Source organism: Bubalus kerabau, chromosome 17 (genome assembly GCF_029407905.1).
Source record: "Bubalus kerabau isolate K-KA32 ecotype Philippines breed swamp buffalo chromosome 17, PCC_UOA_SB_1v2, whole genome shotgun sequence".
NCBI classification, from domain to species: domain Eukaryota; kingdom Metazoa; phylum Chordata; class Mammalia; order Artiodactyla; family Bovidae; genus Bubalus; species Bubalus kerabau.
Genome location: NC_073640.1, coordinates 53,111,825 through 53,229,561, shown reverse-complemented (window position 1 = coordinate 53,229,561; position 117,737 = coordinate 53,111,825). Strand labels below are relative to the sequence as shown.

At 51.8% G+C, this 117,737-nt stretch overlaps 11 protein-coding genes and 1 long non-coding RNA gene across 25 annotated transcripts; 7 read left to right on the top strand and 5 right to left on the bottom strand.

Moving 5' to 3' along the window:
* The first annotated feature begins 6,118 nt into the window (after positions 1–6,118).
* On the top strand, positions 6,119–7,764 carry LOC129631292 (cytochrome P450 2F2-like). The gene is made up of 3 exons (XM_055552219.1): positions 6,119–6,312; positions 7,063–7,210; positions 7,637–7,764. Exons 1-3 carry the CDS (start codon positions 6,279–6,281, stop codon positions 7,692–7,694), a joined length of 240 nt encoding a protein of 79 aa, XP_055408194.1. The 5' UTR covers positions 6,119–6,278; the 3' UTR covers positions 7,695–7,764.
* A 128-nt stretch (positions 7,765–7,892) lies between these two features.
* LOC129630654 (putative inactive cytochrome P450 2G1) lies at positions 7,893–8,597 on the top strand. The gene is made up of 3 exons (XM_055551158.1): positions 7,893–8,103; positions 8,198–8,335; positions 8,416–8,597. Exons 1-3 carry the CDS (start codon positions 7,893–7,895, stop codon positions 8,595–8,597), a joined length of 531 nt encoding a protein of 176 aa, XP_055407133.1.
* Positions 8,598–8,715: 118 nt separating this feature from the next.
* On the bottom strand, positions 8,716–17,772 carry EGLN2 (egl-9 family hypoxia inducible factor 2). Of its 3 annotated transcripts, XM_055552218.1 has the most exons (6): positions 17,675–17,772; positions 15,541–16,595; positions 10,472–10,591; positions 9,893–10,029; positions 9,645–9,712; positions 8,716–9,346 (listed from the first exon to the last, which is right to left on the bottom strand). In XM_055552218.1, exons 2-6 carry the CDS (start codon positions 16,357–16,359, stop codon positions 9,291–9,293), a joined length of 1,200 nt encoding a protein of 399 aa, XP_055408193.1. In that variant the 5' UTR covers positions 16,360–16,595; positions 17,675–17,772; the 3' UTR covers positions 8,716–9,290. The 3 variants fall into 3 exon arrangements, with proteins under 3 accessions (XP_055408193.1, XP_055408191.1, XP_055408192.1); XM_055552216.1 differs by lacking the exon at positions 9,645–9,712; XM_055552217.1 differs by lacking the exon at positions 9,645–9,712 and having other exon boundaries at positions 17,625–17,747.
* Positions 17,773–19,193: 1,421 nt separating this feature from the next.
* RAB4B (RAB4B, member RAS oncogene family) lies at positions 19,194–28,768 on the bottom strand. Of its 3 annotated transcripts, XM_055553872.1 has the most exons (8): positions 28,560–28,768; positions 27,258–27,338; positions 26,879–26,993; positions 25,283–25,345; positions 25,046–25,200; positions 22,803–22,898; positions 22,582–22,712; positions 19,194–19,608 (listed from the first exon to the last, which is right to left on the bottom strand). In XM_055553872.1, exons 1-7 carry the CDS (start codon positions 28,573–28,575, stop codon positions 22,597–22,599), a joined length of 642 nt encoding a protein of 213 aa, XP_055409847.1. In that variant the 5' UTR covers positions 28,576–28,768; the 3' UTR covers positions 19,194–19,608; positions 22,582–22,596. The 3 variants fall into 3 exon arrangements, with proteins under 3 accessions (XP_055409847.1, XP_055409849.1, XP_055409848.1); XM_055553874.1 differs by lacking the exon at positions 26,879–26,993 and having other exon boundaries at positions 28,560–28,766; XM_055553873.1 differs by lacking the exons at positions 26,879–26,993; positions 28,560–28,768 and adding an exon at positions 27,905–28,089.
* On the top strand, positions 23,098–23,607 carry LOC129632351 (60S ribosomal protein L26). The gene has a single exon (XM_055553875.1). It carries the CDS (start codon positions 23,140–23,142, stop codon positions 23,575–23,577), a length of 438 nt encoding a protein of 145 aa, XP_055409850.1. The 5' UTR covers positions 23,098–23,139; the 3' UTR covers positions 23,578–23,607.
* LOC129632353 (uncharacterized) lies at positions 28,649–32,405 on the top strand. Its single transcript, XR_008704477.1, has 2 exons — positions 28,649–28,789; positions 32,261–32,405. It is a non-coding gene; the product is annotated as an uncharacterized LOC129632353 (long non-coding RNA).
* MIA (MIA SH3 domain containing) lies at positions 29,414–31,933 on the bottom strand. The gene is made up of 4 exons (XM_055553876.1): positions 30,669–31,933; positions 30,426–30,559; positions 29,843–29,953; positions 29,414–29,524 (listed from the first exon to the last, which is right to left on the bottom strand). Exons 1-4 carry the CDS (start codon positions 30,793–30,795, stop codon positions 29,501–29,503), a joined length of 396 nt encoding a protein of 131 aa, XP_055409851.1. The 5' UTR covers positions 30,796–31,933; the 3' UTR covers positions 29,414–29,500.
* A 911-nt stretch (positions 32,406–33,316) lies between the features above and the next one.
* On the bottom strand, positions 33,317–44,243 carry SNRPA (small nuclear ribonucleoprotein polypeptide A). Of its 2 annotated transcripts, XM_055553870.1 has the most exons (7): positions 44,104–44,243; positions 43,547–43,641; positions 40,503–40,675; positions 38,065–38,244; positions 35,530–35,703; positions 35,018–35,106; positions 33,317–33,696 (listed from the first exon to the last, which is right to left on the bottom strand). In XM_055553870.1, exons 2-7 carry the CDS (start codon positions 43,617–43,619, stop codon positions 33,537–33,539), a joined length of 849 nt encoding a protein of 282 aa, XP_055409845.1. In that variant the 5' UTR covers positions 43,620–43,641; positions 44,104–44,243; the 3' UTR covers positions 33,317–33,536. The 2 variants fall into 2 exon arrangements, with proteins under 2 accessions (XP_055409845.1, XP_055409846.1); XM_055553871.1 differs by lacking the exon at positions 44,104–44,243 and having other exon boundaries at positions 43,547–43,835.
* Positions 44,244–44,387: 144 nt separating this feature from the next.
* ACTMAP (actin maturation protease) lies at positions 44,388–52,129 on the top strand. 6 transcript variants are annotated; one of them, XM_055553867.1, is made up of 7 exons: positions 44,388–44,550; positions 45,409–45,505; positions 48,560–48,628; positions 49,141–49,265; positions 50,031–50,160; positions 50,267–50,337; positions 51,094–52,129. In XM_055553867.1, exons 4-7 carry the CDS (start codon positions 49,163–49,165, stop codon positions 51,429–51,431), a joined length of 642 nt encoding a protein of 213 aa, XP_055409842.1. In that variant the 5' UTR covers positions 44,388–44,550; positions 45,409–45,505; positions 48,560–48,628; positions 49,141–49,162; the 3' UTR covers positions 51,432–52,129. The 6 variants fall into 6 exon arrangements, with proteins under 6 accessions (XP_055409842.1, XP_055409841.1, XP_055409838.1 ...); XM_055553866.1 differs by having other exon boundaries at positions 44,388–44,727; XM_055553863.1 differs by having other exon boundaries at positions 44,388–45,505.
* A 1,118-nt stretch (positions 52,130–53,247) lies between these two features.
* ITPKC (inositol-trisphosphate 3-kinase C) lies at positions 53,248–70,533 on the bottom strand. The gene is made up of 7 exons (XM_055553859.1): positions 68,984–70,533; positions 64,401–64,500; positions 61,657–61,870; positions 59,995–60,199; positions 57,682–57,783; positions 56,997–57,068; positions 53,248–54,043 (listed from the first exon to the last, which is right to left on the bottom strand). Exons 1-7 carry the CDS (start codon positions 70,112–70,114, stop codon positions 53,840–53,842), a joined length of 2,028 nt encoding a protein of 675 aa, XP_055409834.1. The 5' UTR covers positions 70,115–70,533; the 3' UTR covers positions 53,248–53,839.
* Positions 70,534–73,384: 2,851 nt separating this feature from the next.
* Positions 73,385–91,477, top strand: COQ8B (coenzyme Q8B). 3 transcript variants are annotated; one of them, XM_055553861.1, is made up of 15 exons: positions 73,385–73,442; positions 73,839–73,943; positions 74,080–74,199; positions 74,349–74,415; positions 76,176–76,253; positions 79,596–79,718; positions 79,861–79,946; positions 81,182–81,322; positions 81,421–81,502; positions 82,481–82,574; positions 85,189–85,330; positions 85,486–85,593; positions 87,914–87,979; positions 90,089–90,175; positions 90,630–91,477. In XM_055553861.1, exons 2-15 carry the CDS (start codon positions 73,842–73,844, stop codon positions 90,909–90,911), a joined length of 1,578 nt encoding a protein of 525 aa, XP_055409836.1. In that variant the 5' UTR covers positions 73,385–73,442; positions 73,839–73,841; the 3' UTR covers positions 90,912–91,477. The 3 variants fall into 3 exon arrangements, with proteins under 3 accessions (XP_055409836.1, XP_055409835.1, XP_055409837.1); XM_055553860.1 differs by having other exon boundaries at positions 73,412–73,658; XM_055553862.1 differs by lacking the exon at positions 73,385–73,442 and adding an exon at positions 73,448–73,466.
* An 873-nt stretch (positions 91,478–92,350) lies between these two features.
* NUMBL (NUMB like endocytic adaptor protein) lies at positions 92,351–117,121 on the top strand. Of its 2 annotated transcripts, none has more exons than XM_055552770.1 (10): positions 92,351–92,527; positions 96,301–96,385; positions 98,236–98,375; positions 100,121–100,195; positions 100,282–100,356; positions 101,290–101,430; positions 106,340–106,529; positions 111,462–111,764; positions 113,816–113,938; positions 115,344–117,121. In XM_055552770.1, the coding sequence occupies exons 1-10, from the start codon at positions 92,504–92,506 to the stop codon at positions 115,982–115,984; spliced, it is 1,797 nt and encodes a 598-aa protein (XP_055408745.1). In that variant the 5' UTR covers positions 92,351–92,503; the 3' UTR covers positions 115,985–117,121. The 2 variants fall into 2 exon arrangements, with proteins under 2 accessions (XP_055408745.1, XP_055408744.1); XM_055552769.1 differs by having other exon boundaries at positions 111,459–111,764.
* The last annotated feature ends 616 nt before the right edge of the window (positions 117,122–117,737 follow it).

Genomic DNA, 117,737 nt, shown 5'->3' with positions numbered 1-117,737 from the left:
AAGAAACCAAGGCCAGGAAAAAGACAGCAGCCTAGAAAGTTTCCATAGGTCTGCCAGAGATGCAGGGCGCTGTACAAAGATGGAGATGTAAGCAGAGAAAGTGAGAGATACGGAGAAATAAACAGACACAGAGACTGGGAAATCACAAGTACTACCGCTTACCTGCTGCTGCTAAGTCACTTCAGTCATGTCCGTCTCTGTGCGACCCCATAGACGGGTGCCCACCAGGCTTCCCCGTCCCTGGGATTCTCCAGGGAAAAATACTGGAGTGGGTTGCCATTTCCTTCTCCAATGCATGAAAGTGAAAAGTGAAGTCGCTCAGTCGTGTCCGACTCTTAGCGACCCCATGGACTACAGCCCACCAGGCTCCTCCGTCCATGGGATTTTCCAGGCAAGGGTACTGGAGTGGGGTGCCATTGCCTTCTCCGCCTAGTGCTTGCTATTCACACACTGGTCCAAATGCCTCATTTAAATCTTCCTATGGGGCAAAGCCAGGTGGCGCTAGTGGTAAAGAACGTGCCTGCTAATGCAGGAGACATAAGAGAGGTGGGTTCCATCCCTGAGTGGGGAAGATCTCTTGGAGGCAGGCATGGCAATCCACTCCAGTACTGTTGCCTGGAGAATCCCAAGGACAGAGGAGCCTGGCAGGCTATAGTCCATAGGGTTGCAAAGACTTGGACCCCACTGAAGCAACTTAGCACACATACACATGGTGCAAAGCAATTTTGTTATACATTGTTTTAAATAAGGTAGGCTTTTGTTTAGTTTATTATTTTTGGCTGCACTGGGTCTTCCTTGATGCACACAGGCTTTCTCTAGTTGCAGTGAACAGGGGGAGGGTCTAGTCTAGTTGCTGTGCACAGATTCCTCATTGCAGTGGCTTCTCTTGTTGTGGAGCATGGGCTCTAGGGTGTGCAGTCTTCGGCAGTTATGACACAGGGGCTTAGTTGCCCCTCAGTATGTGGGATCTTCTCAGACTAGGGATCAAACTCATGTTCTGCATTGGCAGGTGGATTCTTAACCACTGGACCACTGGGGAAGTGCTATTATATATTTTTACAGCAAAACTGAGGTTGCTCAGAGAAGTGAAGTGACTTGCCCAAGATCACAGTCAGAAATGAGCAGAGCTGGGTGCAGAAAGCAGATCTTCTGGCTCCCACCCTGCTCTTTGAAATCTTATGAGTCAGAGACATAGAGGAAAGTAGAGAGATAACAAGGACTGAGACCTGGGGAGGTAAAGAGAATAGAAGAGAGAGACAAAGAAAGAAACAAAACAATGACCAGAGAAAGACAGAGAGGAAGGGCAATTAATGGGGAAGTGAGGCACTGGAAGGCTGAAACTCTCCCTCATTTCTCATCCCTCTCACTGAATTGTCTCTTTGTCTTACAGTTCCTCCCTTTGGGGTGGATAGCAGTCCCAGGCATGGGGCCTCCCAACCTGGGACTGGATTTGACAAGCTGACAATCCTGCTGACAGTAGCTTTTCTCAAAGAGCAGGCATCTCAAGCTTCACTGAGCTGGAGGCAGACAGAATGAGGCTGGCCCCCCAGCCAGAGGCAGAGGTGACGTGGGAGGCCCTTCCCTGAGTGGAGTTTCCCAAGGTCATTCAGAAATGGGGACATGCTTTGCTGAGTATGGAGCCAGCTAGAGGGAGGCTTATAGGCAGTCCCCACATGGGGTGGTGGCTCCCTAATCCCCATGCTGTTCCCACCCCAAGCCAAGTCTGCCCCAAGGCCCAGGCAGGGATGCAGAGGTGGAGGGGGAAAAGGAGATTCACAGGTCCTAAGAAAGAAAGATGCACAGACGGCAAAGAGAGACACATGGTGAAGAAAAAGAGACAGGAAGAGACAGAGAGATATATAGAGCAAGATCCTGAAAATCAAAGACTGGGAGTGAGACAGAGGAGGAGAAAGAGAGGAACTGAGAAATGGGGAGAGACAGATGTTCAAAGAGTGGGGTGCCAATGCCTTCTCCAGATGGAAGACAAGGAGATGCTAAAGCCAAGATGGAAATTAAGAGAGGCACAGAGCTGAAGAAAGACAGTGATCTGAGAGGACAAAAAGAGATCTGGAGAGAAACCTCAAGAGATGAAATAGAGACAAGGCAGGAAGAGAGACATTTACAAGGATTCAGCCTAAGACAGAGACTGAGAGAAACAGAGTCTGAATTAGACAGAGAAAAAAACACACAGAAACAGGGATGAAACAAAGCCATGCCTTCATTCAACAAACATTTACTGGGTGCCCACCGTGTGTTGGGCACTATTTTAGGTGCTGGGGATACAGAAGTGAACAAAACAAAATGCCTGCTCTTGAAAAGAGCTTGAAAGGAACTTTCCTGGTGGTCCAGCAGTTAAGACTTCACCTTCCAATGCAGAGGGTGTGGGTTCAATTCTTGGTCAGGGAGCTAAGATCCCACGTGGCCAAAAAACCAAAACATGAAACAGAAGCGGACTTCCCTGGTGGGCCAGCAGTTAAGAATCCACCTGCCAGCACTGGGGACATGGGTTTGATCCCTGGTCCTCAAAGATCCCACGTGCTGTGGAACAACTAAGCCCATGCATCACAACTACTGAGCCTGCGCTCTCGATTCTTCACACAGCAACTAAAGAAGCGACCGCAAGTAGACAGTAGCCTCTATTCGCCGTAACTAGAGAAAACCTGCATGCAGTAATGAAGACCCAGTGCAGCACCCCCCCCCAAAAAAAAACTTAAAAAACAAAACAAAACACCCAGAAGCAATAGTGTAACAAATCCAGTAAAAACTTCTTAAAAATAACCTGAGAAAAAGGATCCATCTGAGAATCTGGGAGGGAAGTTGGAGGGTAGAGTCCAGGAGGGCACACTTGCTGCAACCCTACTGTCTGAAGGGTCAGCACCTCTAAGCAGAGCCCTGCCCCTAAACCTCTGCCATTCACCAGACAGAGAAAGGCTGACAGGTAGGGAGATGTGCTACACAAACATGCAGGGAGATGGGGAAGCAGAGACAGAGGGAGATTAAGGTAAAGACAAACTGAAAGAGGCTCAGGGAGAGAAAAAGATGGACATTGAAAAGAGCACGCCAGAGAGAAAATTTGTTTTCAGACACACAGAGGCAGACCCTGAAAGTAAAACAGAGAGAAATGGGAAGACAGAGAAAGAGACGAATAGAGAGAGAACGAGATGAATAGAGAAGCAGAGGGATTGAGAGTGAGAGACACTTCCAAAGGCAAGCCCTGTTCTGGACTCTGCACAGTTCCCCCATCATCACCCTGGGTCTGGGCCCTGTGCCAGGCACCTGGCGGAAGCCTGGGTCCAGCAGGGCAGGGTGGGTGGGAGGGTGGGCTGCATTTCTGAACAGTCTGTTGCAAGTACAGACTCAGCCACATCCCCCACTCCTGGCCCACCCAGGCCTGGGTCTGCCCCACCCCACGGTACTCCAGCCCACACTCCCAGGGCCAGCCAGAGTGAGGGCAAGTTTATCTGCCATTGTGGTCTGGCCTCAGGTGGAGGTGCCCACTGAGGGACCTGGGGAACTGGAGACCAGGGGTGTGGCAGCAAGAGTGTAGGACATTTGGGGCATCTGGGAGCCAGGACATTGGGAACAGAGATGGAGGAGTTCAGGACAGGGCCTAAGTATGGAGATTCAGGGGGACCGACTGTGGGAAGGTACCCAGGAGTCATAGGATAGGCATGGAAGTGCCAGGCTGAATGGCACTAGGGGACTCCTAGTGAGCATCTAGAAGACAGGTACAGCATACAAGGCTCCAGGAGCAATGAGTGTGGAATTGACAAGGGCTCAGGTGTTGAGTCCCTAGGTAACACAGGCATGGAGCACAGGTGCCAGAGTCCAGCTCCAGCAGCCAGGGAATCAGCCTGAAGGGGTGAGCCATGTCGGCGGACAATGATGTAGCCTCTGACTTGAGGGATGGGACTACATGTTTAAGCTTTAGGCTTTCTTTTATACTTTGATAAAAGTGTTAGGTCAGACATTTGACATTTTTAGTTTTCCCCACCCAGATTTATTGTCTCCAGAAATCATTGTTGCCCTACAAACAGAGTTCATGCTTCAGCGGAGAATCGGTTTTACTATCTATTATCTACTTCCTCTTATGTGTCTTATACTTAACTTGTGATTACATTGTAACTCATGTTACATTCCTCAGTTTATTTTTTTTCTTTCTAAATCCTGTTTGCCCCTAGCAGCTTAAGATCACTATCTCCTAAAAAGGCTTCTAACTATTCTTAATTACTTCTAAACCCTAAGCTCAGCAAACTTCTTTTGCCATAAATATTTCCCTCACAAACAGGTCTCAGATAACAATCCTTCCCATGGCCTCAAGCTGCAGTCTAAGTGCTCATCCTGGAACATTCTTTGTAAAGATCCTTGAACAAATGTCAATGGTTACATTATAGACTATTTTCTGGGCACAACTGCAGAAAGCTTTGTGCTTTCTCATGCTTCTCTCAAGAAAAATAAGCACCTTAACATTTTTTCCAGCCAACCCAACCAAAGAAAGGAAAGAACAAGTCAGAATCACAAGGCCTAACTCCTTCACCCTGGGACCGTGCCTGTGGGATGAGGAGAGGGGGTTGGGGCCATGCCTCCATTTTGTCAGTAATGCCTAATGCAGCTCCCGACACACAGGAGTGCCAGGCTAATGCACACATCACTAGGGGTGTTTTATGAAGTTTATTTAGGAATCAGGGTGTATTCAGGAATCATAAGTACAAGGTACAGGACTTCTCTGGTAGTCCAGTGATTAAGAATCCGACTACCAATGCAGAGGACACAGGTTCAATCCCTGATGCAGGAAGATCCCACATGCCACAGGGAAACTACCTTCGAGCTGCAACTACTAGAGCCTGGGCACCCTAGGGCCTGTGCTCTGCAGCAAGAGAAGCCACTGCAATGAGAAGCCCGCGCAACTAGAGAGTAGCCTCTGCTTGCCACAACTAGAGAAAGTCCACCAGTAGCAACAAAGACCCAGTGCGGCCAATTTTTTTTTTTTTAAGTATAAGGTCCAGCATTCATGGGCCCAGAGGTGTCCAGGGGACTTAGGAATGCACAACTACAGGACAAGTAAGATGGACCCAAAGGTGCTATGGAGAGTGTACCTGTTGATTTGGTGTGCTGACATGAAAACGCTAGTGCATTAAGACTACTGAGGCATAAGACAGGCTGAGGCAGGCACACACGTGCACACGCGCAAACACACACACACACACACACACACACAAGGCCAGGAGAAGCCAAGCACACCAATGACAGGGAAAAGAACTGGGTTGACAAATTACAGAATGAGAGGCTGGCAGGTGCCCACTCCTCCCACACTCAGTCTCCACCCTTGCTCCACCCAAGACCCCAGGGGAATAAAATAGAAGAAATGAGGAGGTGCGGGCATCCAGGGTCAGGGCATGATGATCTCTGGCATTATAGCGCTGTCATTGCTGGTCCTGCTACTGGCACTAGCCAGGTGGGGTTGGGGTGCACGCAGCACTCAGAGGCAGGGAGCCCTACCTCCTAGGCCCACTCCACTCCGGCTGCTGGGGAGCTTGCTGCAGTTAGAGTATGGACGCCTGGACCATGCACTCATGGAGGTAGCCCCAAGTGGGTGGGGGTGGGGGGGTCGGAATTCTGGATTTCTGGAAGTGGGGCTGGGGGCTGGAATTCTTAGCTACCTGAATGAAGACAGAGCTGAGGGCTCAGACCCAGCGAGTCCAGAGAGAGGTTGAAGGGCCTAGAGTCCTGCTTCCTGGGGAAGGAGGCGACGGAGTGGGAAGTTAGATCTGGAGGGAAAATGGGCAGTGGGCCTGAGCTCCTGGTTCAGGGCGGAGTCTCGCTGCCAAACGCCAACCCTTACTCCCGGGTCCTGAGGGAGGGGGAGCCTACGGCTGCCGCCGCCGCCGTTTGGTCCCAGGGGAAGAGCAGCAGAAAGGTCTGTTCTGGCTCAAAGCGGTAGGGGGAGGGGAGCGGGTCTTGAAGGCCCAGAAACCTAGTTGTGAGGGGGCAGGGGGCTGGGGGCCTGAACTTCTAGATTTTGAGGGAAGGCAGAGGGGCTGGACTCCTGGATCCGAAGGAGATGGGAGCTGGGGGTCGGGCTCTGGGGTCTCGGCGGCGGAGGGGTCAGGAGCCCAGACTGGGGCCCGCTGACCACCGGCTCCGTGTAGCTCTCTGGCCGCTGGGGTCCGGTGTTCACGGTGTGGCTGGGCCAGCGCCCTGTAGTGGTGCTGTGCCGCTACGCAGTGCTGCGGGACGCACTGGTGCTGCAAGCGGATGCCTTCTCCGGCCGCGGGGCCATGGCAGTCTTCGAACGCTTCACACGCGGAAACGGTGAGGCCCAGGGGTGGGCGGCAGGGGCAGGGAGGGGGCCGGGGAGCGGCGGAAGTGCGGCCCAGAATATCCAGTCGGCGAAAAAGAGCTGGATCGGAGGAATGGGGCGGGGCCTCCTAGAGTCAAGGCTAATAAGGAGAGGTTGGGGCGGAGCTACACTGTAGGGGTCGAATGGGAGTAGAGGGGACTGGTTCTTTGTGCAGCCCCTACAAGAGCCTAAGAGTCAAAGCCAAACAGAGCAAACACTGGTCAGGGGTCAGGACCAGCAGAGGTGGGGTCAATGTGTGGATAGGGCCGAGAAGACTGGGGTGGCATCCAAAAGATCTGGAAAAGCAAAGCGAAGAGTTGCGAGAAAGTCGGCTCCATCGCGGGATGCTTCTGGGATAGGGCGTGGCCAACTTATCACCCAACCCCTTCTCTTCCCAACGCCCCCCACACCTCCCCCAAGGCATAGCGTTTTCTAAAGGGCCGCGCTGGCCGAGGCTGCGCAATTTTGCACTTGGGGCACTTAAGTTTGGCTTGGGTACGCAGACCATCGAAGAGCGTGTCCTGGAAGAGGCGGCTTGTCTGCTTGGTGATTTTCAAGCCACTGGAGGTACAGCCTGGAAAAAGAGAGGGACCATTTGTGGGCGTGGACACTGGTCTAGAAAGGACCAAATGAAGGCGTTTGGTGGAACGAAGCCAGTAACCCAAGAGCTGGGTGGGATCTGAACCACCCAGCGTATGACCTCGTCATGTTCCCACCTCTAGGAGCCCCGTTCGACCCCCAGCGGCTACTGGATAATGCTGTATCTAATGTCTGCACCATGGTCCTTGGGAACCACTATGGCTATGAAGACATGGAGTTCCTGAGGCTCCTGGACCTTTTCAATGACAACTTTCGCATCATGAGCTCCAGGTGGGGCGAGGTGAGAGGGTCGTGTGCCCAGTCTATGCCAAACCCGAGAGTATGCATCATTAGAATGGGGCAGTCCTAGAATGTTGGAATGGAAGAATTTCGCAACTTACAACATCTAAGTCCTGGTCCAGACCCCCCACAGGGAATTAATGGTTTTGTTCAAGGTCCTATTGATTTCCTGTCCCCCTAGATGTACATTTCCCCCTCCCTCCTGGACTGGCTCCCAGGCCTACACCATTGAATATTCTGAAACTTCGCTTCGGGTTTTCATCTCTCAGCAAATCCAGCTGCACCAGCAGACGCGGCAGCCCGGGAAGCCCCACGATTTCATCGATAGCTTCCTGGATCAAATAGATAAGGTGCACGGCCCTGCCGCCCACCAGCAGGCGCCTGGCACGCAGCAGCACCTATCTTCTGTACCCACAGGAACAGAGAACCCCGAGAGCCATTTCCAGGCAGAGACATTGGTGATGACGATGCATAATCTCTTCTTTGGTGGTAGAGACCACAAGCACCACCCTGCACTATGGACTCCTTATTCTGCTCAAATACCCAGAGGTAGCACGCCTGCAAGCTGGAGAGCTATGGATGAGGGGGCTGGGGTTTGGGGTCGGCTGGAGGCTGTGGTATGCATCGTTCATATCTCTGGTGGCCCCAGCCAAAGTGCAGGCTGAGCTGGATGATGTGGTTGGCCGAATGCGTACCCCAACCCTGGAGGACCGAGAGCACCTGCCCTACACCAACACTGCTGCACGAGATCCAGTACTTCATCAGTGTGGTGCCCTTTGGGCTCCCGCGTGCTCTCACCTGCGACACTCACCTGCGTGGCTACTTCCTGCCCAAGGTGCCCAATGAGTCTGGGGATCCTGCACAGGGCCGGGGAGGGCCTATCAGTGGGTCTGAGCATTCACAGCTGACGCACAAAGGATTCCTTACATTGGCTTCTAACTGGAGCCTTTTTTGAGTAACCTTGGCACATCTCCCCAGGGCACCTTTGTGATTCCTCTGCTTGTGTCTACACAATGGGTCCCCACCCAATTCAAGAACCCAGAATGCTTCAACCCCACCAACTTTCTAATGGCCAGGGCGAGTTCCAGAGCAACGCCTTCACGCCCTTTGCCCTAGGTCTGGGCTGGGCAGGGAGGGGACCAGTCAGGACATGCCCTGGCACGCATGAGTTTCTCACTCCATACCCATGTCCCCAGGAAAGCGGATGTGCCTGGGTGCAGGCCTGGCCCCAACCGACATCTTCCTCTTCCTCACCTCCATTCTGCTGCGGTTCTTCCTGCTCCCTGTGGGGAGCCACTCCGACACAGACCTCACCCCGCAGTGCACTGGCCTGGGCAACGTGCCCCCAGCCTTCCAGCTCCGCCTCGTGGCCCGCTGAAGTCAGATTCAGCTCAGCTCACTGGCTCTCAGACCTCCTTACCCTCTTCGGTCAATAAAGGCCTGAACCGCAGATGGAAGACTCTTCTCAAAAAGAGGGAGTAAGAGAGTCAGATGTATGCAGCTCTGAGGTAAACTTTTATTTCTTGGCTGATAGGACTTGCACACCCATGCTCCTCCCAGCACCTTTATCCTGCCCAAGCAGTGGCAGCCTAGTCCAAAAGGTGCCATGGTGACAGGGGTTGGGGAGTCACTTCACATTCCAGGCTGGAGGAGTGGGAGACTTGGGGATATTCCCCCACAAACCTTTGCCAGCAAGAGGCCATGACTCACCCCAACCCCAGATCCTGTGTCCTGGTGGGAGGTGGCGATGCCTCCTTCCAGCTCTCCAAACCTGAGAGGGGCATGACCAGACAGGGCAGGACACAGGCCCCCAGCTCCAGTAACGGAAGGCCCCAACACTGGCTCCTGTCTGGGTCACAACCCCCGCCCCCATCCCAGGGCAGTAGAGGTCTCTCCTCCTCCTTGGTCTTCAGCAATGGACAGAGCCCTCCACACCAGGCAGGACGGAGGCAAAGTCAGAAGCAGTGGTGGTGGCGGGGAAGGAGCAGGCACCGAGACTGGCAGCACCGGGGCCCAGGGCTCTCCTGAAGCCAGGGCAGGCTGTCTGTCCATGCAGCTCTGGGACTGGCCACTAGGTGGGCGTAGTTGGCTGTGACACGGGCACTTGGACACCTTTCTGTCCTGATGCTAGGGAGGAAGAGGGGCAGGGGATTGAGTCATCGGGGAAGGAACAGAGGCCAAGGAAAACTGGGAACATCGGGACAGCATCAGAAGAGATGGGGCTCATGCTGGGGACACCAGGTGAGTCAACTGTCTAGGGAAGGTAGGCAAAGATGGGGAAAAATGAGCTGCAAGGTTCAGTGACTTGAGATTCATCAAGAGATGATGAGATTCATCAGAGATTGATGAGACAGCTTGAGGCCTAAAGAAGTACATGGAACAGAAGGACTTAAGAGGCGGGGGTCACCATTTGGGAAGCAGGTACCTAGCTGATACTTGTCTTTGGCTGCTGCTCGCTCCTTGGCATCAAAATACCAGACAGTGATGGCGTACCTGGGGACCAGAGCAGCCCCAGAGGGCCATTAGAGATCACACTTAATTCCACCCACTATCTCCAACCCCCCAGCCGCCCCGCTCTTGGCATCCCGTCACTTCCTAGTCACTCCAGGGGTCTGACAAGACTGCTAGCACAGACAGAATAGCTGGGCACATCCCCAGAAATATGGATCGTACCTGGTGGCATAGGCTGGTTTCACCTCATGGGGGTTCCGCCGATCAGACCAGAAAATGAGCAGCCGGTCGAAGAGGGGCTCAATGTTGGCTACCACGGGCCGGCCCTCAGGGAATATCTGCAGCAGGCCGCCATGCACCTGAGGGCGGGCCAGAGGATGAGGCAGGAGGCTGGCCAGCACTGCCTGGAGCCCCGCCTCCCCTTGCACAGCCAACCCACAAGGGCCCACCAGGGGGCATAGTAACTGCACAGATCACTCCCTCCCACCACTCAGACTCTGAAAATGAATGACAACCCAGGGTCTGCATCACCATAGAAACAGGCAGGAAGCTACTAAAGACGACAGGAAATGGGGCGGGGGAAGTGCGCCTTAGGCTGGGGGCTGGGCAGACTGCACCATTCCCCAACACCAGGAGCCACCACCACACAGTCGGCTGGAGAGGAGGTGCCATTTCCAGGAAGGGCCCCTAAAAGATTACACCGCCCCCCAGTGGGTTGAGAAGAGGACCGGGACCATACGAGCAGCTCAGCGGGGAGAGGAAAAGACTGTGGATGAATGCCACCCCACCCCACCATCCTACCTTGACATCCCAGTTCTGATTCAGGTAATAGATACAAGTGATGCAGCGCCCGTCGCCATGGGGATTGTCAACGTGTCTCACGTACCCCAGCCCGTTTCCTGGGTAACATGCCACCATGGCCTGGCAGAGATGATGGAGATAGGGTTTATTGAGGCTAGCAAGCAGGGACTTTTGAGCAAGCCAGCCATTACCTCCTCTTTCTCACCCCTTTCAGCCCCTCACCTCTCCTCAAGGGTCCTAGGGGCTCCAAGGGTTCCAGCACCCAGACGTTCCTTTTTAGCCAAGCCTCTATCCACAAGAAACCTCAGCTCCTGGCCCCAAGAGCCCACTTCCCACACACACGAGGCACACAAAGATTGAAGGCAAAAGGAGAAGGGGGCACAGAGTTTGAGATGGTTAGATAACACTACTGACTTGATGGACATGAATTTGAGCAAACTTGAGACACTGAAGAACAGAGAAACCTGGCAAGCTGCAGTCCATGGGGTCACAAAAGGTCGGACACAACTTGGCAACTGAACAGCATACACATGCGCCGAGTGTGGAACCAAGACGCAGCTCAGTGACCGAGGGTTTGGTTTTTTTAAGATAACCCAATCCCAACCTCAAATATTTCAGTAGAATAAAACCAATTTAAATGTTATTTAAATGTTTTCTGGTATACAGGGATGTGGCCTCAAAGCCCCACGTGAGTTCTCTCCCAGAGCTGTCGAGTTGGAATGACCTGGGACACTGATGCCCAGGCCCACCTCAGAGGTTCTGAAGTACTTGGCCTCAGGTGCAGCCTCGAATTTTTCAAGGTTCCCAGGTAACTCTAATTTGCACAATGTTGAGAAGCACTGATCATAACGACAAAGAGTATCTGCTAGATAGTCTCCTACACGTGAACAATTCCAAAACCTGTAACATGACTAGAACCTGAGATCTAATCACAACTCCAAGGATAACCTGTCAAGTAGCCTTGGACAGTCTCATCACCTGAACGGGCCTCAAATGCCTCATCTGTCAAACGGGGATAACACCTCCTGTTCACAGCAGTAGCATGAACCCCTCCGAGAATATAACTTTGGAGGCTCCTGACCCCCACAGACCTAAGAGTTACGCCTCATCCCAGGCCATGGTTTCTATATGGAGAGGTCTAGCAACAGGGTTCCCCCTTCTCTCCTTGACTGCTGCCGCTGCCCAAGCCAGCCCTAGCCATGCTGAGCTCTGGGCCTGGCCACTCCGGGCCTGTAGCCACAAAATGACAGGTGTGGTGTGAGTTAAAGGCCCAGTGTTCCCGCAGAGCTAACCCCTGGGTTCAAGTCTCACTGCGGCCTCAAGAGCTGTATGCTGGGCAGGGGACTGAACTCTGTTTCAGGCTCCTCATCCCTGAAATGGAGCGTAACAACTACTTCATAGCTTGCTGAATGAGACATAAATGTCTGGAAAGCACCCGGCACAGTGCCTGACACATGACAATTAAAGCACAGGCTGAAATTGGAAAGGTCCCTTTCCTGTCCTCTGCCCACAGCCACTGGGAAGGCTGGACAAGGTGAAGGAGGGAACACTGGCATGAAGCTCCCCATCTGGGGACCCTCTATGTTGACCCCTCGACCCACACTGATGCCAGGACAGACTCCGCTGGCCCCTGCTCCCCATAATGCTCAGCTACACCTGGGGGCCATGGCCATCTGCCACAGCCCTGGGGTAAACATTCCCAATCGAAAAGATCGGCATCTGCTGCCAAAACCAGGAGGCTTGCCAGGCACTCCATGGCAGGCCAGGCTGACTCAACCCCTCGGCCTCCTCCCAGCTTATTCCCCGGGGCTCACCCCAGCGCGGAGAGTAAACTGCTCTGTGTTAAACGTGTGCACCTGGTCCACCACAGCACCTGCCCCGGGCAAGAGGCCAGGACAACTGCCACCACCTTGGCTACCCAGTGGGGTGCCTTTCTCTCTGGCAACATGAGGGCAAGGTCCTGGCCCCCACAGCCCCAGGTTCCAAAGAACTTTCTTTGTACCGCTCACTCCCTGCTGACGGGTCAGTGCAGGGAGCAAATAGTTCACAGAAAGGAAAGGATCCCTGGCTATGGCCAGAATAGGGGGTGGCCTGGAACCAGTGGGTCACTGATTAGGGACAGGCAAACCCTCCCCAGTGAGAATCCAAGCCGAGAGTTTGCCAATTTTGTTTGAGGATGGGGTGGGCAAAGGGTTCCAGGGCTGAAACCTCTTTCCCCACACAACTGACAGAGACCCTTTACTCCCCCTCACCACAGCTCAAATCCCTTCAAGTTCTTCACTGCATCCCCAGAGAACACAAATTCCTGACCACAGCCTCCTAACTACCTCCGACCTCGCAGTCCTCCTGACTCTTCCCTGACCAGGCTGAGCTCACCCCCAGGCTTCTGCACCTGCCGGGAACACTCTTCCACTGGCCCCCCTTGTTAGTCAGGTCTTGGGACCAGGAGCACCTGGAGTCCTCTAACTGAAGGCACCTGGGCTCACTTCCCCTGCCATCCCCCTGAAAGTGAAATCGGCACAGGCACTTGTTTACCCAGCACTGGCCCCCAGGGCCAGGCCAGGCTCCCTAGGGCCAAGAAGGGAGCTGCTGACTGAAAGCACTCTTCTTCTGGGCCTCGGGGCCTCCATGTGTCCTGCCCATGCCCCCTCACAGGACTTCCCACGTGCAGGCAGGGACACGCACTGTAGTCTTTCACGAAGCAGGACTCCTGTGTCAGGCTAGACACAGAAACAAGCCCTTTAAGGCCCCACCCTTCCCCCCACAGATACTCACCTGGGAGTGGGGGGTGGGGTAAGCATCCTCTGGCCTGAGAAGCATCTACTTCCCATGCCCACAAGGGAAAGGGACAAGCAGAGTAATATGGAAACGTGTTCTTTACACTTCCATCTCCGGGAAGGGGCAGCTAGGATAAGGGACAGCTAGAATCAACATGCCAAGAGCCCCACAAAGCACACACACACACAGTACCCACCCCACACCAAGTCAGAATCCCAGGACTGAGCCAACAGCAGGCCCCACCTCCAAACTGGTCTTAAAGGGGCCTCCCTGGGACCCCTATGGTAGTCCTTGAAGCCAGTGAAAATCAAATCCCTCCCACCTGCCAGTCAACTGAGCAGAGGAACCAGGGAGAGGAGGAAGGCAGAGGAACACAGGAGCCGAGTTCAGGAAGCACCGAGAGGCAGGCTGTGATTGGCCGCAGCCACGCTGGTGACCTGAGCCCCCACCACCACTGGCGCCACCACATCTCAGCACCTCACCCCATCTTACTCCAGAGCCTGGGGCAGAACCCAGATGTTGCCCTCTGAAGGTGAGGAAGCTGAAGTTGCTGCCTCACTGGGGCAGGGGAGAGTCAGAGAGGAACTCCAGTGGTTGGGTCGGCTCCTCCCCTCCCTTCTCAGTCCAGCCAGGCTTGTTCTTACCTCCTAGGGCTAAAAAAGTCTCAACCCCCAGCCACCCACCCCCTCCAGGGCCCTGTTTCCAACCACATCCAAGGCACTGAAGGAGAGGAGATTCATGTATTCTCCTTTCCTTCCTAAAGTGGCCACAGACTAGCTAGGCAGTTAACCTGGTTTTCCTATCCTGTGATAAGCAAACTGAGGTTCAGAGAAGTATCCCGCCTTGGGCTATTCAGTTCTTGTGGTCTCCCCCTAACCCCCCTCCTGTAAGGATGGGTGACCCTGGGGAGAAGGTGCTGGGCACCCTGTGGTTAGGAGATTCCCACTGACCTCCTGCCCCTGAGGGCTGCCTCTGGCTCTCCACTACCAAGGTAACAGGAGGGAGAGCAAAATGGGACAAATTCCAGCTGGGGTGGGGAGGCCAGCATGGCTTCAGCCTGGGGGGAGCCCTGGTCCCTGAGCCAGTTCCTGCCTGAGAGAAAAGCTGCACAGAGGCAGAACCCAAGATGAGATCTGAGGGAAGAGGGCGGGGACGCCAGGAGCACAGCCTCATGCCTGGAGAGCAGAGCACGGCCTTTGCCATCATCCAGGCATCACTGGTGCAGGGCAGCGGGCACTCCCTACAGAGCCTTGCCCAACCACCACCAACCATGAACTCCAGGCCAGGGCCCTCACACCCCTCCATGAAAGACAAGTAATGTGCTGGCAGGCTGAAAGGGCCTATGGACTATTGTCTTGTGCAGGGATCCTGACCCCAGATTCCTGAATGGGCAGCTGGAAGCCCAGAAGGCCCTGATGACTGCCCAGAAACTCCAATCAAATGAGCATTTTTCTAAAGACAGGGTTTGGTTTTGAGCAGATTAAAAGAAAAAAAAAAAGATTAATTACTACTCTAAAACAAAAAAAGGGGGTCAAGAGAAGACCCAAAGGCAGAAGATCAAGGAAACAGACCAGAGCCAGACAGGGATGAAGTGAGGGACAGACAGAACAGAGAAGATGGAGGACACGGACTAGGATGGGGCAGGATGGGCGGAATGGGGTCGTGACCTCCACCTGAGCCAGCGCACGGCCACCCCTGGGAAGCCAGCGTGAAGCAGACGTCACAGTACGGCATACAGGGTGCGGTGCGGCCCAGCACCAGGTGTGCTGGGCATCTTCCCTCAGCCTGGCACGGGCCTCACCACTGCCACCCACCCCTCCCGGTTCCTACCTGGGAGACAGACTAGACAGACAAGAAACGCACAGTGGACAGGATGGCCTAGATACACTTGGATGGATGAAAAAATAAGGGAACAGGAAGAACACAAGACGGGCAGACAGAGACACAAACCTTGTCTGCTTGCTCTAAGGCCCATGAACAGAGATCATGGGGCTGCTGACCCCACCAGGGCTCAGACACAGATGCGGGTCTTCAGGGTCTTTGAGAGAATCCCCGGCAAGGTCAAGAATCGTGGTGACTGTGGGCCAAACCCACAGCTTGCAGGTGCACAAACTAAGGCCCACTGGGCACAAGAGCCCACAGTGAGCTCTGACACTCCCTGCACCAGGGCTGCCTAAATTCTTTTGTGACCCCAGAAGCCTGTCCCCAAACCCAATGATACTCAGAACAGGCGTCCAAGTGCCTGGGGGCCCCGTCCCACCACCCCTCATAGCAGGTCCCTACGGCCTCACCTTGGTGCGCCCATTGATGACGTAGCTGCCCAGCCTCCCAGCACAATGGCGGATGACGGCATCCACATGGGCCATGAGGGCACCGATGCTTTGACAGCCTGGCTCATGGCCTTCCACCCAGGCAATCTGGTCCCCACGGATGCTGCGTGGCGGGATAGCCCGCTGGCTCACAAGCTGCCCGTCTCGCAGGCGCCCGCCCCGCTTCAGGGCCTCTACCTCCGCCAGCACTTGGCCACCCAGGGTCGCCCCCAGAAAGCTGTCCTTGACGCAGATGCCATAGTACCGCATGCAGGGCACAATGTAGTCCAGGGCCAGGCGCTCGGGCGCCGCGGGCAGCACCTCCTCCCTCAGCCCAGCGCTGGCCTCGCCACTGCCACTGCTGCAGCCCTCCCCCTCCGCCTCCTGGTTCTCCTGCCTGGCCCAGGGCCGCTTGCTGGGTGCGGGGGCATCCCCACCATCCTCTGCCCATTTCCGTTTGGGGGCCTCGGGCCGGGCGCCCTGGGCTGCCAGCCGCTGGCACCCCTTGGTGACCAGTGCCGCAGCACCCTCACTCTGCAGCGGCCGCAGCTCGCCGCCATCCTGGGCACCGAAGCCCTCCCGCAGGGGGCTGCCTGTGGTGGAAGTAGCTGTGGCTCTGGGGGTCCCACTCCCCGCCGAGGCCTCAGTGGGCACTCCTGGACGGTGGTAGGACAGCAGGGGACAGGGCAGGTAACTCTCCACCCCCATCCTGGCCCGGCTAGGCTCCAAGGGCTCTGACACCGAACCCGGCAACTGAGGGAGAGCCTGACTCAAGGGCTGGGGCTGGCACGGGCTGTCCATGGCAGCAGTGTCTTCATCCCCCGGGCATGGAGGGCACGGCCCAGGCCCATGGTGCCACCCTCCTCCACCTCCTCCTCCTCCACTTGATGCAGCCGGGGGCTGGGGCGGCTGGGCCTGGCGTGGGGCAGGATGAGGCAGGGCAGGTGGTAGAGGCTTTTCTCTCGCCCTGGGGGTGCTCGCTGGTCCCCAAGTCCTCTGCTGTCCCTAGGGGCTTGGGAAGGGACCTGTCACAGTGGCTGGAGAGAAAAAAAATGGAAGGTGAGAAGAGCTACACAGGCAAGTGCACTGGAGGGCAGTAGGGGCAGTGGTAGGGGCAGCAGAGAGCAAGACAGACTTAGCTACAAAGACCCCAAAACCTGAGGTCATGGCGGGAGGGGGGGTGGGGGCGGCGGAGACTCTGGGACTAGGGGGACTCACGAAGAGACAAGGGGCAATAAACGGGACAGCTGGAGAAGTAAGGCTGGGTAGGTGACCCACAGTCAGAGGACTGCAGTGGGGGCTACGGGTGAGATACATCCTCAGACACAGACCCACAAACAAAAAAGTAAAGGAGGGGACTCTTAGTAGAAAAGGGTGGCGGAGTGGGGAACTAGAAGTTAGAAACAAACGGGGAGGACTGGGAGGAGGGGGGCGGATCAGCCTGGAAAACACAGAAGGAAGGTGGGGATCTACAGACAGTGCAAACTGGAGGTGGGAGGGGGAGGGTCCCGAAACAGAAAAAATAACAGAGCGGAGAAGAGGAGAGAGAGTGGGCCTGAGACAGCCGGGCAGAACCGGGTGGAGATCGACCTGAGCCCAACAGGAGGAAAGCCCGTTAGGGGCTGACACACACCCAGACGGAAGGGAGGTCCTGAGACGGACAGACGGAAGGGAGTCGTGGGAGCAGGGTCCACGGCGACAGAGGGAAGGGTGGAGGAGGGTTCACGCACTCGGGGACAGGACGAGGGGGGAAAAAAGAGCCCCCCTCCCAAGTCCCTTCGGTGCGGGCCCTGAGGCCCCTCGGGGCGCAGCAGGACACGAAGGCAAGGCCTAGGGACCGCTGGGACCCCGCGTCCCCTCCCCTCCCCCCCCGCCCGACGCGCGCCCCCGGCTCCCACCCCAACACCCCCAACGGCCGGCGCTCGACGTGCCCGGCGCGCGCTCCCTCCCCCACGCCCCACCCCCACCTCCCCTCCCCTCCCCTCCCCTCCCCGGGGTCGCGGCGCTCCGCCACGGTGCCGGGCGCGCGCCCCCCACACGGCGCCCGGCTCGCGCCGGTGCCCGACCTCCAACTCCTTTTCCGCCTCGTTCTCTTCCCTTCCCGGGCTCTCCTCACCGAGCTTTTTCCTCCGGCCCCGGCGCCGCCGTTTGTGCCAGCCGCCCTGCGCCGCACAGCGCGCCATACCCCGCCCCCACCACCCGCGACGCCCCGCCCCCGCCTCGCCCGGTGGACACGTGACCGCGTCCGGGCAGAGGAGACGAACAGGCGCAGGCGCGAGCCGCGCGGGGCGGGGCGACGGAGTTCCGAATACCCTCTCCCAGGAGAAAAAGGAAATAAATGGATCCGACGGTGACGCCGGGCTTCTGGGCGCCCTCCGCCCCGCCCCTTCTGTGCGAGAGGAGGAACGCAGTTAGCAAGGGCCGGATAGGGCGGGGGAGAGGGGGGGCTCGTCTACGGTGCCAAGCGAGTGGGAGGGGCATGTAAATTAGCCTATTTACATAGACAGGCAGGCCCGTCTCCTTGGAGCGGAGAACGCTGCGGGAGGATGAGTAGCGGGGGTCTGGGAGTGGCATGTAGATCATGGATGTTATTAACATGGACAGCTCCTCCTTCTCACAGCCCAAGATTAGGACTGAGAAGCGTCTGGGCAAATAGTTAGGAAATGTATATAAATTTGCACGACAGCAAGTAATTTACATAGGGACATTTTATAAAGGAGAAGAAAAAAGCGGAACGTCCTTGAGAGAAGGGAGAGAGGACTAGAAGGGATGTGCAGATTCTGATCCGCTCTGCCCTGCCCCTTCGGGACAACTGTGTGGAGTCCGAATAAAACCAGCTAGGAAAGCCAGAGAAGACATTTGCATGACTATCTCAAGAGTCTTTTGAACAGTCTGGACGACCTGACCTAGGGGGATAAAATGCAGATTAGGTCATTTAAAATGCCCCACCCCCTCCGCCAGCCCCCAGGCTGAACAGGGCCAAGGGGAGGGAGAGCCATTGGGAGTGTCCTCAGTGGGTGGCACCAGTCCCTGGCAGAGCCCGTGCAGGTGTCAGCGGTCCACCTGGACACAGGAGGTAACACACTGATCTTAACTATGCATGGGGGTTAGGGTAGTACAAAAGACCACACAGTCTTCAGGGGCACACACAGGGTTCATGGTCACACACAGGTGTGTCAACAGAGTCAAATACACACCAAAACACACACAGATCTCAGGGGCACATATGTACAGTCAAGCACTAACTAGACACTGCCTCAGACTCAGGCATCAGAAATGCATAAGTATCACCCACTGGGCAGACCCAGGGCTCACCCATGGCCTGAATTCTCATTCCCTAGCCTCGGTGTCCCAAACAACACCACCCTTGTAGACACAATCACCAAGGGCACAGAGCACTCACAAGCAAAGTGTCACACACACACAAGTGGCACCCATTCCTACAGATCCCATCACACCCATCACAAACAGAGGGACTTTCGTATTACATATGTGGGCAAAATTCCTCTACAACAGACACCTGAGCCATCGAGTCATGGTGGACCCCCACACCATGTCCAACCCTAAAACATGGACTCCAAACATAATCAGGTACCTCATCTGCCTCCCTTCCCTCCCCACCACCCCAAAATGACAGAGGCTATGACACAGGTGTAAACAATGCTTTATGGGGGGGGGGGGGGGCATTGGAACAGGACAGGCCTCCAGGTAATAAATAACACGTACTCGCAATGGCAGGGCAAGGGATGCTGAGGCCAAATGGCCCTGGTCTCAGGCTTTGTGAACTCTCTGAGTATGCTCAAAGAGGAGTTAGGGGTTCAGGGAAAACAGGGGTTAGCCAAGACAGAGGAAGCAGCAGCAGGCACGGAGAGAATCCCCCTTCCCCCATGGCTCAGTCTTGCCCCTCAGCCAGGCCCCACCAGGCCAGGGAAGGGAGACCGGTGGCAGGGCAGCTTCTCTGGGGCGAGGGCAGGTGAGGGGCTCGGCCTCCCAGGGCCTGTGTCTAGGCCCCAGACGGAAGGACAGGGCTGGTCCTGGAGAGCAGGTGAGCTGCAAGAAAAGTGTGCGGTGAACGGGGGGGATCTCAAGTCTGCCAGCTGCAGCTTTGTCTCCTTTCTGGGTATCTTCCTGCCCTCCTATCTGTGCCCTTCTGTCTATACTTTTTCTCCCTAACCTACTAAATTTTCTGACTTTCTGTTTCTTGTCTGCAGGTAATATGCGGCTCTCACTCTGAGGGCACCCGCATTCCCCCATGTATTTGCCTCAGAAAGCTGTCTCCTTGAGTCTGTAGAGGGGTGTCTCGGTGTCTACATTCTGTGTCCCCACCTTTGTATCTCTGTGTTCCTCTATGTTCCTGGACCACCTCAACTCTAGGTCTCATTCCAGTGTTTCCCAAGTCAGAGATGTATTTGGCAATCGGTTCTTGCTTTGTGATTATCTGAAGACAGCATTACCTGCGAGCTTCTAGAAATACCCAGATCACTTCAGAATCTCTGGGGTAAAGCCCAGGCATCAGTAGCTTTTAAAGCTCTCCAGGTGATTCCAGTGTGCACAACTGCATTAGTGGGGTGGGAAATCAGTTTGGTGGGCCTTGAGCAATTTTTCATTGAAATAGAATAAAATAAAAAATACCAGAGTGCTTCATACATAATAATGTTGGTCCATAGACATAGAAAGCAAGTGGGTGTAGGTCAGAAGCTGGAGGGGGAACAGAGAGTGAATGAATGTTTAATGGGTATGGGGTTTCCTTTTAGAATGATGAAATTGCTTTGAAATGAGACAGAGGTGATGGTTTCATAACCTTGTGAGTGTACTAAATGCCACTGAATTGTACACTTTAAAATAGCTAAATTTATGTGAATTTCACCTCTGTTTTAAGAATATTAGTATGAAGAAAATCTGTGTTTTAGTTTTCTATGTGTGTGACTGCATTAGAACAACATACAAAGTGTATTTTCTCCTGTAGAGTGCAATCAACAGTTTGAAAATGCACTCTTATTAGATTTGATTCACTGAGAAAACCCTGAAACAGACTCAAATTATGTCCTAAGGTGAAGAGTACACACCCATCTGTTTCTACACAGCCCAGAGTCCTTAAATTGGATAAGAAAAAAAAATAATAAACAGTCTTTAGTTTATTGAGTCTTAGTTTACTGACTGTCAGGCCTTGTTAGCACTTTACATGACTTGACTTAATTAATCTTCTCAACACTCACTTGAGGTAGGTACTATTATTAGCCCCACTTACAGATGAGGAAACCAAGACCCAGAGACGTTAAATAATTTGCCAACAGTCACGCAACTCTGCAGTGAGAGTCGGAGTATAAGTGCAGGCAGCCCAGCTCTGGAGTCTGTGATTTGTCACCTTCTCAGATGGGGGAGACAAACACCATAAATAATGATGGAGGGGACAGAGTTGAACACTTTAAAAAGGAGGGACAGGGGCTTCCCTGGTGGTCCAGTGGTTAGGACTCTGCGCTTTCACTGCTGAGGGCGAGAGTTCCATCCTTGGTTGGAGGACTATGATCCCACAAGCCATTCAGCACAGCCAAAAAAAGGAAATAATAAAAAGGAGGGGCAGTTGTGAGACTGCCCATCTAGAGAGAGTGACCCCTTTTGGGAAGAGACATTTTAGCAGAGACCTGATGATGAATGGGAGTTGGCCTGAGAAGGGAGGTAGGAGAGGCGCTGCTGATGCAGAGGCCTGGAAGGAAAGGAGCCCCGCCCCAAGAGCTCACCCTTGACTCATCTCTCTCAAATCCATTCATCTGGAAATTATGTTGGCCCTGCTCTCAAAGTACCTGTGTCCAAGGTCTAACCACTTTGCTCCAAGGCCATCCTGGAGCTGCCAATGGCTGGGTGGGACGGGGTTGGGGGGGGGGGTGGGGGTGGCGAGTGGGTTTGAAGCAGAGAGACAAGAACTGTCAAGACGTAGTCACCCACAAAGAGGTGAGGATGGGACCAAGTCTGTCAAGCCTGCCAAGGACTTTGGACCAAGCATAGGAGAACAAGCAAGGCTTCCTGGAGGAGGCGGGGGAGGTTACCAGAAGAACAGAGGGAAAGAAGCAGATTTGTGCTTTAGGAAGACCCAGTGATTACATCAAGAGGGGACACGCCTGGAGGCAAAGATGATCTAACCTAACTCACCTTTCATCCCCTCCTCTGCCCCCACCCTGGTCCTGTCCACCACAGTCTTGACTTTGCAGTAGCCTCTTCACTTCACTGAGCAACCACCCCTGCCCACCCTCCCCCACCCCTCCACAGTCTGTCTGTTTGCAGCCAGAGGGGCCCTATGAACACCTGAATCAGATCCTGTCCCTTCTCTGCTTGTATAAGCCAGAGCCTTCCCCGTGGCCCACGAGGCCTTCACCAATCTGCTTCCTCCACCCCAACCTCATCTTCTGCTCACCTACCCCCCAACACACTCACATACACACACACATCCACTCACTCCACTGCAGCCACACTGGAGTGGCCTTGACTTCCTCACCCAGGGGAGGGAGGACTCTACCTCAGGACCTTTGCACTGGCTCTTCTTTCCCCTTATAACACTTCCCCAGGTCCCCACACAACCTTTGCTCAAATGTCACCTTCTCAGTGAGCCCTCCCCTCATCATCCCATTTGACCATCCACTCCTCCACCTCCCCACCCTCCTTGATTCTTCTCTATAGCTTTTATCTCTGGCTGTTATACAGTTTGCTCCTGGGTCTTGTTTATTGTCTGTCTCTTCCATGAAGGCAGGCATTCTTGTCTGTTTTCCCCATTGCTGTTATCCCCCATGCTGTGAACAGGGTCTGGCGCATAGTAGGTGCTCAACAGACATTTGAGGAATTATGAATGGAAGGGTCGGAGATGCAGGGCAGAGAGCTGGCAGTGGGATGGGAAGAATGGGTGGATCTCCCGTGTCTGGGAAGATGGCCCTTTTTCCTGGTTGTGTCTCCTGTTCTATGTCGCTGTCTTTGCTCTGTCCTCCCCATTGCTGGGAGACCAGCCCTGCAGCTCCCAGGTCCCCAGAATCCCACCTGACTCTGCAGGTCTCAGCAGCCACAGGGCTGAGGGGCCACGGCCTGGGCACTCCGAGGCTGCCGCAACTGGCGAAGGGAGGCATCACCGTACTGAATGCCGGAGCCCATCCTTTCAGGGTCCAGTTCACCTGTGGGGAGGGAAGGGAGAGGTCAGGACCAGTCCCTGGAAACCTCTGGGCTCTCCTTCCACTCCCAGTCCGGTCAGTTGGGAGTCTCACCTGAGTCGATCTTGTTCAGAATGGTGCGGGCACACTTCAGGAATGCTTCCTCCACATTCTCACCGGTGAGAGCACTTGTTTCCAGGAACATTAGCTCTGGAGGGGGCAGGGGGACAGACACTCAAGACAGTCAGGGCCTCAGTCAGTCCCCAACCTCCACTCAGACTCTGACCTGCTACCTCTCATTCTGTCCCTCAAGCCTTCACTTCGGGCCTCCGTACATGTGTTTCCCTGCCATGAAAGCCCCCTTCCCTAGGTACCCACTGAGCTCTTCTCAGAACTCAGCTCCTGAGATCTCTTCCCTTCTGTGGCCATCGCTGAAGCGCTAGCGGCCAAAATGAAGTTCAATCCCTTTGTGACTTCTGACCGAAGCAAGAATCGAAAAAGGCATTTCAATGCGCCTTCCCACATTCGCAGGAAAATTATGTCTTCTCCTCTTTCTAAAGAGCTAAGACAGAAGTACAACGTTCGATCCATGCCCATCCGAAAGGATGATGAAGTTCAGGTTGTACGAGGGCACTACAAAGGGCAGCAAATTGGCAAAGTAGTCCAGGTTTACAGGAAGAAATACGTCATCTACATTGAACGAGTGCAGCGGGAGAAGGCTAATGGCACAACTGTCCATGTGGGCATTCACCCCAGCAAGGTGGTTATCACCAGACTAAAACTGGACAAAGACCGCAAAAAGATCCTCGAACGTAAAGCCAAATCTCGCCAAGTAGGAAAGGAAAAGGGCAAATATAAGGAAGAAACAATTGAGAAGATGCAAGAATAAAGTCATCATGTCTACAGCTTTCATTAAAAACTGTTAAAATGAAAAAAAAAAAAAAAAGAACTCAGCTCCTATCTCCTCCTTCAGGAAGTCCTCCTAACTTCCCAGGATGAATCAGGTGCCTCCCCTGGGCTCTCATTGACCCGTTCGCCTCCCCCTTCCCAGCCCTGACCTCTGGGCAAAGCGGGAGGCTGTCACTCTCTGGAAATGGTCCTCCTCCCTCTGCCCTGGGCTGTGAGACCATGAGAGCTGGGCTCAAGGCTGTTTTCATCACTGTGTCCCCAGCACCATCTAGCACAGGCCCCATTCATAGTCCACCCATGAGCCATGGGACAAGGCCTCACAGTAAGTCAGAGCCAGCATTCAAACCCACATCTTTCTGATAGCAAATCCTCTAAACCTAGAGGTTACAAAAAAGAAGGAACATGGACAGACCCTAAGTCAGCAGACGTGGGCCAACACAATGTTTTCAAATGAGTTTAGACCTGCATACCTCTTGTTGTAGTCACTAGTTTATTTTCTGGATTTCACATATAAGTGATACCAAACAATATTTTATCTTTCTCTGACTTACTTCACTTAGTAATTCCTTCCAAGTCCATCTATGTTGCTGCAAATGGTATTATTTCATTCTTTTTTATGGCTGAATAGTATTCCATTAATCCATTGATAGACACTGAGGTTGCTTCCATATCTTGGCAATTATAAGCAATACTGCTATGAGCATTGGGGTATCTTTTTGAATCCGTTTTTTGTTTTTTTAAAGATACATACCTAAGAGTGGGATTGCTGTGTCACGTGGCAGTTCAATTTTAGTTTTCTTAGAAGCTGCCATACTGTTTTCAAAAGTGGCTGCACCAGTGTACATTCCAAACAACAGCATACCAGGGGTTTATTTCCTCTAAATCCTCGCCAACATTTGCTATGTGTGGTCTTTTTAATGATAATGTACTTGCATACCTTTCAATGTGGCTATCAGTCTTGTCCATTCCCCTAATGTCAGTGCCTGCTAACCTGAGGGTCTCCCCTGCCCCTTCTCCCTTATTCACAAAATGTGCCTCCCCTATGGCCATCAGAGTTTGCAGTCCCCACGTTACACCAATATTCTATGCTGCCTCCCCATGGTGGCTGAAACCTCCTTAGCAGCCAACATTCATGAAGCACCCATTCGTCCAAGCCGTGCCAAGAATTCCCCTGGACCACCTCCCTTTAACCATCTGTGAAGCAGAGTGTGCAATAGTTAAGGGAGGTGGTCCGGGGAGGGGGGGACCCATTTTTCCAGATGGGGAAACAGAGTGGTCATATAGCCCGCACATGGCCAACAACCAGATTTGAACGCAGACCTCTAAAGTTGCACACTGCCCTGCTGGGCAGAGCCACAGAGAGCTAGGGGGCTCTCACAGGCTCCCCCTGAATGCCCCTCATCCCTCTGCTGGTCCCCTGCCCCACTGATCCGCCACCTAGCCCTCACCGTTCTCCTGGGCAAAGCGGGAGGCCTCCAGGAAAGTGACCTCACGCTCCGGATCCAGGTCCTTCTTGTTGCCACAGAGAATGACCACGATGTTGGGGCTGGCCAGTGTGCGTGCATCCGTCAGCCAGGCAGCCAGTGAGTTGTAGGTCTCCCGGCTATGGAAAAGGGAGCCAGGAGGGAGGCAGGTGCAGCGGCAGGGGCAGCCCGGGCCCCACCCCGCCCGCTCCGTGCACCCACCTGGTGATGTCATATACCAGCAGGGCTCCAGCTGCCCCTCGGTAATAACTCCGTGTCACCGACCTGTGGGGCCAGGGGGACTCAGTCACCCCCAAGGCTGGGGTCTGCCCCAAGACTGCCCCCCTCTGCAGAAAGAGACTGGTGGTTTGGAGGCCCCTGTGTACTGCTGGCCCCTCCTCCTAAACCTGGCCATGGTCTGCGTCTCACTACAGTTTCTCCCACTGGTAGCCTACTTCCCTCAATCTATCTTGGCTGCCTGCCTCTGTCACAATCTCTCCCTACCACTTGTTTGTCTTTGGCCACACTGTGTGGCTTGTAGGATCTTAGTTCCCCGACCAGGGATGGAACCTGGAGACCTCGACAGTGAAAGTGCCAATCCTAACCACTGGGCCACCAGGGAATTCCCTCTCCCTCCTTTTGACTCTCTCTGTGTCCCTGTCTTTCTGCATCTCTTCCTTAGTATGTACTGTTCTGTCTCTTGTATGTGTATGTATCTTTAACTCTCTGTTTCTCTCCATCTCTGTTGCTCTGGCTCTGTCATCCTTTCCCTTTCATTCATCCTTTCCCATTCATTCAACATTTTCTGTCATCCCCTCTTTGCCCAGTCCTGGCCAAGCACTATGCAACTACATCCGTTTGGCCCTCTCCTGCTGTTTGGGGCAGGGGGAGGGGCCCTTTCCCAGGGTGGTTAACTGTCTGCTTCTCACTGTGTCGCCAGGCTGGATCCCTCTGGAATTCGTGCAATCACACCACAACCATTTACAGAGCACTTACTGCCATCTTGGCGCAGTGGCACACCTCTCTCTCCTCCATCCTCTCTCTGTCTCTGGGCAGCTCACACAATGAACTCTCACATGAATATTAACTCAGCAGCTACTCAGTGCTGACCAGGGACCACCCTTTCCCAGAAGCTGGAGTCCTCGTTTCTCTCTGCTGGCTATTTCTCACTCAGGGTTTCCATGTGTCTATCACCTTTTCTGCAGACATTTCCTGAAGACATACTGTGTGCTGAGCCCTCCACATTGCCCTGTCCCCCAAAACATCCATTTTTCCATCTCTCTGGCCACACCTGTCCCATTCTCCCTGTCTTTGTCTCTCACCTCTGAGCATCCTAATCTTGCCTTCTCTCTCAGTCTGTCTCTTTTTCTGCCTTCCTGAGTGTCTGTACCTCTCAACTTTCCTTTTCTGTTTCAGTCATTTTCAGTTACTCTCTGCTCCTTGCCCCACCCCAAGCATCTCCTCCTCTCCAGGCCTTATTGCTCCCTGGGAACAAGTCTCCATCCTTCCAGCCACATGGGTCTATCCCACAGGGTCTCGCTAGGGTCGGTCATCCCTCCCTGGCCCTCTCACTCTTAATCATGCTTCCTTCTCAATCTCGTTTTGTCTGTCTGCCACCCTCTCTTCAAGACACCTTCTTTCTTTGACTACATGAACCTGCTCATCACAGTCTCTCTTGCTCTCTCTCTCTCTACCTTGCCCACCCTCAGGGGGTCCTTGCTCCCGTCATTATGTTTCCAGGTAACTCTGCATGCCTCTTTCCCTCCTGTCTCCTCCCCTATCCCCCACGCTTTCTCACTGGGAGCCCAGCCCACCTACCGAAACCGCTCCTGGCCAGCTGTGTCCCAAATCTGTAGCTTCACGGTCTTCCCACCCACGTTGACCACCCGAGATCCAAACTCCACGCCAATTGTGTGGTTGGAGTCCTGTTTGACTGGGAGTGGGAGGGAGAGAAGAGACAGGAGGGCGCTCAGAGGATTCCCTGTCCTCCGAGGCCTTTGCAAACCCATTCTCATTGCTGGGTAGACTGAGGCTCAAGGAGGACCTCGCAAAGAGTGTATACCAAAGCAAGGACCTGGCAGCCAGCAATGAAGTTGTACCTAAGGCCAGCCCCACCCCTGCCCAACAGCTGCCTACTTGCCCCCACCATGGCCCTGTCCATGGTTTAGTGCACCCAGAACCACTCCCAGAAACTCACATTTATTCTCAATGAACTGATGAAGGAGACATGATTTGCCTGTTCCTGCACTGCCAATCACCAGGAATTTGAAGAGGAAGTCTGAGCGGATGGAGCCAAATTCAAGAAAAACCCATTCGGAGAGAAAGACATGGAAAGATGGAAACAAGGAGAACATCACAATTACAGGGAGAGAAACAGACACAACAGACACAAGCAGATACAGAACTGTGGGTAACAACCATTACAGATAATTCTTGCCGAGTGCTTACCACATACCCAGCAGAAGTAAAGGTCTTTACTTACATCAACAATTCACTTAATCCTCAAGAAAGCTCTGTGAGGGAGGTATACTAATAATTATCCCCATTTTCCAGATGAGAAAACGGAGGTCTTGAAAGGTTAACTGACTTGCCCAAGATCCCACTGCTAGGTACAGCTGGGATTCAAACCCAGACCAACTGGCTCCAGAGTCCCAAGTAACTATTACTTTGCTAAAGCCTCTTGAAAACCATTTTATCAAGGACTACAATTTTGTCCTTGCTCCACCCCCCCAACCCCCCCACCCCGCCCCACAACTTCGCTTCCTACCACTTTCTGATTCATTCACTGCACTCCAGCCTCTGGCCTGCAGTCTAACTCCGTGAAGATGACAAGCTGTTTCCTACCTCAGTGTCTTTGCATTATTCCCTCGGCTTTTCTCTGTTCGTTGAATGAATGCAGCTCCCTCTGACTCCTAATCCATTGTTCTTTCTACTGCACCCTGTTCTCCCACTTTCTACCCATCCATACATCCGGATTTTCCAACTCTGTCTCTCCTTCCCTTCCGCAGTCTGAAGCACTACAGCTAGTCTCAAGCTTAAGCCCCACCCCTTGACGCTAGTCCCACCCCCTAGTTAAAGAACAACTCTCCCGCAACCGCATTCCGGCCCTCTCCCAGGGTAATCCCAGGGTCCAGAGCATCCCTTCAGTATCCCCCAGCCCATCAAGCTCGATCCTTGCCATTCACAGTCAGCTCCGCCCCATCCACTCAGGCTCCGCCCAGACACAGTAAGGATCATCCTTTCCTTCAAGGTCTACCGTGACCCATCCTCACTGCATTCCTCAAATCCCGCCCCAGATTTCGCCCACACCCTAGACCCTCAGGCTCCGCCCAAATTAACTAAGCTCAGCCTTAGACCCACTAAACCCCTCCCAGCATCCTCTAGGCTCTGCCCCATAATACCAGGCCCCGCCCCCTGACATATAAGGCCCCGCCCCATACACAGGCCGCATCCTTCCTGGGCCTAGACCCCAGACTCAGCGTCCGCCCACCACCCTCACCGTAGGTCTCAGCCATGACTTGGTCGCGGCCGCTTAGGGCCGCAAAATGGCGACACGGCCGCGCCTGCTCCTCGGCTGGCAGCCGCTCTGCTCGGGGTGCAGCCCCGGCTCCTTCCTACTCCCGGGGCCGGCGCCGCCACTTCCGCCTCCAGCCCCCTCCGGCGCGACCCGCTAACGCTGCGGGATACTAGGGAACGCTTCCCCAAGGCCGGGATTGGAGGACTCGGCAGGTAAGGGGCGGGACAAAGGCGTGGATTGGTGGTGAGAGGAGCAGGAGGGACCAAGACGAGCGATTGGTGATGCCACAGATGCTTCGCCCAGCTCAGAAACGGATTTGGTCAGGAGCCCAGGGGCAGAGTGGATTCCAGATTGGGTAGGAGCGGACTTGGGGGCGGGGATACGGATGCAAAGAAGGGGATAAGTGTAAGATTGACAGAGCCTGGAAGAGGAACTACCTTGAGTTGGGAGTACTGATCTCAAAGGCAGGAAGGATGAAAACTGGGATGTACACGCAAATTAACTTCCTACCTCCCTTTAAGGAAAATCTTCCAAGAGAACCCAGAAAACCTCTGTTCTGTGATTTGTCTTCCTCATGGTCCCATTGGCTCATTCCCAACAGTTCAATAGTTCTCCTATTGGTCTAGAGAGACACTATAATCCCCCAATTTGGCTGTTCAGTTATTCCATCCTCTGATTTGTCTGTAATAGCTAAGCTTAGGAGCCGAACTCGACCGAGCTTGGAGCGTTCAGTCCATGAAACTCTGCCTAGCAACCACTTTTGTCACCACAGTTGGTGGGTTGATTGGCTAGATTCAGAAACCTGGGGGAAACATTTTTTTCTAGATCCCCACCACAAAGACCACAGACACCCAGTTTGCACTTGGCTGATGTATTTGCATAAAGTCGGGGAGAAACAACAGCACTGACAGCATAGACTGAGCTCACTGGCAGTAGAAATCCCATATCTGAAAAAGAGAAAGGGGAAACAGTGGGGAGAAAACCAGTGGTCACACCACAAAGGATTAGTGGTTTTAGCAAATGCTGCAGCTTCAGGGACCAGGTCTGGCTGCACAAGTGCTATGCAAATTAGCCTGGAGCCCTCAACTCTGCAGCTCTCAAACTAGGATTTATAAATCACTCATCTTTCAGATAAGAAAAGGCAGTGAGTCTGTTCCAGCGCACGCAGCTAGGCTGCCAGGGAGCCGAGGTTAGGAGCATCTTCGCCTGTCATTGCAACCCAAAGGTCCTCCCTCCAGATTCCTGCCAGCCCCCAAGATACTCACATCTGTCTTCACATCGGTTTTGGCAGGTTTCAGGGTCTGGTCTTCACGTACGATGCTACTGGGGAAATAGCCCAGGCGAGCAGCTCCATCTCCATAGTAATCTCCCTGAACCTGGGGAAGGAGTTAAAAGCCGGGGTCTGGGAACGTGGCAAGCTCATTTCTGCTCAAGTCCTGTGCACACTTGCTCTTCCCTGATCACTTAGCTGGCTCCATCCTTGTCAGTCCAATCTCAGCTTAAAGTCGCCTGCTGGAAAGTCCTCCCTGACCACCCCATGTGAATTAGTCACCCAGTCTCTTTATACTAATTCTTAAAGCAGCACACGAGTTGGTATTTTGATGGCTTGTCTCCTTCCATTAGAATAAAAGCGTCATTCTTTATCATACCTTCGGTGTCTATAGCAATTTGGCACTACAGGACATGCCCGAATAATTGCTAAAGAAAGAAAAAGAGTGGATCACAGCAGCCACCCCCTGCCGACTCTATTTCAGTTCACTCCCTCAGATTTGCCCTGTAGGCAAAAAAGTAGGGTACGCTCCCACCCCAGCTCTCTACCCTTTCCTCCTCTGTTCTCCCAAGACTCACACTGCCTCCCCAGAAGAGCCGCCCTCGGCCCTTGAGCTTGGAGAAGACATACACCACTTGGCCCTGGTGTATGGTCAAGAAACGGCAGTCAGGGGCCACGTAGTCCTGAAGGGCCACGGCCATGGAGATGGGGTCTGGAGAAGGAATATAGAAGGGAGTGAAGGCACCCTCCACACAGGCTAGCAACCCAAGCCCTCCACACTGCCCTCCCCCCCGCCCCCCCCCCGGACCCCTAAGGCTCACGGCTGCATTCCTCATCGGCACACATCTTCCGGTCAGCCAGCTTGGGCATGGGGCGGCCCCCGGCACTAGGCCCTGGGAAGGCAGACAGCAAGACGACACCGAGAAACACCAAGGACCAAGCCATCATGGACTCTGAGCAAGACAGTGGCTAAGGCAGGAATGGGGTCTCCAGTTTCCTCCTGCCCTCCCTCGGCAGTAGCATAAGGAAACCTGTGTTCTGGGTCTGGTCCCCTCCTTAAACCAGTCCCAGATTTTGCCCACACCACCTAGAGGCTGCTACCCAGGCAGAACCATTTCAAGGACAGGGTGAGGGTTGCCAGCACAAGGAAATATCCAGAGAAGCCCAAGGCAGCCCAGGCCACTCCAAGTAACAAGTCACCCCCCTCAACAGAGGGGCCCAGACAGGCAGGTTAAAAAATTCAATTCCATCTTTTCTGAGTTGGCTTGGACACCTAGGCCCGTCGGCTGTGTCCCCAGAGACAGAACAAGAGGAGCCAGTATGGAAAAACCACCTTGGAATTTCCTGTGCTGAGGGGCAGAACAAGGCAGCCCTTTGATTGCCAGAAATAGCCCCAGCTCTCAAGTACGGAGTGAATATTATATGTTGGGCCTTAGGCTAGGCGATGTCCAACCACAATCACTATTTCTTCTCAGAAACCACTTCCTGACTGTGCTAAACTACTCTCAGAGCCTCACCTTTCTCATCTGGGATACTAGTCATTTAGTAAAGAATTCACCATGCACATTTTTGTTTAATTAGCTCAAATGCATACCCTGCATCAACTTGAAGGGGGACCGTCATAATCCCATTTTAGGTAGAAATGGAAGCACAGAGCCTTAAGGAACTTGTCCAAGGTTAGTGTAAGCGGAGAGGCTAGATCTGGCTGCAGGCCCATACCCATCACTACTGGGCTTGGAGCTGTCAGTTGCCCAAGGCCAGAATGAAACAGTGGCCAGAGGATGTGAACTCAAGTCTCCTACCTAAAACCACACTTCAGAGATTCACTTGCCTGAAGACCCATCTCGTTCCTCAGGTATTCTCACCTCTAGCCAGCAAGTCCAAACTTTAGTTTTAGGGGAAGAAGATGGACACACACAGGCTTGGGGTGGGGAAGGATTCCTCCTGGTCAAAGACTAGGCCTAAGCCATCTCCACACATGCAACACCCAGCACCAAGTACTATGCAAGCATCACATAGCTCTATCCATGTCACCTCCCAGAGGCTTCCCCTTGATCACCCGTTACTGTTCCCCAGCTCCACCACCCCATCACCCCATTATGTCAGTTCTATTCCTATCAGAACTCAGCACCTGAAATTAGCTTGTCCATTTCATTCACTACTGCATATCCTATGCCACAACAGTACTTGGTGTGTATTAGGTACTTGGCAAGTTATCTGTGGAATTTACTGAGTGCTTGCTAAGTCAGATGGGGTGCACAGCTCAGAAAGAAAATAAAGCTCAGAGTGGGGACATCAGTTGTCTATCATGGGAGTTGGGGGGGGCTGTCCAGAGACCCCATGTTCCCAGGTGCTGTCTGCAATAACTTTATGTAGTGAAGATGACAATCACCCTCCCGCTTCCATCTTTCAGATCCTACAAGGAGGAAGCGTGCATGTGGTACCATAAATCTTCAGCGATTCCAACACTGTCGTTCCTCTTTAATGGAGAGAGCAGAGTAGGTGCAAGCTGGGGCTCAGAGCCTTGACACAGGAAAAGACATCCAGGGAGAATTTAACACTGTGCCTCATTGTTTTTATTTTTGTGGTAATTTTCTATTTCTGGCAAGGGATCTCATTTTCCTATCTATATGGTGTGAGAAAGGGTTTTAAGCTATATATATATATATTTATACACACACACATTTAGTCAACTTAAAAATTGTCAAGTCACATCTGTGACAGACTGCTAAGGAAGGTCCCCCATTCAATCTCCCCTTCTTATCCAGCTTCAGCTGGGCACGTTAACTGTCCAGCCAGAAACCACATCTTCTAGCTTCCACTGCAGCTGCGGCACTGGAGGGAGACTGATTCAGCCACCTGTCCCAAGCTCCCGGCTGTGTCTCCCATGTGTGACCAAGTCAGCGGGGCCCTCACTGCAGCAGCAGCAGCAGGGACCTCTTCCTGAACTCCAGCTCAATCGGGGGCTGCCAAGTTGAACTCAGCATCTCCCACCCAAACTGCCATTCCTACCATCCTTTCAATGACTCTGTGAATATTCCTTTTCCTTCCCTTTCTTCCTGAAGTACCTAGAGTGGTTTCTGTGAGACTCCTGCTATGAGAGAAGGCATTTTTGTCTAGAAAAAGGTAAAGAAAAACCTGTTTCTTAACACTCTATCCTGTCAGAAAATTATCGCAATCAACCTGAGTCTATACAGTGAATGGTGTGCCATTAAAAGCAGCATCCTTGTGCAGTATAGAACCTGCCCAACTGTACTTGGCAGCCTGGGTTTTAACTTCTTGCCCTAATTCTGAGACAAAACAGAAAGCTGCCAAAATAGTAAAAGTGACAAGTTTGGACCGTGTTCCGACGCTATTCTGTATTTGCCCAAGGTTTCAATCCCCCAGTGTGCTGAGCTGCTCAAACACTAAGAATATTCTGGTGTGCAGGGAAGGGAAACACGGAGGACAAGAAAATAAAAACAAATGGTTGTGAAAAAACAAACCACAAAAAAACACTTTAATTCCAGCCTAACAGCGCCAGGTGCAATGTCTGGGGACAGACTCTGGGTACAGTGCTGTGTGGCGACCACTCACTCACACACGGCTCCAAGAAGGCCCCCAAGGGGGACTTACCTTCAGGGGGCTGAACCAAGGGGGGAGGGGATGGCCCCAGAACAGGGGGCCGGGACAGGCATGGGAAAAGGGTGCTACTTCTTGGCAAAGGAGATCTTCATGGCGTTGTTCTGGGTGATCTTGAAGCCCTGCAGGGCGTCTCGAGCAGCCCCTGCCTGCACCTCATTGTCAAACTCCACGAAGGCGATGTCATGCCGCCCAGGGACCAGCCGGACCTCCTTGAACCCAGGGAACCTGAGAGAAAGGCAGAGACCTCAGGGATCCAGCCTCAGCACTCCCCTCAAACATTCAAGCATCCAGTGAGTAGGGGCCAAGAATACTGCTAAACACCCCATGATGCAGAAGATGGCCCCAATAACAAAGGATCATCCAGCCTGAAATGGGGACAGTGCTAAGTTGATGTGCTCAGTTGAGTCCGACTCTTTGAAACCCCATGGACTGTTGCCCACCAGGCTTCTCTGTCCATGGAGATTCTCTAGGCAAGAATTCTGAAGTGGATTGCCATGCCCTTCTCCAAGGGATGTTCCCAACCCGGGGATCAAACCTGCATCTTCTACACTGGCAGACAAGTTCTTTACCAACAGGCCACCTGGGAAGCCCCAGAATAACCACTACCCTCTGCTTTTATAATCTGCTGTTTCATTTCCCTCTTCTCATTCCTTACTTCCTTCCCCATTAGGCAACAAATCCTCAGGATTACTGGGTATCCTTTTTTCCATCAGTATTCTTAGAAACTGTGCATTGTTTTGTGGACATGGTATAAAATTGAACAGTATGATTTTTGTTTCATTCAGTTTCTCAAAATTTCCTCTTGACCCAGGTATAAAGGGTCCTGCTCCCTCTAGCTGTGAGCACCTGCGCTTGACTCCGCCCTTCTCCCAGGCTCAATGCCCCACCCAGCCCTTTGGGCATGTTAGAATTTCATACAGTCAGGAGCAAAGTCATCAGTGTTGTTCTTTAGTCACTAAGTCACATCCAACTCTGTGACCCGAGGCTCCACTGTCCATCGGATTTCCTAGGCAAGAATGCTGGAGTGGGTTGTCATTTCCTTTTCCAAGGGATGGAACCTGCATCTCCTGGATTAGCAGTGGATTCTTTACTGTTGAGCCACGAGAAATCTAGGTGAGCACTTGACTAAACAGTGGACAGTTACACCATGCAATGGCCCGCATCCACCCACATCCCCGAGGGGTTGAGCATCCCCCAACCCCAAACCTGCAGTCTGAACAGGCTGACTTCTTCCAGTCTAGCCAGCATTCAGTGGCATCTCACTCCTGCTGGACTTGCACCTCGCTTTTGTCTAAGTTAGAGACTGGAAAAATGAGATCCAGAGTCATCTCCATAAGGGCAGAGGACAGTCTGCCCATCCTGGCCACTGCTGACGTCCACGCCCGGCCGCTGCAGGGCCGGCCTCAGCCTCCTCCTTCTGGCCTCCAGGCGCTGTCCCCGCCTGCACAGGCTCGGGCTCCACGAACAGAACCATGAGGCTTGTCCCTGTGGTGCCACCTCGCGGCCACCACCCTCTAGGCCCAGCCCAGCCACAGGCCCCACTTACTGGTTGAAAAGCATGGAAAGCATGAGCTCATTGGTCTCTTCCGGCAGGTTGGTAAGGAACAAGATGTGATTTGGTGGATTTTCTGAAAGCTGCAGGAGAGCAACGGGAGACCATAAGTCTGGTCAGGGATCTATGGCCCTCCTGCCCTCCAGCCCCGCCCTGCTTGAATTCTTTCTAGTCTTTCACCTAACAGACCCGGTGTTGTTGCCTGTCTACCCTACTGTGTCCTAGACTGTAAGCCACAAGGGAGCACAGTTGCACCCATGAGTGGGTGCTCAGCAGAAGTTCAGAGTGAACCGAGGTGCAGCCCACCCCCACTCCAGCCTCCCCTTGACCTGCTCCAGCAAACACACCAATTCCTCTGTCCCAGGGCCTGACGCCACTGCTAAATCTTCATCCTCCAACAGTACCTCCTCGGGGAGGCCTGCCCAGACCACCCAACCTAAAACAGCGCCCTGCCTGCCATTCCTGTCTCCTGACTATACCAGACCCCAGGAGGACCAGACACTTACAGGCTGGGCAGGTGGCATCTGCCCCGGCATAAGCTGCTGTGGCGGCATGGCCCCCGGTGGGAGCTGGCCAGGCGCCAGGCCTGGAGGCGGGATCATGCCCGGCGGCGGCATGTAGGGGGGCTGGCCCGGCATGTGGTGCATGATGCGGGGCGCCTGAGTCATCGGCGGCATGCCCTACGGGGAGAGGAGGGCAGGGCTGAGAGGGGCACCAGCAGGTGGGAGGAGGTGTGCTTTCAGTGTTGGGAGGAAGCAGAAAGGAGAAAAGGCTGTTACAGGAAACCCCAGGTGTGCGACACAGAGAAAAAAGATCCAGACCTGGAAAAGGCAAGAAAAGCATCCAAAGAGGGATGGATGGAGCAGATCAGGCCCAAGGTCACAGGGGACATCAAATTAGAAAGACTTAAAAATAAATAGAAACTTTTTTAACATATAAAAATTGGTTAGAGGAATTTCCCTAGCCGTCCAGTGGTTAGAACTTGGTGCTTCCACTGCAGGAGGAACAGGTTCAATCCCTGGAAAGGGAACTAAGATTCTACACATCACTCAGTGTGGGCCCCCCCACCCCCTAAAAAGGAAAGAACAATTAGAATGGCCTAATTTTGCTTGTAGACATATGAACAAAGTTGGGGGCCTACTGGGAAAAAAAAAAGACTAGGAGAAAAATAAAAACATTATCAACTAAAAGGGGTGGAAATAAACACTATAAGCAGCATGCTGTACTGCTTTAAAACTTAATGGGGACTTCCCTGGTCCAGTGGTTAAGAATCTGCCTTGCAATGCAGGGACGCAGGTTTGATCTCTCATCTGGGAACTAAGATCCCACGTGCTGCAGAGCAGCTAAGGCTGCACACCACAACTGGAAAGTTGGTGCGTCAAAACAGGAGGATCCCGCATGCCGCAACTAAGACCCAACACAGCCAAATAAACAAACAGACTATATGGAGAAAGAAACAGGCCCAGAGAACAGACGGTGAAAGGCAGAGGTGGATGGGGATGGTCAGGGCTGATGCAAAGACACAGGAAGGGGTGACAGCAAGGGGAACGGAGAGAGGCTGAAGGCAAAAAGCACATGCTCCCAGGGGAGACAGGAGCTGAACCCCATGTGAAGAGTCAAAGTTGGATGGAAAGCTGGGCACAGTAAGAGCGGAGAGGTTTAAAAGTGGGGCAGCTTAACCCAGACACAGACACCGACACAAGACAACCCATCGGAAGGTTCGGAGACCAGAGTGGGTACAATTCATTCATCTTTTCTTTAGTACTTTATGCTTTCTGTATCTTGTTTAGAAAACAGGATGTTTCTACTCTTATGGCCTCACCAAGGTCATAAAGACATTTTTCTGTTTTCTTCAAGAACTCTGATTACTGGAGCTGACACATTCAAGTCTACCGTTTATCTCAAATTAACTTATATGTAGCCAAGTCAGGGCTTAATTTTCTCCTCTTACAAATATCCAATTGGTCCAGTACGATTTACTAGGGGAAAAAGCCCTTTCACCACTGGAGAGCAGCGATACCTCGGTCATATACAGAACGACCACATACACACGTGCATGTTTCTGGACTCTACTCTGTCCCACTGGTCCATCTTCCCATCCTCAGGCCAACGCCATACCATTCCTGAACAACAGGCCCCAGCTTTGCCATCACAAACATTTGCAGACAGCCTGTCTGTCCCCACAAATCCCTCTCGGGATTCTGACTGAACAGAGCTGACTCTTTAAACCAGTTTGGAGAGAAATGACATCTTAATAGCACTGCTGCTGCTGCTGCTGTTGCTGAGTCGCTTCAGTCGTGTCCGACTCTGTGCGACCCCAGAGATGGCAGCCCACCAGGCTCCCCCGTCCCTGGATTCTCCAGGCAAGAACACTGGAGTGGGTGGCCATTTCCTTCTCCAATGCATGAAAGTGAAAAGTGAAAGTGAAGTCGCTCAGTTATGTCTGACTCTTCGTGACCCCATGGACTGCAGCCTACCAGGCTTCTCCATCCATGGGATTTTCTAGGCAAGAGTACTAAGTCTCCAAATTTCTCTCAGCCATGTTCTATCACTTCAGTGGGCGGCCTTGCACACTTTCCTTGGAGGTGTTTTTCAGTTTGAAGTATCCTTGTTCGTTGCTAATGTACAGAAATAAAACTGACTTTTCCATACTGATCTGGTGACCTTGTTAAATGAAATTCTTTTCAATCCTAATAGCTGGTTAGTGGTTTCCTCTGGATTTGCCACACAAACACTGACTTTAGAAGACACAGCAAAATCAAGGTCAAGGAGAGAAAAAAACAAAAAGACTGAGACACACAGAAAAAGGTCCTGAAAAACTGGCAGAGAGGCATAGACATCAGACGTTTCCAAGTGGAGGTACCATCACTCATATGCTCACCCCCCTATAGATAGGCACACAAGCTCCACAAGAAAAATGGAAGTGGGGGGAATGCCTGGATCTCTAAGAGGATACCTCTCCCTACTGCACCCCCGCACCAGCCCACGAGGCTGAGGAAGACCTGGTGGGGAGAGGGCTGCGTCTGTGGGCCCTGGCTTACCGGGACAGGCCCTTGCACAGTGCCCACCACAGGGGCGGCCGCCCCTCCCTGCACGGCTTTTTTGGCAGCTGGAGTCTCCTGGCTCTTGGGCTTCCTCTTCTCCCGCTTGCGGTCCCGCTCCACAAAGGTGCCCTTCATCTTGGCAATGATATCCGAGTCGGTCTTGGCGTATTGGATGCGCTGCCCAACAGAGAGTAGAGGGTGAAGGAGACTGGACTTAGGAGCCAAAATCAGACCTTGCCTGGAGCTTGGTGAGAAACATCATAGAAATCCCTTGGCCTCAATGTCCCCATCTGTCAAATGGGTACTGAGGTATTTCCCACTTCAAAGGACGACCAGGAGCTAAAACGTGCTCTAGACACTGCCTGGCATGCAGCAAGCTCTCAGGAATGGATGCTGGGATTCTGATAGGAAGATGGGACAGCCCCAAGCATCACTCAGGGTACAAGGAAACAAGGCCAGGACGGGAGCACTATATTGGGGGGTTTCCATCGCACACGAGACCGAGTCTCCAAACTAAATCTCAGTCAGTGGTTTACAGAGCACCCAAATTTGCTCCGAGGATTCAGCAATGAGCCAATCACACAAAAGCCCCGCCCTCTTGGCATTAGTTCGCTGGGGAAGATATGACAGAGATCAAAAAGTGAACCAACAGGGGAAGGGGAGGTGAGGAGTTGAGAAGAAGTGAAATTTTCAGAGTGCAGCCAGAAAGACCTCAGGGAGAGAATGCTGGCGTAAAGACAGGGAGGGAGGGAGGCATGCAGGCATCTAGGGAAAAAAGCGTTCTAGCAAAGGAAGAGCCAGAAGAGCTAGCGTATGGGGTGTGTTCAAGCAACAGCAGTGAGGCCTACGTGGCTGAGGAGGGAGGTGACATCACAGAGCTAACAGGGGGCCTTGGGACTTTGTCTTTTCCTGAGCAAGCCGGGAGTCAAAAGAGTATTATAAGCAGGGGGATGACGAGCTCTCACTTGTGACTCCCAAGGAGCGCTGTGACCATGGGATAGAGAGAGGCCTGGGAGGAGCAGGGGGTCAAAACAGGGAGAAGGGTCGCGGCTGGGACTAGGCGGGTACCAGGGGAGGAGTGGGAAGAATCAGTGGAGGGTTTTTTTGGAGGTTTTTTTTGTGTGTGTGTGTGTGTTTTTGTTTTTTAATTTTATGTTTTCAGTGGAGGTTTTCCAGGTAGAGTTGACAGGATTCCCTGATAGAGCCCACAGTGGCTCAGCGCTTTCTACAGTTCAAGCAGTGGTGTTAGAGAAAAGCAGGGGAGGAAGGTCCACATAAAATGATTTATGATTTTTAGTCCTCAAAAGGGAATTTCCAGCTACTCCAGAAAAGCAATGGAAGACATGGCAACTGTGGGCTCACATACCCACAACAGGACACAACAGGCAGGAGTCAGAGAACAGCCCCCTCTGGAAGGAGGTGAGGGCACCAGGCTGCCCCTGTGCCCCTGGGGCCAATGTCTTCATGTGAAGAGACCTGCCTGGGACCTGCAGGCACTGACACTTGCTGTCACCACCCTACTGGTTCAGGGAGGCATATTCCAATCAGGTGAAACTCGAAGAACTGACAGAGGGAAAGAGAACTGATTGATATGGCAGGAATTCTGGATCAGCGCAGGGACTCTGAACAACAGAACCCCTGTCTGTTCAAGGCCTACTGAACATCTGTAACCCACTTCCTCCCATCCCATGGCCCCATGTAACCACGATTTATACATCAGCACCTGGTACCCAGTGATAGCCATCACTGTAACCCCTGATCCTAGATGAACTCTCCCCTTATACCAGACCTGGGACCCTGACCCAGCCTCACCATCACAACTGAACCCCATCTCCCACAACTGAATCCATCCTCCCCAACAGCCACAGGCATCTCCCTAATCCTTCCATGGTTTGCCGGCAACCTTGGAGTCAAGTCCACCTTCAGGATCAGCTCCTTAGCCTGACTTCTGACAACTCTCCAGGCCACGCCCACCCCACCATCTCCCACCCTTCACTTCTGCCGAATGAACTTGACTCACTTCCTCAGTTACACAGGTTCCTGGTTATCTCCCATTCTTAGTTTGTCTTTCTCAGCTACTCTTCTCCAACTCTTATTCATCCAGAAAGGCTCCCCCACAAACTCCCAGACTGGGGGAGAGTAGGCTCCCTGAGTTCTGTGCATTCGCCTGTCCCAGCCCTGACCCCTCGGGTCGTCGCCACCTGGAGACAGGTGTCTCTCTCCAGCGGCACTGTGGGTCTACAAGGGCAGAGCTGGGACTTCCCGTGATTGCTGTGTCTCCACTGCCCCAGTACAGTGAACAGTGGATATGGAGGACCAACAGGAGGAACTCCCATCCCTAAGGCTGTGGACTACAGGTGACAGTAGCCCAGACCCATCCAGCCTGCAACACGTGGCGCGGGCACACACCCACAGCCTCCACACCCGGTGCTCACCATGGGCTTGTCGTAGAAGGGGAAGCCCTGCATGGAACGCAGGGCGTTGGTGGCACTGCTGACCTCCTTGAAGATGACAAAGGCCTGGCCCCTCATCTTCAGGCTTCGTGACACCAGGATATCCAGGATCTGGCCAAACTGGGAGAAGATGGCATACAGGGACTTCTTCAGCTCTGCAGTAGGGAGAGAAAAGACCCAGGGGTGACTGCAGGCCGGGGTATCACATCCTGGCGCTGGAGCTCCGCTTTTCAGAGGAAATGCAGCCCACAAGAGAAACCATCAGCCCATTGACAGAGTACTGAACAGTACCATCAGCAGTCTAGAACCACTCAGGTGGTCGTGTGCGTTGACTCTGTAGCAGGTCAACAGTCAGGATACCTACCCCACAAGGTCGCTGCAGGGGAACACGAGTCACACATACAGAGGGCACATAGTAAATGCTCGATAAATGCAAGGACTTTCCCTCCTTGTCTCCAGCACCTTGACACAAGCCCCTCTGATCTGGCCCTGGTGACTTCTCCCACCTCATCTCTCCCCATGCCCCATCTTCACTCCTATGGCTCTAACCACACTGGCCTCCCAGCCCTTTCTCAGGCTCATCACAGCAACCTTGCCTCAGGACCTTTCCACTGACTGATCCCTCTACTAGGAGCAACTTTCTCCCGATGTGTACATGGCTGCCTCGTTCCAGTCACCCAGGACTCAGCAGAGATGTTACCTCCGAGGCCTTCCCTGACCACCCTGGTGGGATAAGAGCCCCCTCATGTCATTCCCCCAACAGTGAGAACCTGCTTGCTTTTCTTTCATGGCACTTCCTACCTCCTGACATCATGTTTGTTTCCTTTTTGCTTGGTCCTGTTTCTGAAGAGGTGTAAGTCTATCCTATTTGTTTATTCCATATCCCCACAGGGAACTCCCTAGTGGTCCAGTGGTTAGAACTCTGTGCTCTTATTGACAAGGGTCCAGGCTCAATCCCTGGTCAGGGAACTAAAATCCCATAAACCCCTTGGTGTGAGCCAAAAAAAAAAAAAAAAAAAAAACCCTAATGAACAGTACAGTTGCCAGCACACAAATCTCCAAATACATTTGCCTGAATAAACACAGCATTAAATGATTTCTGGGAATAATGTCACTGAATTTTTACCTCTACTCCATGAGTTAGCAATTATAACTGCCCCAATTTTATTAATGTGGACAGAGGCTCTCAGAGGATCTGTCACTGGCCCAGGACCCAAGTCCGTCTGAACCCAGGACTACCAAACCTCCCTAGCAAATGGACAGCCAGGAAAGGGTACCAGTCTTATGCAAAGAAGGTACCTGAGCTTAAGATACCCAGTCAATAAGACAGTAGGAAAGAAAAGGGGGATCGGGTAAAGAGGGAAGCAAATAGCCAAAAATTCTGAAGGCATTTCTGAGATTTGTCTCCACCTGCCATCCCCATAGGCTGAAGGCCAAGTGTGGGCCTGAGTCATTCCCCTGGGTGCTGGGCCTCTCCCCAGTCTCCTTTCTTGCCCACCAAGTTCACCCTCCACAGCTGGAAAGATCTTTCACAATTAGCTGCATCCCTTGCCTGGCTCCCCAAAGCCCTCAGGATGAAGTAAAACACCCCACCCAGCCCTCAAGGCATCAGGAGCCAGAGTGCACTGCTTGCCTGAAATGTTCTCCATGAATCACCAGCCTCTAAGTCTCAGGCACCCAAAACTGCAGTACATGTGGTTCCCAGAGTGCCCTGGGCTCTCTTTTGCCCCTGGACACTTGCACATGCTGGTCCAGATTAGTCACTCGTCTCCCTCATTGTAACACAGATGCTGCTTCCCCTACCTGGTAGGCTTTCCCAAAATGTCTCCTGTTCTATGAACCTGAATACCTCTGTCCAAGTGCCCAATCCCAGCCTTGACTACTATGCCTCAACTTCCCCCAATTATGGCCATGGCTACTCTGGGCTATCACTGTCTGGGAGCAGATCTGTCATCTCTACTAGACTGTGGTTCCATGAAGTCAGGACCAGGACTGTCTCAGTCACCACTGTGTCCGCAGCTCCACAGAGAACTGGCCCGGCACAATGCTCTAACAGTATATGAGGGATTTACATGGCTTGTTTACTGTCTTCAATAGCAACTTTATCGGTAACCTCAACTTAATGCCAGCAAGCTCCTTCAGTTCTCCTAACAGTTTTCTTGAGGAGCTAATAAGAGCTAACACTTATATCCAACCCTTACTAACGGCTAGGCAGCATTAAAAAAAAAAAGCATGGAAGTTTAGCTCATATATTCCCCATAACATCTGCGCACAGATTTTGCCCAGCTTTCCTATATACATAAAAACAAGAAGTTCAATAAAAAGTGATAACTTGCTCAAGAAAAAAGAAAACTATGTCATATCTAGAATCGAGTTCTTAATCAGAATTCCATATAGTGGTCTCAAGCACGTTTCCCTGCTGTATGCCTTGGGCAAATCACATCCCTCTGGAGTCTCAGTTTCTATTCTGAGAAATGGGAACAACAGGTCCTTCCTGCAGGGTTGCTGTGAAAGTTAAATGTAACCATTATTTATACATCAGCACCTGGTACCCAGTGTTACCCACCATCATGGTTCATTTCACTTTATTTTGAAATGAAACGTTTTCACTGTGGGTTAATCACTTGAGGGCATGACAGAGACCAACAGTTGCAGTTCTTAGGCAGTTCTTACCCTCCTGGAGCTCAAAGGCCAGGAAAGAGAGAGTCCCCTGACAGCCAGATCAGGACTTGACTGGGGAGGTTCAGGGTTTTAGGAACTCAGAGGCAGGCACGTGGGTGGAAAAGGGAAGGGGGAGACATTCTGGAGGCTCCTGAGGCTGAAACCCTGAAAGACGAGCAAGTTACCAGAATAACGGTAAAAGTGTAAGAGAAAATGAGGAAATATCAAAGGCACTGCCTGTGCAAAGACCGAACTTAAAAGAGTTTGGCTGGAGAAGGCTGAGGAAGAGACATGGATGCTGGGGACAGAAGAGGGGGCAGGCTGGTGCGGGATAGCCTGGTGTCCGGACTATCCCGAAAACTCACCATCCTTCTTGATCTTCTCATTCAGATTGTTGATATAAATAGTGTGGTTGGGGCGGGTCTCGGGAACTGCCATGGACTAAGTTGCTGAGGTAGGGCTGAAAGAACGAAAAAGTCCCACTCAGTCCTGGGTTTCTGAAAATCCTTTTGTCCTAACGCGGGCTGCTGAAGGATCTTCCTTCCAAGAGAAAGTCAAGTAAGGTAAAGACGAGGGAAGAGGGAAGCACGGCTCGGAAAACAAAGCAAACGCAGCACACAGCTTCTCCTCCCCGCGTGGTGAGGGAAATCTCGTGAGGTTTACTACGAGTCCCAGGATGCTCTACTCGACTTAGTAGGCGGAGCGGCCTAGGTAGCGATTCCCACTGGCCCACGCGCTCAAAGGCCGGCCCAGGAGAAATGGCCCGGATGTAAGAGCCAGTTAAGGCAAGCGGGACGACTTTGCCGAAACCTGGCCTCGCGCAGAAAAAAAATAGTTCCCACTACACGAAGCGCAGGAAAGCCCGGGTGTCACGCGCTCCGCCGCTAGGCGCCTACGGCCGCCTGTGTCCAAGAATACTCACCGAAACAGACTCAGCTCCCGCAAGCGGTGCCTGCTACGCTGCTGAGTGCCGACCACAAAACTTCCTCCTCTGGACCCGCCTTTGTGTATCTACAAGCCAACCCCTGCGCGGAAACTTGGTAGCTTGGCCAATCAGAGTAAGGCTAGCTCCCGGACCCAGATTTTGCCAATAAAAACGGCAATTGGGTTCCCGCCTCAGCAGAAAAACTCCGCCCAGCCCCTGCAAACCCTTTTGCGGCGCACGCGACTACGGACCAATCCGTGAAGGCCGCGCCCCCTCACGCGCCTCTTGCCAATCGGGACTCGGTTCTTGCGGCAGTCTCGTCCAAGGCCTTTCTTTCGCAGCCCCTCTCTGTCACGTGATCGTTAAAGGGGCGGACTTGAGTTGCTAATCTTACCGCGGGATTTGGGAAAGGCTGTAAGCTGCGGCAGCCATTTTGCGGGAAGGGTAGGCGCGTTTTATTGCCCGGCCCTGTTACCCCAAGCCGTATGGGGGCTTCCAACGGCCTCCAATCTGTGATCCTTCTCCAGCCCACAAGACTTCCTGTTGCGCCCCGATTTCAGGACTTTCTCCACAACTAGGCTATTTTCCCTGCCAAGTGTCCTTTTGACCTCTGACTCAAAGGTCAGCTCTAAGGTTCCAAACTCGGGTCTGAGATGCGAGGGGGTGGGATCTATTCTAAATTCTCCCAGTTTTTAGCCCAGGGATCCTAAATCCCACGCTTTAGGTGCCTTGCCCCAGGCCTGGGCTTTCGTGTCCCATAATTTCCCAAGTTTCTAAACTAACCCAGGATAAGAAGTTAACTCCTAAGCCTCACACCTGGAGCTTTGCATCCCAACTCTATACCACAGATCTGTTTGCACATTAAAGGACCCCTTAGCCCTCAGATTCCTTGTCATTTGCGTCAGCTTCAATCCCTGCTCCCAAGGTTCCAGATTTTAGCCCTGTTTTTTTTTACAATCCCAACTTCAGCTCCCAGATCAGGAATTCAGCTCTAAGACCGTCAGACTCTCCATCCCTCTGACCACATTTTGGAGGATCTGTCCCCCTCTCCCATTCTCGATCTTTCAGCCTAAGTCACAGACCCCAAAATGATTTCTCCATGTTCTCCTCCTTTAGAGCCACCAATTCCTCCTCCCGAAACCCCTGCATCCCAGGCCCTTAGTATTCCACTTCCTCCCCTTCCCCTAAATCTCCCCGAATTAGCTTTCCCACCCTCGAGTTTCCAGGCCTCTGTTCCCCCACCACCCCCACTGCCGCCACCCCCTACCACTGGGTTTGCTCCCCCTCATGTCTTCGGCCTAGAGAAGAGTCAGCTCCTGAAGGAGGCCTTGGAGAGGGCCGGCCCAGCCCCCGGGAGCAGAGAGGACGTGAAGAGGCTCCTGAAGCTGCACAAGGACCGGTAGGGTCCCATGGCCTATCCCTCCCACCCGTGGTCTCACCCAACCACCTCTCCCCACATCACTTCAGTCATCTCTTGGGGTTTCCCATTTTCTTAAGGGCAGACAGTCTGCTTCAGCTCCCTATTTGGACGCCTTCAGTGGCTGTGTGCCTTCGGCAACGCAGAAAGCTCCTGCTCCTTGAGAGCACCTCATCCAGTGGGAGAAACAGATGCTCCCTCCACCAGACAGTCACAGTCCAGACAGGTCAGAGCCATCGGGAGGGAGTCTAGAGGGAGTTGGTGCCCCAGGAGTAGGGGGTCTCAGGGGCTTGTCTAGAGGAGGGAACCCCTGAGTGCTGTCGAGGAAGTTTCTTGATGAGAAGAGAAAATAGCTTGTGCCTGGGCCCAAAAGTGAAATGAAGAGATGTTCTTTTCAGGGACCTGCAAATACTTGACAGAGAAGTGGCAAATGTGGCCACTCATTTCCCAGGTGGCCAGGAGCCCGACACAGGGCATGGCTGGGGGGGGGGGGGGGGGGGAGGGGACCCTGTGAAGGAAGGTGGACTGTCCTGAGGGCTCTGGGGAGCTGTGGAAGGGCTTTGTGCCCTTCCAGGGAGGGAGGGAGGCTGCCTTCTAGGAGTGGAGATGGTAAGACTGGAGGCTAGGGGCCTAGAAGGAAGCTGGAGCACCCAGAGACCCAGGCAGGAAGAAAGGGGCCTAGACATGGGCTGGGGGTGAAGGGAAAAGGGAGAAGTGACCTGCCCCTGTCCGGAAGAAATTTCCAGTTCTCTAGACAAGTTTATAATCAGCCCTAAAGGCCCCAAGTATAGTAAGACAAATTGTTTTGCTTTTTGTTTCTGCTGCACTGTGTGGCATGTGGAATATTAGTTCCCCAACCAGGAATAGAACCCACATCATCAGCAATGGACCCACAGAACCTAACCACTGGACTGCTGGGGAATTCCCCCATAGTGAGGCAAATTTAATGCAAGTAACAACCACCCATTATCTACATATGCCAGGTGCTGTTCTAAGTGTTTTTTTACTTATTAATTTAACCTCAGCAATTCCATGAGGCAGGAACTATTTATTTTTTTTAATTGAAGTATAGTTGATTTATGTGAAGTCGCTCAGTCGTGTCCGACTCTTTGCGATCCCATGGACTGTTGTCTACCAGGCTTCTCTGTCCATGGGATTTTCCAGGCAAGAGTACTGGAGTGGGTTGCCATTTCCTTCTCCAAGTTGATTTATAATGTCATGTTATTTTCAGGTGTATGGCACAGTGATTCAGATACACATATACACACATATATGTATGTACGTATATGCACGCATGCATGCATGCATGCTAAGTCACTTCAGTCGTGTGCAACTCTTTGTGACCCCATGGACTGTAGCCCGCCAGGCTCCTCTGTCCATGGGGATTCTCCAGGCAAGAATACTGGAGTGGGTTGCCATGCCCTCCTCCAGATACAAAATAGCATATCTATGTTAAACTCAACCTTTTAATTTATCTCTCCCCGCTCAGGGCAGGAACTATTGTTACCCCATTTTTCAGATGAGGAAGCCGAGATTCACATTGGTTAAGTCACTTGGCCACAGTGCTTAGAAGAGGAAGGGCATGGCAATGGGGTGCCCTACTTTTTGCAGGGGGGGGGGTGGTGGCACCCTGCTTTTAACCAATGTGCTGTGATATCTCCTCTCATCAGGAGGGTGCCTCCCAGCCTTCCCCTTTCATTGGCTTTGGGATAGAGATATAAGCACATTGCCTGGCACCTCCTGAGCCCTGGTGGGGAGGGGGGAAGGATTGGAATCACCAAAATATTCTTGAGTGGCCTCCCCTCGGAGGGGCTGGGCCTGACTCTTATCAGTGATCTCTTAGGCCTGGAGCTGTCACCTGGTTTTGCTCAAGGCTGAGTGAAGGATTTCCATCCTAACTGTGTGCAAAACAGGCTTCAGAGGGAAAAACATGGAGAGTTTCGGCACCAATGAAATTAAATTCATGTTTTATGGCAAGACGGGAAAAATTTCTTTTTCTTGATGTGGATCATTTTTAAAGTCTTGATTGAATTTGTTACAGTATTGCTTCTGTTGTTTATGTTCTGGTTTTTTGATTGTTGAGGCCTGTGGGATCTTAGTTCCCCGACCAGGGATCAAACCTGCATCTCCTGCTTTGGAAGGCAAAGTCTTAACCACTGGACCAACAGGGAAGTCCCAGCAAGATAAAATAAATGTAAATTGTTTCTTTGCCCATTTGGGCCTCCTCCTTCCCATTTAGTGTGCATTTACCAGACCTCCTTACAGAATAATATTCCGTCTTAATCTCATCAAAAGACTTTCCTTCTTAATCTTGTTAAGGGGTCAAAATGACCCATGTCCCACAACTTGCTTTGTACTTGTAGATCTGGATTGAGTAAATGGTCAATAATATTTTGACAACCCTTTGTCTCAAAAACTTAACATATGACTGTGTTTTGACATCTGATGGGTAGAGAAGTCCTCAGAGCATTCTGAAAGACTATCTCCAGGTTATAATCCTCAAGTTGGCTCCAATAAAATTTTCCCTTTCTTTCTTTCATTAATTTTTTCATCCATGGAGTAGAGCATGGATGCATGCTCAGTCGCTAAGTCATGTCCAGTTCTTTGCAACTGTAGCCCACCAGGCTCCTCTCTCCATGGGATTCTCCAGGCAAGAATACTGGAGTGGATTCCCATTCCCTTTTCCAGGGGATCTTCTCAACTGAGGGATTAAACCTGAGTCTCCTGCATTGGCAGACTGGTTCTTTACCAGAGCCACTAGGGCTCAACATGATATAGAGATACCCCTTCTAATAAATTCCTCTGACTCCTAGTTGCAAAGCTTTTGCACATCTGCTCTTTGCCCCTTCAATGGCTGAGAAAAAGCAGGGAGTAGCAGGCAGAAGAATGATTCCCATTGAACAGACGAGAAAACAGAGGTGGGGAAGGGAAGTGTCTCATCAGGGATGAAGGCAGTCTGACCCAGCCAAGAGCAGCCCTTGAGGGTGAGACCCTAGGAACTGGTTCCCTCATGACCTGAATGCGCCTCTGATTCAGTTTCAGAAGTGACCTGCAGTGGATCCTCTTCTGTGCTGACCTGCCCTCCCTCATCCAAGAAGGCCCTCAGTACGTACCCTGATTTGGGACCCCAGCCCCTTGGCTGGCTGTGCCCTCAAGCCTTTGCCCTCACCAGCCTCTGTGAGGATTGACCGGGGAGTGTGGGAAGAGTGGGTTCATCCCAGGCAGCCTAGGGGGAAGGAGGAGGGGAGGGAGAAGGGGAACTTACCCAGGTCAGGGTCCTGGGAGCATGTGCAATAAACAGTTGAAACAAACAAGCAAGTGAACAAATCTGGTCCATTATCTCTGACTCCCCCTTGGCACCTGCTCCTCCTGGAAGCCCAGGTGACATGTCTGCTTAACCTCCCACCCACTCACCCCACCCCAGCCCTCCAGCCTTGGTTTCAGGCCTTGGCCATCCCCTCTCCTAGGAGGGGGAAGTCAGGTCTCCCCATTCGCCCTGGGAGACAAGGGAATTCCCCCAGGGCAGCAAACTGTTCACTACACTCCAGCTTTTAGGGCAGAGGGGGCCAGGAAAGACTCTAATTAGAGGTTGGGGGGCTGGGCCTGTCTCTCCCCAGGTGTGGGCTGGTGGCCTTGTGGATGGCAGGCACCCTCCTGGCACCCCCCGGCGGCACCCCCTTGGAGAGACTTGTGCAGGTGGCCATGGAGAGAGGATACACGGCCCAGGGGGAGATGTTCTCAGGTAGGTTGGGTGTGGAAGGGTGTCACCCAGATGTCCTGCAGGAGAGGACTGGAGAGCTTGGCTGGGATACATCAGGCACATGGGGGACTTTGTTCCATTCTTTGCACCCTTCTCCTTCCCCTGCCCCGCCCCGCCAAAGAGCAGAGTGTTATGAGGTGGACTCTGGAACCAGGCTACCAGGGTTCCCAGCCCAGCTCTGCCGCTTCCTGCTGCGTCACCATAGACAAGCAACTTATCCTCTCTGTGCCTCACTTTTTTTTTTTTTTATTTTTTTTTTGCAGTAGAGTTGCTTCACAATGTTTTGTCAGTTTCTGCTGGACAGCAGGATCAGTCAGCCATACACATAGATGTATGTCCTCTCTTTAGGACTTCCTTGTCATTCGGGTCACCACAGTGCATTGAGTTCCCTGTTCTGTACAGTAGATTCTCATTAGTTGTCTATTTCATACATAGTATCAATAGTACCTAGGTGTCAGCTGCAGTCTCCCGGTTCCTCCCACCTGCCCCCTTGGTAGCCGTACATTTATTCTCTGCGTCTGTGCGTCAGTGTCTCTGTTTTGCCAATAGGATCATGTGTACCAGTTTTCTAAATTCCACACACATGCATTAACACAGGATCTGTGTCTTTCTCTGTGGCTCATTTTCCACGTTTGCACGAAGAGATGATGGTCACAGTGAGGGTTACAGGCATTGATTCCTAAAAGCCTTTTTCCCAGTGCCTGGTGCACAGTGACTGCTGCTTGTGTGTCTGCTCTGTCCCTGCAGTGGCTGACATGGGCAGGCTGGCCCAGGAGGCACTGGGCTGCCAGGCAGAGGTGCTCTGCGGCGGCCTGGGCGGTCCCAACAGAGACCACGTCCTGCAGCACATTGTCGCCGGACACCCCCTCCTTATCCCGTATCCCAGGGTCAGGGAGGGAGCTGGGCTGGGATGGGGGGGAGGCGGGGGGAGGGTGTGTGTGTCCCGGGGCCGCCCCACAGCATTGGCCTTGACCGCAGTGCAGCTACGACGAGGACTTCAACCACGAGCCATGTCAGAGGAAGGGCCACAAGGCCCACTGGGCTGTGAGCGCAGGTGGGTTCCCCCTCCCCTGCCCTGGACCCTCACTGTGGGCCTCCCTGATCCCCAGTCTCCCCTCCTCACATGCTCACCCTCGTGCCAGCCCCTCCACACTATTCAAGGCAGGAGCCAGGGTTGGACCATCTTTGTCCCTACAGGGTAGTTAGCAGGGTCCTGGCCGGCAGCAGGTACTTCAGCATCTGTCAATCAGGGTTTTTCCCAAACAAGAAACTCAGAGCACAGAGGAGGATCAAACTGGGCTGCAAACCTGGTCCAGACACTCCTAGGCTCTGTGACTCTGGACCTCCAGGTCCGCATCTGGAAATTAGGGTGAACAGTCCCAGAGCAGAGGGCTGTTTGAATGTTCAAACTCTTTAAATGGTGCCTGGTAGGTTCCATGTCTCAGTGTTAGCTATAGTCAGCACCTTCGTCTTTGCGCCTGCCTGATAGAAGGCAGCGCACTGGTGTGCACACCTCTGAGCACGGCTCTCCTAGACAGCTCGCAACAACTAGGTGGTGATGTCTGCTCTGTTTGGTGCTGCCTTGACCACCTCCCTGTGCTGACAGACTGTCAGAGGCAGGACTTAAAATGCCTGCAGTTCTGGAGCCCAGCACCATGGGTTCAAATCCAAGCCCAGCTGTGCCCACGCTGTGTACAGTGCAGGGATCATGGCAGCGCCCACCCTGGAGGGCAGTGGAGGGGGACTCCGGGAGCCCCAGCCCCTCGTCAGGGCTCAGCTCCTACTCACAGCCGCCCCCTCTTCCCCACAGGGGTCCTGCTGGGTGTGCAGCATGTGCCCAGCCTTGGCTACTCGGAGGATCCCGAGCTGCCAGGCCTGTTCCACCCAGTCCCCGGCACACCCCACCAGCCACCATCCCTGCCGGAAGAAGGCTCCCCAGGGGCTGTCTACCTCCTCGCCAAGCAGGGCAAGAGTTGGCACCACCAGCTGTGGGACTATGACCAAGTCCGGGACAGCAACCTGCAGCTGACGGACTTCTCGCCCTCTCGGGCTGCGGATGGCCGGGAGTACGTGGTGCCTGCCGGCGGGGTGCGGGCCGGCCTCTGTGGCCAGGCCCTGCTCCTCCGACCACAGGACCCCAGCCACTAGGCTGCTGTGGCCCCAGCTCAGCTGTGTCACCAGCCAAAGAGTGCCCTGGCTTCTCTCTCTGAGTGACAGCCCGAGGGGTTGGACTGGACCTCCAACCAGAGATCCTTCATGCAGGGTCCCCCCCAAATCCATCCTGGGCATCACCCCAACTCCCCCAAGCCCACCTCCCAAAATTGAGCACCTACTCTGGGCTGGGGTTATAGCCAGGAGCCACACAGACCAGCTGCCTCTGCAGGGGGGAGACTGGCAACCGCTGAGACCCCAGGGCTTGCCCCCCGCCCCATCAGTGCTGCATCCGCCCATTTCTGGCTGCCGACCACCCTCTCCTTGTACCCCGTGACAGTATCTTCATGTCAAGCCGGAGAAGCCTTTTAAAACATGAACCATGGACTTCCTGGCGATCCACTGGTCAAGACTGCAGGGGGCACGGGTTCTGATCCCTGGTTGGGAGCTAAGATCCTGCATGCCACATGGTGTGGCCAAAAACAAAACCCAAACACAAACCACATTTCACCACTGCCCTCCAGAGAAACTTCCAGAACCTCCTGTATGCTCCTCGTGCAGCATCCTCCTGGCTCACCCCAGTCTCCCTCACCCCAGGTTCTTTCTCCTCACGCTTTCTGCCACCAGTGGGGTCTCAGGTGCCTGGCGCGTCCTGTGCCTGCACCCGGCCCTCCATTAAAACTCCTGAATCCACAGTCCTGACTCTATCACTTCCTCAGGGAAGAGGCCCTCAGGCTCAGCACCTTCCTCACCTGTCTTCTCTCCTGGTCTAAAAAGCAAAAGCTCCCACTGCTAATTATTTGTGCCAACCCCTTCACAACCCCATTAACTCATCAAGTCCTCCAACCCTCTAAGGAGGATACTAGATCCTCCCAGTTTGAGGGAGAACAAGCTGGAGAAGTACCGTCACTGGCCTGAGGTCACAGGGCTGGCCAGTGGCAGGGCCAGATTCAAGCCAGGCACACAGCACCTAGACAGATGGGGTCGGGGCGGGCCAGGCACAAGAAGAGCAACTCAGTGAAGCCAGTGAACCACCAGCTCTGAGCCCACTTCTACCCCAGACCTGTCGTCATCCCCTCACCTCATGCAGCGCTAATGCTCAAATTATGAGCTTTGAGCCCATAAGCTTCAGATGTAAAAAAAAAGACTCCACAAAATGGACTACGAATGTGTTTATTGGGGTGTCGTCACAAGGGGAAGGCAGTGAAGCGATGTTGCCTCCTGATCCCCAGTGTGGCCCCATCAAACGACTACCTCTCTTGTATAAATAAGTATAAAGACAGTAGAAAAGGAGCAACCCTCAGCCTGGAAGACCACGCCAGAGCTTTGGCTAAGGGGGAGGGGGCGCCTCTCTTCCCCCAGCCCAGCCTGGTGGGCCAGGAACCCAAAGTTAGGAGCAGGACAGAGGGGCTCCACCCACGCCTCAGGGTGCTGGGGTCTTTTGGTTTGGACCAGGTTGCCATCCCCACCCACCCTGCACCTCAGGCCCAACCAAGCAGGGCATCTTCCCAGCAGAGGCCGGAGAAGGGGCGCTCCCGAGGAAAGTAGCTGGGTCCCGAGCCAGGCCCAAGTCTGCCTGGCGTCTGAAAGCCCTTGCCGTGACCGCAGCCCTCTAGGAGGAAGGAGACAGAAGAGGGCAGGAGGAGGAAGTCCCCAGCTGAGGCTGGTGCCTGAGGGTTGAGATGGTGCTGTCACAGTGGCGGCACGGGATGTGGCTGTGGTTTCGGTCGCCAGGGGGTCAGCAGTTCTCCAGGGAGCAGGGAAGGAGCCCATGGGGCCAGGGGTGGGTAGGACAGGGTGAACCGAGCCCTGCCCAGCGGTGTCAGCCCTCAGGCCCAACCCACAGCGCCACACCCTCAGAGCCTCTGCCAGCCTAGGCGGCCCCCAGATGAAGAGTGGGGGTATAACTGCTGGGTGGGAGGAGAGCTGCTGCGTTTGTTCACTAATGAGGTCTGGCTCTCCCGGCCCCGCCAGCAGCCAGCCCGCAGAGGGAGGGGCCGTGGTTACAGTCACTCATGTGGTGACAGGCCCAAGGTCACGCTTGTACCGTGCAAGCATGTGCACTTCGTTCTTTCAGGGCGCGTGGTTTAGCTGCGGCCTCTGCATCCCCTCCTGGCTGGTCAGGGGCCCAGTCTGGTTGTGACTAACTGCGGGCCCCAGCCAGGTCACACTGCCTCTCCGGTTCTTAACAACCTCCCATCTGGTCGAAGGGTGGGGCGGGCCCTCACCCCTATCTCCAAGGCCCTTCGGATCTTCCATGCTGGTCCTGCATGGTGTGCGATGCAACCTATCCTATCCCTGGACTTCAGCTCCCCTGTGGCCAACCTCAGGCCCCCTCACATCTCGGGGCCCCTCCAGCCAGATGGGCGCTATCCAATAAATGAACCTGGTTGTGGACGAGCAGGTCAGCTCTGGGCCAGGCCCTGGAGCAGGCAGATCATGTTGTCCAGGCCCCAGAGGTAGCCGTCCTCGCGATTGCCTTCAGCCCAGGGCAGCCTGTGGCTGAGTGTCTGGTGGTCAGGCAGGGCCACGGTCTTGCCGAAGTCAATCATCCAGACCTTGGCCAGGCCGGTGTGGTCGTGCACAAAGAGGAGGGAACTGCCTACCACCTGCAGAGGGAGAGGCAGGAGGTTAAAGGGAGGGGCAGGCATGGCTAAGGTCCCTGCCCCAGCAGACAGCTGAGAGGGTGGCTGATAGCATGGACTTTGGAGTCAGGCTGCCTGGGTTCAAGCCCCAGCTCTGCCACTTACAAGCTGCATGGCCCTGGGGAGGGGACTTTCAACTCTCCTTACCATTTACCTCGAAGACTGCTATGCATGTTATTTATAGGAAGTAATCCACATAAAGCTCTTAAAAGACTTGCCTGTATAAACAAATACAAAATAGGGATTTCCCTGGTGGTCCAGTGGTTAAGAATCCGCGTTGCAATGCAGCAGACAAGGACTTGGGCAACTAAGCCTGAGTGCTGCAACTCAGGCCTGCACACTGCAACTAGAAAGAAGCCAGTGACTAGAGAAGCCTGAGAGCTGTAACTAAGACCTGACAGCTGAAATAAAAAAGTTTTTAATGTAAAACAGTGTTAACTGTTACCCCTTTTCAAACTGGGGTACAAAATCCAATGCCTGCAAGATCCTAAATGGGTCAAAGGAGCCTGGTGGGGACTGAGGGTGTGGATAATGCCTCCTCATGGTAAGGGGCAGCAGCTACTCAGCCCCAGGGAATTGCTACTGGTGACCCGAGGCAAGTGGCTTCCTTTTTTCCAGGCTCAGTTTCCTCATCTGTAGAATGGGGATGACCTCCCTCCTTGGGATCATTGTGGCATTCCATGTTCCACAGCTCACAACCTGCCTTGTGGAGCTGGGCACACCGCCCTAGGGAGATACTGGGCTGTTTTTTTCTTTTTAAATTAGAAATACAGGGCTTCCCTGGTGACTAAGTGGTAAAGAATCTGCCTGCCAATGCAGGAAACATGGGTTCGATCCCAGGTCCAGGAAGATCTCACATGCTGCGGACCAACTAAGCCGGTGCGCCGCAACTATTGAGCCTGTGCCCTAGAGCCCGGGAACTACAACCCCTGAAACACGCGCGCCCTAGAGCCTGTGCTCTGCAACAAGGGAAGCCACCGCAATGAGAAGCCTGCACACCGCAACCAAGGGTAGCCCCCGCTTTCTGCAACTAGAGAAAGCTCGAGCAGCAGCAGTGAAGACCCAGCACAGCCAAAAATAAATAAATAAAACTTTTTTTTTTTTTTTAATTAGCAACATAGTCCTTCCTCTTGTCTAACTACAGGTTTGCAAGCCCCTCCCTTTTGCTAGTTGGGTTTCAAACCTCAGTTCTTCCAGAGAACGCAGGTGACGGGGCAGCTGAGCAGGTGGCTGCCAGGAGAGGCACCACCGCCCAGTTCTGGATGGCTGTTGGCACATGGGGAGGAGCCCAGGACTGCCACGTCTCCTGTGGTCCAAAGGAAACTAGAAATCCCGATTTTGGTGTGAAGTCTCAGGTTTTAAATCTTGGCAACTTGTTTTTTTTTCAGATTCAGTCACAAGGCAGGTGAAACCAAACACAAGGATAGAGGAGACAGAGTCCCCAAGCCTCCTCTTTGTGCCTCACATTGTGAAGCTCGAAGGCAGTGATGGTGATGAGGGTGACAGTCAGTGATGACATGTGACAGTGAAAACTGGCACACTCTGAGGGTTTCCTGTGGGCTGGGCTTCACCTAAGTTAATCCACTTAACCTTCACTACACCCAGGAGCCAGGTGCTCCTGGTGCCCTGTCCTACGGGTCAGGAGACAGGCCTGCAGAGCCACTGCCCAGGCAGCTGGGGTTCAAACATGGGCCCGCCTGACTCCCAGATGTGGCTCTTTTGGCAGTCAGTGCTAACAGGAAAAAGAGGAGAGAGGGACTTGGAAGAGAGAGATGGAAGAGCGTGGAGATACACCTGGTGACGTCACCACAGACTTCCTGAGACAGCCCCAGAGAGGTGACGGCTTCCAAAGAGATAGACTGTGAAAGGGCGGGAAAGGGGAGGGGGAGAGCTGCCAAAGGAGGAATACAGGGAACAATAACTGTACGTAGCTATGGAGAATTCCCTGGTGATGCAGTGGTTAAGAATCCACATTCCAGATCCCACGTGCAGTGAAGCAACTAAGCCCATGCGTGTGCAACAACGATTGAGCCTGTGCACTAGAGCCCAGGAACTGTAATGACTGAGCCCACATGCCCTAGAGCCCACGCTCCGCAACGAGAGGCCACTGCAGTGAGAAAACCTTGCACCGCAACTAGAGAGTAGCCCCTGCTCTCCACAGCTAGAGTCCCAGTGCAGCCAAAGATAAAAAATAAATAAAATTATCTTCTTCAAAGAGAAAAGAACCTGCCTTCCAATGCAGGGAACTTAGGTTCAATCCATGGTCGGGGAACTAAGATTCCACATGCCACAGAGCAACTAAGCCTGAGCACCACAACAAAGATCTCGCATGCCACAGCTAAGGCCTGATACAGCCAAAAATAAAGAAAAATTATTTTAAGTAATAATTATGGCTACAAAATCATCACAAGAGCTGGGAGCTCTTCTGCACTCTGAACAGCACTCTATATTCGCTCAGGTCCACCTCAGCAGCTCCATAAGGAAGGTACTATTTTCCCTTCCTCTACCACGAAGAAACCAAGGCCCAAGGGGGTAGGCCACATGTCCAGGGTCACATGGCAGGACCAGCCTTCATCCCAAGCTGTCTGCCTGCAGTCCATGCTCCTAACTGTCCCCCTCCCTGAAATTCCTGATGCTGCTTACCCTAAAGAAGCAAACTCCCAAACCTGGGGGAGGGGCCTCTTTTTTTTTTGCCATGCCATAAGGCTTGTGGGATCTTAGTTCCCCGACTAGGGGTTGAACCCAGACTCTGGTCAGTGAGAGTCCTCACCACTGGACTGCCAGGGAATTCCCTCAGGGTCTCCTTTTATAGCTTTGGCAGGTGACTCTGTCAGTGGTTTCTCCTGAGGCCACCTGGACCCAGACACCCCCCGACACACACAGGGCCCTCTGTTCCCATGGCAGCTGGGGCTCGCACCTCGTGGGTCCTGAAGAAAGGGGAGCTTTCCAGAGCTTCACGAAGTTCTTCTAGGCGTGCCACGTACTTTCTCTGGGTGAGAGGGAAGATTTCTTGGTTAGTTCATGGACTTTGTGGGTCCTTACCCACCTTAAGATCTGACTCCATCTCATTCCCCCCAAAGGAGTGGGCAGACCCCAGCCAGGATTGGATAAGAGGAGCCATGGGGAAATGGGAAGGGGACCAGGATTGGAGGCATCAGGATGGCACAGACAAGAGTGTAGCTGGTAGATTACATGAATGCCCACAATTCCTAGCAGCTTTTCCTACCAAGAGGCAGACTCTTTCCCTTATAATCTAGGCTTGATCGTATGAGTTGCTTTGGTCAATAGAACCTTGTAGGAATGAAGGTGGCCATTCTGAGCTCAGTCATTGAGAGACCTTGCTTTTTCACTTGCTCTCTTGGCCTGCTGCTTCCACTGTGAGAACAAGCCCAGGCCAGCCTGCTGGGCGATCAAGCCAGGAGCTGAGACAGTGAGGCAGCCACCAGACATGACAGCAGGGCACTCCTGGACCTGCCAACCCTGACAAGACAGTAAGCAATGCCAGCCCAGTGTCAGCTGAAGCAAACGATGGTTAACATGGGAGGAACAAGGATGTGGCGGTCCTACGCTTCTAAATCTGGGGGCATGGGTGTCCCACTCACCAGGATTGTGTGGTTCCCGTCCACAAAATCCTCCAGCACCTTTGTCACCTGCTCCAGCTTCTGCGTCTTCTTGAAGTTAGTGTTGCAGGTCCCATCGGCTTTCTGTAAGACGAGGGGTGTCATGGCTTTTCCTTCCCACACCCAACACCAAGCAGCCTCAGACACCTCTGGGGGGCAACTACCTGCCTCCAGGCTTACTTGCTGTTCAGGGGAAGCCAGCCCACCTGGTCATACTCAGCCCCAGGTCATACTCCTGAGCAACCAGTCCTTCAGGTCTGACCTTGAACCCCCTGGTTGAACCGGTCTAGCCAAGTGGGCTTTGGAGAGCTTTGGATCTGGCTTTGAATCATGGCTCTGATACTTCCTAACTCGGTGGCCTTGAGCAAGTCACTTCACCTGCCTCAACCTTGATTTCCTCATCTGGAAAATGGGATTGTGTTAATATCCATCTCCTAAAGCTGGTGTAAGAATTAGGAGAGCCTGAGTGTGTAGGATCCATAGCACAGTGCTGGGCACCATTCAATAAAGTGCTCAGTCATGTCTGACTCTTTGCGACCCTGTGGACTGTAGCCTGTCAGGCTCCTCTGTTCATGGAATTTTTCAGGCAAGAATACTGGAGATGCTTTCGAATTGTGGTGCTAGAGAAAACTCTTGAGAGTCCCTTGGACTTCAAGGAGCTCAAACTAGTCAATCCTAAAGGAAATCAACCCTGAATATTCGTTAGGAAGGACTGATACTGAAGCTGAAGGTCCAATACTGTGGCCACCTAAAGTGAAGAGTCAACTCATTGGAAAAGACCCTGATGCTGAGAAAGATTGAGGACAGAAGAAGGGGGCGACAGAGGATGAGATGGTTGGATGGCATCACCAACTCAATGGACATGAGTTTAAGCAAGCTCTGGAAGATGGCGAAGGAGAGGAAAGCCTAGAGTGCTGCAGTCCACAGGGTCACAAAGAGTCGGACATGACTTAGTGACTCAACAACTCTAGGGGATCTTCCCTACCCAAGGATCAAACCTGCGTCTCTTGCATCTCCTGCATTGGCAGGCAGATTCTTTACCACTGGGCCATCTGAGAAGCTCCCATACTACACTTGATCTTAGTCAAAAGGCAGAGAAGCAGTAAAATAAAGGAGACTAATGTTATTTGTTATGTCTGAGAGAGAGGTACAAAGGGCCCCCTGAGTCATCCTGCCAGGCTATGCCAGGTGCCCTGTGGGCAATGGTAACACATAGGTAACAGCACAGGTGTAATCAGATGAGGGAGGCAGATACTGAATAAGATCATCATAAAGGGAGATAAGATACGGGAGTGTGGGAAGTTAGAAGGAGGTAAAGAGAGGCCCTGAACTAGTAGGACAGAAATCAAGGTGGGCTTCCCAGAGGAAGTGGAATTTGGAAGGAGACTGGGAAATAACTGAGAGTCAGTCAACCAGGGGAAGGGGGAAGAGCAGTCCTGGCACAGGAAACAGCAAGTGCAGAGGGCCTGTGGCAGGAGACAGGAGGACTCTTTCAAAGAAATGAGTACTTCACTGTGCCATCTACTGGGGCTTGTGGCACACCCACAGAGAGCTAATACAGAGGGAAAAGAAAGGAAGGAAAGAAGGAGAGGGGGAGGAAAATCTCTCTCTCTCTGCAATGATAAGGAAAACTCTCCAGGACCATGCCATCTTTTGTAAGAAAGAGGAAAATGTAGGCTGCATTTGTTTGTATATACAGGAAGAAATATAAGTAACTGATCAAGTGGTTCCCCACGAGGAGGTGTGGCATTGGGGGGGTGGGGGCACAGAACAGGAAGGAGAGCAACAGGGTTGGGAGAGAGATTTCCTTGACATTATTTTGACTTTCAAACTGTGGTGGATAGCTATTCACACAATTAGATTTAATTTACCAAAAAAAGAAGAAGAAGAAAAAAGAGAAAACTTTTCTGCATAAGAAGGAAAAAGCCCATCCAGCTGCTGTGTCAGATGATGGATCAGAGTGGGTGGGTCCAGCATCTGGGAGCCCAGGGCAGCTGGGGTAGGAGAAGATGGGGCTGGACTCAGACAGGGCCTTGGGGAGGGGGCAAGAAGGTGGAATCAAGAGACTTTCAGGCAGGTGGGTAAACAAAACTTGGTCTGTGGCAGACATGGCAGGAACAGGGAAGCGGACCTCTCCCAGCCTGTTTTTCCATCCTTTGTAGTCTCCGGCTTGCTCTCCAAATCTGGCATCTTTCCAGTTTTTTCTGACACCCTAGTTGGTTGGTTTTTCTGTTACTCTGTCTCAGACCTAGCTCTTAGCCCTCTGGAAACAGGCCATCAGCTCCTGGGCCTCACCTTGATGCCCTCGATCCGGAAGCCCAGGGTGGAGGTTGAGCTCACGGTCTCCCTCCACTGCATGTAGCGGGGCTTGGTGACCGCACACTGGGCATGCTCCTCGGGGGTGGGGGCCCCGGGGTCCACAGCCACCATCTTCTCATACATGTCCTTCCGGGGCCGGGGCCGTTCTCGCGCCTTCACCAGCTCCTCCTCCAGGTAGGTCCTGGGACACAAAGGTTGTAACAAGGGAAACTATGAAGAACAAAGCTGGAGGACTTTTACTCCCTGATATCAAGGAGTGTTATAAAACTATAGTATGGCACAAGAATAGACAAATAGATCAATGAACTGGGACAGAGTCCACAAACAGACACACAAGTACATTCACCTGATTTATGACAAGGAAGGCACTGCAATTCAATGGGGAAGGAGCAGTCTTTTCAGTCAATGATACTGGGTCAACAGGATATCCATACAGAAAGGGAAAATGAACCTCGATCCCTGCCTCACACCATATATAAAAATTACATCTAGATGGATTGCAGATCTAAATGTGAAAGTTAAAACAAAGCTTGTAGGGGTTTCCCTGGTACCTCAGTGGTAAAGAATCTGTCTGCCAATGCAGGAGACACAGGTTTGATCCCTGGTCCAGGAAGATCCCACATGCCACAGAGCAACTAAGCCCATATGCCACAACTATTGAACCTGTGCTCTAGAGCCCAGGAACCATAACTGCTACTGAGCCTGCACACCCTAGAGCGCATGCTCTGCAACAAAGAGAAGCCACTGCAATGGGAAGCCTGTGCACCACAACTGGAGAGTAGCCCCTACTCGCTGCAACTAGAGAAAAGCCCTCATGGCAACAAAGACCCAGCACAGTCAAAAATAAGTAAATAATTAAAAAAAAAAAAAAAAACCTGTAGAAGAAAACACAAGAGATCATTGTGATCTTAAAGTAGGCAGATTTCTTTAAAAGCTACTAACCATAATGAAATAAATTGATAAACTGTACTACATTAAAAGTACTTCTGTTTATCAAAAGACATGATGAGAGTGAAATGGGAGACCTGGAGAGAGACAGAATGGTGTGTGTGTGTGTGTGTGTGTGTGTGTTTGTATCTCCAGCAAGGGACGTGTATCCAAAATATATAAAGAATTACAAATCTTTATAACAATAAGACAGTCCAGTCAAAAAATGAGCAAAACGAAATAGTAAAATGGGCAGTTTTCAAAAGAGGATATCCAAATGGCTAATCAATGCTTAATTTCTTTGGTCATCAGAGAAATAGAAATTAAAACAATAAAGAGATACCCACCAAGATAGCTAAAAGTAGTAAAACAGGTAATACAAAGCATTGACAAGATAGAACAACTGGAACTCTCATACACTGCTGCTGGGGAAGGATGCTAGTACAACCACTTTGAAGATTGGCTTAGACTTCCCTGGTGGTCCAGTGGATAAGATTCTGTGCTCCCAGTGCTGGGGGCCCAGTTTGATCCCTGGTTAGGGAACTAAATCCCACATGCCACAACTAAAGATCCCACATGCCACAAGCTGGACCTGGTACAGCGAAATAAATAATTAAGTATTGTTTAAAAAGAAGAAGATCGGTTTGGTGCTATTCTCAAAAACGTCCACTCAACCCTTTGCCTCTGCCCCATGGCTGCCCCTGAACCTACCTGCTGCCCATCTTGCAGTCCATGATGGAGGGGTTCTCAAAGTCTGCCAGGAGATCTTCCATCTGGTTAAAGGTCTGGCCATCCCGCTGCACTACACCATAGTAGGCTGGCACAAAAGGCCGCAGGGGGTCACGCATCAGCTGCTCCAGGCTGCGCTGCTCATACTGACAGAAACGCTTCAGAATCCAACCATCTTCTCCTGCCTGAAAGTTCCCTGTGAGCAGCCATCAACAAGAGGGTCAGAAACTGAATGAGCCACTTCCCCGTGTGTCTCAGATCCTGGCCACCATCATCTTGCCTGACCCATCTGCAATACTTTCCCTCCCTGCAGCTCTCAAAATCTTGGCCAGGGGAATGTATTTGAATCAATTCTAATGAGGTGGATGAACCTAGAGCCTATTATATTGAAGTAAGTCAGAAAGAGAAGTATAAATATTGTATACTGATGCATACATATGGAATCTAAAAAGATGGATTTATTTTCAGGAAGGCAATGGAGAAACAGACATAGAGAATGGACCTATGGACATGGGGGGAGGGGAGAGGGTGAGATGTATCCAGAGAGTAACATGGAAACTTACAATACCATATGTAAATGGGAATAGCCAGTTCCCATAGCCAATGGGAATTTGCTGTAGGATTCAGGGAACTCAAACAGGTGCTCTGTGACAATCTAAAAGGGTGGAATGGGTAGGGAGATGGGAGTTTTGGGAGGGAGGGGACATGGGTGTACCTATGGCTGATTCTTGTTAATGTTTGACAGAAAACCACAAAATACGGTAAAGCAATTATCCTTCAATTAAAAAAAAAATTTGGCCAGAGTTGGTAAAGGAAGGGCCTAGTTCTGCATTTTTGTTTAAACAGAGTCAGATTCCCAGCACACTATGTTCTCATTTGTTTTGTAATTTTGGATTATGAGCTCACGATCAGCAGTGAGAACTTTTGTGACAGCTGAGTCAAGAGCATGACTCTCCAGAGCAGATATGCATTTGCTTCAGCCTGGAGTCCCAGAGCGCTAACAAAACGGACCTTGTTAATTCACAAATCTGGCATTTCCTGGGCCGTGCAGATAGTGTAGATTAGAATGACAGATAGTATTTTCAGATTATATTTTCCAAAATGTCTGTAACAGTAATCACGAACCCTTCTCCTGGGGCATTTGTTTTGTTTTCATCATATATATATGATGACTAAAGAGTAGCTCATGTCCACACGCTCTTCTAGAATTTTGCCACTCCAATCAAGAAGTGGAATCTAATTCTTTAATTCTTTTCCCCTTGATTCTGACAGAATCTTGCTTCTTATGGCAGAAGCAACACTGACTTCAGAGTCTGAGACGCAGCCTCTACTTTGTTATCACAGACCCTTGCCTTTCCGTCCTGAGCTACCAAGTAAGAAATGTGACTGCTGAGGCCACCATACTGTGAAGAAGCCCAAGCAGCCACACTGAGAAGTCACACATGGGCTTTCCAGCTGGCAGCCCCAGCGGAGAACCAGCCAACAGCCAGCATCAACTGCCTGGTGTGTGAATGAATGAATCTCCAAAGGTTTCCAGCCTGCAGCCTTCGACTGTCCTAGCTGAATTCCCAGGTATCATGACGCAGCAATAAGCCATCCTGGCTATGCTCTGTCTGAATTCCTGACCCAAAACTTATGAGTGTAATAATATGGTTGTTCTATTCCACTAAGTTGTTTTTTTTTTTTTAACCACTAAGTTTTGAATGTTCTGTTTTCCGTTTTTTTTAACTCAGCAATAGTAACTAGGATACATACAGAGGCAGGCCTGTGTTGACAGTTTTGGGGTGGGGGGCGGGGGGACTTTGCCTTTCTCTGACTCAGATCTCAGGATGAACAGGAAGATAAGTTCCCTTCCCTTTGCTCATAGGAACAATTTGTCTAGTCTAGCCCACTGCCAGTTTTTGTAAAAAGGAAAAAAAAAAGCTTTATTGGAACACATTATCTATGTCTGCTTATATGTTGCAAAAACAGAGTTGAGTACTTTATATTTATTATCTGGCCCTTGACCAAAAATGCTAAATGCTTGGCCTCATGCTACTATGTGCTTAAGACACCATGCTAGGTCCTGGGGGGGAAAAAAACATTAAAGCTGTTGTTTGTTGTTGTTTAGCCACTAAATTGAGTCCAACTCTTTTCGACCCCATGGACTGTAGCCTGCCAGGCTCCTCTGTCCATGGGATTTCCCAGGCAAGAATACTGAAATGGCTTGCTATTTCCTTCTCCAAAGGATCTTTCCCACCCAGGAATCGAATCCCCATCTTTTGCATCAGCAGGCAGGTTCCTTACCACTGAGCCAACAGGGAAGCCCCATAGCTGTTGTTTCCTGGGGGCCTACTCTGCTCCAGACACAGGATGGGGACAGGGACTGGTAGCTGCCATTTAGGAGGGGTAGGGCCCCAGTGAGGGAAAGTAACTTGCCCAGGGCCATCCACAAATAAAGAGCAGAACTCGGATTCAAGCTCAGGCCCCTCTGTCTCCATGGTCAAAGGTTTGCCCCCCACCACCCTGACACCATTCTAACAGGACACAGCCCTCCACCCTGAGGTACGAATAGCCCGGCCCAGCCTAAGCATGCGCCGCAACAGCTCCAGGAGCTGGAGACTGCCACTTAGCCCATTTTACAGATGGGGGACCTAAAGTACAAAGAGTGGTTCCTTCCCCACCCCCAGGCATCTCTGCCCAGCTCGGGCTGCCCCCCAGCCACCCTTCTCCCCACCCGCTCTCACCAGAGTGTCCAGACAGCTGGACCCAAGGGTAGTGTTTTCGGAAGGAGACCACAAAGGGCGAATACTTCAGAACTGTCTTCAGCTTCTTCCACGGCTTGTTCTATGTAGGGCAGAGAGGGTGGGGTCAGGGTTGAGGCCAGGAAGGGAGGGTGAGGCGAGTGCCCTGAGAGGGAACCAAGGGGCAAGCCTGGGGTCTTTCCAAGTGCCATTGGGGCTTCCTGGGATTGCTGGGCTTAAGCTCATTGGGGTGAGCAAAGCTCACTTACTTTAGTAATCATGAGCACCCTCCAAAGCCTCAGCAAAGGTGAGAAGAGTCCCTTTCCATTTATCTCAGTGTCATCACTTTTTTTTTTGGCTGCACAGCATAAGGGATCTCCCCCAGTCAGGGATCGAACCCTATATCGGGAGCACAGAGTCTTAACCACTGGACCACCAGGGAAGTCCCTCAGTGTGATCACTTTGTATATGTGTCTCTCTGTCCTTCTCAATGAAGTAAAGATAGGCTAGGTTTTGTAGTCACCAGCGCACTCCACATCTTTCCACGACATACATACACCAAAAATGGGGAAGCCTGCTGTTCCTGAATGAAGTCAGATCTTCCAGGGAAAATGACAAAGGAGTTGATGGATAGAGGCGGAACAACAGACAGAGAGAAATAGAGACGGGGGCAAAGTGATGACCAGGACAAAGACAGAGACTGTGGTGGCCGTAACAGCTGCTCACCAAAGACCTCAGGCCTGTCTCCCTGCCAGGAATACCCCTGCCCTCTCGAACTTGGCTTTGGCCAATGAAATGTGAGTGGAAGTGCCACTTTTAGGTGGAGTCTTAAAGCCAGTGAGTGACTCCAATGTTTGCTTTCCTATTAAAGAAGGGGGGGGGGGGTGCGCAGGGCACTGTGGCAAGAGAAACAGCAGCTGAGTGAAGACAGCATGGAGCAGGGGCCCCTCGCCTCACCCATCACTGCTGAGGGCCCATGTTCAATCCCTGCTCAGGGAACTAAGATCGCACAGGCAGCACAGCCTAAAGAGAAGAAAAATCCTTCATTGCTCCAAGTCACTAAGTTTGGGCGCTGTTTGTTACTTCAGCAATCCTGACCTCTTCCCACTGACACAGAGTTACTAGAAGAGAAAGAAACAGAGAAACAGAATGGGAGACAGGGTAATGACAGAGAAAGAAAACGAAACATAGATGCAGAGAAAAGGTGGCAGCAAATAAAACAGAGAAGCCAACAGAAAACAAGGATTCAGTTGTATCCTGTTGACTCAACCAAGAGCATCTGCACACACACACCCATGTGCGTACACACACACACACATGCATGCACACATGCGTGCTAAGTCGCTTCAGTCCTGCGACTCTGTGTGACTCTGTAGACTGTAGCCCACCAGGCTCCTCTGTCCATGAGATTTCCCAGGCAAGAATACTGGAGCGGGTTGCCATGCCCTCCAGGGGATCTTCCTGACCCAGGAACCAAACTTGAATCTCTTACGTCTCCTGCATTGGCAGATGGGTTCTTTACCACTAGTGTGCATGCACACACACACACAAATACCTTCTCTGCTCCAAGCACATACCAAACTCTTAGCAAGGATTGGGAAAATGAGTTGTGTCTGGAGAAAAAAACCTACATGGCTCATCTCCCTCCACTGAGGATCAAAGTCATGTTATCTCCTATACCCTGAAAACCCCGTTACCTAGCAGACATCTAATGGATGGTGGGAAGGTCAAACACAGACCAGGGAGTTGGACTGCAGGACTCAGGGAAGGTTCTTCCCTCCCCTCTCCAGCTGCCAGCCATGGAGAGGAGGTGATGAATGAAGGTTCATATTTACTAAGCACCTGGAACATTCCAGGCACAATGACAAAGGCTCAGTGTGGCATAACCCACCTAATCCTAAAAACACCATCCCAGGAGGATTGTTGACTGTATTACAGGGGTGGAAACAGACTCAGAGGGGTGAAGTCACCTGCCTAAATCACACAGTGTAGTGTTGGGGTTCCATCTCTGGTTTGCCTCCACTGCCCTGGGGTTATCCACCACAGCCCTGCCAGATTACAAGCCTTGACTGAGCAGAACTGAGGTTGCCATGGTTACAAGCATGTCCCCAGTCATGGCCTGACACAGAATAAGTGCTCCAAAAATATAGTTTGGGTTGAAGGAAGTTGACTGAGAATGTGTTTTTCTTTCTTTCTTTTAATCATAAGCAGATTCAGTATCTTATTTATCTCTTTTTTCTTAGATCTGATGGTTAATCTGGGCTGTCTCAGATTTCATCATGCCCTCAGCTCACATGTCCCCCGCTCCCCACCGCCCCAGTCCAGGAAGCCCTCTCTGATACCCTAGGTCTGGCCAGTCACCTTCTCTGGACTCCCACAACCCGGTGGGCTTCCCCCATCCCAGCCCTGACCCCTCCGAGCTGTTACTGCCTGTGATGGGTCTGTCTCCTCCCAGTGACCTGGGAGCTCCATGCAGGCAGGATCTGGGTCACTGCTGTGTTCCCGGCAAAGCCAACATGGAGCCAAACACATAGCAGGGACTCGGGGACTGTCTGTTGCCTGATTAGGAGGATGCACGTGAGAAGGAAGGAAGAGGGGAGGAAAGGAAGAAAGTAGCTGGGTCTTTAAGGTCAGATGGGATTTCAAAACGAAGGGGGCAGGAAGTGAGGGGTATTCTGGGCGGTGGGAATGGCTTGAGCAACAATCGGAGGCAGGATGGCAGCAGTGTGTTCAGGGAACAGCACGTACTTAGGCTCCGTTGCAACAGCAGAAGGGGTCAGGAGGGGAGAAGGGAAGCTGAACAGAGGAAGGAGCCTGGAGACAGGAAGCTCTGAACTCAGGACCAAACTCCTGGTCGCTATCAGGAAAGCCCTGGGGAACCATGGAAGACTCTGGAGCTGGGCACCTTCAAATATTAGTCACAGCTGGGCCCTGGAGACAGATTCTAGAGGATGAGGAAACACTGAAGACAGAAAGGCTCAGAGGAAGGCAGATGAGGAGGGATGGATCCACACATTATAGGGGTGAAAATGCCTGGGTTTTCAACTCAGTCAGAACTGAGTTAGAATCTAGGCTCCGACTGGACAAGGCCAACTCTAAGCAAGTGATCTCTCCTCTCTAGGCCTTAGTGTCTCCTCTGTAAAATGGAGATAATAATCCCAAACTTACAGTGCTGTTATAAAGATTCAACAAGTTAATACATACACAGCACTTAGAAAAAGTGCCTAGCGTTCAGTAAAAGTTGGAATCGGTGTCTTCCAAGGTCTGTGACTTTGGATGAGTCTCTGCTTCAGTCTCCTCATCTGTAAAATGGAGATAATAGAATCTACCTCATAGGGCTGCTGGGAAGTTTAAATGAGTTGATACAAGCAAAGAGTTCAGCACAGGGACTTCCCTGGCGGACCAGTGGTTTGGACTCTGCACTCCCAATGCAAGGGGAGCAGGTTTGATCCCTGATTGAGGAGCTTAAATCCCTTGTGCAGCAAGCTGCAACCAAAAAATAAATAAATCAACAAAAGAGCCTGGCACAGGGCTTGGCATAAGTGAGTGAGAGCTGTTGCTTTTCTTTTTTTTTTTTGAGAGAGTTTTTTTTTTTTTTTTCCTTCATTCACTCCAGCTCAGCTGCTCTGAGATGCCAAGGAGGTGAGGGAATAGGGAGAGGGAACAGCAACAACAGAGCCCCAGAGGGTCAGTGCAGGCAGGCTGGGGCAGGTCTATCTGTTACACCTGCGGCCACATGTGTGAGCATGTTCAGAGAGCAAAGCATGTGGGGTGAGTGGGGCTCAGGGCAGACTCCAGCCAGGGGCCCCAGGACAATGGGAGGGTCCAGCAGACTGACCCATGGAAGGCTCTCATACCTACACTGACCCTCCCTCCCTGAACCTGCCCTGCCAGCCCTCCTGATTCACCAGCAGAGAACCACACCCAAGCTGAGGATAGAGGATGTAAACAAGAGATTGCAGGAGCACCCTAGGGATCTGGGGGTAATGCAGTGGGGAGATGGGAGAGTCCTTGGCTGGGGTCCCTTAGCGTTTGGGGTTCACATAGCCCTTTGAGAATGATAAAAAAAAAAAAAATACTGGGTGCTTGCTCCCTACAGAAGTGAATGAGCTTAGGGGTGTTGAAGGCTGATGATCCCTTAAGGCAACTACGGGCCCCAGACTAAGCAGAGTGGGGTAGAAAGTGCACCCTTTCTGTCTCCCTAAACTAGTATGCTTTAAAGTCTGGGCTGGGGAGGCGGTCACAGACTGAAGTCTATGACCCTTGCTGCAAAAGCATGTGTATATACTCACAGGACTCACGCAACTTTTAGGGGTTCCTGGGTGCCATGAAGTTGGCCAGCAGCCATCCATTTTAGACCCCAGGACTGGAGGCGGGGGAAAGGAGAGAATGAAGAGGGCGCCTGGAGAGCTAGGAACCCTGCTGTCAGAGGGAAGAGGTTGGTGGATGGAAGAGGTTCCTGGACATAAAACTGCTGGTGGAGTTCTAGAGAAACTTCTCAAAGGAAAGGCGGGGGTGGGACAGTTGGGGGGTGGGCTATGGGGTCTGTGGGGGTCTGGCTCAAGGGTGCGATGGGTCCCACTCACCCCAGACCTGTCCTCGGGGTCGCTGGCACCTCCGCCCCCAGCCACCACGTCATCCTCAGACTCGTCGAAAGAGGAGGCAGAGGAGAAGCCACCACTGCCCGCCTCAAGCTGGGAGGGGGGTCCCCCTGGTCGAGCCTCAGGCTCAGGGGTCTCCGGAGTGATAATGAGGCGGGGCACAGGGGTCAGGGTGCTACCCTCCAGGTGAGAGTAGAGGTGAGTCACCAACTCCCTGTGTTCTGGTTCCTCTAATGAGTCATCTTGGTTGGGCTCCCCCAAAAGGCAGTCTGTCCTAGGCTCCGTCTGGGGTCCGTCAGTGCCGGGCTGTGACCACAATCCATCGGTATCTTGTGTTGGGAAACCACCGGGGTCAAGCTGCTTCCAGGCTGTTTCAGTGTCCTGTTGTATCTGGGAGCCATCAGTGTGTAGCTCCGTCCAGGAGTCTTTGGTACCTTTTTGCGTCCTGGAGCCCTCGGTAAACGGTTGTTTCCAAGAGCTGTCAGCACTCCGCTCTGTTGAGAGAGGGACCCCCTCTGGCTGGGTCCGGACGCTTGACCTGTTCTGGGTGCAGAGGTTATCGGCCCTGGGCTTGGCCCTCTCTGACTGGGTCTGTGACCCATATATTTCTAGTTCTGTCCAGGGCCCGTCAACCCCTGGCTGTGCCCAGAGGTTAGCCCTCTGGGGCTGAGACTGGAGGTCAGTCCTGTGTGGATCAGCCCAAAAGCCATCTGTCCCAGTCTCTGTCCAGTCACCGGCTGTCTCCAGCTCTGACCAGTGGCTGCTCTCTCCTAGATGTGTCCTGAGAATGGACTTGCCTGGCTCCGTCGTTGGGTTGGGCCGCTCCGTCTCCGCTCCGAGGCCAGCTGCTTCAGGCTCAGCCCGTCCGTCGGACCCCGGCTCAAGCCCGAGGCTGGACCTCTCGGGCTCGGTGTGGCGGTTGGACTCCTCGGTTCGGGCCCGGGGCCCGCCCCCTTCCGGCCGCCCCACCGGACCCCCAGCTCCGGGCCCAGGTCGTTGCTGCCCTGGCTGCCGCCGCCGCCCCCCTCGCGGCGCCGCCAGTCCCATGCGGGCTGCCGCCGGCAGCGCCTGGGCCTCCGCCTCGCTCAGGCTTCCCCGGCACGGGCAGCGCCTCATGCCCGTTCGCAAGGTTCGGGCTTCGACCGGGCCCAGCCCCTCCTGTCCCTTTAAATCCCGCGAGGGGTGTGGCTGGGGAGCCCCAATTCGCGGGTTCCGGCCCTTGGAGCTCCAGCCCGCCCAGCCACGGAGGGGTTAACCGATACTCCCTCCTCCATCCCGGGGAAAGCCCCGAAGCCCCGCCTCACCGGACGTGATGTAAGGGACGGGCCTTATCTGGCTCCTCCCACCTCCTTTGGCTGGGTGGACTGTGAATCCCTGACAGGTCGTGTTTGTGGCGCTGGTGTCTTGATCGCGGACGAGTAGACCCCTCGATACACCCTCGCAACTAGTCCAAACTCGCCACACCCTCGACTGGCTAGTTTAGTCTCCCTGTAACCCCTTGCGACGAGTCCAGCAGCCCCTTCATTCTTCACTCAGCGCCGGGAAGGACTTTCAGAGACTTGGGAATTCTATTTGCGTCAGTTGAGACCCGCCTCTGCTAGTTCCTAGCCGCGTCCCCAAGAGGGAGTGACTTCCACTCCCAACCCCTTGTCTGAGCCCCAAACTCAGTTTTCTCATCTGTAAAATGAGGATACGTTACTTTATTGTTTGGAAAAAGGTGTGTTCAGTGTCACAGGAGCCAATTACTTTTACCAACTGGGAAATTGTGGCCCAGAGCAGTGGAAGAAATTGAAGGCCAAATTCTGGTTCCAACACTAACTTCCAGGATGACCTCTCCCAACAGACTTGTCTCTTCTGAGCCTCAGTTTCCCCATCTGTAAAAAGGGTTGTTATGGGGATTTTATTATTTACTTAAAATAACACATTTGTGTACTTGTTTTGTCCCAGGAGCTGCACTTATCATTACATATAATGATATATATATCCCAAAAATCTTAAAAAGTGGGATCATCGTCATCCCCGTTGCACCATCAAGGAAACAGAGGCACAGAAAGGCAAAGCACTGGACCACCAGCGAATTCTCATACATCTGAGAATTCGCTGGTGGTCCAGTGGCCAAGACTCTGCCTTCCCAATTTAGGGGACTCAGGCTTGATCCCTGGTCAGGGAACTAGATCCCACATGCCACAACTAATGAGTTCACGTGATGCAAAGAAGTTGGAAGATCCTGTGTGCTGCAACTAAGATCCTGTGCAGCCAAAGAGGTAAAATAAATTTTTAAAGGATCATACATATAAATTGTATAGATTTGAACCTTCAGTTCAGTCACTCAGTCGTGTCCAACTCTTGAGTGACTCATGAGTGATTCCTTGTAGCACACCTGAGCTGGCTCTGTTTACCTCCAGACCTCATCTTATCCTTTTTGCCTCATTCACTCTGCCACTAACCTCTTTCCTATTTTTCTTCCATGGCAGGGACTTTGAACTGGTTGTTCCCTCTGCCTGAAACATTCTTCCCTCAGCTATTTCAATAGTTCCTTCCCTCACCTCCTTCAGATTTTTACTCAAATGAAGTCTGCTCAATGAGGCCTTTCCTGACTGTCCTATTTATTTATTTTTGGTCCACACCAAGTGGCATGTGGGATCTTAGATAGCAACCAGGGATCAAAAAACGAGCGCCCCCTGCAGTGGAAGTGAGGAGTCTTAACCATTGGACCAGCAGAGAAGTTCCCTGAACCACCCTATTTAAACACACAGTCTTCCCTCCTCTCCCTGCCCTTCCCAGGTTTATTTTTCTCTTTAACAAGTGTCACCTAATTACATATACTCATTTATTTATTTATTACATATATTTATTTATTGTGCCCCTCACCAGAAGCCAGTACCAAGAAGGCAAAGATTTTTGTCTGTATTGTTTCTTGCTATGTCCCCAGAGCCTAGAAAAGCATATGGTGAGCACTTCACAGAAATTTTGAAAAGAATGGTTTTTCTATAAGAAATTTCTCTCATGTATAGAGCTCTTGTTCTGTACTGGCTCTGTGCCAAGCTCTTTACAGACACGATTTCACTGCATTTCTCTCTCACTAACCGTGAGTAAGAGGGAATGCCATGAGCCCACTTTACAAATGGGGACACTGAGGTTCAGAGCTCTGCCAGACTGTAGCCTTTGCTTGTAGTCACCAGGCTAGCTGATATGATCTTATGTACGTGAGGCATGTGGTACCCCGCTTGGTACCATCAGTCACAGCTTTGTAGGATGAGTTATTGTCACAGGTTCTTTTTATGTATTTTGCCCCTTGGAGTGAGCTTCCACCTAGCTCCTGAGTCAGACCCTTGTGTCTGGTACAGTACAGGGGGTGGTTTCTGTCTTGAAACTGAGTCACCTGGAAAGGGGTGTTAGGCACAGACCCAGGGCTCTAAAATGAGTCATCTCTTTACAGACCAATGAGAAGTCATAGTAGGGTCCCCCTAGTGCATCATACAGGCTAGGAAGCTGAAATTCAAAAAAGTGTAAGGCTCTTCTGAGGTTGAATAGTACAGGGACAGAGATAGGGAGGTCTGATTCCTGACCAAGTGGGATAGACAGGGTTGAGGGGGAGGCTGTCCTGTGCAGTGTCATATCCCTTCTTCAAGTGGTAGGAGAGATGCCCCAGCCAGCTGCTTCTATTCCAGACTGTGAGAAGAGGGGTGAGTCAGCCTATTGTGGGGGGAGCATGCTTTAAGCCTGTCTTCCTTCCCCCATCAACAACACACACACCCAGATGGGCTGGGAGCTGGTTTTCTGGGATGCCGGGGCTCCTGAGTCAGCACAGGGAATCTTGGCTGAGTGTGTTCTGGGAAATGTCAGGCCTACAGGAAACAAAGGACTCCCACTCACACCATCCTGCAGGTGGGTGGGGAGCCGAGAGAGCAGGGTGTATGGGGAACGGGGGGCCCAGTGTGCAAAGGGCTGGTTGTGAGGGAGTTTTCACATGGGCGGGGGGAGTGGGTACCAGGATATGGCTATTTGAAGCAGAGGGTGAACTTGCAAAGTGGAGGGGCTCCATGTGCAAGGGAAATGTTTGCTGGGGACATATGTGTTCAAAGGAGAGATGCGATGAACCTACTAGGAGTACAAATAAGAGGTTGACAAAATGTTCACGCAACGGAGCAGTGAGTTTCTACAAGAGAGGAAAGTTTGCAAAAAAAGACGTGTAGGAAACTGAAAGGTCTGCTGCGTACAAGTTTCTCTGAGGTGAGTGGAAGGGCATAAAATGGCACGTATGCGCTCCTGTAGTGCCCCTAACCACCCTTAGGCCCCGCCCCGTCACGCACAGCGGGGCGTATTTTGTGCCAGTCAGTGACCTGCTCCTCTGTCATTGGCTAGCTGACCGGACGGGGCGGGCGTGAGGAGACTCCCGGAAGCGCAAAAGGCCCCCGGCGCGTAGCTGACCCCGAGCCAGGGAGTGGGTGCTTAGCAACCAGGGGAGGTGCCCAGTAACGGGATGGGGGGAAGACTGGAGGAATTGTGGGTGCCTAGCAACAGAGAGGAAGGCGGTGCCTAGCTACGAGGGGGGTACTCAGAGCAGTGGAGAGGTAGCCCTGGAGGATCTGTGGGTGTCTAGCAACGGGGAGGACCCTAGCAACGACGGAGATGGGACTGGGGAAAGTGGTTTGGAGAGGTGCGCGGGAAGAGCCATGGGTTCTTAGCAATGAGAAAGGGAACCAGGAGAAACTGGGGGCCTATTAACAGGGAAGGAAGTCTTTGGCGGGTGGGAGCCTTAGGGTAGACAGGGAGGAACGTGAGGCAAAGAAGAGATCAGTCCCACAACTCCTACCCATACCCTCGTCTTCTCCCCCAGACAATGTGGCAGGAGGTGGGGGGCCTACTGCGTGCGACCTGTGGACAGCTGGGCCGGACTATTGGTCTGCCTTGTGGGGCCCTGGGGCCGGGGCCCCGCTGCTGGGTAAGAGGCTGGGGAGGGGTTTCCAAGGGGAAGAGGCTGAAGGAGGCTTCAGGGGGCCAAAGAACAGGGAGGGGTCTAAAAGGGCCAGGCAGATACCATATCCTCCACTCCTTACCAGTGTTCACATCTCTTGCAGGGGCCATGTGGGGATTTTTGGGCCCAAAAACTTCATCAAGATGGGCCTGGCAGGGGCCTGGGTGAGGAGGACATTCGCAAGGCCCGGGAGGCCCGGATCAGGAAGACGCCCCGGCCCCAGGTATCATTGGGTACCACTCAGCAACACCCCCATGAAGGCAGCTGCCCTCCGGAGCTTGGGGAAGGGTGTGGTGGCAGGTTGGTCGGACTGCCTGGGTGCTCCGTCCATCTTTTCCCGCTCAGACCTTCTCCCCACTTCCCACTTCCCAGCTGAGTGACCGTTCTCGAGAACGCAAGGTACCCGCCTCCCGCATCAGCCGCTTGGCCAACTTTGGGGGTAGGTGTGACTATGGGAGACTGTGACCTAGATCAGAAGAGGTGACATTTACAGAATGAAGCAAGGGAGAGAGTGAATCAGAGAGAGAGGAGGGAGAGATGGAAAGAGAATGAAGGCAAAGGTCTGTAAAACCAAGAGAAATAGAGAAGAATGTTATGTTTATTGAGAACCTGGAATGTGCAGGGCCCCTTACACGTGATCTCTGCAGTGAATCAGTGAGTGTTTGTTTCCATTCTATAGAGGAAGTGGAGGCTAAGGGAGGTAAACAGGACTAAACCCTGGGTCCTGCACCAGGATTATTCAGACTTCAGGTCACAACCTGCATGAAATAATTTAGTAGGTTGCAACCAGCATTTAAAAGAAGAATGGAAAATATGAGTGCAGATGTAGAGTCAGGGAGAAGTCTTGTTTCATGAAACATTATGTATCACTGGTCTCTATCGGTTATAATGCAAATGTCTTCTTGACTGTGAATCATGGTTCAAGTTTTAAAGATACTGATTCACAGTGTAAAGGAGTCAAATGCACTGCTTAGAGCTTTGGCACCAGGCTGCCTGGGGGTTCAAGGGGGTGATTCTTATGCATCCTCACTTTGTGAGTCTGGATAAGTTACTTCTCTGAGCCTCGATTTCCTTTTCTGTAGAATGGAAGTGTTTCTATAAAATTTCTCTCATGAGGGTGTGAGGACAAAATGAGTCAGTACATAAAAGGCACTGGGAATGGTTTTTGGCAATGGGAAAGTGCTCAGAAAATTCAAACTATGATTATTTATGGAAATGATGAGAATACAAGAGGCAGAGTGACTTAAGATGTCTTTAAGGACAAGGAGACAGAGGAGGCAGAGGAAATCAGAGCTGGAGAGATAACATCAAAAGGAGGAACTGAGAGGAGGCCTAGACAGACATACTGGGTGGAGGGAAGGGCAAAGATGGAGAAAAAGCTGACTTAGAAAAGGACAGGTGTGCATGAAGAAGAGAAACAGGAATCATAGGAAGACAGAGCGACCTGCGGGGAGAAGGGGATCGTTTCCAGGCCTTCTTACTCTTGGCTGTACACTGGAATCATCTGGGATGGATGCCTAAAAGAAAAAGAATTCTGAGGGACTTCCCTAGAGATCCAGTGGTTAGCACCTTGCCTTCCAATTCAGAAAGTTTGGGTTCAGTCCCTGGTCGGTGAGCTAAGATCGCACATGCCTTGTGGCAAAAAATCCTGAAACATAAAACAGGAGCAATATTGTAACAAATTCAATAAAGACTTTAAAACTGGCCCACATCAAAAAATCTAAAAAAAAAAAAAAAAATAGGGCTAGTGACTTCCCTGGTGGTCCAGTGGTTAAGAATCCAACGCAGGGGACTTGCGTTCGACCCCTGGTCGGGAAACTAAGATCCCACATGCCGAGGGCTCGTCTCAGGCCAGTTTAACCAGAACCTCAGTGGTGGGGCCTGGGCATCGTATTTACAAAAGCTCCTCACGTGATTCTGGGTGCAGCCGGGGGTGAGAAACACTGACCTGGGAGACAGAAACAAGGAGAGAGGGTTGGAAACAGAGGTAGCTTCACCTCCATGGGAACCTCAAGCAGGGAGACAGTGAGTAAGAGACTGATATAGAGACAGAGGGATGCAGAGAGTTGACTACAAAGAGATGAGAGACAGGGGTACATAGAGGGAGACAGGAAAGAGGGTCAGGGAGGTGGTGAGGGGGTGGGAAAGGAGATCGCCCCAGGGCAAGCAAGCACTCAGGCCCCCCTCTCCCTTCCCCAGGACTGGCTGTGAGCTTAGGGCTGGGAGCACTGGCTGAGGTGGCCAAGAAGTCCCTGCCCGGAGGAGGTGTACAGTCAGGTAAGCGAGCCACATGCCTGGGTCCACACCCTGGCCTTGCTGTGTGTCCTGGGGCAAGTGGTTTCACCTCTCTGAGCCCCAGTTTCCTCATACAGAGAATGGAGCCGACAATGACATATCCACCTCTTTGGGTCATGGTGGAGTGCTCAGAGCAGGTGAAGCTGCTGTCAGGGTGGTGATGGATAGAAGCAGGTCATGGGGGAAAAAATGTAAGCCATCCACAGTGCAGTTCCTAACTGTAAACAGCAGAGGAAGTACGAAAATAGGAGAGCTGCTGAGGGTCTGCGGCCAATAGAGATGGACTGAGCAGTGTAGAGATCAGCATTTGTGGGTACGATTCTCCAGCATGTCAGTGTCTTGAAACAAAAACAGGGGTGGATATTCTAAATGAAAAAGAGATTAGAGAGATAATAATCGACAAAGGGAATGTGTGAGCCATGATTGAATGTTTGAAAAAAATGACTATAAAAGACTTTGGGGGACAAATGGGAAAATCAGAATATGACTGGATGGTAGATAGTTGAGAATTAGTGTTAATTTTCTTTTTTTTTAATGTCAAATTTATTAACTCTATTATTATTTTAATTTTGTATTTTTTGGCTACGTGGTGTGTGGAACTTCCCTGACCAGGGATCGAACCCATGCCCCCTGCATTGGAAGCATGGAGTCTTAGCCACTGGACCATCAGGGCAGTCCCAGTGTTAATTTTCTTGGATGTGATTTTGGCATCATGATTGTGTAGGGGATCATTCTTATTCTTAGCACAGGTTGAGTGCTGCAGATCAGTCAGCAAAAATAATGGTCAGTGTCTGGGTACAGTTAAAGTGGGTGAAGGAGCATGTCAAAACTTTGAATCAGGTGTGTAGGTATTCACAGGATGAATGCATCCTTTCTGTCTGTTTGGATCTTTTTCAAAGCAAAAAGTTGGCAGTAGGTGGAGGAACGGTCTGGCTTTAAGGTAAGGCCAGACTGAATTTACAACCTTTTTTGCCACTTCTGTGCTGTGTGACCTAGAGCCAGGCAAGGCACCTTTCTGAATCTCTGGCTTCCTCACCTTGAAATTTAAGGCATTGGTTTTTCTTACTTCCTGGGGTGATTGTAGAGATTCAGCCAAAGAATCCATAGAAACACTTAAAAATCTGCCTAGCACAAGGTGAGCCCTCAATAAAGAGCTCAATAACTGTTATGAAATAAATAAAAGCTTAATAAACACTTTATTGAATAATAGAATTTGCATATAGAACCACACACATCTAATTGTACAGCATGGGTCGTTTTCATAAAGTGGACGCATCTGTGCACCCATATCAAAAAACCCTAAAACAAGCAGTTCTCAAACTTTTTAATCTTAAGATCCATTTATATCTTTAAAACTGAGGAATAGATAGACCAAATGTGTTATATCTATACAATGGGATTTTATTCAGCCATGAAAAGGAATGAAGGACTGATCCATGCTATTGTGTGGTTGAATCTTGAAATACTATCCTGAGTGAAAGAAGCCAGACACAAAAGGCCATATATTTTATGATTCCATTTATCTAAAATGTCCAGAGGAGGGAAATCTACAGAGATAGAAAGTAGATTAGTGGTTTCCAGGGGCTTAAGGGCAGGTGGGTGAGGGAAATGGGAGGGGGTAGCTGCTCACAGGCTTCCCTGGTGGCCCAGTGGTAAAGAATCCACCTGCTAATGCAGGAGACTGGGTTCGATCCCTGGGAAGACACCCTGGAGAAGGAAATGGCACCCCACTCCAGTATTCTTGCCCGGAAAATCCCATGGACAGAGGAGCCTTGGCAGGCTACAGTCCATGGGATCATAAAAGAGTCAGACACAACTTAGTGGCTAAACAACTGCTAGTAGGTATGGGTGTCCTTTTGGGGGTGAGGAAATGTTCTGTAATTGATCGTGGCGATAGTTGCACAACTGAAAATACTAGAAGTCCCTGAACTGCGTGCTTTAAATGGGTAAATTATATCATGTGTGAATTACATCTCAATAAAACCATTAAAAAACAGAATGAGAACCCCAAGAACTTGTTTATATTTACTATATGTGCTGTATTGGAGATTAAAACTGAAAAATTTGGGACGATTCCCTGGTAGTCCAGTGGTTGAGACTCTGCGCTTTCACCACCGATGGCCTGGGTTCAATTCCTGGTTGGTGAACTAAGATCCCATTTTTTTTTTGGCGCAGTTTTGCCAAAAAAAAAAAAAAAATTGAAATTGAAAAACTGAAAAATGTTGTAAACAAGAATATACACACTCACTCCATCTGTCATCAGAGCAATTACAGCATCACAAGTCACAGAACTTCCGGAAAACACCACTGAACATTTATAGGCTAATAAGGGTAATCGGAGAAGGCAATGGCACCCCACTCCAGTACTCTTGCCTGGAAAATCCTGTGGACAGAGGAGCCTGGTAGGCTTCGGTCCATGGGGTGGCTAGAGTTGGACACGACTGAGCGACTTCACTTTCACTTTTCACTTTCATGCATTGGAGAAGGAAATGGCAACCCACTCCAGTGTTCTTGCCTGGAGAATCCCAGGGACAGGGGAGCCTGGTGGGCTGCCGTCTCTGGGGTCGCACAGAGTCGGACACGACTGAAGCGACTTAGCAGCAGCAAGGGTAAAAAAGGGAAATAATGTATTGATATAATTATGAAAGTTCTGTTCTCACAGACTCTCCTAGAGGGTCTCAGGGCCCCCAGACCACAGTTGGAGAATTGCTGCCCTGGTTCTCCAGAAGCTCTTCTGTACCCATTCTGGCATGTCCTCCCCACATGAGGGGTCCCCACTGTCTTGGCTTCTGACCCTCGAGATTAGTTGTGTCTGTTTTTGCTCCTTACACCCGTATCATCACAGAGTGTTTCATGGCATGTGTCTGGCTTGTTCCGCTCAGCATTCTTTTTAAGAGGTGTGTCTGTGTTACTGTAAGCTGTCCTGGTTGTTCAACGCTGTTTTTATCACCCCGTGGCTCTTCCACAGTCCCTTTGTTGGTTCTATTGATGGTCCTCTGTGTTGTTTCCATTTTGAGACTGTTAGAACAGTGTTGCCGTGAACCTTCTCGGGGCATCTGTTGGTGGACACATTTATGCATTTCTCTTGGGAATATACCTCAGAGAGAAATTGGGTACAGTTGTACGCTTCAGTGGAAACTTCCCAACTGTTTCCCAAAGGGCTTGGGCCGTGGCACAGTCATTAGCAGCGCTGGCGTTCCAGCGTTCCACATCTTTGCCAACACTTGGTATTGTCTGTGTTTTAGCCATTCTGGTGTCTGTGCGGTGCTGTCATAATGATCTTTTTTGTGGTTGCCGTACTAACGATGATTCTCTCCACCCCAGAGGGAGGCTCCCAGCCAGGCTCCAGCCTTTTCCTGTCGGAGGCCAATGCTGAGAGGATCGTGCAGACCTTGTGTACAGTTCGGGGGGCCGCCCTCAAGGTTGGCCAAATGCTCAGCATCCAGGGTACAGCAGCATGATGACTCTTGATTCCTGACCCCTGACCTCAGCCTCACCCCACCCCACCCACCACCAAGCCCCAGCTTCAGATACTCCCACAGGGCCCCTCGTGGCCTCCTCTCTCACTGGCTTCTCGCTGTCTCCCAAGACAACAGCTTCATCAGCCCCCAGCTGCAGCGCATCTTCGAGCGGGTCCGCCAGAGCGCCGACTTCATGCCACGCTGGCAGATGCTGGTGAGTGCTCCGAGCGGGAAAGGCTGGTGAAGGAGGCCTGCCCCACCTGCCTGGCCCTCCTGGCTTCATGGCTCGGCTCCGTGTCTGACTCAGTGTTCCCGTTTGTTAAACAGGAATCACTAAAGCCCACATCTCAGAGGATGGTGCTGATGAGTCAGTGAGAAAAAAGCACAGGGCTCTTCGTCCAGTTCCTGGCAGGATCAGGCTCAGGGCTCTGTCTGGGCTGTGAAAGAGGCTGTGAAGCACTGTGGTCAGAGGCCAGACTTTGGGAGTTCAAACCCCAGCTCTGCCACTTGCTACCTGTGCGGTCAGACACGTGGCCTGCCCTTTCTGCTTCAGTGACCTCATCTATGATTGGTGGTAGTTCTAACAACGCCCACATCATGGGGTTACAGAAACCAGTGTCTGCAGAGCACCTGAAAGGGCCCCTGACACACCACGAGTGACATGCAAATGTTAGCCGTTCTTATTACCGCTTTTTAATTAAAGGAGAGCGTGTCTGTAAATAGGTTGGCACAGCGCCTGACACTGAGTAACTGCCCAGGACATGAGCTGTTCTAATCACTGGGGCAAGGGTGTGGAGCCCAGGATCCAGCTGCCTGCCTTCTGAGTGCTGTTCTCTCTCTCCATATGACCCTGCCTGCCTCTGAGCCACTCTGCGCAGGGCCCAGCCCACAGGAAGAGCTCTGTAATTTTAGCTCTTTTTTATCATGTTAACTGTAGAGTTTATAATACAATATACTGGTATATGGGTATAATGGAGGACAATTATCAATCTTGAAGTGAAGAAGTGTTAGTTGCTCAGTTGTATCTGACTCTTGTGACCCCATAGATTGTAGCTGGCCAGGCTCCTCTGTCCATGGAATTCTCCAGGCAGGAATACTGGAGTGGGTTGCCATTCCCTTCTCCAGGGGATCTTCCCGACCCACTGATCAAACCTGGGTCTCCCATGTTGCAGGCAGATTAACTATACACAATAGCATTCCCCACAGCAGCCTGCACAGCCTCAGGAGTATGGGCCTTCAAGTCTGTCAGCACCTGGCTCATCACCTTGGGCCAGGAGACCTCTCTCTGAGCCTCAGTTTCCCTATCTGTAAAGTTGGATAGCAGCCAAGAGCTTGGCCCAAGGCCTTGCATGTGGTGAGTGGGGTTATTGACCTGTGAAGCGCCCAGCACAGGGCGTGGACCCAGCTGCCTGAAACCATGATGACGAGTGTTATGACCACTCTCCCCAGAGAGTTCTCGAAGAGGAGCTCGGCGGGGACTGGCAGGCCAAGGTGGCCTCTCTGGAGGAGGTGCCCTTTGCAGCTGCCTCCATTGGGCAGGTACACCAGGGCGTGTTGAGGGACGGCACAGAGGTGGCCGTGAAGATCCAGGTGAGAGGGGAAGCAGGGTGGGAGTGGCGGGGGCGGGGGGGGGGGCACCTGGCCACCCCAGGTGGTGACTCCCTTCCCCCCACCTCCTTCCTTCCCAGTACCCAGGCGTTGCCCAGAGCATCCAGAGCGACGTCCAGAACCTGCTGGCGGTGCTCAAGATGAGCGTGGCCCTGCCAGAGGGTGAGGCACGCAGTACCCCCCTCACCCCAACCCCAACTGTGGCGGGTGGCACGCTGAAGAGATAAAGTCGGGGGGGCTGGACGCAGCAGGGGGTGGCCAGCAGCTCAGGGCAGGGTGTTTCACATGTGTGAGCCTGAGTGAGCACCCAAGTGTGGGTATTTGAGACAGAAGGGACACCAAGGTGGGGAGAGCCCAGGGTATAGGCATGTGACAAAATCAGGCTTAGACATGCCAACAGAGATCCTGAGAGACAGGAGCCCAGACAGAAATCCAGAAACAGACACATGGGATGTGCAGACCGGGACAGGAGGCCTGAGAACGAGTCACAGAAACAAGAGGGGGTGTCAGTGGGACCTCACGAGTGTGTTACAGTATGTGAGAGAGTGCCTGAGGAAGATGGAGCAGAGTGTGTGTGTGTGTGTGTGAGAGAGAGAGGGTTGGGGGAGAGCGAGAATGAGAGAGTCAGGCCCAGAAGGAAGCTTCAGAGACACTGGAAACAACATAAGAGAGTAAGAAATAGGGACAGAGGGGGACTTCCCCGGCCATCCAGTGGTTAAGACTCTGCGCTTCCACTGCAGGGGGCACAGGTTCGATCCCTGGTCAGGGAACTAAGATCCCACATGCCATGGTATGTGCAGTGTGGTCAAAAAAGGGACAGAGAATAGGTGGCAAATGTGACTGAAAGGGGCCTAAGGACCGGTGTGCATGCCTAAGAAAGAGACCCCAGCCAAGAGGCTTCCACAGAGCCCGCAGCTGTGTGAAGGGCTGAGGGGAGTGTGTGCCCAGAGCGTGTGGGTGAAAGACATGGAGCAGAAGGGATGAGAGCTGGGGAGACAGAGTGACAGACACAACTGGCAGCAGAAGACGTCCCTGAGTGGGAGCCTGAGGGGTCAGGCAGGGGGCAGGAGGCAGGCTGTGGCCTTCCCTGCCTGACACGGCTGCACCCCCTCACCCCCCGCCCCCACTCCCCACCCCCAGGCCTGTTTGCTGAGCAGAGCCTGCAGGCCTTGCAGCGGGAGCTGGCGTGGGAGTGTGACTATCGTCGTGAGGCGGCCTGTGCCCAGAACTTCAGGTGAGCTGATGCCCCTACAGACCTGTGGACAGGCTTCCCTGGTGGCTCAGGCAGTAAAGAATCTGCCTGCAATGCAGGAGACCCGGGTTCAATCCCTTGGTGTGGGGAAGATCCCCTGGAGAAGGGAATAGCTACCCACTCCAGTATTCTTGCCTGGGAAATCCCAAGGACAGAGGAGCCTGGCGGGCCACAGTCCACAGGGTCGGGAAGGGTTGGACACGACCGAGTGACTAACACACACACGCAGGCCCCTGGAGGCCCCCTTCTACCCTCCAGATTCCTTCACAGGCCTAGAGGGCAGCTGGAGCCCTGCGGTGGGGCTGGCAGACTGCTTCTGTCTTCATTCATTTGATCATCCATCCAGCCCTTCACTCATTACTTCATTCACACCCTGTGTCCTCTGTGAGCATTCTAAATTCGTCTCTCTAAATGTCTACTTTCTCATCGGTCAAATGGGACCCTGAACCCCTGCAGTCCAATGAAGGAGACAGACTTGTCAGCAGGCACTCAGTCACACGAGATACCATCACACCCACTGGACTAACAGAGATGAAGCTATCAAGAGTTGGGGGCCCCTAGGACTTCCCTGGTGGTCCAGTCCCTAAGATTCTGCTCTTACAATGCAGGGACACAGGTTCAATTCCTGGTCAGGGAACTAAGATCCCATGTGCCTCACATCATGGCCAAAAAATAAACTTAAAAACAAAAGAGCTGGGGGCTCTAGGGCATCCCTTATACTCTGTGGGCAGGAGGAACAATGGATGGAAGCATTTTGGAGAATGCTTTGGCATCATCAAGGCTCAGGATCCATATCTAACCCAAGAGTTGCCCTCCTGGCTAAATACTCTAGGGCCACGTATGCCAGTATGCACCATCAGACTTTTCCAGAATACTCCGAACACTCATAGCCTCAAATTGGAAACAACCCAAATCTATCAGACTTATCCAGCAGGGTGGATAAATAAACTATGGTATATTCAGCAACACAGTATCATGTAGCATTGAAAAGGAGTGAACTTCAGCTCCATGGAACAGTGGTTGTATCTTAGAGGCATCATGATAAACTGCAATTAATTACATCTCAGTGAGACCCTCCACAGTGCGGAGCGTGGCCCACATGTTTACTGAGCCCAGTTCTGTAGATACGAAGGCAGTAGAAGGCAGTGGTTAGGGGCCTGGGCTCAGATGTGGGATCCAGTCAGGATTCAGTCCTGGGTCAGCCCTTAATGGACTGGATAGCTTTAATTTGCATGGTGACCTCAAGAGAGCATCCTCAGAGAAAGTGAGGATAAAGGGGAATTGTGCTGGGACTTCCCTGGTGGTCCAGTGGCCAAGATTCCCTGCTCCCAGTGTAGGGGGCCCAGGGTTCGATCCCTGGTCAGGAAACTAGATCCCACACACCACATCTAAGAGTTCACAGGCCACAGCTAAAAGGTTCTGTGTGCTGGAACTAAGACCCAGCACAACCAAATAAGTATTTTTTTAAAAGAGGGAGTTGTTGTGCTGACTAAATGCTCAGCAGAAGCCTGGCCCATGAGGAGCAGTTCAAACATCAGAGATTTAATCAACAAGCACAAAAATACCATCCCCCAAAGCAGAACGTCAATGTGGGAGACCTGGTTAGATTCCTGGGTTGGGAAGATCCTCTGGAGGAGGGCCTGGCAACCCACTCCAGTATACTTGCCTGGAGAATCCCCATGGACAGAGGAGCCTAGAGGGTTACAGTCCATGGGGTCACAAAGAGTCAGACATAACTGAGTGACTAAGCACAGCATAGCAAAGTAGGACCTGGAGATAGAGAGTGTCAAGTGGGCTGGGCCAGAGCACTCCCGTGTGGGGTCTGGGGAGACCACCCCCTCCCAGAATTTCCCAGTGCTCTTAGGATAAAACCCACATCATTTCCCCAGCTCCCTGTCCCCCCACCCCCATCCCCAATGCCTTCCTACAGGTCCCCAGCCAGAGGCCTTGCTCATATTCTTTGCCTCCCATATCTCACAGTAACATGCTTATCTCAATCTACTGTTGGTCTGTTAGTTAGAATGTGGTCTTCTGTGACTGATGGTGGGGCAGTGGGGCATGCCTGGGGCTCCTGTTACTGCTCTGTCACCCAGCATCATCCAACACAGGGATGGACGCCAAGAACGCCCTTTATTAGTCAGTGTTTAGAATAATGACTCCAAGGAGTGGCCAATGAGTATCACTGTGGACTCAAAGATTTGTGTATCAGTGACTATTTTTCAGATAGATGAATTAATAAGTTGATGAGAAATAATGCTCATTGAGTTTAACACACTGAGCTCATCCTGGGGTGACCAGAAGTCAGAGAAGTGTTTCCGGTAGGGAAGTGGTCCCTGGGTCTCCAGCTGCACTTAGGAGCAGGCACAGAGATATTTGTTGAATGAATGCATGAGTGAATGAAGGAAATGTCTGAATGGGTGTCAGTCCAGCCAGGTATTAGCCATCACTCAGGGCAGAGAGGAAAGAAGAGGGCAGGAGAGAAGATGAGACACAGACTTTCCCATGGAAGACTTCTCAGAGGAGGGGGAGGGCTCAAGCCAGGGCCACAGGGGCCTGAAGAGTGAGGTCCCCACCCCTACCCTCCCATCTGCCCCAGGCAGCTGTTGGCAGATGACCCCTTCTTTCGGGTGCCGGCGGTGATTCAGGAGCTGTGCACGACGCGGGTGCTGGGCATGGAGCTGGCTGGAGGGGTCCCCCTGGACCAGTGCCAGGGCTTGAGCCAGGACATCCGGAACCAGGTACATGGACTCATGGGACAGTCAGAAGGGTGCTGCCCTGGGGCAGGGCTAGCTGGGCGGGGCAGGTCAGACCTACGGTCCCCCTCCAGGCTTCAGAGGGCTTTACAGGGGGCATATGACTCTGAGATTTCTGTTACTCCTTCTCCCCACCCCAGATCTGCTTCCAGCTCCTGAGGCTTTGTCTTCGGGAGCTGTTTGAGTTCCGATTCATGCAGACAGACCCCAACTGGGCCAACTTCCTGTATGATGCTTCCAGCCACCAGGTGGGTTCCTTGTGACATGTCAGGATGCGTCAGCTGCTGTGACAGGTATTTCCCACTATGTCAGTAGTTCAGCACAATAGCTCCAATAGCTGTTGTAGCAGCTATTGGACATGGAGCGGCCTCCTCCATGCAGTGATTCAGGGACCCAGGCTCCTTCCCTTTTGTGAGTGTGCCACCCCCCCCTCCCCACACACACCCCAGGCCTTGAAAGGCTCTCCTTCCAGTGCAAGGGGAAAGAGAGGTTGAAAAGGTAACCTCCCGCGTAACTGCTTTGGCCAGAAATGACCCATCATTCTCTTCACCATTCCATTGATAGGAACTGGACACATGACTCATCTAGGTGCAAGGGATGCTGGGAAATCTCTGGCTAGGCAGTGGCAATGGAGAAGAGTCATTACCTCACCTGTCATTCATTTAGAACATCCCAAGTATTAACAACTACTGCCTCTTGATGGTGATGCCAAGACAACTCCGACCCTTGCCTTCCCAGAGTTCCTCACCCAACACAGGGCCCCATCACCAAACAATGTGACCTGCAGTTAGTACCTTGGTAGGGAAGCACAGGCCACAGAGGGGTCAAGTGATGGGGGAAGCTCAGGGGTTGGTGGGAAGCCAGGGAAAGTGGCTAACCCTGCCTGGGGTGAGTGGGGCCAAGGAAGATGAAACCAGAAAGATGGGAGAGGCACATCCATCTAAGGAACAGGGAATAAAGAGCTTTCCTGGTAAAAGACACAGGCCATCCAAAGGCCTGGGAGTGACAGTTTGCACTGAAAGGCTCTCAGCATGCATGGTTGCTCAGTAGCTTTCCACAGTGGTCTGTGCCATTCCATCCCTGGAGGAGTCCTTCTAAAGCACAAGTCCCTTCCACAGCTTCCAGCACCCTCAGGGTCAAGTGAGCCATGTGCTGAGGGCAACAGGGCCCCACTGCATCCAGCCTCTGTCCCTTGCCACCTTCTTCCCCCAAGTGCACAGACGCCTGCATCCCTCCAAGGCTCCCACGGCAGGGAGGGCAGTTTTCCCAACTTGGGGGCCAGGGTGGGGGTGGAAGGCGGTGATCTGAGTCCTGACATCAATTTATTGAGTCTTAGAAGCTGTTTTATTTTAAAGGCATAGACTATGTTGCCAGTGGGAGGGATCATATTGTTTCCGGACACTTGTGTTTGATGTTTATATTTATGTGTGCATTTGCATTGGAGCCCAGAATAATCTGCCTTTTCTTTTTTTTTTAATTGGAGTATAGAGCTTCCCTGGTGGGTCAATAGTAAAGAGTCTGCCTGCCAATGCAGGAGACGTGGGTTCCATCCCTGGGTTTCGGAAGATCCCCTGGAGGAGGAAATGGCAACCCACTGTAGTATTCTTGCCTGGAAAAATCCCATGGACAGAAGAGCCTGGCAGGCTCCAGTCCATGGGGTCGCAAAAGAGTCAGACACAACTTAGCGACTAAACAACAAGAAATAGTTGCTTTACACTGATGTGTCCATTTTTGCTGTGGAGCACAATGAATCAGCCATGCATATCCTTATATCCCTTCATATTTGCATCTGTATTTTCTTACTGTGGGCTGTGATCAATAGTTTGAACTCCACTGTTACAGAGAAACTTACACATGTGTTCATTCCCTAGCAAAACCCCAAAATAACCACAGTGCCCATCAAGCAGATAAATGTGATATATTCACCCAACAGGATCTTAACTGGGCAGAGAAAAAATGAATGAAAGAGCTAGAGCAGTGGGGATGAATTGCAAAACCACGTTGAACACGAAGAATTTGCAGAATAACTATCGTAAATGCCATGTATGTGAAGTTTTAAAATACGCAAAACATGACTATGTATTGTTCATGGGTCCACATATATGTAGAAAATGTAGCAGTGCACGCATGGGAATTTCAGGAAAGAATAATATTTCAGGCAAGTGGTGACCCTGAAAGAGAGGGTAGGGACTGGGGGAGGTAGAATCAGGACCCACTTTGATTGGCAGTATATTTGTGAGTATATTGGTAGTAGGATTTCTGAGTGTTGATTTCACTTTTCCATGTATTTTCTTATTCTCTGGATGTTTCTTTTTCTTCTGTGCCTAAAACATGTTATTATAAAAACAACTAGAACCCCCAAAATAAAAGCCAGGTCCCTTCAGCTTTATGGTGGGATGGATTGAAGTGTGGAGACCAGAAGCCAGGAGTCCCGGGAGGCAGCTGGTCAGGGACTCAGGCAGGAGGGGGTGTGTTGGGGGGGGCAGAGGGATGGGCCCTGGCACCCCCACAGACAATGGGGAGCATTGGTGGACCCCCAGCGTCACTTTCACCATCCCTCAATCCCAGGTGACCTTGCTGGACTTCGGGGCAAGCCGGGAATTTGGGACCGAATTCACAGACCATTACATTGAGGTGAGTGCCCCCCAGCCCTGGCTGGGGTCTCTGAAGGGCCAAGCCTCAAGCCAGATACTAAGGCTTGCAGAGAAGGAGAAATACAATATCTGGCATTAAGAAATAAATAATAAGGCTCTGGATCTCTGAAGCCATGCTTTGCAGCTTGTCCAGAGCAGGGAAGGGACACAGAATTAGGAAACTCCTGAATAACAAGTGGTTTCTTAAACCCTAGGAGGCTGGGGTGGGGTTGGGGAGCTGGCAGAAGAGAGGTGTCAGAGACAGGCCTAGGGCTCTGGCTTGAGGAGCTGGGCCTTGTTGGGTGGGGGGGGGGTCCCCTTTGCATGGGGACAGGAAAGAGTTGGTTACCCCCTCCACCCTGCAACACAGACACACAGGCTCCCTGGGGTTCTCTCTGCAGGCCACTCTGGAGGTGCAAAGCTGAGGCTTCTCTGGGTAGTTGGGACATCCCCTCCCCACCCCCACAGTCCTGTTTAGCATGGCCCTCCTGCCTCCTCCCCAGCCTTTTCCAGTTTAAAAAAGCCCTGTCACACGGGTCCCCCGAGGACCACAGGCGTGACAGATGGCCAGACAGGCTGGGGCAGGGGGAGCCAGGACAGACCAGAACTGCCAGAGTTAATCTTGTATCCCCCTTCCTCCCAAGAAGGGGAACCCGGTGGTGAAGGGTTCGTCCCCCTTCCCCTCCTCGCCGGGCCATTCCCCACTCTGAGCCTGGTTCCTCTTCTGGGAAACAGGGACCCTCCTATGCACCTTTTAATACAGTAAGTCCCCGACACACAAACCTTCTAGTTGCAAACTTTCAAAGATGCAAACCTGTGTTCACATGTCCAGTCACGTAAGTTAGTTCACGTGTCTGGCGTAACTGTCACCTCTGTAGTCACCTCGTGCATCCTCTACAGGGGCCTATGCTTTTTATACTGTACAGTACGGAGTACAGTAGTACAACATCTTTCTCTCAAGCCCAAAATGTCCGGAAGCCAGCGTAAAAGCAGCAGTATATAACTGATCGTGTTAACGGGGTACCCAGGCTAACTTCGTTGGACTTAGGAGCAAAACTGAACTTAGGAATGGGCTTTCAGAAAGGAACTCATTCGTATGTAGGGCACTTACTGTAGTAATAGGAATTCATGATATTTATGGTGTTTCCTTCATGTGGGCAACTTCCCCGGTGGCTCAGTGGTAAAGAATCCACCTGCAATGCAGGAGACACGGGTAGACGTGGGTTCAATCCCTGGGTCAGGAAGATACCTTGAAGGAGGAAATGGCAACCCACTCCAGTATTCTTGCCAGGAAAATCCCATGGCCATTGGAGCCTGGAGGGCTACAGTCCATAGAACCAAAACAGTCGGACACAACCGAGCACACACGCACCATGCAAGGCATGCCACAGATACACCTTCATCCTCCCAGAGCCCCATGAGGAAGACAATTTCAGCATCCCCACTTCACAGATGAGAAAGCAGAGGCCCCCAAAGCAAAGCGACTTTCCCGGAGTCAGCCAGTGAGTGGCAGAGCTGGGATGGAGCCCAAGCAGGCTGGCTCCCGGTTCTGTCTGTCTGTCCCTGCGCCCTCAACTCCTGCCCACTACATGCTAGAGAGCTGCTTAGCTCCAAACACTGATTTACTAAACAAGGGTTTTCAGCAAGGGCCTCCTGAATGAGTGCCAGACCCTGTGCCACTTGGGACTATACCCAACTGGGATCCCTGCCCTCTTGGGGCTCCAAGACCAGTATGGAAGCCAGACATCAACCAAGTGATCCCAGAGATGGCAACCTCAGAGGCAGTTCTGGGTCATGGTCACACCCTTTAGCAACTGAGTGTTTGGACCCGTGGGCATCACTTGGCATCTGCTTTGCTCTGTCCTGCTTCCAGGCAGCCTCTGCCTTCCCAGCCAAGTGGGCGGAACGCCTGACCACCCCAACCCCCAGGCTCAGAAACAGTCTTGAGAGAGGCACAGACAGGGGTAAGGTGGAGAGGGAGAGGCTTCCAGGTGAGAGAGCTTAGATAGAGGAGAACAGAAGTGGATCTGGGCAGGGCCAGGCTTCCAGCTCCCGTCTCCAAACCCACCCTTGAACCCCTCTGACCCTGTGCCCATATCCGCATTTCCAGGTGGTGATGGCTGCAGCCAATGGAGATAAAGACCGGGTCCTGCAGAAATCGAGAGACCTCAAATTTCTCACAGGCTTTGAGACCAAGGTGGGGAGAGTTGGAGCTGGTGTCTACTTGCGGAGAGTAAAACCGCTTCTCTCTACTGGGGGAACTGTGGATGAGTGGGGGACTCTAGGGGGACTGCTTCTCTGTACTGGGGCTCTGGGGAGGAGGAGTAAATGGGGGTACCACTCATCTATTCTAGAGAGGGAGTGGGGGGCTGGTTGCTTGTGGATTTGGTGGGGCAGGGAGTTGAGGAACAGAAGCTGCATCTCTGTCCTAAAGAGTGAAGGCTATGTGTCAACCGGAGGCCCTGAGAGGACAGGAAGGGTGCTTTCTTTGGGGAGTAGAGGGGGGCTGCTTGTCTCTTAGGGGTTCCGGAAGGAGCGGAGGCTGCCTGTTACTCTCTGGGAAATTGAGGGCTTGTGTTTATATTTGAGACTCTGGGGGAGCAGAGGGCCATATGTCCACACTGGGTGCCTCTGGTCTCCCCAATCCCTAGGCATTCTCGGATGCCCACGTGGAGGCCGTGATGATCCTGGGGGAGCCCTTTGCCACTCAGGGCCCCTACGACTTTGGGGCGGGTGACACTGCCCGCCGCGTGCAGGGCCTCATCCCTGTGCTGCTGCGGCACCGGCTTCGCCCACCACCCGAGGAGACCTACGCCCTGCACCGAAAGCTGGCTGGGGCTTTCCTGGCCTGCGCCCGCCTCCGTGCCCAGATCGCCTGCCGGGACCTCTTCCAGGACACCTACCACCGCTACTGGGCCAGTCGCCAGGCATAGCCACGGCCCATAGCCTCCTAACCAGAGGACCCATCAGAGAGACTCCATCTCAGGACTCCAGCCCCATAGCAGGCTATCCCCTGCTATGAGGCTTCTTTTTCCCCCCAGCTCTAGGCCTGGGGACCCCCCGTGGGCTTGGGACTAGGACACTCCCAGCTTCATACCCCCATGTCCTGCCCTCCCCACTCCAAAGGGAGCATCCAGGAATTCTACCCTGGTATTAATTTATTTCTGGAAACATTTGAGAGAGTCTTAGGCCCCTCTGCACTGCCATCACGGAGATGCAGAAGCAGCTAGAGGGGGAGTCCCTCACCTCTGCCTCGGGTTCCCCATAGATGTGGTCCGTGAAAGAGGAGGGGGTGGTGCTTGGTGGAGGGAGCTCTCACCTTTGCCTTGCTCACCCCTGCACCAGCTGCCTTCTCCCTGGTGGCATCCTCTCTGTGTGTTTGGGGAGGGCATGGTGGGGGGTGAAACTTCAGACCTAATAAAAGTGACCCTCCCATTCCCCCAGTTCTTTTCTCTGCTCCGGGGGTGGGGGGAGGTCGCAGGCTGCCTCCAGGTGCAGATGGCCAGCCCCCTCCCACCCTCTTGTCTGAAAGCCCCAGTCCTGCCTGGGCCATCTGTTGCCAGGAACCTCCTTCTCTCCTTTCCCTACCGCCCCCCCACCCCGCCCCTCCCGCACGTGCTGACCACCTGCTCTGAAGGCTGCAGCAGCTGAGAAGGCCTTCCTCCCCACCCCCCCAGAACACATACACACACACACACTCACACACCACCTCCCAGCCTCCTGGCTCCCTCCGCTCGGCTCCCAGCAACCTCGCTTTTTTGCTAATGGGCCTTAATGCCCCTGCCAGCTGCTTTGCCAAACCCACAGGACTGGGCGGGAGCAGGGGCGCTTGGGCAGCCAGAAGCCGCTCCCCCGTCCCAGCCTGGTGCCCCCGCCCCCAAAGCTGAACCGACCGCGCACCAGGACGTCGGGGTCTGTTCACTCCCCCTCCCCTTCCCAGCAAAAAGTGCCTCGTCACCGCTTCTGCCCGCCCCCGCTGGGCCGGGAGATCTGTGGGGTTAGCTGAAGGATTTGGGGATGTGGGGCAGCGAGGCGCCTCCCGAGGCAAATTTTTCGGACGCAGAACTTAAGGGGATCTGAGGTCAGGGGTCACGGAGGGGAAGGGAGCCCACGCCTGGATGGACCGAGAAGAACCAGTGTCCGCGAGATTCACGTGCGTGCTCTGCCCAGGACGGGCCAATGGGCGGGGCGGGGCGGTGGCCACCCCGAAGAGGGCGGGGTCATATTTGCGTATAGGCGGGGCCTGCTGCTTAGGGGGCGGGGCCTCCCTGCATATCCAGCAGGCGGCGGGCCAATGGGCGGGGCTGGGGCGGGGAGCTGAAGCGGGAGGGGCGCTCCTCCGCCCCTGGAACGGAATCCTCCAGGGAGCGGAGCAGGCTAGCGAGCGTGCATCCCACACCAACCCCCGGCCCCCATCCCCGGCCCGCGTCAGACGGAGCTGCCGCCGCCGCCGCTAGAGCAGCAGCAGCACTCGGGGATCCGGGCCCAGCCGGGGCCGCGGGAGGCGGGGGCGCCCGAGCCCTGGATGTCCCGCAGCGCGGCGGCCAGAGTGAGAAGGGCGGGAGAGGGGGGCTCGGGTGGGGGGCGGCGCCGCTGCTGATGTGGCGGAGGGTGGGAGGCGGCCGCGGCACCCGGATGGAGAGGGTGCCAAGGCTGGAGAGGGTGGTCCTGGGTGGGGGGGGGGGTCCAGGAATACGCTCCGCTCCAAGCCGAATCTTGGGAGACAGAGGTCTGGGGCACAGGCCCTCTCTTGCCCAGGTTCTGAAGATAGGGATCCCAGAAAGAGATCTCCCCCTCCAAAAAATCAAGGACAGGGGGACAGCTTCTAGGTCCAACTTCCTAGGCAAGATTTAGGGGATGGGGTCTAAGACACAACCTCCTTAGGAAGCCAAAGCCTTTAGGAGGGGATTCCACACCAGACACAATCCTTACCCCTCCCTGCCTGAGGGGGTCTCTGAACACAACAACCCTCTAGGCAAGGTCTTGAGAATGGGGTCCCTGAGCACAGCTTCCCCACCAAGGCAAGGCCTGGGGGGATTCCAAGCACAGTCTGTCCCCAGGCCTCAGAGGCATCCCGGGCAGAGCATCGCCCCCACACTTGGGCGCTGTCCCAGGAACATCCCTTTCTCAAAACAAGGTCTCTGTGCCTGGGACCCCATCCCCCTCAAGTCTGAATAAAATAATGGGAATTTCAGGCAAACCCCACAAAAAAAAAAAAAAGGCTTGGTCAAGAGTCCCAGGGCACAGGTCTCTTGGGCCACCCTCTTTGTCCCGGGGGCTGCCCAGCTGTCTGGGAGGGGCTCGACCCGCAGACAATCCACTGCTTCCCTCTTCAGTTCTGGCCCCCCAGGCTCCAGGATTCAGGCTGGGCCAGGGGGCGGCTCCCCAGGGACCTGGTACAGCCCTGTCTGTCTGCAGTGTCTGCCGTGCTGGTGACGGCGGCTTTGTGTGTGGTACCTGGGGGGAAGGGGGGGAAGCCCGTGATGAGGAGGTGGCTAAGAGTGTGACCCTGTGTTTTTGTGACTGTGGCTGCCTGTGTGTGTCTGTGTGAGAGCTGCTGCTGGGGACTGTGAGGAACCGTGTGTGTGTGTGTGTTTCATGCTTATGGTTGTGTCCGATAGTGCCTGTGATTGTATTTGTGTGTGACCCCAGCATTTGTGTGACTGTGTATGTATGTACGTATGACAGCTGCTTGCTCCATGTGCAGAACCCTGTACTTTTCATTCCGTCTCTGTTTGTGTGCGTAGTTGTGGCTCTGGTTGTATCTTTGATTACATCTTTTGTGACCCTCACGTATGTACCTTGGTAACTCTAACTGGGTATGTGACAGTGTATCCCTTGAGTCTGGGGTTGGGCATGTGTATGGCTGACTGAAGATGTGGGTGGAGTTGTGACTGTAAATGGAGTTGTGTCTATGACTCTGTGTCCATGTGCGACTGTTCTAATGACTTCTAGTCTTTGTGGTTGTGTCTCTAGCTGATTTTATATGTGTGTCACACATGTGTTTGTGACAAACACATGTGTGACACACAACTCTGCCTGCAATTTTGGGTGTATGACTACTGCCTTTGTATATGAAGTCACATTGTGCTTATGTGACAGGTTGTGTGCTGGCACTGTGACATGTATGTTTCTGTTCATGACCACAACTATGCATGTGATCAGGGTTGTATAAATGACTACATTTAGGTCTGTGTGTTGATACTGACTGATTCTGTGCATTTGTAGTTGTGTATGTGTGATTTGGGTTATATATTTGACTTAAGAGTCTGAAACTGACTATTAATAGTGAGTTACTTAATTGCATGTGACTCAACCTATAGGTGTGTCTATATGTGCTGGCCCCAGGTGATTGCGTGTGTTTGTGGGGGTGTGTGTATGAGACTGTGACTTCTATATTCGTGTGTGACCTGCATGTCTGTGAACCTGGGTGACTGCGTACCTGTGTCTGTGTCACGGTCTGTAAGATTGTGGTCTGCTACACATTGTGTAGCAATGTGGCTGTTTGGGGTGGGTGCGTGTGTGTCCCTGCAGGCATGCTAGGCTGCTTTGTTGAAGTTGCATGATTTGGTGACAGAGTGAATGTCTCCTGACAGCATACGTGTCTCAATCTGTAACCATGTCTTCTGTGTAAATGAAGCGTAAGTATTCTATCTAGGTGTGTGAAATGGAAATTGTGTGCTGATGTTTCTGTGTGTGAGATATGGTGTGTCTGTCCACATGGGGCTGTGATTATACATGGTCCTATACTTGTCTGTGTGACTTATGTGTTTGCAGGAAAAGAGACTGTGTGTTTTTCTGGGATGATGTGACGTAGTACAGCTGGGACTTGGATGGTGGATAACTGCAATAGATGTACCATGACTGTGATACATGGCTGGGTAATGTGGACACTCGTGGGGCAGGACTTTGGATACATGACCATTTCTGAGATGTATATGACTGTGACTCTGAGCCACCAATTGTCTGGCTGTGTCTGAGTGGGGCTCAGGGAGATCTTTCTCTGGATGGCTGTATCCATGTCTTGAGTTTGTGTGCCTGTTTCTCTCTAATGCATGGGCCATGGCCATCAGGGTCCCTGTGTGTGGTTGCATATGGAGGACCATCCATAGAAGTGTGGCTGATACTGTGACCATGGTATGTCTCTGACTGGGATGTATGACTGTGTAACAGTGTGTGACCAAAAAGGTGTGTTGGCGTGACTTATACAGTTGGGGTTAGGTGGCCCTGTACAGCCGTGTGCTGGTCAATGACTAGACACGTGTCTGCGGCTGGGTGTGACCAAATGTGTGTTAGTATGTCTACATGCGTCCCCGACCGGATGTCAACAGGCAGCAGGGGAGCTGTGTGTGAACACTGAGTGTGCCTCGGTGCTAATAGGTGACCTCCAGCAGGGTGTGATTCTTCATGGGTGGGTCTGTGACATGAGTATCTTGGATGGGTGCCTGAGGAAATAACTCTCGTTGGGTGTGGTTGTTCACAGGCTGCCCTGGTGGGTGTGCCTGGACCCCGCTCTTTGTATGTGGCGGAGAAAAGAGAAGTGACCGAATATCAGTTGCTGATATGACCAAACATTTGTGGCGCTGCCTAGGCAGCCTGGCACTCTGTATGTGTGCGTGCTTTGTTGCTCAGTCATGTCTTACTCTTTGCGACCCCATGGATTGTAGCCCCTCTCCCAGTCTCCTCTGTCCATGGGATTTTCCTGGCAAGAAAACTGGAGTGGGTTGCCATTTCCTTTTCCAGGGGATCTTCCTGACCCAGGGATTGAACCCGCGTCTCCTGCATTGCAGGCGGATTCTTTACCTGCGGACAAATGGTCTGTAGCAGAGACTGTGTGTCTGTGAACATGGATATGTGGCCAGATATTTACAGTGGCTGTGACTGTTGATGTGTATCTGTGTGATCCCGTGTGTGTAGCTGTGGTTGTGTCTGTATGTAACTAATTGTGCAGAGCTATAACCAGGTGCTGGGGACAACTGGAGACCAGAGTTGCATGTATACCTGTGACTGTATGTGTGTGTGCAGCCCTGGACATGTGTCTAGAGGGTAAGGCCACTCCCTCTCCACACCAGCCCCTTGGGTACTGATGGCCTTCTGAGGCCAGGACATCCCCAACAGATGCTCCCAAAACACACCTACTCATTCCTAGGTCCTTGCAACCAGGTGGCTGATCGCCTTAGTAACAGTTGCTATAGTAACCAGGACTCTCATCAGGGATCCTGAGATGAAGGGGGGTTGGCTGATATCCAAAGAAGGGGTGAGGTAGGGGACTGAGCCCCATCCCAAGCCAGTTTCTCAACTTTCCCTCCCTCCCTCGGGCAGGGCGGACCGAGGAGGCCTGAGCAGCATCTGCCCCCTGCCCCCTGTGGGGCCCTGGGGCCCCCTGAAATCTCCAGGACGGAGCCAGGTGAGTGGCCAGCTGGGGACTGGTGAAGGCTGACTGAGGGGGTGGGTCTACCTAGCACGGCCAGAGGAAATGTTCCTGCAGTCATACGGGCTTAATCACACTTATGAGTGGACATCATCAAATGATTTCCATCGCACTCAAGTGACCTCTTTCACAGACTCACTCACCTACCTAGACTGTGTCACACGCACACACACACACACACATTCAGACACACACCAGCATCTGTGCACGCACAGGTACAGGGTCACACAAACATGCAGACACAATCCTCAACAACATCCAGACTCCCTCCCAGGCGAGTGCTACCGACTTGGGGACTCTCAAGAAATGTCCTCTTGTACAATCTCTCCAACAACACACACAGACCCACACTTTACAGACCACAGCCACACTTTCACAAGCAGATCCAGCCTCACGGACAGCACCCACGTGCTCGTGCCTATATAAGAGCTACACATTGGCACACACAGTCTCACAAATAAGTCAGCACTGTCGTAGACAGTAGCCACATTCTCACACTATCACACCTTCATAAATAACACAAACACAACATCAAAGACAACAGCCTCATGTCCTCACATACCCTCACAGACCCATGGCTGCATACAGACACACCCCCAGAACAACACTCACAGACCCACACTCTCTGCAACAACAACACGTGATCTGACCCAGACACACTGTCACAAACAACAGCCATGGAAACACAGCCTCACCACCAACAGCTTCACTCTTAGACAGACATGGTGTTTTGAGTATCTCTCACAGACACACACTGTCATGGGCAACAGCCATCAAAGGCAACAGCCACATCCTCACACAGACACACAGCATCAAAGACAACAGTCATAGACATGGCCTTTCAAAGAAAACAGTTTCATGCTCAAACACAGACCCATCCTCACAGGCAGCATTCCCTGACACACACTCACCGCCACTCTCTGTAGCCATGAGCTTCAGGGACCTACACTCAGACAACAACCACAGTCTTGGCCACAGACATCCCCTCACAGACAGCATTCACACACACACTCTCAGACTCACAGACATAAGCATTCTCAGACCTGCATCCTTCCACACAACCTTCAACTGTACACACACTCACAGACAGTAGTTGTCCCAGCGGTTGTATCTGCGTCAGAGACCAGCCCGTCCCCAACACTCTCTGGCATGGGCTCTGAATCTCAATCCCTAGACCTTCTGTGTCCCCCACCCCCCCATTTGGACCCATGCAACTCTCAACTCCTGGGCCCTCTGACCACCTCTGACCTTTACCCCCAAACCCCTGACCTCATGGCCCCTGACTGCTATGCCCTCTACCTCCCAGGTCCCCACTGCCTTAACTTCCCATGACTTTGGATCATCATGCCTCTTGACCGTCACATCTCCAAACTCCAGACCCCTAAAAGCTGTAACTCAGGACACCGCATCCCAGAACTCCACGCCCCTTAGCCCTATGCCTTTTTTTGGCCTCACCACAGGGCATCTGGGATCTTAGTTCCCCGACCAGGGGGAACCAGTGCCTCCTGTACCCTCTATGTTGGAAGCACCCAGTCTTAACCACTCACCACTGGACAGCCAGGGAAGTCCCTAGCCCCATGTCTTTTGAATGCATGCTGCCAATTCTCTCACTCCCCTGCCTTCCAAGTGCCCCCTTGCCAGTATCCCCTAGCTGCTGCTGGTCCATGTTCCCCGAATATCAGATCCTCTGACCCAGTGACCCCTAACCCTGTAACCCCACTGCCGTGTTATCTGACCCTGTGCTCCGTGGGCATTGTTTTCCCCCACCTTGAGCCCCATGCCTCTGACCCTCGCCCTTGACCTGCACCCCTGTTTTGTGTCAGCAGACGGGGCGGGCACCATGAACAAGCTAAGGCAGAGCCTGCGGCGGAGGAAGCCAGCCTATGTGCCTGAAGCGTCGCGCCCACACCAGTGGCAGGCGGACGAGGACGCGGTGCGCAAGGGCACGTGCAGCTTCCCGGTCAGGGTGAGTGGGCGGGGCTCGGCCGGGCGTGGCTGCAGCTGTAGTCCTGCGGTTTGATGTGCTCATGCGTTTGATGTGCTCATGCGTTCCAGTGCCCCGTGAGGTGAAGGAGACCTTGGCCTGTGTGGAAGAGACTTGACATCCGCAAAGAACTGTGGATCCTGCAACATTAGCGCCCCCCTCCCCCAGCCTGGGTCCCTCACAGTTGGGATTAAAACCCAAGACACATTCTCTCGTGCCAGGAAAATATTACCTGGAGTGTGTGTTGGGGGACGCGTCCCGCCTGGAGTCACGCTGTTCTGTGCGAGCTCACAGTCTCCAGGGGGGCACTAGAAGGTCGCAAAGATTCTGTAGCATTTGCAAAGCCCTCTACTGTTAAGTGGGCTTCCCTGATAGATAGCTCAGTTGGTAAAGAATCCGCCTTCAATGCAGGAGCCCCCGGTTCGATTCCTGAGTTGGGAAGAGCCACTGGAGAAGGGATAGGCTACCCACTCCAGTATTCCTGGGCTTCCCTTGTGGCTCAGCTGGTAAAGAATCCGCCTGCAATGCGGGAGACCTGGGTTCTATCCCTGGGTTGGGAAGATCCCCTGGAGAAGGGAAAGGCTACCCACTCCAGTATTGTGGCTTGGAGAATTAAATGGACGGTATAGTCTATGGGGGTAGCAAAGAGTCCGATACTACTGAGCGACTTTCACTTTCACTACTGTTAAGTGCTTTCTGGTTTAGACCACCACGACTCTTTACAGCACACACTAAAATTTATAAGGAAGATGGCAAGATTCAGGTTCAAATCTCCACTCAGCCTCTTCCTGGATAGGAGGCAACAGATGATGGTCACAGAAGGGGGGGGATGTCCGGGGGTCCCCCCCCCACACACACACTCTCCTCTCCTCCCTACCCTGCCTTATTTTCCCTTCCTCTAGAAGTGGATCTTGTGTGAGGGGCTGTTGAGAGGTGCAGGAAATGCTAGAGAGAATGAGGACTGGAAGATGGCCAATAAAGGGTGTTTTACTAAACTACAGCTGTGAGCAACTGAGCTTGATGCCACTGGGGAACTCTGGGAAATCGGACCATCCCACCCGCGGGGTGAGGGAGCTGGAGCATGTGTACCCCAGCTCCCATCAGTCATTGCATGAGGCCAGTCCTCAGGCGCAGACAATGTCACTCAGATGGACACCGAGATGTGTTAAGAAAGACCAGGGATACGAGAAGAGAGCTGCAGACGTAGATTACGGACTTGTGGACATAGCAGGGGAAGGAGAAGGAGGGCTGAATTTGGGAGAGTCATACTGACATACGTATACTACCATGAACAAAATAAATAGCTATTGGGAAGCTACTGTATAACCCAGGGAGACCAGCTTGCTGCTCTATGATGACCTAGAGGGGCGGAATGGGGGGTAGGGGATGGGTGGGAGACTCAAGAGGGAGGGAATATATGTACACCTGATTTATGTTGTTGTACAGCAGAAACTAACACAACACTGTAAAGCAATTATATTCCACACACACACAAAAAGCCCAGGGACAGAGGCAGGGTGAGAATCACTAGTCCGAACTGTGCTTCCGTTTTCTCACTTGTATATCTGGGAGGAGAATGGAGTTCCCCACCTTGCAGGTCTGAGATGCAGAGTAGTGAGTTAATACACACGATGTGCTTAGGACATTGCCTGATACAGCAGCCCAGTGAACACCGGGAATCACTGATGACTGCTTGTTTCATGTCCTCCCTTCCCTTCCCCACCAAGTACCTGGGCCACGTGGAGGTGGAGGAGTCCCGGGGGATGCACGTGTGTGAAGATGCTGTGAAGAAGCTGAAGGCGGTGAGTGAAGGGCTGGAGCAGGGAGGGAGCAAGGTCAGAGCAGAAGAGGCAGCCCTGACCACACCCTCTGTCTGCCTCCATTTCAGATGGGTCGGAAGTCCGTGAAGTCTGTCCTGTGGGTGTCAGCCGATGGGCTCCGGGTTGTGGATGACAAGACCAAGGTAGGAGACCTGTGGGCCTGGGAGTGGGCACCAGTGGGCCCCCCTCTCCTCAGCCTGCTTGAACGGGGCCTTCTCACCCACCTCTGGGATCTCCCTCCCTCGGGGACCTTCGAGATTCAGCTATGTGCTCCTATAATATATTGGCACATCTCACAGTCATAATTCAGGATTGAGTCCTCTGGCTATTTGTGAACCGGCATGGCATGTGGGTGAGAGCACAGACTAGAGCAGTTGCCTCAGCTGGTCTTCCAGCCCACCCACTTTCCAGCTGGGTGACCCTGGGCATGAAGGGGGCAGGGTGAGATTTAACCCTTGTCATACCTCACTTGCCTCATCTGCAAAAATGAGGATAAAAGTGGAGCCTACCATTCAACGAGAATGTATGTGCAAATAGTTTAAAACCATGCCCGGTATAGCAGAAGTGTTCCGATCAATAAATGTTAGCTGTTATGTGCTTATTGTCCATCTACCCAGCCAGATGGAAGCACCATGGACCAGGACCTGGGTCTCTGTCTGCTCACCATTGAATTCCCTCCCCCTAGCCCAGAGACTGCCCGGGAAGCCAGCCAGCACGTGATGACAATTAGGTTAATGACTGAAAAGGATTCACCCCCTCCAGGAAGCTTTGCCGGACTCCCATCCAGCTTGGGTCAGGCACCTCATCTTGCTCCCAAAAGCCCCTGCACCTCCCAGATCCAGCCCTGAGCCCTCCGCCCATCAAGAACAGCGTGGCTGGGACTCTGGCCTGTCTCCATTGGGTGATGAGTCTGACTTCCCATGTGAGTCAGGAGCCCCATGTGAGCAGGGCCCACAGCTGTTTCAACAAATGCAGGTCCCCAAGCCATTTGGGACAGGACACAGTCCAGACACGAAGGGAATACTGAATGAATACATGAGAGACAGTTCACATTCCTTTCCTGGCCTCCCTCCCAGGATCTGCTGGTGGACCAGACCATTGAAAAGGTCTCCTTCTGTGCTCCTGACCGCAACCTGGACAAGGCTTTCTCCTACATCTGCCGTGATGGGACCACCCGTCGCTGGATCTGCCACTGTTTCCTGGCGCTCAAGGATTCGGTGAGTACCACCGAAGCCCAAAGCCACCTGACTCTGTGTCTCCCATGCCCTGGTATTCTGAACCTCAGCCCGCTGGGCGGTATCGGACAAGTCACTCAGCTTACCTCTCCTCTCTGTCCTCATCTGGAAAAGGGGGTGTGTTCAGAGTCCCTGAGTGCATGCGTGCTATGTCACTCCAGTCGTGTCTGATTCTGTGCAACCCTATGGACTGTAAGCCTGCCAGGCTCCTCTGTCCATGGGATTCTCCAGGCAAAATACTGGAGTGGGTTGCTGTGCCCTCCTCCAAAGGATCTTCCTGACTCAGGGATCAAACCCGCAGCTCTTGTGTCTTCTGCATTGGCAGGCAGGTTCTTTACCAATAGCACCACCTGGGAAACCCATTCACAGCCCCTAACAGAGGATTATTGTGAGACTTGATGAGTTTGATACAGAGTATTTGGAACGATGCCTGGCATATAGGAAGCACTCAGAAAAACATTATTTATCATCCTCCTCCTCTTTGTCAATAATTCTTCATGTTTCTCTAGCTTTTCTCATTTGAGGAACATATACATACAGTAACATGTACAGATGACCCAGGCACAGCTCCATGAATTTTTCTTTATTTTGAAATTTTACTTATTTATGTATTTTTGTCTGTATCACGGGGCATACGGGATCCTAGATTCCCAACCAGGGACGGAACCCATGCCCACTGCAATGGAAGCTTGGAGTCTTAACCACTGGACCACCAGGGAAGTCCCAAAGTAATTAAAGTGTACGAATCAGTGACATATATATATTCACAATGCTGTTACACAATTCCATCACCTCTATCTAGTTCCAGACATTTTATCACTCCTAGAAGACACCTCATACCCATTAAGAAGTCACTACCTGCTTACTGTCTCTATGGAGTTGTCTATTGTAGACAATGTGTACAAACTGGGTCATACAGTATATGATATTTTATGACTGGCTTCTTTCACTTAGCACAATGTTTTTAAGATTCATGCTTGTTGTAACATGACTCAGTATTTCATTCCTTTTAATGAACCAATAATATTCCATTGTATGGACATACCACATTTTACTTTATTTATCCATTGATGAACATTTGGTTTGTTTCTACCTTTTGGCTATTATGACTAGCGCTTCTATGGACGTTGGTCTGCAAGTATTTGTTTGAATACCTGTTTTTAATTCTTCTGGGTATGTACTTAGGAGTGGAATTGCTGAGGCATATAGTAAATTTAATTTTTTTTTTAAATTGGGGTATAGTTGCTTTATTATGTTTATTATATCCCCTCCCTCTTGGACCTGCCTCTCAACCTCTCATCCCATCCTGGTCACCACCGAGCACTGAGCTGGGCTCCCTATGCTATGCAGCAGGTTCCCAGTAGCTATCTGTTTTACACATAGCAGTGCACATTTTTTGAGTAATTGCCAAATTGTTTTCCTTGGTGGCAGCACCATTTTCATTCCCACTCACACTGTACGAGGGTTCCAGTTTCTCCATATCCTTGTCAACACTTTTTTTATTATAACCATCCTATAGACGTGAGTGGTATCTCACTGTTGTATTTCCCTGATGACTAATGATGTTGGGCATCTTTTCATGTGCTTATTGGCCAACTGGACATCTTTTTCAGAGAAATACCTATTCAAATCCTTTACCCATTTTTAATTGGGTCGTTTGACTTTTTACTGTTGTGAGAGCTCTTTATATTTCTGGATACTAGATACTTATCAGTTGTGTGATTTGCAGAGCTTTCCCCTCATTCTGTGGGGTGCCTGTTCCCTTTCTTGGTAGTGTCCTTTGATGTACAAATGTACACATTTTGATGAAGTTCAATCTCTCAATTTTTTTTCTTTTGTTATTTCTGTTTTGGGTGTCATATATCATATCTAAGAATTCATTGCCAAATTCAAGGTCATAGAGATTTACCAAATGTCTTATTCTAAGAGTTTTATAGTCTTGTTCAGTCACTCGGTCGTGTTCAACTCTGCGACCCATGGACTGCAGCACGCCAGACTTCCCTGTCCTTCACCATCTCCTGGAGCCAGCTCAAACTCATGTCCATTGAGTCGGTGATGCCATCCAGCCATCCAGCCATTTATAGTCTTAGTTCTTATATTTAGGTCTTTGATCCATTTTGAGTTAATTTTTATACATGATGGGAGGTAGGAGTCAACGTTCATTTATTTTTCATGTGAATCTCCAGTTGTTCCAGTATCTGAGCTCTCAGTTTTGTTGGTCTGTATGTCTGCCCTTATACTAGCATCCCATTATTTTGCGTTGACTGCTTTAGCTTTGGGTAAGTTTTTAAACTGGAAAGTGTGAGTTATTCTATTTTATTCTTTTTCCAAATTGTTTTGGCTGTCCTGAGTCCCTTGCAATTCCATAAGAATTTCAGGATCAGCTTTTCCATCTGTGGAGGAGCCCATTGAGATTTTAAAAGGCATTGCATTCAATCTGCAGAATGCTTTGGAAAATATTGCCCTTTTAACAATATTAGTCTTCCAATCCACAAACACAGGATGTATTTCCATTTATTTAAGTCCTCTTAAATTTCTTTCAACAATGTTGTGTAGTTTTCAATGTTTACATCTTTTATTTCCTTGGTTAAATTTATTCTCAGCCATTTTGTTATTCTAATGGTACTGTAAATGGAATTGTCTTAATTTCATTTTTGAATTGTTTACTGCCTGTGTATATATAACTGATTTTTTCATGTGTTGATTTTGTATCCTACAACTGTGCTGAATTTATTTATTTGCACTAATTGTGGCTCCTTTATGATATTCTAAGTCTATGATCATGCTTTCTGCAGCCAGAAGTAATTTTACTTCTCTCTTTCCAACTTAGGATGCCTTTTATTTCTTTTTCTTGTCTAGTTACTCTAGACAGAACTTCCAATACAGTGTTGAATAGAAATGATGAAAATGGCGTCCTCATCTTGTTCCTGATCTAGGGGAAAGCTTTGTCTTTTACCACTGAGGATAATGTTAAGTGTGACTTTTTCATAAATGTCCTTTATAAGGTTGAGAAAATTCCCTTCTATTCCAACTTTGTTGGATGTTTTTATCATGAAAGGGTGCTGGATTTTGTCATATGCTTTTCCTGTGAGAATCAAGAGAGTCATGTGGGGTTTTTTTTTTCTTTCATTCTATTAATGTGGTTGATAGATTTTCATATGTTAAACCACCTTGCATTCCTGGAATAAATCTCACTTGATCATGGTGCATAAGCTTTTTAATGTGCTGTTGGATTTGGATTGCTGGCATTGGGTTGAGGATGTCTGTCCTCAAATTTAACTTTAAGAGGTGACTGAGCACCTTGTTTCTGGGAGAAGGAAATGGCAACCCACTCCAGTATTCTTGCCTGGAGATTCCCAGGGACAGAGGAGCCTGGTGGGCTGCCGTCTATGGGGTCGTGCAGAGTTGGACATGACTGAAGCGACTTAGCATGCATGCATGCACTGGAGAAGGAAATGGCAACCCACTCCAGTGTTCTTGCCTGGAGAATCCCAGGGACAGAGGAGCCTGGTGGGCTGCCGTCTATGGGGTCGTGCAGAGTCGGACACGACTGAAGCGACTTAGCAGCAGCAGCAGCAGAGCAAATTATTTAGGGAACAGAAGTCAGACATACCTCATGAGAATCCCAACTCTGCCATTGACTTGTTATAATGGGCAGGTTGGCCGAACCTTAGTTTCTTCATCTGTACAATAGGTTCACAAGGTTGTCCACCTCCTGGCACTCTTGTGAGGCTTCTGTAAAAGGGTGCAAACCAGGGCTCAACCCAGGGCTACACAAAATTTTTGCTGACACATATGTGGGTTTCCCTGTGCCTGGCTTTGTGCCACATGCCCTGCATAGATTCATTCACCTTTCTTGCAACAACCCGATGAAGTGGGTGCTATTACAGCCCTCATTTTACAGATGCGGAGCCTCGAATACTGGAAGTGATTTTCTTGAGGTCACACAGCTGAGAAATGGGAAGCCAGGATCAATCTCAGGCTCTCTGGCCTTTGTTGTTGTTCAGTTGCTCAGTCATGTCCGATTCTTTGTGACCCCATGAACTGCAGCACACCAGGCTTCCCTGTCCTTCACTGTCTCCTGGAGTTTGCTCAAACTCATGTCCATTTGAGTCAGTGATGCTGTCTCTGGCTTTGAAGCCTCTCAAGTAGGCAAACTTGAAAGATTTGTAAAGTCAGCAGTCACTTGTACACCCCTCTACCCAGATCCAGCGATTAACATTTGCCTGGACTTATATCACTTACCTACACATCTTATTTTTTGATGCATTTCAAAGGTGCAGACATCAGAATACTTCCCCCAAACACTGCAGCTTGCATACCAGTAAGCAGAATTCATATTTGTTTCCAGCTTTCTCTTTTGGCCTCAAGTTGCAGCCCATGAGATCTTAGTTCCCCAGCCAGGGTTTGAACCTATGCCCGCTGCAGTGAAAGCATGGAGTCCTAACCACTGGACCCTCCAGCTCTTCTTTTGAAGTGAAATTCATGCTGCCAACAAACCTTAAGTATACATTTGTCGAGTTTTGACAACTGTGTACACTGTGTAACGAAACTGTGTGACGTCAAGGTCTAGAGCATTGCCACCAACCCAGACTGGTCCCCTCGTGCTCAGTCCCCATCCCCACTCTGTAAGAAACAACCACTGTTCTGATGTTTTTCCATCAAAGACTAGTTTTGCCCATTCTGTAAATTCACATAGAGTAATACAATTCAACAGAGCCCTACAGTTATTACGCTCTTGTTTGCGGCTTTTGTCCCTCGTCGTGCAGTTGTGCACGGAGGCCCAAGAGAGGTGAAGGGACTCGGGGTCACCCAGCTGCTGGAACCCGGGGCTGCCGGCGTCCGGTCTGCAGCACGGAGTCGCTAAGGCCAACTCCACCTCTTCCCACAGGGCGAGAGGCTGAGCCACGCGGTGGGCTGTGCTTTTGCGGCCTGCCTGGAGCGGAAACAGCGGCGGGAGAAGGAATGCGGGGTCACAGCTGCCTTCGACGCCAGCCGCACCAGCTTCGCCCGCGAGGGCTCCTTCCGCCTGTCTGGGGGCGGGCGGCCGGCGGAGCGAGAGGCCCAGGACAAAAAGAAAGGTGGGTGCTGCCCGGCGGGCGGGGCGGGGCATCGGATGGGCCGGGGGTGTGGCTAAGGGATCCGGTTTGAGTGAGAGCAGAGGTACCGGGGCTCTACAGTTTACAAAGCAGAAAACAAAACACACACAAAACAAAACCCAAAACAAGCCACCCCCAAAAAGAAAAAAAAAAGCAAGGCACCGACCACCAAATCTGGTTACAGTTTCTACATTGTACTTGGGTTTAAGGAGTCCTTTGGGCAATATTCTACCGGCCACAAACCCTGGCAAAGCTCACCGAGCGCTTTATTATCTGCTAACCCAAGGAGGTTCCCAGGCTTTTCAAACTGTGTATCCACCCTGTTAATGGGTTGTCGAAGTCAAATTGCTGGGTTGTGGTTGGCATTTAAGAAATAAAATAGAAAACGACAGGAAAATATCAGCGTAAGGGAATGTAGTAAGGGTCAGTGGGTCTATGTGCGTGGTGGGGGAGGGGGACGGGTTACCAGGTAACATATTTCTCACTGTGGATTGCTGTCAATGAAAGTTGGAAAAATACCTGGCAAGCTCTAACATTCTAGGTCAAGGCAAACAGTTTGTAAGTTCTCAAACTGTGTTTTTTAAATATTTGAGGGTATTATGTGTTGGATCAAAACAATTTTTTAATTTATTTTTTACTGCGGATTTTAGTTTTTAAATTTTTGGAAAACACTGCTTAGAATTTACAAAGAATTTACCATTGGGATTCAGGATAAAGAAGACTGAAGAGATTTGACAGATATTATTAATAAAAAATGCAGTGTTCGATCGTGTATTAGATCCTGGATATTATATAAATATATGTATTCAATGTTCAATTCAATATATATATTTTGAATATATATGTTGAAATATGTATTAATATACATAAAGAATATGAGTAGAAATTGGAATATGGACTGTAGATTACCTAATGGTATCATATCCATGTTTAATTCCCCAAGTGAGAAATTATACTGTGATAAAATTCTTTACAAATTATCTATTTTACATATAGTAATGTGTATCTGTTAGTCTCAAACTCCTAATTTATCCCCCCTCCCACTTCCCCTTTGGTAACCCGTAGGCTTGTTTTCTATGTCTGTGAGTCTATTTCAATGTCTGTTTGGTTTTTTCCTAATTTTATTTATTTATTTATTTTTGGCCATGCTGTCTTCTTTGTTGCGCGGGCTTTTCTGTAGTTGCAGCAAGCGGGGGCTTCTCATTACGGGGGCTTCTCTTGTTGCAGAGTCCAGGCTTGAGAGCTTGAGGGCTTCCGAGGGTGCAGCAAGTGGGCTCAGTAGTTTCCGCTCCTGGACTCTAGAGCACAGGCTCAATAGTTGTGGCACGTGGACTTAGCTGCTCTGTGGCATGTGGGATCTTCCTTCAGGGATGGAAACTGTGTCTCCTGCATTAGCAGGCAGATTGACTGAGCCACAGAGGAAGTCCTGTTTCTGTTTTGTGAATAAGTTCATTTGTATCATTTTTTTTTAGATTCCCCTATATAAGTGACATCTTTGATATTTGTCTTTCTCTGTCTGACTTGCCTCACTTAATACAATCATCTCTAAGGCCGTTCATGTTGCTGTAAATGGTATTATTTCATTCCTTTTTATGGCTGAGTAATATTCCATTGTGTATATATATACACACACCATATATTCTTTATCCATTCATCTGTCAATGGACATTTACATTGTTTCCATGTCTTGGCTGTTGCTCAACTTGAATGTTACAGAAAGACAATTATGGAAGGAGAGACAGCTCCCATATGTAACAAGTTAACACTGGGGAACATTGGTTTAGAGAACCTGTGTACTCTGTGTTCCATTTTTACATCTTTTCTGTGAGCTTAAAACATGTCTAGCTAAAAAGTTAAGAAAACAAGTTTTTATCACTAGCTATAATGTTCAGGTTTACAATGTCTATTTTTCTTGGTAAATTATGGGACCACTTACAAACCTCTTGACAAATTTAAAGATTTCTGCACAGCTTACAAAATATTTTATGTTTACATCATCTATCAGAATTTGTAAAGACCTTTATCAGTGGCAAAACAGATTACAAAGTATGGTTAACAGAGGGCCTGAATATATGATATTTTATTGTTTGCAAAAGAACACACTGAGTGGGTAAGTTTACTACTTATATAGGATATTAGAATTTACAAGAATGTCATGTGCTTTAGAGTTTGCAGTGGATTTTGCTGTTTCCATCCAAAGGATATTATAATTTCCAGGTAGAAAGCATTTTAGAGTTTGTACCGCAAAAATGAGAGTTTACAAGGTGTGGTATGTGATTTGCTGAACACATCATTATGTTTTGCCCGATGATGCACTGATTCACAGTCTGGAGGCACCGAACGTCTACAAAAGAGCTCTCTTCAGTTTAGGAGATAGGGAACAGTGCCCTTTCCACAAAGTTGCTTACCAAGCTTTTGTGGGATTCCAGAGCAGTTGAACATTCACTGTCTCAACTGAGGCTCTCAGGAGGCCTGGGAGGCAGCAGGGAAGTGTTTATTCCAGGTTCAGTTGGGGAACCTGCAGCCCAGAGATAGGAGGAGACTTTCTGAGGCCCCAGGTGGTGGGGCAGAAGTGGTTTAGTGGTTCTAACCGTCCCAGCCTGGTTCCACTGCCCCCAGCCTGACCTGGAGAAGGAAATGGCAACCCACTCCAGTATTCTTGCCTAGAGAATCCCGTGGACAGAGGAGCCTGGTGGGCTGCCATCTATGGGGTCACACAGAGTTGGACACGACTGAAGCGACTTAGCAGGCATGCATGCATGCATTGGAGAAGGAAATGGCAACCCACTCCAGTATTCTTGCCTGGAGAATCCCAGGGACAGAGAAGCCTGGTAGGCTGCCGTCTATGGGGTTGCACAGAGTCGGACGCGACTGAAGCGACTTAGCAGGAGCAGCAGCAGCCTGACCTGGTGAGAGCCTCATCGCCCCCTCGTGGACGATGGGAGAAGCGCTGGACAGCCTCCTTGCCTTCCTTGTGCGAAGTCACTTCAGTTGTGTTCTACTCTTTGCGACCCCATGGACTGTGGCCCTGATGCTGGGGCTCCAGCACTGGAAAACGACAAGCTGATCTGCATGCAGAGGGCACTGATGTCAGGGCAGACATGCAGAGGCTGTCGCTGTCACTGCACCGGGCGGCTCCATCTCAGGCACTGAGAAGTCAGGGAACAGGCCCAGGCTCTGCCCTTGACCCCAGTTCTGTGGCCCTCACAAGGTATGTGGGTCAGCGGATTCATTCTGTGGTAACTAAATGGCCATGGCCACAGAAATAACTGTGCGTGTGTGTGTGTGTCACACCTGAGTGGTACAAGAGCCAAGCAGTATGTGACTTGGGCCTCCATGCACAACTGCACGATGAGGGATAAAACCCACAGACAAGGGCATAATACTGTATGGCTCTGTTGAACTGTATACTCCATGTGAACTTACAGATTGGGCAACAGTAGTCTGTGATGAAAAAATACCAGGACAGTGGTGGTTTCTTAGGGAGTGGGGACTGACTGAGCATGAGGGGATGGTCTGGGTTGGTGGCAATGTTCTAGATCTTGATGTTACACAGTTTCATTACACAGTGTATACAGTTGTCAGAACTCACAAATGTAAACTTAAGGTTTGTAGCCAGCATAGGGCTTCTCTATCTGTGGGATTCTCCAGGCAAGAACGCTGGAGTGGGTTGTCATGCCCTCTTCCAGGGGATCTTCCATCCCAGGGATCAAACCCGTGACTCATATCTCCTGCATCGTCAGGCAGGTTTTTTACCACCAGTGCAGCCTGGGAAGCCCCTGAATTTAACCTCACTAACACTCATCTTCCCTGGTGGCTCAAGACAGTAAAGAATCCGCCTACAATGCTGGAGACCTGGGTTCAATCCCTGGGTTGGGAAGATCCCTTGGAGGAGGGCATGGCAACCCACTCCAGTGTTCTTACCTGGAGAATCTCCGTGGACAGAGGAGCCTGGTGGGCTACAGTCTATGGGGTCACGAAGAGTTGGACATAACTGAGTGACTAAGCACACACACATAACACTCAGGCTGTGGCTCGGGTGAGGCCACATGGAGGATGGCTGTGTGTGTATAGGCAGGAGTGAGGAGAACCCTGCCATTTGGTGCTGAGTGGGGAGACCAAGTACCCACAGAGGACAAAGAGCAGCCCCAGAGGGGAGCGATCCCAAGCTGAGGGGTTGAAACAATCTGGAAAACTCCTCAGAGCAAGTGTGCCAAGCTGGGTCTAGAACAATGGGTAGCAACTGAAGGAATGGAGGAGGTACTTGAGGCGGGAAGAGTGGTGGGAGGCAGACAAAGAACAGAGCAGATGGAATGACAGAGGATGACAGCATGACGTGGAGAGAGCAGGCCAGAGGAAGAGGCAGGTTAGCACCGTCGTTTGGAGCTCAGGTTGTGGAATAAGTCTGCCCCTTCCTTCACAGTGTGGCTTAGGCAAGTCACTTGCCATTGCTGGGCCTCAGTTACCACATCTGTAAAATGGGGATAAAGATAGTTTCAACTTCATTGGGTGGTGGTGAGGATTGAATGAGTTCGTCCTTTCAAGGCACTTGGAACAATGCCTGATACATTGGTCATGCACCAAAGAAGTGTTTGTTAAATTGATTAGAAAGGGAGACAGGAGATCTCAGAGGGAGAAATAGCAGAAGCAGCAGAGGAAGATGGATGGTGGACAGAAAGCTTGAGACACACAGAGGGTCAGGTTGGGTGATAACTCCCCATGGGCCTCCTGGGGAAAGTGGTCTTGGCTTGAGAGGGGATGAGGGACATTTCAGGGCTCTCACCAGCTTGTCTGAAGGCCAGGGCACATGGGGTAAGGAAGGCAGCATTGGAAAACAATCAAGGGGACTGAGGAGAGGCCCCCATGCCAAGGGGGTGTATCTAACCATCTCTCTCTCCCCCATGTCTCTAGCAGAAGCAGCAGCTGCCCCAACTGCGGCTCCTGGCCCTGCCCAGCCTGGGCACGTGTCCCCAACACCGGCCACCACATCCCCTGGTGAGAAGGGTGAGGCAGGCACACCAGTGCCTGCAGGCACCACTGCGGCTGCCATCCCCCGGCGCCATGCCCCCCTGGAGCAGCTGGTTCGTCAGGGTTCCTTCCGTGGGTTCCCGGCACTCAGCCAGAAGAACTCACCTTTCAAACGGCAGCTGAGCCTACGGCTGAATGAGCTGCCATCCACGCTGCAGCGCCGCACTGACTTCCAGGTGAAGGGCACAGGTGAGCCCAGGACTCAGCAAGAAGGAACACTGGGATCAATGTTCTGAGCAAGAGATAGGGAAGAGGTGGTACACATCACGATTGATTAGCACAGTCTGCCACAGCAAAGAAAGGTGGAACTCATCATGATCAATTAGCAGTGTCTGCCATCAGTCTCGGTGAGGAGAGCGGTAGTGTAAGCTGTGATCCATTAGCAATGTCTGCTCCAGGTAAGGGCTAGCACAAAGGTGGCTCAAGTCAAGATCAGTTAGTACTGTCTGCTGTAGTTAGGGACAGGAGGGAGGTGGCATACATAATGACTGACGAGCAAAACTTCGTGGGCAGGGGAGAGGAGAGCAGCTGGGCCTGGATGCCATGCTGTTGCTCAGGAGGAGACTGAAGCACCATAGGCTGACGCTCCCTTCCCAGCTTTTGACCAGTAGAGCCATGAGATACAGGTGAAGGATACAGGTTCAGAGGAATGTCTGTTTAGGGCAGGGAGAGCTGAGTGATGGCAGACATTACGGTCTCCTTACAGTGTCTGGCATGAACAAGAAAAGAGAGTAAGGCGGCACACCACATGATTAATTACCAAAATTTGTTTTAGGCAAGCAAGAAGAGAGAGCAGGATTATTACATTTTGCTCAAGAAATGAATCCCAGAATTTGGCTTATGGAAGCAGGAGATGAAGGGCACGAGTAGCCTGGGGATCATGGAATCAGGGAGCACAGTGACAGATTCGTCATGTTGCTTGTGGATAAAGGACTGTGGGAGGCAGGACCCATGGCTATTGATTAGACATGCCTTCCTGGGAGAGTGACAAGGCCAAAGGTAGTATGTCATCATTGATTAGCAATGTCTGCCATGCTGGTGATGGGAGAGAGGCGGTACAAATGTCCTTTTATGTTGGAGGAAAGATGAAATTTCCAGTCCTTTCTTCCAGCATTTGGCCAGTAGAGCCACAAGGTCCTGCCAGGTGAGGGGTAAAGTGAGCAAAATGTTTAACGGGAGAAAAGCATCGTGTTTGATTACTAATGTCTGCCGTGGACCAGGAAAAGGAGAGACACGGCATATGTCATGATTTAAAAACAACGTCTGCCATGGGGAAGAGAGAAGAGAGGTGGCATGGAACTATGTTTTGCCCGAGGGAGACAGGCTGGAGGGCTGCCTTTCCTCCCAGCTGTCAGTGAAGTCATGCGGTCTGGCTCGCTCGCCTGTTTCCATATGCCAGATCTGTGACACCTCCCCCTTACGGCCCCGGGGATTGGTGTGGGAGGTGTTGATCTGTATCCAGGAGGCTGGGCTAGTCCAAAAGGTGACTGCAGAGCAGGTGCCAACGCTTGTTGGGAATGACGCACGCTCACTCCATATCCTGCAGATCACTCCCGTGTCCTGCACACACCCTCGCATTTGCTGTCCTCATTAAGCAGCCTGCCAGTAAGCACACCCCCAGGGCTCTCACATCTGCTCTCTGAGGGGGCAGACACCCCAGACTTTATGTGGAGGCCTCGAGTGCCTGAAGCCAATTGCACACTTGCTTGGATGTGACTTGCCACCCAGAAATTTCATAGACTCACACAGATGGCCCACTCTGCTGTGGGTATCATGCTCGGAAGTCACATATTTAGAGAGAGGAGCAACCGAAAGTCACATACACACACAGCAGTTGCAGAACCAGGTGTGACCATTACACACACTTAGAAAACACATAATCAACACAAACTATTATATATAAAATAGATAACCAAGGCCCTGCTGTATAGCACAGGGAACTATTAATATATTCAATATCCAGTAATAAACAATAATGGAAAAGAATATGAAAAAGAATACACACACACATATATACTCGGAGGTATGTATAACTGAATCACTCTGCTGTCACATACTGCTTGACTCTTGTACCACTCAGGTGTGACACACACACACACGCACAGTTATTTTTGTGGCCGTGGCCACTTCGTTACTGCAGAGCGAATCCGCCGACACACATACCTTATGAGGGCCAGCCACAGGGCTGGAGTCAAGGGCAGAGCCTGTTCGCTGACCTCCACCCTTCCCTGACTTCCCAGTGCCTGAGATGGAGCCGCCTGGTGCCAGTGACAGCGACAGCATCAGCGCCCTCTGCACGCAGATCAGCTCGTCGTTCGCCAGTGCTGGAGCCCCAGCATCAGGGCCCCCGCCGGCCTCAACAGGTAGACTCTGCCCTTCTCCTGAGGCAGATTCCCTGCAGTGATGCTCCTGCCGCCCCCCACCCCTGCTCCTTTCAGGACCACTGCAGAGACTCTGGGAATCTTGGAATCCCACAAGCTTGGAACCCTGGGTCATCTAAGAGTTATGAGATTACCATAGAAACCATAGATTACCATAGATTCAATTACCATAGAATCTATAGATTACCATGGATCATTCAAGATCATCCTAAAATCATGGAATCAATCACTGTAGAACCATGGAATCATCTTAGAGCCATGGAATCATCTTAGGGCCATGGATCATTTAAGAGCTATGAATCATCGTAGAATCGTGGAATCTACCACTTTAGAACCATGCACCATCTTAGAACCACAAGGTCATCTCAGGGACATGGATTCATCCTGCTGCTGCTAAGTCACTTCAGTTGTGTCCGACTCTGTGCGACCCCATAGACGGCAGCCCACCAGGCTCCCCCCGTCCCTGGGATTCTCCAGGCAAGAACACTGGAGTGGGTTGCCATTTTCTCCTCCAATGCATGAAAGTGAAAAGTGAAAGTGAAGTCGCTCAGTTGTGTCCGACTCTTAGTGACCCCATGGACTGCAGCCTACCAGGCTCCTCCATCCATGGGATTTTCCAGGCAAGAGTACTGGAGTGGGTTGCCATTGCCTTCTCCAGGATTCATCCTAGAACCATGAAATAACATAAGAATTATGGAATTAGAACTTTAGAACCATGGGATCAATATTTAAACCTTCCTGTCTTAGAACTGTAAAATCTAGACACCTACAGTCTTTGAATCACAAGATATCAGAGCCTAATAGATTTGGAGCCACAAAACCTTGGAATCTCACAGCCTCGAAAGCAGGCTGTCTGAGAAAATAATGCCAGGCAATCCCCCTCAAGCCACATGCTTATCCCAGAACTGGTGAAGCACCTTGGAATTCCAAACAATGTAAATTTAGAACTCTAGAATCTTCAAAAATGCAAACTTAAAACTACTGAAACTTACCCACCACGTTAGAATAGTACATTCTGAGAAAGAGCCATGCGATCTTAGAATCTTAGTCTTCTAAAACAATACTGTCAAAATATTAGAGCCAAGGGTAATATTGAAAAGTATTTAATAACAGGTTTGTTACTGACCAACCAGAAGGGAAGCCAGCCTGGGTGATTGTCATCCTTGCCTATATTTTTCCATCTCAGGACCTTAGAATCTCAGAACTGAATTTTCTGAGAGCCGTATGACTTTATGTGGTTCAGGAGGGGTCATTTGTCCAAAGTCCTTGCAGTTAATGAGGAGCCAGGCTAAAGGCAAGGCAGGCAGCCTGGTACAGAGTCTGGTCCCCAGCCTGGGGTTCTCTCTGCTGCAGCCCACACCCCTAACTGCCCCTCTTCTCTCTCCAGGGACTTCTGCCTGGGGTGAGCCCTCCGTGCCCCCTGCAGCTGCCTTCCAGCCGGGGCACAAGCGGACCCCTTCGGAGGCCGAGAGGTGGCTGGAGGAAGTGTCCCAGGTGGCAAAGGCACAGCAGCAGCAGCAGCAACAGCAGCAGCAGCAGCAGCAGGCGGCCCCTGTGCCCACTGTGCCCCCCAGCCTGCAGCCCTTCCCTGCCCCTGTGGGGCCCTTCGACGCCACACCTGCCCAGGTGGCTGTGTTCCTGCCGGCCCCGCACATGCAGCCCCCTTTTGTGCCCGCCTACCCGAGCTTGGGCTACCCACCCATGCCCCGTGTGCCCGTGGTGGGCATCACCCCCTCACAGATGGTGGCCAACGCCTTCTGCTCAGCCGCACAGCTCCAGCCCCAACCCGCCACCCTGCTCGGGAAAGCTGGGGCCTTCCCACCCCCTGCTGCCCCCAGCGCCCCTGGGGGCCAGGCCCGTCCACGCCCCAATGGGGCGCCCTGGCCCCCAGAGCCAGCACCGGCCCCGGCCCCTGAGTTGGACCCCTTCGAAGCCCAGTGGGCAGCATTAGAAGGCAAACCTGCTGTGGAGAAGCCTTCCAACCCCTTCTCGGGCGACCTGCAGAAGACCTTCGAGATTGAACTGTAGCCCGAGCCGCCCTGCCCACCTCATCATCTCCGGGTGCCCCACACCTGGGAGTGGAGGCCCAACCTCTCCCCTAGTCTTGCAGCCTCCCATGGCCCCTCTAACCCCTTCTCTCGACCACCTCCCACAACCACTACGGAACTGATATTGTGACGCCCAGGTTGCAGCGGGATGGAATTCAGGGACGGACCCAGCCTGGCTAAGGGACCCATTTCTCTGCCAGACTTAGGCTGGCACAACCTCCTTTCCCCTCACTCCAGACACAGGGGGATGGCCACAGTCCCACTGAGCGCCTTGGTTCGAGCTACATTTCCCAGTTTCTGTTGTTGACCTTCTCTACCTTCCAGTGTTGGGTGGAATGGAGGTGGGATACCCACCTAGGGACCCTCCTGGGCCCCACATGAGTGCCCACCCCCAAGTCTGATCATCCCACCCCCATACACAGCACAAGCAAAGGGCTTCCTTCTGCCCACCTGCTGCGTTCACTGCCAATGCTGTGCTCACCCCTCCCCTCCCCTCGGGGGCCCACCTCTTCTTTGGACCAAGGTCTCAAGGGGATAGGGGGCCAAGTTGGGAGGCCAGGAGGTGGGGTAGGGGGAAGGGGAAAGGGAAGAAGAAGCTCAGTTACCTCACGTCGGTGCCCGCTGGGGAGGGGTTCCAGGAAGAAGGAATGGGTGCCTGGCGGGTACTTTTCTATCTTTTATTTCCAGATTTTTTTGTATCTAAACTTGCAGATTTGTATTATACAAGGACAACCAATAAAGGAAGAATATAATGGTGCCCCTCGAGAAAGCAGGGTGTGTGTCCAGGGGAGACGGTGTGGAGACCAAGCCTTTCCTCCAGTCATCTAAAACCAAAGGGAGTAAAAAGGGTCTCCCTGCGTATTAACCTCTGAGTCATAGCATGGTAGCAGGTAACGCTGACCTAGGACTCAAGAAGTGGGTATTCGCTGGGCACCCCAAATTAATCACCCCATTTCTGATTCTTACAGATTTTGAACCAAGGAATTATGTAAATATATGTGTGTGTGTTTGTGTGTATATATATATATATAAAATCTACTGATAATAAGTTTAGTATTCATATTTTAAATAGGTTTGGAATAGCATGGCTTTGAGCTGGCTTCATGTTCCACCAATTGCATTTTCCATAACATAGGTCAAAGTGTCATTTGACATGGCAGCACATTTTTAAGTTTCTCTGTTGTTTCCTGGGTTCCTTGATAACAATCTACAAAGTCATATATTTAAAAATATATACTATATAGATGACATGTTTAATCCTTTATAGCTCTTTAAAATAAGGAGGCTGGTCAAGAAACCCAACCCCATATTTGATAAATCAGGAAATTGAGTCACTTACCCAGGGTCACATATCTGACTAGTCAGGGAGCTGGGATTCAAGTCCAGCTTCTGGTTGACCTCAAGGCCAGTCATTGAACCACCAGCTGTGAGGGGAGAAGCCTAGGATCTGCCTTCAAGGGTTTATATTACAGCCCATCAACCAGCTGGATCCTGGGCTAGGGGACCTGTGACAGATGGTCTGCCTGGGCACCAAAGAGGGCTCCTAGGGAGCAAGCAAAGGACTCAGCTTGGAAGGAGCTGTGCTTCAATCCAAGCTTCTGCAGATGCCGTTTCTTCTGCCTACAATACCCTTTCCTGACACTGCACCTTCTCCAGGAAGAATGCTACTCATTCCTTTTAAAAACTTTTTTGTATTGCAGTTTGCTTTATTTTGGGGCTCCCCTTGTGGCTCA

Excerpts from the sequence above, each read along its gene's own strand:
- LOC129631292 (XM_055552219.1), top strand. The coding sequence starts at position 6,279 with ATGGCAGTCTTCGAACGCTTCACACGCGGAAACG. Across the intron at positions 6,313-7,062 it reads ACGCTTCACACGCGGAAACG|GAGCCCCGTTCGACCCCCAG; the intron begins GTGAGGCCCAGG and ends TCCCACCTCTAG. Across the intron at positions 7,211-7,636 it reads TTTCGCATCATGAGCTCCAG|GAACAGAGAACCCCGAGAGC; the intron begins GTGGGGCGAGGT and ends CTGTACCCACAG.
- LOC129630654 (XM_055551158.1), top strand. The coding sequence starts at position 7,893 with ATGTGGTTGGCCGAATGCGTACCCCAACCCTGGAGGACCGAGAGCACC. Across the intron at positions 8,104-8,197 it reads GGGCCGGGGAGGGCCTATCA|GGCACCTTTGTGATTCCTCT; the intron begins GTGGGTCTGAGC and ends ACATCTCCCCAG. Across the intron at positions 8,336-8,415 it reads CTTCACGCCCTTTGCCCTAG|GAAAGCGGATGTGCCTGGGT; the intron begins GTCTGGGCTGGG and ends CCATGTCCCCAG.
- EGLN2 (XM_055552216.1), bottom strand. The coding sequence starts at position 16,359 with ATGGACAGCCCGTGCCAGCCCCAGCCCTTGAGTCAGGCTCTCCCTCAG. Across the intron at positions 10,592-15,540 it reads TCATCAATGGGCGCACCAAG|GCCATGGTGGCATGTTACCC; the intron begins GTGAGGCCGTAG and ends CATCTCTGCCAG. Across the intron at positions 10,030-10,471 it reads ATCAGAACTGGGATGTCAAG|GTGCATGGCGGCCTGCTGCA; the intron begins GTAGGATGGTGG and ends GCCCGCCCTCAG.
- LOC129632351 (XM_055553875.1), top strand. The coding sequence starts at position 23,140 with ATGAAGTTCAATCCCTTTGTGACTTCTGACCGAAGCAAGAATCGAAAA.
- RAB4B (XM_055553872.1), bottom strand. Across the intron at positions 25,346-26,878 it reads GCTGGCCAGGAGCGGTTTCG|GTCGGTGACACGGAGTTATT; the intron begins GTAGGTGGGCTG and ends CTGGCCCCACAG. Across the intron at positions 22,713-22,802 it reads TCTGAACAAGATCGACTCAG|GTGAACTGGACCCTGAAAGG; the intron begins GTGAGACTCCCA and ends CCCTCCCCACAG.
- MIA (XM_055553876.1), bottom strand. The coding sequence starts at position 30,795 with ATGATGGCTTGGTCCTTGGTGTTTCTCGGTGTCGTCTTGCTGTCTGCC. Across the intron at positions 29,954-30,425 it reads GGCTCTTCTGGGGAGGCAGT|GTTCAGGGAGATTACTATGG; the intron begins GTGAGTCTTGGG and ends CTCCTTCCCCAG. Across the intron at positions 29,525-29,842 it reads AAACCGATGTGAAGACAGAT|ATATGGGATTTCTACTGCCA; the intron begins GTGAGTATCTTG and ends TCTCTTTTTCAG.
- SNRPA (XM_055553870.1), bottom strand. The coding sequence starts at position 43,619 with ATGGCAGTTCCCGAGACCCGCCCCAACCACACTATTTATATCAACAAT. Across the intron at positions 40,676-43,546 it reads TGAGAAGATCAAGAAGGATG|AGCTGAAGAAGTCCCTGTAT; the intron begins GTGAGTTTTCGG and ends TCCCTACTGCAG. Across the intron at positions 35,107-35,529 it reads AGATGCCACCTGCCCAGCCT|CTTTCAGAAAATCCACCAAA; the intron begins GTAAGTGTCTGG and ends GCTCTCCTGCAG.
- ACTMAP (XM_055553863.1), top strand. The coding sequence starts at position 45,195 with ATGATTTCTCCATGTTCTCCTCCTTTAGAGCCACCAATTCCTCCTCCC. Across the intron at positions 45,506-48,559 it reads CTGAAGCTGCACAAGGACCG|TTTCAGAAGTGACCTGCAGT; the intron begins GTAGGGTCCCAT and ends CCTCTGATTCAG. Across the intron at positions 50,161-50,266 it reads GGACACCCCCTCCTTATCCC|CTACGACGAGGACTTCAACC; the intron begins GTATCCCAGGGT and ends ACCGCAGTGCAG.
- ITPKC (XM_055553859.1), bottom strand. The coding sequence starts at position 70,114 with ATGAGGCGCTGCCCGTGCCGGGGAAGCCTGAGCGAGGCGGAGGCCCAG. Across the intron at positions 61,871-64,400 it reads CCAGCTGTCTGGACACTCTG|GGAACTTTCAGGCAGGAGAA; the intron begins GTGAGAGCGGGT and ends GGCTGCTCACAG. Across the intron at positions 60,200-61,656 it reads GACTGCAAGATGGGCAGCAG|GACCTACCTGGAGGAGGAGC; the intron begins GTAGGTTCAGGG and ends TTTGTGTCCCAG.
- COQ8B (XM_055553861.1), top strand. The coding sequence starts at position 73,842 with ATGTGGCAGGAGGTGGGGGGCCTACTGCGTGCGACCTGTGGACAGCTG. Across the intron at positions 73,944-74,079 it reads GGCCGGGGCCCCGCTGCTGG|GGGCCATGTGGGGATTTTTG; the intron begins GTAAGAGGCTGG and ends CATCTCTTGCAG. Across the intron at positions 81,323-81,420 it reads AGGTGGCCGTGAAGATCCAG|TACCCAGGCGTTGCCCAGAG; the intron begins GTGAGAGGGGAA and ends CTTCCTTCCCAG.
- NUMBL (XM_055552769.1), top strand. The coding sequence starts at position 92,504 with ATGTCCCGCAGCGCGGCGGCCAGA. Across the intron at positions 100,196-100,281 it reads CTGTGAAGAAGCTGAAGGCG|ATGGGTCGGAAGTCCGTGAA; the intron begins GTGAGTGAAGGG and ends CCTCCATTTCAG. Across the intron at positions 101,431-106,339 it reads TCCTGGCGCTCAAGGATTCG|GGCGAGAGGCTGAGCCACGC; the intron begins GTGAGTACCACC and ends CTCTTCCCACAG.